Source organism: Equus asinus, chromosome 26, assembly GCF_041296235.1.
Source record: "Equus asinus isolate D_3611 breed Donkey chromosome 26, EquAss-T2T_v2, whole genome shotgun sequence".
In the NCBI taxonomy this organism is placed as follows: Eukaryota; Metazoa; Chordata; class Mammalia; order Perissodactyla; family Equidae; genus Equus; species Equus asinus.
Window position 1 is genome coordinate 33,095,017 of NC_091815.1, and position 101,963 is coordinate 33,196,979.

Consider the following 101,963-nt stretch of genomic DNA (forward strand, 5'->3'; position numbering starts at 1 on the left):
AGGGCCGAGGCAGAGAGCCGAAGGTGAGGTCGGAGAACTGCGGAGGCTTGGGGAGGGAGCCTGAGCTGGATACAGAGAGAGATGGCGGTGAGAGACAGCAGGCTAGAGATGCGAGGGTGGGTGGCCGGGCAGGAGGGCCAGGGAGACGGAGACCCACACACACACATTGAATGAAAGATAGACAGAAAGTGATACACATGCAGAAGAGACAGAGAGGGAAAAAGAGATAGAGAAGGAGAGAGAGACAGATAGAGAAACAGATGGAGAGATGCACAGAGAGACAGACGCAGACACACACACACAGAGATCCAAGCAGAGAGACCCAGAGACAGGGAGAGACTCATGTAGCAGGTTACAGAAGAAACCTGCCAGGCAGGAGGTGGATGGGGAGAGACAGAAACAGAAAAAGAGATTCAAAGAGAGAGAAAGACACAGCAAACGCTAATGAGGGACAGAGAGACATAGGAACACCCTGAGAGCTAGGGCCAGGGAAAGCAGGAGACAGGGAGAGGGGCAGGCACACATGCACCGTTATAAATAGAGACACTCAGGCAGAGCAAGAGAAATCAACAGAACAGATGGACAGAGACAGAGAGACCCAGACAGAGGGAGAGAGACCCAGAAACGGACCGACTGACGTAAAGAGAGAGACTAAAGGGGAGTCAGACAGACAGAGAACTAGAAATGGACATTCAATGACCTAAGAGAGAGAGACACACACACACACACAGAAAACACGAGAAAGAAAGGTGTGTTGGGGCCGGCCCGGTGGCACAGCGGTTAAGTGCAAACGTTCTGCTTCGGCGGCCCTGGGGTTCGCTGGTTCAGATCCTGGGTGCAGACATGGCACCGCTTGGCAAAAGCCATGCTGTGGTAGGTATCCCACATATAAAGTAGAGGAAGATGGGCACGGATGTTAGCTCAGGGCCAGTCTTCCTCAGCAAAAAGAGGAGGATTGGTGGCAGCAGTGAGCTCAGGGCTAATCTTCCTCAAAAAAAAAAAAAAGAAGAAGAAGTGAATCACTACTCAAAGAAACTAGGCTCCTCCTCTTGAAGGGAAGGGTATCAAAGAGTTTGTGAGCTTATTTTAAAGCCAGCACAGGTGGGAAGAGGAGGAGAGAGACAGAGCAATGGAGAGAGACAGACTCTTAAAGGCCCATGAGGCTTAGAGGTCAGTGAGAAATTCAGAAACGCCCAAATGTGGAGAGAGAGAGAGAGAAGGGGAGACACTTGAAGACAGAGGAAGCTATGGAGACGGAGAAAAGAGGCAAGACGAAAAAAACGCAGCAGAAATAAAAATAATAATGGTGAGAGTTATAATAATAACAGCCAGCACATAAAGAACCTACAGCTTACCAGACAAAGGTCTGAGCACTGTCTGTGAACTCACTTGTAATCATCTTGGCCACCCTGTGAAGTAGACGCTGTGATGATCCCTTTTTACAGGCGAGGAAACCAAGTCTCCGAGGTCGCAGGTGACTTGCCCAGAGTTACATAGTTGGGAAATTGCGGGGCAGGAGAGAAAAGCAAAGAAAAGAGGCATGGAGAAAATATGATAGAGATTCACGTCTAGAGAAATGGGGAAAATGGCAAGAAAATTCAGGCAGAAAGACCCAGTTCTGATGGAGAAATAAATCAGTAAGAAATGGCAGCCGCCCTGACCGAGAGTTTCCTAGGTCTGGGGGCTGTGCCGCACACTCTGTGGGTTTCATTTCAACTCTCAATGCTGCCCCATGAGGTGGGGTTTAGTATTGGCCCCACTGTACAGATGGAACACTGAGGCTCAGGGAGGGAAGTGACTCCCTCAAGATGTAGTGGGTTGGGGCCAGTCCGGTGGCGTTGTGGTTAAGTTCACGTGCTCCGCTTGGGTGGCCCGGGGTTCGCAGGTTCGGATCCCGGGCACGTACCTAGCACCGCTCTTCCAGCCATGCTGTGGTGGCGTCGCACATAGAAGAACTAGAAGGACTTACAGCTAGTATATACAACTATGTACTGGGGCTTTGGGGAGAAAAGAAAGAAAAAGGACCAAATCCAAGGACAAGTGTCCTTATAAGAGAAAGGCAGAGGGAGATTCAAGATAGAGGAGATGGTGACGCGAAGACAGAGGCAGAGACTGGAGCGGTGCCACAAGCTAAGGAACGCCAGGAGCCCCCAGAAGTTGAAAGAGGCAGGCAAGGCTCCTCCCCCGGAGCCCTCGCAGGGACTGTGGCCCTGCTGACACCTTGATTTTGGACTTCCGGCCTCCAGAGCTGTGAGAAAATAAATTTCCGTTGTTTTAAGCCACACAGTTCATGGTAAGTGTTTACAGCAGCTGATCCCAGGGGTGGGGGGAAAGAATGAGAGAAGTGTGGAACTTGTCAGAGGCAGAGACAGTGAAGAAACCAGAGACACACAGAGGGAGGGGCAGGCAAACTGATACCGCAGGAAGAGCAGGCTTTACCTACAATTCAGCTCTCCTCCTCCAGGAAGCCCTCCGTGGCTCCCAGACTGGGTCAGTGCCTCCTGTGGACATTCCCAGTGCCCTGGGCTAGCTCCGTTAGAGCACAGATCGCATTAGGAGAGGGACTGTGTCCCTGCGTGTGCTCCCTTGAGGGCCCAGGCCTGACCCATCTCTGGGTCCCCAGCACCACCTGGCACCAGCACACATGTGTCCTCAAGAGAGAATCAGGCACGATTGAATGAGACCATGCTCCTGCTGTCTCTCCCTAGAGATTCTGGCCCCCTCCCGTCTGCCTAGGAGACACTTGGATTTCCTGCAAGGCCCAGGAGACACCTCATCTCCTCCAGGAAGTCTTCCCTGACCCCCCGGGCTGGGCCCCATGCTGCCTCCCTTCCTTAACATCATGTCTGCTGTGGCTGTACTGAGGTCTCTCCCCTCCCCCATCCTCCCAAACTGGGGGCCCCTCCAAGGCAAGTCCCGGGACTGACTCAGATCTTGGTTCCACCGTTTCCCACGGAGACCTCAAGAGAGTATGTTGAATGAATGAATGAATAAGTGAATGGATGAAGTAAAAATATAGGGACTGTGGCATTCAGAAATGAGTAAGGAAAAATTTGTTCGCATAGGAGTTAAAAGGAAGGCTTCCTGGTGTGGGTGATATTTTCCTGACTCTTCCTGTCCCGATAACCCCGGCTCTGGCTTAGAACTCATCTTCTCCTGCCGGGGTCCTCCCCGTACCCCCACTTCGGTCTCCCTCCCCCTCCCATGTACCCACAAAGACTCCAGAGAGTTGACCCTGCCTCTCTGTAGGCACAGCCATCCCATAGCTCCCCGGCGCACTTGGACAAAGTCCTCGCCCACCCCTCAGCCTTTCTTATTATGACCAACTCCTTCCTCTGTCTTCAAGACCAACCTCAGGTGTCACTTCCTCTGAGAGAGGTTTCCTGACCTCCAGGCCGGGTTAAAGGGGCTCTCCCAATGAACTGAGCCACTTCAATAATTGTCCAAATCACTGTTTCTCACACAAGGCTGCCCCTGCCCCTCTCCTGCTCATAGACCTCCCATGGCTCCCCAGTGCCCCTGGGGAAAAAAACCCCACGCCTTCAGCCTGGCCTTAGAGGCCCCACATGCCCTGGTTGCCACCATCTCCAGCCTCATCTCTCTTCTCTTACCACACCAGGCCCTCTGGCCTTCAGATCTTTGCACAAACGGTTGCCTGTAAGTGGGGTTCTCTTTCCCCCTTCTCTGCTGGACAAATTCCTAGTCCAACGCCTATGGGCGTCAAGAGTCTGCTCTTCTGGGAAGCCGTGAGCAATGCGGAGGTGGACAGGGGCCTCCTCTGAGCTCTGGAAGCCACCTGTGCTGCCTCCACGGTCGCATACAGGCATGCTGGGCTCGGTGCCCGGAGGCAGAGGGAATGGCCAGGCGGGAGGTGGGTCCCAGATGTGGATTTCACGCCTGTTAGTCTCGGGGGCTGGGAACAAAGTTAGGGTCATAAGAAACATATGGGGCTTGCCCTGCTCCTCACTTTCATCTCCCACTTCCCCGGCCCCTGGGTGGGACGCAGCAGGGCTGGGACTCCCCAGGCCTGGGTGGTTCCCACAGTCCCTGCTGCCCCCCACCCCCACCCCTCTCTCCCTGCTCTCAGCTCCCACTCGCTCGGGGAGCCCAGCAAACTCGTGATCTGGTTCTTGCCTTCTGGGCTCTCCTCCACTGGGGCAATGTGGCCACCCGGCATTTAAATAAGAGCAGCAACAAACTCAGATGGCTCTTACTCTGCCAGGCGCTCTTCTAAGCCCATTACATACAGATGTTAATTCATTTAATCCTCATCGCATGCCCTGTGGGTTACTTGCTATCATTAACATTATCCCCATTTGGCAAATGAGAAAACTGAGGGACAGAGAGGGATCTGAACCCAAACAGTCTGGCTGCAGAGTCCATGCTCATCATGAAAATGGTCCCTGGAGCAGTCCCGTCCCATAGAACTTTCTGCAATGTTGGAGATGTTCTGTATCTGCTCCGTTCAATATGGTAGCCACCAACCCCTTGAAAGGTGGCTGATGTGACTGAGCAACTGAACTTTAAATTTTATTTCATTGTAGTTTATTTAAATTTAAATGGCCCAGTGTGGCTAGTGCCTACTGTATTGGACAGCTCAGCTCTAGAGAACTAAGCTTGCATGCCAGCTCCTTGCTGTGTGACAGGTGCAAACACGCCTCGCCTCTCTGAGCATAGTTCTTCACTTAAGAAAGGGTAAAGAATTCTGGCCAAACTCAAACACATCCTGAGTCTGAATCCCTCTGCTGTCACCTCAAGTCGGAGTCCCCCTGGGGGCCTCAATTTCTTCACCCATATAATGGGGATAATAATAGGATCCGCCCATTTATTCAACAAACGTTTATTGAGTGCCTATTATGTCCTAGGGGCTGGGGTTACAGCATGAACAAAACAGATAGAAATCCAAGGTCAGGGCAGCAGAAGGTGGGATGGATAGTCACTCCAGACCACGGCCACTTCCAATTTCAGCCTCTTTTCCCGGAAATGCCTGAAGGCTGCTCTTCCTAGCAACTCATGATGTCATGGAATAGTCTGAGTTCTGATTGGCTGAGGACTTGGCATCAAGCCGCGTGGGCTAATTTTCCCAAATATCCTTTCTTTTTTCTTTCCTTAATATCAAAACACCTCGTTTAGCTGGATCCAAGACAGCCCAGCATCAAAGACTGTATTTCCACCCTCTCTTGAAGCTAGGTGTGGTCATATCACTGAATTCCGGCCAATGAGATAAGAACAGAGGGATTGTGTAGCAGCTTTTGGAAAACATCCCTACAAGTCAGCTGCGTGGGCCTTTTGGCCTTTTCTCTTTGCTTCCTCCATCCTGCTGCATGGATATAGATAACGATGACTGGAGCGCTAGCTGCCATTTTGGACCATGAGGACAAGGATCATCCTAAGAATGGTAGAGAGGAAGCTAGAAGGTTCCCATGGCTTGATTGTCTCCAGACCTCTTTTATGCAAGAGAGAAATATGCTTCTATCTTGTTTAAGCCACTGCTATTTGGGGTTTACTGTGACTCCTCACAATACAGATGCTTGAGGGACCACTCCAGGTTCAGTTGAGCTACAAGGTAGACCATTCATTGATCAGTCCTTCAACAAGTATTTATTGAGCATATACTATTTGTCACGTACTTTCCTAGATGCAGGGGACACAGCCAGGAACAACTCAAATCCTCGCTCCCATGGAGCTCACGTTCTCGTGGAAGACGCGGAAACAGTAAACAAAAAGACAAATATTTAATACGTCAGGTGGTGATAAGTGCTAAGAAGAAAAATCAGGACAAAGGAATGAGGATGATTTTTTTTTTGGAATCACAGAATCTGCCCAAAACCAGTGTTTAATTTTAATGCACCACTATATTTACCCAAGCCAAATGTAATGTCTCTGTCGTCTTTCTAAATAACTTAGCTTGAAATGCTCTTTAAGATTCTCAGATTAAAAGCAAGAAGAATTATTATCCTAAAGTTGATGAAGTCTCCCTGATTTTCTTTTTTAAAAAAATTTCCCTTTATTATAGAAACTAAGAAGAAAAAGAAATTATGCACACCATTTCATGGAAATATCTACTTATCACTTTGTGCTTTTCCAATGGCACTGTGTCTGCTTGTTACTTGGAGAAAAAGAATATTATTACACAAGGGTGTGAGATATATATATATTTTTTTTTTTAATTTATATCGTCAATTACAGAAAGATTCGAAGGAGCTGCTACTTAATTAGGATCATCAGGGAAGTTCCCTCTGATGCTGTGAAATTTGAGCAGAGCCACGTGGTGGAAAATTCTAGTGCTCACCCATATCCCATTGTGGTAGGCAGAATAATGGCCCCCAAAGATGTCGACACTCTAATTCTTGGAACCAGTGAATATGTTACCTTACATGGCAAAAGGGACTTTGCAGACGTGATTAAGGTTAAGGACCTTAAGATGGGAAGATTATTCTGCATTATCTGGGTAAGCCCCATCTAATCACACAGGTCTTTATTTTATTTTATTTTTTAGTGAGGAAGATTGGCCCTTGAGCTAACCTCCATTGCCAATCTTCCTCTTTTTTTTTTTTTTTGGCTAAGGAAGATTAGCCCTGAGTTAACATCTGTGCCCATCTTCCTTATTTTGCATGTGGAATGCCACTACTGCATGGCTTGATGAGCAGTGCATATGTCCACACCTGGGATCTGAATCTGCAAACCCCAGGCCACTGAAGTGGAGTGCACGATTTTAACCAGTACACCACCAGGCCAGCCCCCACATGGGTCTTTAAAAGCGGAGAACATTTCCCAGCTGTGAGGAGAAAAATACGTGAGGGCAGGAGAAATCTGAAGTGTGGAAAAGACTCGACCTGCCATTGTTTGCTTTGAAGCTGGAGGAAGGGGCCGTGGCCCAAGGAACGCGGGTGGGCTCCAGAAGCTGGGAATGAAAAGGAGACATTCTCCTCTAGAGTTTCCAGAAGGAATGCAGCCTTGTTGACACCTCGATTTTACCAGTAAAACCCGTGTCGGGCTTTTGACCTATAGAACAGCGAGATAATAAATTTGCATTGTTTCAGCTGCTGAGTTTGTGATAATTTGTTGTGGTAGCAATAGAAAATCAACACACTGGTTCCTCTCTCTTTTCAGACACATAAGGGAATTCTTCTTCCTCACCTTCAGGCAATTGGGTGGACCCATGTAAGCAATGTTGACCAATGAGCTGTGAGTGGAAGGGCCAGAGTTGTTCCTGGACCAAAGCATTTATTTCTTGTGTGGGACCATTCATTGCTCTCTCTCTCCTTGCCACATTGATTAAGGATGCCCTGGGGGCTGGCCCGGTGGCACAGTGGTTAAGTTTGCATGTTCTGCTTCTTGGCAGCCTGGGGTTGGTCGGTTCAGATCCCAGGTGTGGCAAAAGCCATGCTGTGGTAAGCGTCCCAGTATAAAGTGGAGGAAGATGGGCATGGATGTTAGCTCAGGGCCCATCTTTCTCAGCAAAAAGAGGAGGATTGGTAGCAGTTAGCTCAGGGCTAATCTTCAAAAAAAAAAAAAAAAAAAAGTATGCCCTGGGTTGCAGTTGGTGCAGTGATAAAATGGTGGATACCTCTCAGCCCAGACTCTTGAATGACTATGTGGAAAAGCACCCCTTCCTGACTTGCATGGGACATGTACCTGAACAAGAAATCAACTTTCATTGTGTCAAGCCAACAGAGCTAGCCTAACCTGACTACTGAAATGGAAGGTCTCGATGTACAAATACAGGAACTAGTTTGCTGTTATAGGAGGAGGTGTGTCCCAGGAAGAGGGAACTGCAAGTGCAAAGGCCCTGAGACAGAGTGTGCTTGGTTTTTAAAGGAACAAGAAGGTCGGTGTGGCTGCAGAAGTGTGAATGAAGGGGGGTTGTAGGAGGTGAGATGTTATGTGGTGGGGGTAGATCATAAGGGCCTTGTAGAGTAGGACGAGAACTTTGGATTTTACCCTGAGGGAGATGGGAAGCTATTCAAAAGCTTGGAGCACAGTAGTCACATGATCCGATTTAGGTTTTAAAGCTATCATCCTGACTTCTATGTGAAGAAGACTCTAAGGGGTTGCGGGGAGACCAGTGTGGAGACTACTGTAATAATCCAAGGTGGCAGCAGTGGGAATGGTAAAAAATGGTTGAATTATGATCACATTTAGTAGCTGGAGTATACAGGATTTGCTGATGCACAGGATTTGAAGGTGGAGTGGTGGGGTGAATGGCCAATTGAATTGGCTTCAAGAGAGGATGAAAAGTGCAAAAATAAGGAATACAGCGTTTTGATGGAACAGAGAATTTTTCTTAGAAAATCTCTTCAAGACTCCTAATTCTTGCTTCCAAGATGCCCCCACCCTGGGCCCAGCTCCAGGTCAAAGGCAAGTTTCCCCAGTTATAGGATATTATTGGCAGCTCGGGGTCAAACAGTCACCTCCTGGAGGCTATTTCCTGCCTTTTCCAGTCTCATCAGGAGCGTACCCAAAACGTTTGCTGGGGGGCTTCATTCTCTCTGCCTAGTACCCTATGACGTCATGGCCCATCCTGACTTCCCATTGGCTGAGCTGCCCACTTTTCTCTCAGGAAAGAACAGCGTTGCTGTCTAGGCCCAAATGGACCTTAAGTCATCTCTCTGCTCCTGAGACCCCCTCAGAGAACTCCCCCAGTGACTCTCCTACAAAGGTCACTCAAACTTGAAATTGCGTTGTTGACTGTGGGTGCAGGGGGCAGAGGTCAGGGCGGCAAGGAAAGTCCTGCTTCCTGCCTTCTAAGCCCCACCCCTCTGGCTTGGAGGTACCCACCTATTGGGTGGGGATAGAATTCTGCTTAGCACCAAGTGATGTCATACTACTCTGTGGTTCCCAATTGGCTGTTCTCTCAGGAAAGGCTTTAGGGGGCGCTTCAAGACCAGATAAACCTGTCAGAACCCTCTTCAGATATTCCCTCAAAGTCCCTTTATTCCTTTCTCAGAGAACATCCTGGAGCCCATCAGGAACAGAAAGTTCCTCAATGCGGAACTTTCTGGAAATCTGGCACCTCTGTCCTTTCCTTGGACGTATTTCCCGCCTTTTCTAGCCACCCTCCCCTCCCACTGGCTTTTGGCCAATCATCGGGGAACACAAATCTGACTAGCACCCAGTGACGTCAGACCAGCTCTTTCATTGGATTGGCTGTTCTGGCACGGAGCGTAGGCATATTTTGGCTCCCTAGATTTACTCGGGGCCTTCTTTATCTGCCCCTCAGAGACCCTCTCAGCACAGAGCAGAGGGTTTGTAGGCGAAATTGTCCAAGATTTAAGACTTTATTGAGGGGACCAGCTGCATAGGTCACAGGCCAAACGTCCCAAGCACAGACCAAAGGCCGTGCTCGCAGTTTGCCCCTCGGGTTAAGCGACCCTCGTGCCTGCATGGCGCTGGCGCGCGCGCAGTGACATCACGGGCTCCGCGGCGTCTGATTGGCTCGCTAAGGGACGCACCGTCGAGGCCGAAGGCTTCCCTCACCGTCGCTGCCAAGTTCCTTGTTGGGGCTCGAGGCCGCCCACTTGGGGCGCTAGTGCTCGGGCCCGGGGCTCGGGGTCGGAGGTCGGAGGCCGCGGCAGCCCCCGGCGTGCTCCTCTTGCTGCAGCCGCCGCAGCGGCCGGGCCCAGCGCGGCCTCCACGGCAGCGCGAGGCCGTGGCGGTCGAGGACGAGGCGCGCGGGGTCGGGGCCGCCGGCCGCGCTGCCCAGCAGCAGGTAGTCGACGCCGGGCCGCAGGCGCAGGCAGCCGCAAGTCAGGTCGGCGCCGGGCACCCAGGCGTCCTGGTCGCCGCGGCGCACGGGCCGCGCCCGCTGCTTGTACACGGCCAGCACGCGCACCGCCAGCCGCCGCCACGCCGGGCCCGCCCCGTCGGACGCCAGCACCTGCGCGCGGAGAACTGCGGGGAGGGGAAATGTCAGGCCTGGGCGGGGGGTTGCGGGGTGGCCCCCAGGGTCCCTGGAGTCAGTCTTGGTGGGGAGGGGCCTGGGATCCGGGGGAGGGGGCTTCCGGGATCGTGTCGGGAAGGAGACCTTGAACCTTTGAGGGGAGAGGTCTGGGGATCTGGCCTTGTGTCGTGAGGGGTGGAGCCTGCTGGAGAAGACGTGGTCAAGGCAAGGAGGGCGAGGATTATGGAGCGTGAGGCGGGGTTCCAGAATTGTGATTGGGAAGGGTGGGGCTACTCCAGAGGAGAGGAGGCCAGACAGGGCGAAGTACCTAGGAGCCTGGGATATGCCAGGTGGGGGACTTTGGGGGTCACAGTAGGAGCAGCGTATGCAGGAATTAAAGGTGTGGGGAGCTAGGGGGACTCTACAGTGGGTGGGGCTGGAAACAAGCAGAAGAGGCAGGTCCCGGGTCTGTAATGCAACGGGGTCAGAAGGTATCAGGAGCGGAGCCTTTGGAAAGGGAGGTATTGCTGGGGGAGGGGCTCTGGGATAAATTTAGGGCCTAGAAGGAGGTCTGTCCCTGGAACCTGATGGTTGAGGTCATACTAGTGGTGATTCAGAGAAATGTACTTTCCTAGGGGGTGAGATGAGACGTGTTGGGGGCAGGACTCTGGCTAGCAAGCTGGGTCTGTGGGGCAGAAGATCTCGTGGGAGGTGGGGGGAGAAGGCTGCACCTTCCAAGTCTGAGGATGCTCATGGCCAGATGAGGATCCTCAGCGAGGCGAGGTCTGGGCTCCTCTACCATGGAGGGAAGTGAGGGGTTGGTATAGACTCATGGGCTGGGCTGAACTCCCAAGTGTCTAAGGGAGCTGAGTTTCCTGAGGTCCTAGGCCCTGGGGTCATGGGGCTGGTGTAGACTGATGAGTTAGAGAATTGTGGGGTCAGTCTCTGTGGGAGTGGGGCTAAGGCTCAGATATCTGGGACCCCAAAGGGAGGCTGGGAGGGTCTGAGGTAGCAGAACAGGGCAAGGACCCATTCTCTTCAACCAGCTCCCCTCTCATCCCCAGGAGGCCACCTCCTTCCCTCAGGGATGTTGGGCTGAAGGAGATGGTGAAACTCTGCCAGGCCAAGAACACGAGGGAAGAGAAGACATAGGAAGGTAGTGAATACTCCCCTCTCCACTGCCCCTTCCCCCAACTCATTTTCTATCCCATTAGGTCCTGGATCAGGAAGGGCCCTTGAAGAGTCCAGCATCCCTTCCCATTTCAGATCAGAACACTGAGGGTCTGAGAAGGTGGCCTGGAGGCAGTCATCAAACACCTGTGCAGCGGCCGGCCCTCTTTCTCCCCAGCACTCACCGTAGTCCTGCTGGCAGTACCTCCGAAGGTTCATGTGTACCCTGGTGTCCGAGATATTGCAGTAGTTTTGACACTGAGGGTCTGGGGAGGGTCAGGCTGTCTGCAGTGGGCTCCCGAGGCCTGGACCACAGCATTCTGCCCCTGCCCGTCCCCGCATTCCCTCCTGATGGATGGCTGGGGTGCCCAAACCCTTTGGTCGCGGCTCCATGGGCCAGCGCTGTATCCCCACCTGGGGGCCCAATCAGCCCATCCCCGATCCCTCTTGCTGCCGGAGATCTCCACGCCAGCCTGTCTTACCAGAGCTATAAGCACCAGGGGTCGTAGAAAGGGTGGTAGTTGCCTCTGGGATTCCTATGAGAGAGCAAAGGAGAAAGTCAGCCGTAGTCTCCCCAGCCCTAGAGGAACCCAGGCATTCCAGATACCAGCTGTCTATTCCCTTAAGAGGGCAAGCATCCTCCTCCCTCAGAACCTGGGGTCCTGGTCCCCAGCCTCTCCTCCCTCAGACCCAGGAGTCCAGGCCCCAGCCCCTCCTCCCTCAGACCCAGGAGTCCAGGCCCCCAGCCCCTCCTCCCTCAGACCCAGGGGTCCATCCCCCAGCCCCTCCTCCCTCAGACCCAGGGGTCCATCCCCCAGCCCCTCCTCCCTCAGACCCAGGAGTCTGGGTCCCCAGCCCCTCTTCCCTCAGCCCCTCCTCCCTCAGACCCAGGAGTCCAGCCCCCAGCCCCTCCTCCCTCAGACCCTGGAGTCCAGCCCCAGCCCCTCCTCCCTCAGCCCTCCTTCCTCAGACCCTCCTCCCACAGACCCAGGAGTCCAGCCCCCAGCCCCTCCTCCCTCAGACCCTGGAGTCCAGCCCCAGCCCCTCCTCCCTCAGACCCAGGAGTCTGGGTCCCCAGCCCCTCCTCCCTCAGCCCTCCTTCCTCAGACCCTCCTCCCTCAGACCCAGGAGTCCGGGCTCCCAGCCTCTTCCTCCCCAAGACTGAGGAGCCTGGAATTTGAGTCCCCACCTGCCCAAGGACCCAGAGTCCAGCCTCCAGCTTCTAGCTCCCATCTCCCAGGGACCCAGCTCTCCCCACCTTTGCCCACTGGAGATCTGGGCTGTCTCCATCCCGCCCCACTTAGGACTAGTGGCCCTGCCCCTCAGGACTCACGCTGGCAGGGCATCCTGGGGGAGCGGCTCTGCTGGTAGCCAGGACCACAGCGGTTGCACGTCAGGCCGGTGACCCCTAATTTGCAGGAGCACTGCCCGCTGGTCTGGTTGCAGGTGCCACCTGTTGCGCCAATAGGGTGGCACTGGCAGGCTACATGAGGAGAGGAGCTGGGGATCTGGGGTGTCTGAACCCCAGAGGCTCCCTCCCAATTCCCCAGCCCCTCCTCCCCCAGACCCAGGGGTCCAGGCCCCAGCCCCTCCTCCCTCAGACCCAGGAGTCTAGGCCCCCAGCCCCTCCTCCCTCAGATCCAGGGGTCCAGGCCCCAGCCCCTCCTCCCCCAGACCCAGGGGTCCAGGCCCCAGCCCCTCCTCCCTCAGCCCCAGGAGTCCCGTCCTGCCTCCTTTCCTCCTAGGCTGAGCTGTAGCCTCCACTCACCCCTGCAGGCCTTGCGGCTGGTGATGGGCTGGCTGGGATCCCTCCAGAACCCCGGCTGGCAGTAGTGGCAGTGCCGCCCGGCTGTGTGGTGGCGGCACCGCTCGCAAACACCCCCACTCCGGCCCCCCGACAGCCTGAACAGCTCAGAGTTGAACCTGCACCGTCGGGCGTGCTGGTTGCAGGAGCAGGCTAGAAGCAAGATGGAGCAGGGGCATGTCAGTCCCGGGCTTTCTGTTCCCTGTCCCCAGCTTTTTCCCCACCGCCCTATGGAAAGGAAATACAGCGTGGGTACAACATAAAGAGACTGCCTGCAGGTCCCTGGGAAGCCTGGGTCCCAGAACCTCTTCATTGTGTTCTTTAAAATGGGTGCAGTGGACCGGAGCTGGGTAAACCCGAGGGGACCAATGGACCTCCTGAATATGTGTGTGAAACCACGGGCCTTAAAGACAAGTGACGGCTCCAGGCGTGGGCCGTGGAGTCAGACTCCTGTGTGCACGCATCCCACCGCCTCCCTTGGGCATGTGGCTTCTCCTTTCTGCAGCTCAGCTTCCCTTGTTGTCAAATGGCATTTAGAGTGTCTGCTTCATGAGGTTTAAATGAAATCATGTGGATATAAAGCCCCTAACCCAGGGCCTGACGCAGAGCATGTTCCTGCCGTTTAGAGCTCCCCTGTGCCAGGTGCCGAGTGGCGGGTTTCATCCTCCCAGCCGCTCTGTGAGGCCCGTTCTATCATCATCCCCATCTTACAGAAACGAACACTGAGGCACAGAGAGTTGAAGTCAACTGCCCAAGGTAACACAGCGAAGGAGTGGTCAGAGGCAGTGTTGGAACCCTTCTGGCTGCAGAGTCCGTGCTCTCAGCCCCCACGCTCCAGCGCCTCTCACCCGGCTCACATGAGGCCTCCTGAGCATGTACGTGTTCCTGGGGAGCAGTGATCAGGTTTTCTCAGGCAGTGGCTTTCAAAGCTTCCTCCTTATCGCAATTACCGGGGAAATGTTTCAAAAGATCAACGGATTCCAGCGCCAGCCCAGGCCTTCTCTGGGGCCCAGGGCTCTGTGTTTCCGGCAAGCATCCCAGAGTAGGATGCTGATGCAGGGGTTCGTGGACCGCTCTTTGGAGAGATCTGAGGAGTTTTTGACTCCAAGAAGTTTGCAAGGCCTGGACTGGCAGGTCTGGAGGGCCCCGAGGTAGTGGGGACGTCAGGGAGCTGAGACAGTCGTGTGTTCTTGGTGAGTGACTCCCCCTCTCTCAGCCTGGGTTTCCTCCACCCACTGGGGCTCTCAGTCCCTCTCTCCAGGGTTTTTTGGGCCTTAGAGGGGGCATTGCTCTTCAGATTCTCAGTGGGTGGAGTCTGTGACCTGAGTGACCACTTCACCTCACTTCCCTCTGGAAAACTCGGATCAGGGGATGGGTCCAGATGCCCATGCGTGTGAAGCCTGCGGCCCCGCACGGGTGTTAGTCTCAGCCTGTCTGCACAGACCCTTCTCCACCACCGCGTTGTCTGTCTCTTACCCAGGTTCAGAGGGCAGCGCCCAGTGCAGCCCCGGGGGATGTGATCCTCAGAGCGACTGCCTCCCTGACTCCCAGTCCCTGTCCAGGCCCAGCAGGAACCCCGCCCCACCACCAGGCCACGTGAGTCTCCCCTCCCTCACTCCCCTTTGGGGGCATCAGATCTGGCTGGTGGGAATGGATCGAGGGAACAGATGCCCTGAGGTGGCGGGGACAGAGGGCCAGGGAGGACGGGGCCTCCTGGGAAGTTCCCAGTGGGGATGAGGACAGAGTGGGGAGCCGAGGACAGTGGGATGATCTGTGAGTCCACCTGATGTTGCAGGAGGAAAGAGATGGGGAGGGGCGCAGACAAAGGACGTGGGAGGTGGAGAGAGGGAGGCCCAGGGAAGTCGAGTGTGTGTGTGTGTGTGTGTGTGTGTCTCTTGGTGGAGAGCAGTGCCCTCCCAGGGCCTGGTGACACACTCAGACCCTCTGGAAGGGCTACAGGCTGTCTCTGAGGAGGGGCTGCTGGAGGGAGGGGGAAGGGCCTAGACTCTGGAAGCCTGGTGGAGGGGAGAGTCGTTGAGCGGGCTTGGGGAGGGCTGGTCCAGCCAAGTGGGTGGCGCAGCTTGCAGGAAGGAGTCCAGTCCCAGCGCTGCCCCCTGCTGGCAGTGAGGCTTTGGGCAAGTGCCGCATCCCCTTAGGACTCCCCTTCCTCATGTGGGGAGTGGGAACGCTGGCAGAGGCTCCAGAAGCTCTTCCTTCGTGCCAGGTACCTTGTTTATTCTAAGGACTTTCTGTATATTCACTCAATTGTCACTACAGCCTGTAAAGGAAATGCTGTTACTGTTCCCACTTTACTGATGAGGAAATAGAGGCACAGAGAGGTTAAGCCACTTGCCCGAGGTCACACAGCCAGTAAGCAAGTTGCTGGGACTGGAGCCCAGGCAGTTTGTCTGTCATGGCAGGCTGTCGTGGCCATGCTCCTGTCTGTTGCCCTAGACCACCTAGTGTGACAGCACCTCATGAGAACTTGGCAGGGACAAACCAAGACCCCAGAACTTGGCTTCCTGAGTCCCGATTCTGGCCCTGCCACTTATTGGCTGTGTGTCGTTGTGCAAGGGACTTCCCAACCCTAGCCTCAGTCTCTTCATCTGTGAAATGGGCCTGATGACAATACCTGCCTGGCGCATAGTAGGTGACCGATAAATATGTATTTAATGAATAAATACATCCCGCATGTGGTTGATTTGATGAGTCAGGAACGGTCCAGCCGCCCTTTTCCCCTAAAACCTCTCCTTAAATATCACCTGAGCACCCGCAATGAGCCAGGCCCTGGGCTGGGTGCTCACATAGCATCATCATGGTGGAGAGACTGGCCCCCTAGGGGGCAGTGGGCAGCTGGAGGTCTGGAGGTGGAGGGGGGAGGTGACGAGGGGAGCCAGGCTGGAGCACAGTCGGGGGTGGGGGAGCAAGGAGCAAGCCGCTCTGGGGAGGGAGGAGGAGGGAAGGGCAGGGGAGCAGCTGCTGGGGAGTCACGGGGCTGCGTGGTTGGTGGGGGAGGGTGGCAGAGCGGGCCCAGGACTCACGCAGGCAAGGGTGGGGGTGCCAGGGCGTGGCGGGCCGCCAGGGCCAGTCGCGGTGAGATGGGCGGCAGCTCTCGCACCCCGGCCCGGTGGTGTGGTGGCGGCAGCGGCAGCGGGGGGGCCTGGCGCGGGCGGCACAGCGGGCTGCGTGGCCATGGCACTGGCAGCGGCCTCTCACTCCAGCTGCCGCCAGCCCTGCCCGGCCCCCGAACTCCATGCGGAGGTGACTGGCCACTACACTGGACTTAGGGCCCGGTGGGGCACGGAAGGTCACCTTCTCAGGGCCCCCCAAGGCCCCAGGCCAGGCGGGTCTGCGCCACAGCGATCTCCAGGGACCTCCCGTGGCCCAGGAGGCAGAGAGGACCAGAGCTGGGGGTCCTGGGGTGCAGAAGCGCAAGCTGATAGATGTCAGGAGGAAGGGGCCACCCAGGGCCAGGGTCAGGCTGCCATTACAGGTGGCCCGGGGGCCAGGGTCTGCCCCCGGGGAGAGGGCACAGGCCTGGGGACAGGAGGCCGCCATGCCAGCCAGCTGAGTCACTGGCGGGAGGCAGAAGCGGGGCCGGCCCCCCGGATGGTAGCATGGGTCCGCGGTGGCCTGGCTCAGGAAGAGCAAGAGGGCAAAGGTCACAGGCATGGTCCCAGCGGAGGCAGTACCTGCAGAGGAGAGGAGTGGCCGGGCTGAGGGCCTCCAGCCGCCCTCATGGTCAGCCTCCACCCTCCAGGCCAGGCTCCCTGAGGAACCCCAGCATTCCACCTCCAGCCCTGCTCAAGCCCCCTCCCCGGCTGCTTCTAAGCGAGGAAAATAGTTCCATCTGGGGAGAATTACTGTTTACATAACCCACAGGGGAAAGAACGCAAGCAAAATCGAGAATTTTGCCTGAACTAATCCTCAGCTTAACACCCCAGAACTATCTGTCAGTGTCGGGGGGCGGGAGGGGGCAGATGGGGAAACCGAGAGAGAGGGCACCAGGCGGGGGCAGGGCTGGGCAGGGGAGGGGGATGTCGAGACAGAGACTCGGAGACAAAGAAATAGAGAGAGGGATGGAGGCACAGACAGCAAAGACAGAGGGAGAGGAGACACAGGCCTCTGGGAGAGGCCAGGCGCAGAGAAGGAGAGAGGACAGGAAACCCAGACGGAGAGCGCCCGGCACCCAGAGTCCACAGGGAATGGGGGGACTGGGTGCCAGGGAGCCCGGGGGGCCGGGACAGACAGACAGGCAGGCAGGTGGGTGGGCTCAGAGACACCTGGGAGCAGGAGGAGAGCAGACAGCCCAGCAGGCCTGGGCCTGGCCAGGCAGGAGGGCGGGAGGGGAGGGAAGCAGAGGGGAAGCCCCGTGCCGGCGGGGATCAGAAGCGGGAGGCCAGGCCCCAGCCCGCGGGGATCAGAGCGAGGCCCTTTCCCACGTGGGGCCCTAACTGTGTTCTCCACACCCAGGGCACGGAGGGGGATTATCGCCAAACAACCAGCCTCCCTGCCACCCACCCCAGCCTCCCCCGCCCTTAACCCTTTCCCACCCAAGTGCAAAGCCCCGAGAACCGTGCTGAGGAGCAGGACGGATGCCTGGGGGCTGGAACCTGGAGGGCTCTGGTGCTGGGAAGTGGGGGCAGAAGCCCTGTGGGGTGGGGACAGCAGATGCCCAGGTTCCCCTTAGGGCTCCGGGTGGAGGACCGTGTGCTTGGATCTCTGAGGATTCTAATAATCTCAGCTCCCCGCCTGTTGGCCACGGCCTCAGGGTCTGGGATCAGAGCCCCCACATTTGCCACCCGCCCTGAGGTCCCCAGAGCAGATTGGGGAACAGTTGTTGGGGGTGGCTGGTGCTGAAGGAGGAGAGAAGCCGGCAGGGCAGGGCCAGATGCCAGGGCGTCTGTGGGGTCAGAAGTCCAGACGCCTGGGATTGCAGGAGCTAGGAAGGACTTGGTGCTGAAGTGCCCCCCACTTTCTCCTTCCAGGGCTGGCAGCATCTAAGGAGGAACTCGCTCAGATCTGGGGGCCTTGGAGCCTTTCTGAGCCCCACTGCCCACGCCCCACTGCCCAGGCCCCTGGCTCTGAATCTGGACCTGGGCTTGCGGCCTGGCTGGGAGTCTGTAAGGCTCCTGGGGGTGCGGGTGGGCTCACATCCTCCCCTAGCCTGATACCACTGCCCCTGTGTCCCCACCACGATGGCCCTGTGCAGACCGCCTACTCCTGTCCCAGGTGCCGGGCATCACCCTCCGCCCCTCCCGAGGAGCCTGGCGCCATTTTGTGCTCTTGCGGGCGGGCATTTGCCCCGGCCCTGGGCCCCAGCCTTGTTAAGGACCTCGTCCCCATCTGCCACCTCTCCTTTTGCCTAGGTGGTTCAGGAGGTCTCGCTTTCTGGCCCTAAGCACCTTGGGCAACCAGGCTGTGAGTCCCCCAGTGTTCCCGGGGGATCCCAAAGTCAGCCTCAGCCTGCTGGGGAACCCACATGTACGGCCCCCAGCTCCTACCCTTCTGGGAACCGCAGCCCACCCCCAGCCCCCTTTAAGGAGCAGAGTCTAGCTGTACTCACACCAGACCCATAGTCAGGCCCCCGTGCCTGCTTGGTGTGGGGGTCCATCTGGGACCCAGGCTCCTTTTCCCTGGCTTTTTTGCATGCACCCCGCCCTTCGCCCCTGACATTGGCCAAACCTGGGCCCAGAAGAGAGCGTCCTCTGCAGTTAGTTCCTTGCGTGCTCGTCCCTTCCGCAGGAGCTTGGCGCCCGTGTGGGCTCTCGGGAGTGAGCGCCGAGTGGCTGTTCTCAGGCCCCAGGCTAGTGGGGGTTCTGGGCGGGAGCTCAGAGCAGAGCCCGCAGAATCCAACACCACCACCGCTCCCCCCGCCCCCCCCAATCCCCTCGCCAACGGCAGCCACGCTCTCCCCGCAGGGACCCCTGCCAGCCATGCCACCCAGGACTCTGTGGGACCTGAGAGCCACCGCCCCTGGGGAACCCACAGCCCAACAGCCCCGAGCAGGCTGGCCCAGGAGGCTCAAGGCAGGTAGGACGAGACAGCAGCCAGATGGGCTTCCGGGGTGTGGGGTCCCACTCCACTCACCCCCCTGCCCCACCCATTCCCGAAGGGCGGGCGCAGCTCAGCCCCACCACGTGGTGGCTGCGGTTGGGAAGTGGCTGACCTGCCCGGTGGGCGGCAGTCAGGGCCACTCACACTGAGGTGGGTCGTTGGCCTCTGGCTGCATGACCCCAAGCCGGCCCCTCCTCCCCTCCGGAACCCTCTGTCAGCTGTGCTTTAACCGAGCGTTAAGGTCAGTTGCTTTTAAGCCCTAAAGATCGGGGCTTTTGGAAGGATCAGACTAGCCACCGGGAAACCCAAAGACTTGGGCTGTTTTCTAAGATGGGGGGGAAGGAGCTGGAGAAGACGAGAGTGCCTCAGACCTCAGTGGTTCTAGCGGCTGGAGGCTGGAGGGAGAAAGCGGGGAACCCGAGGGGGACAGAGGTCTAAGCCAGCCTTCCCCACAGCCAATTTCCTGCAAGGCCTCAACGCCTCAGTCATGAAATTTTCATGCAAGTGTTGCTGTCAGCTCTGTTACATACCTGAATGGTTTCCACTAGAAAAATAATGTTTCCGGTCACTTCCTGCCGAGAAAAGCAAGGGCCTCGGGAGGATGGGGCAAGACATTTGCTGCTGTGGCCTTGAGTGGGCCCCCCCTACTGTGATTGTGGCACAGCATGGGCCCGATCCTGCCGGGGATCTGGGGACCCACTGCCTGGAGCCTGCCTGGGGGCGGGAGGGCTCAGCCAGGGCAATCGTGATTCTGGTCCCGACGGCCCTTAGGCGCCTCGGTCGGGAGGCCAGCCCCACGGGAGCCAGGACAAAGACGTGGGATTTGAAAGTCAGCTGTGAGAAGTTAACTGCAAGGGAAAGGGATTGGGGGCGGAGACACCCCCAAATCAGAAGGGGGCATATCGGATCTAGGGCCGGCGGAGAGTGACAGGGTGACGTGGTGCTGTGTTTACGGCACGAACTCAGCAAGTACCCGCCGAGCTCCGGCTGTGTGTCAGACACTCCTCTGGATACGCCGCATGAGCGCACACAGAAAGCCCGGCCTGGTCAGGCTCATGCTCAGAGAGTGCCACAAAAAGGGACTGAGTGGTTACGGGCTTTGGAGCCAAAGCAAGAAGGGAAGTGGATGTGGGGGACGGGGTCAAGAGGGGACAGTGGGGCTGTGACTTGAAAGAGGTGAGGGCAGGCCACGCAGGCACTGGGGCATGAGCCACCCAGGCGAAGATGTCAAAGGCTAGTTTGGCCACCCCAGAAAGTTCAGGAAGAGGTTTAGGTCTCACTTTATTTGCCTCCCCACCCGGCAACAAGAAGTTTCTGAAGCTAATGTTACTTTTGTTCTTAGCCTGAGCCCCCAGAGGCCATTAGACCCCTGCAGGTGGATAGAGGGGGGAGGGGCAGAGGGAGGAGCAGCCAGAGCAGAGCGGAACCAGTCCACCAAGTTGGGAAGGAGACTTTGTGTGTGTGTGGGGGTTCCTCAAGTATTGGGCACCTTCACCCTCGCAGCACCCTGGGGAGGGACCTCCCAGGGCACAGCTCTGAGGGCACTCAGCAGGGTGGGACCCATGGCCCTGGGCTTCCAGAGATCTTCTGTCTCTCCCCTGGTGACCCAGAAATAACAGAGGCCCCACGAGATGGGGCAGGTCAAACCGCACCTGTAACTGGATTGAGAGTGTGTTTCTGGGTGCTCTCCCTCAGGAAAAATCCAGGATGGTTCATTGAGGTTCCTCAACCACACTGCCTGGGTTCAAATCCAGGCACCACCTCTTTCCTAGCTGTGTGACCTAAAGCAAGTTTCTTAACCCCTCTGTGCCTTAGTTGCCTGCTCTGTTAAATGGGCGTAAAAATGTACCTTCCTCATGGGAGATCACGAGGGCTAAGCGAGCAAAGACAGGCCTGCAGTCTCGCATCTGAAACTTTTTGGAGCAGTCGTGGTTCAGAACCCGTGCGTTGGCACAGTCGTCGGAGTGTAGACCCGATATTACGTAACTCCCCCAGCAGGGTCTGGGCAGCATCCCGTAATCAAGCGTTGTTTCTGCAGCAAAACACACGGGCATTCCCGCTCAGATGAGTCAAGTCTACAAATAGCCACACATCGGTTCAGGCCAGACTTGTCCCCACATGAGTTCAGTTCAGGTTAGGGTTTGCCACCAATCTCTACCAGGATAGTAAGCGCAGGGACCGGTGCCTAGCATGCGGTGGGAACCAAACCCCAGAAGCGTCAGCCTCCAAGCGTTATTTTCCGTTGCTTTTTAGTTGTTCAGGCTGATGAAAAGCCAGGAGAGGGCGCTCTTGAGACTTAAAGACAGCTGGTGGCTGCAGGACCTGATTCCCAGAGCCCCGGGGAAACTGAAAACATGGGGCCCCTTGTTCAAGTTTATTGAGGATTTCTAGACACCAAGAGCAGAGCGTTAAACCCCGCACAGGGCCCTTCTGAGGGAGGTGGCCCTGGGTGGTGGGTACTTTGTCCTGAGCCGATTTCTCCTCGGTAAGTGAGGCTCCAGTCCCCATAGTCCCCAACAGGTCGCCCGCTCCGGCTTTGGGACCTGCCCAGGGCTCTGGCTGGGCCGGCAAGCTGGCTGGAGGCTGAAGCCTGCATCCTCCTCCGTGTAGGACCCCAGGCGGGACCTGAACTGGGCAAGTGGCAGGATAAGGATTGTGACACAGTTGTCAGCAGCCCACCGAGAACAGGGGCTCAGGGCCAGATCTGATTCGCTTTTGGAAGCTGACACAGCGAGTGAGGCGTTCCTTGTGCACCTGCGGGGAGGGAGTGTGATGTCGTGCTCAGGCCTCGTGTGGTCGGAGCCAGCCGACCTCACTGGGACCCATGCTGAACATGAGACCTGTCAGGAGGGCCCACGAGTGTGCAGATGCCCCAAAGGGGTAGGATTAATGGTAGTAGGAGGAGAGCTGAGGCAAGGCCCGCAGAACCCAAACATTTCAGGGGGCCAGCGAAGGAAGCGATGGGGAGCCTGGAGTGCGTGAGACAGGTCAGATGAGGAAGAGTGGGGGCCACGAAATTCAGTGCCTCTGCAGGGACCTGGGCACTCTTGAGCTGGAGCCACTGGAATGATCACAGGGAAACCCCAGGGGGTTGGTCGGGGGAACAAGGAGGGGAGAGGAGAAAGCGGGTCGGGATGTACTGGAGACCGGGAGGAAAAGACCGTTTGTGGGAGCCCAGGTCAGAGCTGGAGAAGGGACTGACTCAAAACAAAGCTGCCCCTGAAGATGACATTATCCGTCCCATGACAGGACAGGGAAACCGAGGCTCCTGGAGCCCAGTCAGAGCCTAGCAGAGTCAGGGCAGAGCTGGGGTGGTCTGGGTGTGGTTCAAAGTGTGGGCCCCCCGCACGGCACACCCACTGTGGTCAAACAGACGGGCAGCAGCGAGTGCGGGCCACGATGTGGAGAAATCCGAGTCCTCCGACGCTGCCGGTGGGAAGGAGAATGAGGCCGCTGTTTTGGAAAACAGTGGGCAGCTCCCGAAACTGTGAAACAGAGGGATGGCGTGACCCAGCAGTTTCACTCCCACGCAAGTGCCCGAGGGAGGGGGAAACTTAGGGCCACGCAGAAATCGGCACACGCGTGTTCGTAGCAGCGTCCTGCGTAATAGTCAAAAAGAGGACACAACCCATTGCTAAAGCCAGGCATATCCATGTCATGGAACACTGGTTGGCCGTGAAGAGAAGTCAGCGAAGTTCCGATCCTTGCTACCGCGCGGAGGAGCCTTGAGAATAGGATGCTAAGGGAAAGAGGCGACCACAAAGAGCCACGCGCGGTATGATTTCATTTGTATGAAACAGAGCAGGTAAGTCCACGAGGCAGGAAGTAGATCCTTGGAGAGAGGAGCAGGGAGGAGGCGAAGCTGGGCAGGGGGATGGCTGAGGGGGGCAGGCTTGCTTTCTGGGGTGATAAAAACTCTCTAAAACTGTGATGGTCGCCCAGCTCTGAATATACTTAAAGCCATTGAATCGTACACTTTAAGTGGGTGAGTTGTATGGTGTTTGGATATTATCTCGATAAAGCGGTTACCAAAAAAAAACCCCACCAAAAACCTCATCACAGACCTAAATGTAAAAGCTGAAACTATACAGCTTGATGTGGCAGCGCGGAGAGAGTCCCAAAGTCGCGGGCTGGAAGCCGGGTGACGTCACCGCCGCCGCATTTGATTGGCCGAGGCGGTCGCGGGCCCGCCCAGATGGGGCGGGGCGTGTCTGACAGCCAGGGCAGCTGGGGTCCGCCACGCCCACTGGCGGTGACCCGGGGCCCTTCCTGCCCGCTTCAAGTGGCATGTGGGGCGGGCACTGTGGTTAACCTCATCGTTCGGAGGGGGAGACTGAGGCCCAGGGAGTTCAGGACCGTGTTCAGCGTTGCGCAGCCAGCAGCGGGCAGAACCTGCACTAGCCTCAGAGTCTGTGCTCTTAACCTCCACCCTGCGGCGCCTTGATAGACTGTGAACCCCCCGGGGGCGAGGACTCGTGGAGCAAATACTCTGGAAGTGTTTGTTTTACAGCGCTTACAGAGCCCTTCCTGTGTGCGAGGCACTGCCCTAAAAATGGCACCTCGCTTAATCCTTGCGCACACCTGGGGGGTAGTTCTGTTGGATTGGGGCCACATGAAACGGCTGTTTGTGTAGGTAAAATACAGGCGGATGTTGGCACTTTCAAGTGGGTCAGCATGTTCGTCCCTGTTTAACAGGTGAGGAAGCTGGGATTCAGAGAAGTGAAGTGACTTGGCTAAAGTCACACAGCGCTCATAAGGGGTGGAGCTGGAATTCAGACCCAGGCAGAAAGGGCCGAGGGTCTATGCTCTCAGACCTCCGCGTGGAGGCCAGTGGTCCCACTTTGATGAGCTGAGTGAGTAAATGAATGAATGATTTGGGGGCGGGGTAAGTGAATGAGACTCATGTCCCCCCAGCCATCCCTCCTGACTTAGGTCCTCTCTTCTCCCCACAGCCATCATGAGATTCTGGGCCGCTTGCCCTTCCTTCTCCACCGTCTACTTCCTCGTCGTCATCTTCATGGTGTCCACCATCTTCCACTGCCACCAGCGCCTGGCTCTGGTGCCCACCCTCTGGGCCTCCCCGGGCCACGTGGTCCTGGTCCCCGGACACCTGCCGCAGAGGGGCGTGTTCACCATCAACTCCAAAGGCCGCTTGGGGAACCAGATGGGCGAGTACGCCACCCTGTACGCGCTGGCCAAGATGAACGGCCGGCCGGCCTACATCCCGGCCCAGATGCACAACGCCCTGGCCCCCATCTTCAGGATCACCCTCCCCGTCCTGCACGGCGACACGGCCAGCAGGGTCCCGTGGCGGAACTACCACCTGAACGACTGGATGGAGGAGCGGTACCGCCACATTCCCGGGGACTACGTGCGCCTCACTGGCTACCCCTGTTCCTGGACCTTCTACCACCACCTCCGCCAGGAGATCCTCCAGGAGTTCACGCTGCACGACCACGTGCGGGAGGAGGCCCAGAAATTTCTCCAAGCCCTGCAGGCCAAGTGGGCCCAGCAGGTCACCTTCGTGGGGGTGCACGTGCGCCGGGGGGACTACGTGCGCGTCATGCCGCAGGTGTGGAAGGGCGTGCTGGCCGACAGGGGCTACCTGCGGCAGGCCCTGGACTGGTTCCGGGCCCGCCACCGCAGCCCGGTCTTCGTGGTCACCAGCGACGACATGGCCTGGTGCCAGCAGAACATCAACAGCTCCCGCGGGGACGTGGTGTTCGCAGGCAACGGCCGTCAGGGCTCTCCTGCCAAGGACTTTGCGCTGCTCGTGCAGTGCAACCACACCATCATCACCGTGGGCACCTTCGGGGTCTGGGCCGCCTACCTCACGGGCGGGGACACCGTCTACCTGGCCAACTTCACCCTGCCCGGCTCCCCCTTCCGCATGATCTTCAGGCCACAAGCGACCTACCTGCCAGAGTGGGTGGGCATTGCTGCCAACCTGGGGCAGGCCGGAGGGAACAGCCCTTAGCCCTGCGCGGGCTCCTCCCTCGCCCTCAGCCCCACAGGCAGTGTCGGGGGTGCAGCGCACGGACTCAGGATCCGACACCCCAGTTTGAATCCAGGCTGCTCTGCTTCCTGGCTGGGTGACTTCAGACAAGCGACAACCTCTCTGTGCCTTAGTGTGCCACCTGAAAGATGAGCAATAACACGGAACTTACCTCGGCCGCTCCTCGTGGGAACTCAGAGTTCATTTAGTGCCTTGGGAACACGCGGTAAGTGTTGGCCCTGAACTTTGGGACTGCTTTAGGACGGAAAGGCATTTTTGCCCTCTCCTTTGCAGCTCGGGGAGCACGGAGTCCAAATATTTCACTCTTGCCTCCTGGGAGAGTTTGGCGATGAAGCCGTCCCTGCCTTCAGGTAAAGGGGAATGAGGTGTTTTGGGCAGCTAAGAATTCAGGCTTCGGGTTTAAGGGGGCCTTGTCATGAAAGGATGTGAGGGAAACGAGGATTTGAAAGGATGAATCCCAGGGAGGTATGCCTGGTGGGGAGGCCGACCCCTGATTTGGGGGTGGGGGTGGGAGGGCCTCACCCTGATAGCAGGACTCAGCGCCACGCCTTTGCCTGCAGCAGCAAAGACGCCCAGAGGCCACATGTCAGAGAAGCAGCCGGCTGACCCCAAGGGGCCCCAGAGACCAGCTGACGCCCTGTCAGCTGTCACCTGTATGGACAGATGACCTCACACTTCGGCACTGCCTGTGCCCTCAGGCCCTAAAGCCGCTCTGAGAAAGCCCAGTGTGGACAAAGCTTGGATGAACTGATTACAATCCTGGTTTTCTTGTTCAGTGTATTTTAAAGTATGAAGATACCACTATTTTTACTGGTATAATACTCCCCTTTGGGTATTAAAAGGAAATCTGAACATAGAATCATTTATGTTCATTTAAAATTTGCACCGAACTGAGGGGCACTGGGTTAGAAAACATTTCAATCACATGTCTTTCCTGTTTTAAACCCTTTCCAAGTGTCTTATTTATTTGAATCCTCGTTTCTTGGCATACTTCTGAGGTTGAGCACCTTTCCTTTCATGTGTTAATAATATTGTATCTCCCCAGGGCCATTTTGGGCCCCAATTTGCTTGCTAAAGTCCTTGCTGGATGACTCCATGGTGCAGGGTTGAGGGGAGGGGACTGTTAAAGCAGGAGGAGGCTCTGGGAGGACGGGGAGGGAGGTCCTGTATTAGCTGTCTGTCGCTACATAACACAGTACCCTAAAACTTAGTAGCTTAAAATGACAACAAGGGCCCGGCCCGGTGGTGCAGCGGTTAAGTGCGCACGTTCCACTTCGGCGGCCTGGGGTTCACCTGTTTGGATCCCGGGTGTGGACATGGCACCCCTTGGCAAGCCACGTTGTGGTAGCGTCCCACATATAAAGTAGAGGAAGATGGGCACGGATGTTAGCTCAGGGCCAGTCTTCCTCAGCAAAAAGAGGAGGATTGGTGGCAGATGGTAGGACTAATCTTCCTCAAAAAAGGGACAACGATAATTTATTATCTCTTACAGTTTCTGTGAGTCAGGACTTCTGGAGGGGCTTAGCTGGGTGGTTCTGTTTGGGACCTCCAGTGAGGTTGCTGTCAGCTGTCAGCTCGGGCCACAGTCATCCAAGGGCTCGCCTGGGGCTGGGGGATCCACTTCTATGGCTGGCAGGTCGGTGCTGGCTCTTGGCCCCTGGTCAGGTTCCCTGGATGTGGGTGTCTGGGGGGCTACTGGAGTGTCCTCACAACGTGGTGGCTGGATTCCTCCAGAGAGAGAAAGCCAAGAGACCAAGGTGGAAACGGCAACACCCTTTACCGTCTAGCCTCAGCTAGTCCCACACATCACTTCTGTAATGTCCAGCCAACCACACAGAACTGCCCTCATTCAGTGCGGAGGGGTCTGCACAAGGGTATGAAGACCAGGAGGGCAGGATCGTTGCGCGCCATCTTGGAGGCTGGTGCCTGAGTTGGCTAGAGCCGATGGGGTGGCTCAAACCACAGGCACTGCTCCTCTCACGCTTCTGGAGGCCAGAAGGCAGATCCAGGGGTCGGCAGGGTTGGTTCCTTCCGATGGCTGAGGGGAGGCTCCGCTCCAGGCCTCCCTCCCTGGCTCGAAGATGACCGTCTTCTCCCTGCGTCCTTACGTCTTCCCTCCGTGCGCGTCTGTGTCCGAATTTCCTCTTCTTATAAGGACACCAGTCATGATGGGTTACGGCCCGCCGAATGACTGCATTTGGATTTCATTCCATCTATAAAGATCCTGTCTCCGAATGCAGTCACATTCTCAGGTGATGGGGGTTAGGACTGCAACAGATGAACTTTTGTGGGGACACAATTCAGCCCATAAGCTGACGACCACAGGCGCCCAGGCCTCCCTGTCCAGGCCAGTTGGCTTTCCTCCTCTTCCCTCTTGTCCTCCATCCGCTCGGGGCCAGCCCTCCTCCTCAGGATGATTTCCGTCAGCCACGATCTTTCCCCAAATTATCATTTTTGGAGAGCCTCGAGCCAGAAGTAGAGGGAACCTCGGGCCCGTGTCCTGGCCCTGCGTCAAGGGCAGCAGCGTCAGAGTAGTGAGGTGGATGGCCACCATGCCCCCCATTTCAGCAGAACACCCGTATGCCAGGTCCCTTCCGCCGCCTCTCCGGATCTCTTCTCCAGCTTTCTCCACCCTGTTCTGGGCCCCGGGAGGCTGTCTGATGGTGTCTGCTATGGCCCGAGTGTACGGGTCCCCCACCAGGTCTCTCCGTTGATGCCCTCATCCCCAGGGTGATGGTGTTAGGAGGTGCGGCCTGCGGGAGGTAATTAGGTCGGGAGAGTGGAGCCCTCATGAATGGGGTTGGTGCCCTTAGAAGAACGAGACACGAGAGAGATGGTTTCTCTCTCCGCTGTCCGTCCGCAGACCAGGCAGGGGACTCTTCCCAGGAACCAAATCAGCGGGCACCTTGATCCTGGACTTCCCAGCCTGCAGAAGCGGGAGGAATAAACTCCTGTGGTTTGAGCCACCCAGTCTGTGGGATCTTGGTTATACCAGCATGAAGTGACTAAGACAGTATCTGGGGGCTCCCTCGCCCGATGGCATTCTGTTGGCTTGGGTCAGTGGTTTCACAGTCCAGAGATCAGAGGAGGAAGGAGAGTGAAGCTGAGGTACTTATTGTCCCAGATCCACCCCTGCTGACCTGGGGACATGACAGCTCCCCCTTGTTGCTAGTCCCTGGGAGCTGTACCATCTCTCACTGGTTTTCCTGCTCCCCACCCACCCCTTTGTAAATCACCCGATTAAGCACCTCTCACGTTGCCCCCGGTGAGTGATCCACCCCCTGCCGGGACCCTAAGTGATGGCACCGGGATTTGGGTATTATATAAAAGAAATCCCACATCGACACTTCCCTCTGATATTGAGGTCACCCGCTGAATTTCTTGCCCGCTTTGTGGGATGATGACCTGTTCTTAGTCAAAGTCAAGTTGATTCACAAAAAATAATGAAGAGATGTGGTATTGCTCGCAGACTTGGGGGACCCGACAAAACTTGTGCGGCCATCACAGCTCCCGTTCGTTCCCTCGGCTGGGGAGCTGAGCGCTGGCTTCCTGCTCGTCTTGTCCTGCACATCCTGGGGACGATGTAGGTGCTGGGGGAGATTTGGAAGACGCATCCTCACAGCCACCCTCCACGTCAGCTCCCCGCTCTGCACCCCGAGGGGTCCTGCTTGGAGACCCAACCGGGCCCGGGCTGGCTGCCGGGAGCCGAGTGCAGTGGTGTGAGCTCGTGTATTTAGTTCTGTTTAATCGGCATACCAGGAGCACCCACCTCTGTTCCTGGTGCAAGAGGAAGTTAACAGCTTCTATTTTCTAAGCGCCGAAGTGGAAGCTGGCCCGCGGCCACGAGGCAATGGCACAAAGTCATTCAACAAATGTTTACTAACTTCCTTACCGGGGTTGCAAGTCCAAAGCAGAAGGTGGTGAGCCCTTCAAAGACCTCCCCCTGCTCCTCGACAGAGGGGACAAAAAGGAAGCCCAGAAGGACAGGAACGACTTATGTCCCCAAAGACAGAGGTCTCATAGCCCACTGCTCCAGACAGTATTGAGCACATAGTACGTGTTTGCAGTGGGGTCAAATTGTGTCTCCCAGAAGATACGTTGAAATCCCCACTATGCCAGAATGCACCATTATTTGGAAATAGGGTCTTTACAGACATCATTAGTTAAGATGAGGTCATCTTATGCCAACATGACAGTGACACACAGACACCAGGGGAGGACACCATATAGTAACATAGGCAAAGATTGGCTTTGAGCCTCCAGAACTGTAAGAGAATAATTTTCTATTGCTTTAAGACACCCAGTTTGTGGTATGTTGTTACAACAGCCCTAGGAAGCGATATATTTATTTATTTTTATTATTATTATTTTTAATAATTATTTTCTTTCTTTGTTTTTTTGCTGAAGAAGATTGGCCCTGAGCTAACATCTGTTGCCGATCTTCCTCTTTAATTTTCCCTCCAAAGCCCCAGTACATTGTTTTATATCCTAGTTGTAGGTCATTCTAGTTCTTCTATGTGGGATGCTGCCACAGCATGACTGACAAGTGGTGTGCAGGTCAGCACCCAGGATCTGAACCAGCAAACCCGCGGCCACAGAAGCACAGCACATGAACTTAACCACTATGCCACCTGCCCAGCCTGTGTATAGTTATTTATTAAATGGCTCGAATGTGCACTGGGCTGGTGCTGAGCTCCTGGCTTGGCACACCAGCAGATCAGAGACAACAGGCTTGCGGCTGCCGTGGCCCAGGGCTCATGTTCTAGGTCAGAACCCAGAGCATAGAACCCAGAGGCCATTAAAAGGAAAAGACTGGGCCGAGCCAAGCAGAACATGACGTGGTATTTACTCGACATACACTTTTGAGCATGTGTTAGCAGAAACGGTTCCGTGTGCGAAAGGAGCAGCGAGTGTTGCTTTTAAAAACACAGACCGTGCTCATGTTCATAACAGCGTTATTCTCAGAAGGCAAACGGTGGAAGCCACCTAGGTGTCAATCGATGGAAGAATGGACAAACACAATTCGTCTAGCCAAACGATGGGAAATCATTCAGCCTTAAAAAAGAAGGAAGTTCTCACTCAAGCTACCACATGGTTGAACCAGGAAAGACAGTGTGCTCAGTGAAATAAGCCAGGCACAGAAAAAACAAGGACTATGACTCTCCTCCCATGAGGTCGTCAGAGTAGTCAAAATCAAAGGGACAGGAAGTAGAGTGGCAGATGCTAGGGGGAGGCGGAGGGGAGAATGAGGAGTTGTTATTTAGTGGGTACAGAATTTTAGTTCTCCAAGATGAAAAAGTCCTGGAGGTTGGTTGCACAGCAGTGTGAATATACTTAACATTACTGAACTGGGTACTTAAAAATGATTAAGATGGCAATTTTATGTTATATATATTTTACCATAATTAAAAAAAAAAAAAACAGACTTTGGGATCAGGGTTCGAGTCCTAGCTCTACAGGTTACACGCTGTGTGGCTTTGGGTGAGTGGCTGCACCTCTCTAGGCCTCAGTTGATAGTGATCATCTGAGTGGGGAGGATTAAGTGGGTCACGGTTGTTGATAACGTACAGCAATAAATGACATTGATAGAGTTCCTGCCCTAGGGGGTTTACAGTCACCGTAGATACTATTATTCCATTATTACTATTTGATGATGGTTCAAGTTGAGGTACCATATAAAACTGTGTCCTGAGGGCAGACCAGGAACAGAGAGTTAAGGGGGTTCTTGGCGGCTCAGGAAGACAGACGAGCCTTGACCCCAAATTGCAAAGGGGAGCGCAGGGGGTTGGGAAAAACAGAAGCCAGTTTGAGAGGCAAAGTGTTTCTTTGGGATCAAAGAATCGCAATTCGGGAGCACAGATTCAGGCAGAAAACCAAACAGTGTCCCGCTGGGGAGGAAAAGTCAGGGGCTTTTAAAGGCCAAGAAGGGAGCTCGTATGACAACGAATTTTATCTGGAGTTGAGGCAGAGAGCTGGCTTTGGCTCAACGCCTGCTTGACCATTGATCCCATCGTCCCCGAGCCCGCAGTCCTCAGTCTCTGCCATCAGGACATCCGGCCTCCAAACTCATTGAGACCCAATTGCTTGTAAAACAATTGCCAGTTTGGTCCAGTCCAAGGTTCAAGGAACGAGATGACGGGCAAGGCAGTCCCTCTGGCGTGGCTGCTCCGACCGTGATTTAAAATGGCTCCGCTTATGTCACTTTTTCACAGGACTGAGTGGCTTGGATTAGAAGCTGCCTCTGTGTCACCTTCCCTGAGGGACCTTCTCCTTGGCCTTCTGAGCCTTGGTGTCTTGAGAGAGCAAAGTGGAAGGCACAGCAAGACCCAGAAGCTGCTGGGGCTCCCGGTGCTGTGGGAGAAACTTATGGAGGCTTCCAGGAGAGGCCGGCTGCACAGAGGAGGCCCTGAGGGCCGGCGAGTTCTCTCCCGGGGGCAACAGGAGCGATGGGGTGGGGGGGAGCAGTCATATCGCAGGCTGATATGGCAATAGTCAATTGGCTGTTTTAAAGTGTATAATTCAGTGGTATTAGGACACTCACCATGTTGTGCAACCATCACCACTATCGAATTCCAGAACATTTCGATTCCCTCAAAAACAAACCCATACCCATTAACCATCACATCCCTATTGCCCCCACACACAACCCCTGGCAACCGCTAATCTACTTTCTGTCTCCATAAATTTGCTTCTTCCGGACATTTCGTATCAATAATCCTACAGTATGCAGCCTTTGTGTCTGGCTTCATCCACTATGTTGGAGTACGTATCAGGGCTTCGTTCCTCTTTATGGCCGAACGTCAACTGGACGTCTGCAGAGTTGTGAGCGACCATGTTAATTACACTCATTTATTTAACAAGTCCTGGGCAAGTACTACGGAAGTGCCCTGAAGTCGGAGATTCTCGTTGCTCTTTCCCCAGATGGAATCCAGAACATAGAAGATGCTTAATTAAATATTTATGGAACAGGTGGAGCAGAAAGAATCCTGGAGGGTATGGGCTGGGGACTGTCCTGAAGAGAGAATGACAGCAATACCAGGACCCTTCCCCGTAGCTCTGCTGGACCTGCGCCTGTCCCCAGCGGCCTAGAGGGGACACCAGCAGAGCAGACCAACCGGATGCACCAAAGATGAGGGCAGATCCCAAGCAGCTGTGTGTTGGGGTCAGCACATACCTCTCAAGAGAGCCGATGGTGAAATTTCTAGGAGTATTGCAAGCTGGCGGTTAAGCACAGCCATGACCTAGAATTAAATGGGATCACTTACAGCTGAATACATTCTATCAAAAACCAAAGGTAGTGGGGGCCAGCCTGGTGATGCAGTTGTTAAGTTCACATGTTCCGCTTCAGCAGCCTGGGGTTCGCAGGTTCGGATCCCGGGTACAGACCCAGCCCTGCCCATCAAGCCACGCTGTGGCGGCGTCCCACATGAAATAGAGGGAGATTAGCACAGATGTTAGCTCAGGGCCAATCTTCCTCACCAAAAAAAAAGGTAATGAATGCTCAAAAGTCATCATGCTCTAATTATTTTCCTATTATCTGTCTCTCAGGGTTATTTACATTTATCATAGCTGTATGGCAGGGGTTTTATAGAACAGAGTCCCATTGAGCATCTCTTGGATTCTGTGTTCAATGATGTCATGTTGGCAGCTCGAAACTGGCCATGGTGAAAATATTTACACCGTGGAAATTGGCAGATGCCGCCCACCAGGGTTCTTTTCTCCAGAAAGCTGGCTTTTAGGGTTGACCAGCATTGCCCTGGTCCTGGAACAGGCGAGCAGAAGAGTTAAGGAGGCAGTCCTCCCTTCAGGAGTGCCATCCCTGGGGGACATTTTGGGAATGTGTGAGGGCATTTTGAGTTGTCACAATGGTTATGACACTAGCACAGCATTTAGTGACTGAGGGCCACAGCCGCTAAGGGTTATGTAACAAACAATTGTCCCACATCCTCATGTCTTTCGAACATCCTACCAGACATTCATATAAGTGGAAAATGTGTTTCTATGTTTCTGAGCCCAGAATCTGTTTGCATGTATTTTAAGTCTCCCTTTCTGCTTTTTTTTTTTTTCCTTTGGTGAGGAAGACTGGCCCTGAGCTAACACCTGTGCTCATCTTCCTCTATTTTGTATGTGGGATGCCGCCACAGCATGGCTTGATGAGCAGTGCTAGGTCCGCCCCTGGGATCCAAACCCACGAACCCCAGGCTGCCGAAGCAGAGCGCTCAAACTTAACCACTGTGCCAGCGGGCCAGCCCCACCCCTTGCTTCTTTTTTCCATGTCATTGAGTCATTGGGGAAATCGGGTCACTTGTCCTCTAGACTGTCCCACATTCTGGACTTGGCTGATTGTGTCCTCATGGTGTCAATTCACAGGCAACTTTATCCACCTGTTTTCTGCAAAGTGGTGATCACGGTGAGAGTCTTGATCTGATTCAGGTTCTTTTTGTGTGTGTGGGCGGGGTAAGGTTTGTAGATGGCGCCACGAATTTGCTGTCACCTCACTCAGGGGCCCAGAGAAGGGCCCTTGTCCCTCTTTCTCCGTTAGGATTGTTGGGGGCTCTGGCGGTGCCGCCTCATCCCTGCCCAGTAAAATTTCTCATCAGTCTTGCACCTGATTTCGGCAGCCATAGACAAGCATTTCCTGGACCTATGATGTCCCATGAGGGGATGCAAGATAGTAATTTTCTAAGACAATCTTTTTTGAAGTAAGGGAAACAGAAGAGTTGCTATTTGCCAGGTATTTTCCAAGATTCTAGCCTGCCTGGTTTCAAATTCCAGCTTCTATGACTTTCTTCCTGTGTGGCCTCAGGCAAGTTACTTCACCTCTCTGTGCCTTGGTTTCCCCTTCTGTACCATAGGGCCACTAAGAGTGTCCACCTCACAGAATGGTGAAGATGGAAGGAAGTTGGTAGGCCAGGTAAGTGCTAAGAGTCATTTGCCAAAATAAATAAATGTAGGACCCTCAGAGTCAGGAACAGCCTGGCCCAGCTGTTCTCTGCCAGCCTCCTCCAGGCTGCCTTCCCGGCCTGTGTCCAGCAGGCATGTGGGGAGGGAGGAGGAGCTTCAGGCTCAGGTGGCTCCAGCAGCCCAGCCACCCCACCTCTCACTGACTCTGGGAGGCCAGGGAGATCCTGGGCGGGGTTTTCCCTCCACCACGGTGCGGTGCCGGGTGCCGGAAGTTTCAGGAGATTTCTGAGTGAAGATTCAAGCCCCAGAGAGCTGCTTGCAGAGCCACCTTGTCGTGCAGTCCCCGGTTCCTACAGCAGGTGAGAGATGGCGAGAGGGGGCTCTCCCTGCACCCTGCAGCGTGCTCGCGTGCGTGCACACACACACACACACCCGGGGCAGAGAGCTGGGCACAGCCTTGTTCCCGGGGAATGGGGGAGTGGAGCCTCAGCCGTCTACTCCTGGGTCTCTGGTCCCCTCTGGGATGCACCCACCTCGGGACCTCTGGAAGCAGAGGGTCCATCCCTCACAGCCCCAGACACCCATGTCCTCTGCCCCCAGCACACCAGGCATCTGACTTGCCCATCACTCCTCAAGCCAGCTGCCCTCCTCAGCCCCCATCACCTTCCTTCCTCGAAGATCTGTTCCTTGAGCCCCCACCCCCTCTGTCACCACCACGCTCCCCTCCCCCACCCGAGGCCACCAGCTCCCTCCCTCCCTCCTGTCACCCGTTTCCTGACCGACCTGAGAGTGAATGTGCCTCTGGAAAGGCCAGGGCAGCGCCAGTAGGAACGAGAGTTCCATTCCCATCTTGTAGGCTGCTCCCTGACCTCTGACCTCCGGGATGGAGGGCAGGACCCACCCACAGGACCCAGGGGTCCCCCACCCCGGGAGGCGTCTTGGTCCCTTGCTCCCTAATCCCGTCCTGAGTCACCCCTTCCACTCTAGGCCCAGAATCAAGTCAGGGACTTCAAACTGGTGGCCCCACATTTTTGTCTTAAACTCTTTCCCCAGCGTGGTGATTATAGTGCGACTTTGGGAGGCCAGGAGGGAGCTGGGGTGGTGATGAACTGGGTGACCTGAGCTTACGGCGGGGAGGAGCCGAGAAAGGGAGGGAGAGGCTTTCGGAGAACAGGGAACAGGACTTGCAAATCCCAGGGTGTGACTGGACTGGACCTGGGGAAGGGGAAGATGGGGTTACTGCACGGAATAGGCTGGTGACCAAGCCTGGGGGGTGGGCAGCCCTGGGAGGGCTGTGAGCTGACGGGCAGGCTCAGCTCTGGGTGTGGGGACACACGGGGCTCTAGAAGGCAGAGGATGACGCCAGGTCTGGGATAGAGAGACGTGGAAGAGACGGAGAGAATTAAAAAGAAATTATTGGCAGATATTGGTGGCTCCACTTTTCTGAGGGACCTGGAGGCTGGATTCCTCCTTCAAAGTTGGGGCTCCTTTCTGTCCTGCGTCCTACTGTGATTCCCCCAAGGGACCACCCCCAGGGGACTATGACCCCCCCTCTTTCCACTCCCTCCATGGCTGGCCTGAAGTGCCTGGCGCAGCTGTAGAGACTGAGGGCAGATAAGGAGATTGACTCCCTGACCTCAGGGGACCCCAGGAAAGGCAGGCTCCTCCCATTTACCAGAAGTGGCACCACCTCAGACTCCAGCCGTGGATACTCCCCAAGCTTTCCCGGCAGATGTCAAGCGAGCTGCTAGCTGAGTCTCCTCCCATCCCAGCTGCCACCCCAGCCCTGGCCAGACGAAGACTGACATCCCTTGGCTGAGCCTGGCATCAGCGTGCGGCTGGGGTATTAACCCTGCTCCAGTAACAGGTCCAGCCTGTTGTCAGCATTCACCGCAGGTTTTTGTTTTTTAATTTTTTTTATGGTTTCATCATATGTAGAACTTTTTTTTTTTTTTGAGGAAGATTAGCCCTGAGCTAACATCTGCTGCCAATCCTCCTCTTTTTGCTGAGGAAGACTGCCCCTGAGCTAACATTCATGCCCATCTTACTCTACTTTATATGTGGGACGCCTACCACAGCATGGCGTGCCAAGCGGTGCCATGCCTGCACCCTGGATCCGAACCGGCGAACCCCAGGCCACCGAAGCGGAAAGTGTGCACCTAACTGCTGCGCCACCGGGCCGGCCCCCATCACCGCAGGCTACCCATGTGCTCACACAGGCCTGGAGAGAGGCGCTCTTACTTATCCTCCCAATGTTTCAGATGACGACACTGAGAGGTCAAGGCCCTCGGTCAAGGTCACACAGCTGATAAGAGCAAAACCTCAGTGGAGGCTCCACTCCCAGACTCTGGGTTTGGCCCCGTGAGGTTGTCGCCACCTCTTCCTCCTCTCCCTGCAACCCCGTCAAGGCCAGGGCGCCAGGTCTGGAGGCGCTTGCCATGCTAGCTAGACTCCTCAGCAGGGACCCATCCCCCTTCCTGGGTCAGGAGGGAGGGAACAGCCAAGGAGGCTGAGAGATTGTTCTAGAACATTCTGTGTTTCTTTTGACCCAAACAAAACTAGCCCTATTGTCTTTCTGTCTTCTGTAAACAAATGTCAAAGGGACATTCAGGGCCCCCTCCCCCTCCTGCCAGCCCAGTGATTAAGAGGTTTGATTGCAAAAGTCAGATCTTCCAATATGCATCTTTTTACCTACGAGATACTGGGAAATGAAGACCAAAAAAACCAAACCAGAAGACAGGGACGTGAGGAAATGAGAGATTCGAGGGAGGGAGAGGTTGGTGGAGACTGAATGAGAGAAGGAGCAAAAAACAGATGGAGCCAGAGGGGACCAGAGAGGTGGAGACCCCATTCCTTCTGCCTCTGTTTCCTGGGCACCTACTGTGTGCCGAGCGGTTTCCGAGGGCTCTGGGGGACGCACAAGGAACACGACAGACACTGTCCCATCCTTCATGGAGCTGTGTGTGTCATCAAGAGACGGAGACCCAGGGTCCTGATGGGGACTGACGTGGAGAGAATGGGGACAGAGCAGGAGCTACCGATGGGACCCCGTGGAGACACATCTCTCTTGCCTGCCTTCTTCTCTCTCCCTCCCTCTGTCTGTCTCTCCTCTTCTCATTCTATTCCTGTGTTTTTCTCCCTGTCTTCATCTTTCTCAGTCCATCTCAGTCTCTCTTGGTCTGTCTGTCTCTCTTCCTGCTCTCTTTCTCTGGTTCTGCGCCTGTGTTTGTTGTTTTTTTCCTCCTGATATTATTACGGCTCCTTCAACTTTCTTTAGGTTTTCTTTTCTTTCTTTCTTTTTTTTTTTTTTTCCTGCAGGGAAAGATTGGCCCTGAGATAACATCTATTGCCAATCTTCCTCCTTTTTTTTTTTCCTCCCAGTGATGGTTGTATATCCTAGCTGTAAGTCCTTCCACTTCTTCTATGTGAGCCACTGCCACAGCATGGCTACTGACAGATGGGTACTGTGGTTCCAAGACTGGGAAACAAACCCGGGCTGCTGAAGCAGCGAGAGTACTGAACTTTAGCCACTAGGCGTCAGGGCTGTCTCTCTCCCTGTCTTTTTCTCCATTTCTGTCTCTCTATTTCCCTCTCTTCCCTCTTCTTGGTCTCTTTTTCCGTCTCTCCCTCCCTCCCTCCCTTCCATACCCTACTCTCTCCCTTCCTTTCCTCCATCGTTCTGTCTTCCCTCAAACATTGCCATTGCCACAGCCCCCCTCCCCTGCCCCATGTCCTGTGCTTGGCAAATTCAGAGCCAGAAAGAGGAGCCAAGTTTACTCCTTGCCCTTCAAGTGCCCACAATCTAGTTGGAGAAAGAATTCAAGAAACACTCCGGAGCTCTCCGTCCTCCTACGTTGGTGCTCCCCCCCCACTTTCTCCAGCTTCCTCCTGCCTCCCAATCCCCAGAGACTTCCTGTCTCTCCAGAGTCAAGTGGTCTTGAGGAATCCTGTGAGGATCTGGACAGGAATGAAAGTGCAGTGCGGCCTTGAGAGAACAGGAGCCAGGAGGCCACTGGGGACCCAGTGGTACTTTCTTTCTCTCCCTCCTTTAGTGTGATCTCACTCACTTTTTACTCTCAGGGCTGAATTCACCCTGCTCGTGGATTTCTCGGTTCAGTTAGGGATGGCTTAGCATGGCCGCACCAGCAGCCAGACCGCATGCACTTAACCACAGTGCTGTGTCCTGTCAGAGTCACCATGTGAAGGACATTCCACACAGGGCTTAGGGAATGGAGACCTTCTTCTCACTGGCAATGAGGAGGGGGCCTTATCTGGATCTTGTGGACCGTAAGACAGAGAATCTCCTAAGCATCTGCTGAGCCAACCCAGCCCCCGGCTCCTTCTGTTCAAGTGGAACAGGAAGTTGTGCCACCCAGGAGTCCATTTCTGCTTGGGCTCAACACCTGCAGAGGACCCAGGTGAGGCCCAGACCCCCAGCTGAGTTGGTCCCATTCAAATCCAGGCATCTAGTTGACAAGCCTGATTTTCTTCCGGAAAGGTAACTCGCACGCAATCTTACTGGGCTCTGAAGGTTTCGGTGACTTATGAACCAGAAGCAAGGACGTTGCTACATTAGGTCCTGTGCCAACTTGGGTTATTCATGATTATCTGTAATAGACCGCACCTGCTTAGCTTCTGTCAGCTTCCTGGTTCAAGCAGATCACACCCTGCTGTAGCTAGCCCCGATGTTCTCTTCTAAAAGGCCACTTGGTTCAGTCCTTCGAGCGGCCATGTAAACCCCACACCAAATCACCTGGAAACCTTTCCTCTCTGATCTCCCTTGGTGCAGAGCCTCCAGGATAGGCTGCCGGAAAGCCTGTTTGTGAGGAAGAGTTTTAAAGGCTGGGCGGGAGCCTCGTATCTGCAGGGAAGGAAGTGAGAAGTCTTTGAAAGAGCTGAGAGGTCAGAAGGCTTTCGTTCTTTTGACTCCGCCCAGCTACTCCCCTGTCTGGTGCTCAGAGTCCAGTCTTATCCATCAGTGGTCAAACCCAGCCTTTGATGGTGGCAACGCAGTCCAGGTGTTCGTCCCACCTAGACAACAGAATGACAAATCCCGGGGCTGGCCTGGTGGTGCAGCGGTTAAGTGCACACGCTCTGCTTTGGCGGCCCGAGGTTCGCCGGTTCTGATCCCGGGTGTGGACATGGCACCGCTTGGCAAGCCATGCTGTGGTAGACGTCCCCCATATAAAGTAGAGGAAGATGGGCATAGATGTTAGCTCAGGGCCAGTCTTCCTCAGCAAAAAGAGGAGGATTGGCAGCAGATGTAAGCTCAGGGCTAATCTTCCTCAAAAAAAAAAAAAAGGAAGAATAACAAAGCCCATCACTCATTTTGGGATGTATCTCAGCAATGATAAAGTGTTAGTGGTGGTGATGCTAAGTAATGATTGTTCTGCTTTTCCTTACTGTCTGTCCTGTGCAACCAACCCATTCCTGCAACTAATTTCTGTTGTAGCCAGAGCTGAAAAGAACAGGTTGTATATTTCTTCACATATACAGGGGTCTTCTGGGATTCCTTGGCCAGTAACCGAGGTTCTCTTGAGCTCTCTGCACATCGCTGCAGGTATCTCGTGGCTGCTGGTCGCTCTGCTTCAGCCTGCCTCTGACATGGCCCCACCGCTCCGCTCCCTGCTCTCTCTTTCAGCATCACCTGCTGTGGTCTCCTAGAACGCTATTTGATCTTTGTCCCCAGTTCCTGGTACACAGCTCCTAAGATCTTTGGCCCTTCCTGAGTGATCGCGGTCATAAGAGTGTCTTTGGTTCTGACGAGGTGACTCTTAGCAGGCCTCTAGATAGCTTCAAAATGGGGGCTGGTCACCAGAAAGACCGAGCTTGGATGACAAGGTTGGAACTTCGAGCCCCACCCCCAACCTCTGGGGCGGGGAGAGACTGGAGGGTGAATCCGTCGCCCATGGCCACTGATTTAATCAGTCATGCCTGGGGAACGAAACCGCCACAAAAGCCCTGAACAGCGGGGTTCAGACAGCCTCTGAGTTGGCAAATACATCCGCGAGCCAGGAGGTTGGCCCACCGCAACTCCACAGGGACAGGAGCCGCTGTGCTCTGGACCCTCCTGGACCTCGCCCCGTGTCCCTCTTCCTCTGGCTATTGCTGTCCTTTATAATGTGCCAGTGAATGTGAGTAAGGTGCCCTCCCGAGTTCTGTGAGCCATTCTAGCAAACTGTCAAACCTGAGGGGGGCGGTCATGAGTACCCCTGCTTTGTGGCTGGTGCATCAGAAGTGTGAATGGCCCAGGATTCGTGATTGGTGTCTGAAGCGGGGGCCGGTCTTGTGGAATTGCACTCTTTAACTTGTGGGATCGGATGCTAACTCCAGGTGGATCGTGTGAGAATTGAGTGGAATTGAATTATTGGACACCCAGTTGGTAGCAGGAGGAAAAAAATCCCCCCTCACCTGCCAGCTGCCTTCTGAGCCTTTTAGTAAAAATACTCGAGAGAGAGAATTGGCCAATTCATCTTGTAGGGCCAGCGTACACTTGTCAGAGGCCACAGCCAATCAATGGAGAAGCCACCGTGGACTCAGGTGTCTATCTCAAGTTCAGGTGTCTGTGGCCAGGAGGTAGGCAGGGCAAGTGGCTGAGTTCTTGATGGGCGGGGCAGTTTCCCTTCCCAAAGGATAGAGATGGGCAGGGCATGCGAAGACGGACGTGTCTAGAAACTGGGTCCTCGGTAGGCTCAGACACTTGTGCTCACCATATAGAGACACCCACATATGTCCACTCATAGTCTATAAACACCCACATGAAAACATACAATGTATGTGCATATAAGGTATGCACACTCATATATACACACATGCCATGTGTTCACAAATACCTACACACTATATGTATATAGAACACACCCATATGTGTACACAATAAATACACCTTCGTACATTACAGCGTGCACATGTCCGTTTACATGCACAGTTTCACACCCACATATGTGCACAATGTATAGATACTCATATGCACACACACGCTATATGTATATCCATATATACTCGTACAAAGCACGTGCCATGTGTACACACACAATGCACACATATCTACATGTGTGAACACACACCTATGAACCCAATGTAAACACACCCACACGACACACACTCTAGAGACATACCTGCATACACGGACCTGAGTATTCACATTCGTTTACAGCACACAAAGTAAACCCACACCCACACACACCCACACGGGTCTGTACCCACAACTGCGCCGCCACGTTCCTGCGCCACGGCAGGGCCTCCATCCCCGGAGCTAACGTCCCCTGCTCTCCCTCCCCTGACAGCCATGCTCAGCACTCAGGCGCCTTTCTTCTTCCCCATGGGCCACTTCATCCTCTTCGTCTTCGTGGCTTCCACCATATTTCACATTCAGCAGCGGCTAGCAAAGATTCAACGCACAGGGGAGTTGGTGCCGGCGATAAGGCCAGCGCTGGAGACCATGGAGAGAACCACCACCAACCAGCCACCCATCCCAAGGGGTATGTGGACGATCAATGCAATAGGTCGCCTGGGGAACCAGATGGGCGAGTACGCCACCCTGTACGCGCTGGCCAAGATGAACGGCCGGCCGGCCTACATCCCGGCCCAGATGCACAACGCCCTGGCCCCCATCTTCAGGATCACCCTCCCCGTCCTGCACGGCGACACGGCCAGCAGGGTCCCGTGGCGGAACTACCACCTGAACGACTGGATGGAGGAGCGGTACCGCCACATTCCCGGGGACTACGTGCGCCTCACTGGCTACCCCTGTTCCTGGACCTTCTACCACCACCTCCGCCAGGAGATCCTCCAGGAGTTCACGCTGCACGACCACGTGCGGGAGGAGGCCCAGAAATATCTGCGGGGTCTGCAGGTGAATGGCAGCCGGCCGAGCACCTTCGTGGGGGTGCACGTGCGCCGGGGGGACTACGTGCGCGTCATGCCGCAGGTGTGGAAGGGCGTGGTGGCCGATCGGCGATACCTGGAGCAGGCCCTGGACTGGTTCCGGGCTCGCTACAGCTCTGTCGTCTTCGTCGTCACCAGCAACGGCATGGCCTGGTGTCAGGAAAACATCGATGCCTCCCATGGCGATGTGGTGTTTGCTGGCGATGGCAAAGAGGGCTCGCCCGCCAAGGACTTCGCGCTGCTCACACAGTGTAACCACACCGTCATGACCATTGGGACCTTCGGGATCTGGGCCGCCTACCTGGCGGGTGGAGAGACCATCTACCTGGCCAATTACACACTCCCGGACTCTCCCTTCCTCAAAGTCTTTAAACCAGAGGCGGCCTTCCTGCCCGAGTGGATTGGGATCCCAGCAGACCTGTCGCCGCTACTCAAGCACTGATGTTAGCCCATCTTTGGCGCCTCCTTCTCCTTTCCCGGCTCCCCCAAGATCAGTTCCAAGGCCTGAGGAGCACATGGTTATATGTACCACGACCCTTCCTTCTTGCATCAGAATGCTTTGGGCTGCAAGTAACTGAAGTCCCAACTCACTGGTTTAAATAATATATTCATGTGTCTTGCACAAGACCAGAGATGGCACAACTCCAGGGAAATTAATTCAGCAGCTCAACAATGTCATCAGTGACTCCAGTTCCATCCATCTTGTTGAACTGCCATCATCTCCTCTTGGACTGACTACCTCATGGGCCCAAGAGGGCTGCCACATACCCAGGTGTCACATGCAGCCAACCCTTTTGAGGCAGCAAAAAGAGGTTTGTTCTTATCTTCAGTCCCTTTTGGAAGAGTGAGGGAAACCTTCTAAAGCCCTCCAGCCACTGGCCTCCGTATCTCATTGACTGGATGTGTGTCATACGCCCACGTGACCCATTACAAGGCGAGGTGAATGTTAGCTCAGGGTTAATGTTCCTCTAAATTAATAAATAAATAAACGAGAAAACATGGGCCAAAAAAAATGAACAGATGCTTCACAGCTGATGATAGTTGGATGTCAACGAGCACATGAAAATATGTGTCTATTTTCAGGTTGCTTATTGTCCTTCCTCCTTGGTCACTGTACCCCTGACTGCTCTGTGGGCTCTAGTCTCAGTGCTTCTTTTTACAGCTCAGCCTCTATACCCACAGCCTAGGGAAGGGTTTTGTTTCTCAGGTCATTTTAGGTTCTAGAAGCTGACTGTGTTGGTGGGATATTAGAATAAGAGGTATTTGTCCTGCGATGTCTCCTCACTACTGCATCTCCTGGCATCACGTGGGGTGTTATTCTCCCCCCAGAGCTCTGTGGAAGGCTCAGGTCATTAGTAACCTTTACGTCCTCTACTGTCGCAGTCTTACAAGGCCGTACTCCTCCCCTCCCCCCCCTTCCTCTCCCTTTTGCTCTTCATCTTCTCCTCCTCTCCTCCTCCTCCTCCTCCACCTCCACCTCCTCCCCGCCTCCCCTCCTCCCTCTCCTCCCCCTCCTCTCCCCTTCTCCTCCTTATCCTCCTCCTCTTCCTTCTTCTTCTTCTTCTTCTTCTTCTTCTTCTTCTTCTTCTTCTTCTTCTTCTTCTTCTTCTTCTTCTTCTTCCTCCTCCTCCTCCTAGAGATCCTGTTGTTAAACATTTACCAGCACACCTCTTGGCATTTCAAAAATATCTTTACAAAAACGTTTGGGTCTGACAGAGTGGAGGACTCCTTCCCAACTCTGTTTTCCTCACAGCAGCCCAAGATCCTATTAAAACCTAAGTCATATCACATCACCCCAGACCCAAAAAAGGACACACTGTGTGATCCTATCCATATAAAGCTCCAAACTAGGAAACCTACACTACAGTGCTTCGGTGTCCATACGTTGGTGGTAAAGCAACAAAGAAGGGCAAGGACATAAATAGGACAGAAGTCAGGATACTGGTGACATCTGGGAGGAGGGAAGGGGTTGTGACCGGGAAAAAATGCAAGGGACATCAAGAGCTACATTTCCGTGGATGTTCACTTTACAATTATTTGTTAAATATGCATGTGCATCTTATCATTTTTTTCTAAATATGTTCTATTTCACAATTTTTTAAAGGAAAGTAAAAGATCCCTCTGGAGCTGTAGTGTGGGAGGCCAGGAATTAGGCCTCATGTGGGCCTAGGGTAGCACCATCCATAGAACTTTCTGTGATGGTGGAAATGTTCTCTGTCTGCACTGTCTAAAATGGCAGCCATGGGCCAGATATGGCTCCTGAGAATGTGAAATGTGGCAAGAGTGACTGAGGAACAGAACTTTAAAATTTTGTGTAATTGAATTTAAATTTCAATAGACCCATGTGGCTAGTGGCTGCCATCTTGGACAGCGCAAGGGCAGATGTTTTAAAGAAAAAACTCAGCGACACGACCCTGCATGCATGGCCTCTGAGATGAAGTAGCAGTTGAGTTGCATGTGAATCACTGTAGTGGGAGACAGATTAATGGACAGGGTGACCACCACCAGCATTGCACCAAGGTTCTGTTAATGGATGTAACTCTGCAAAACCAACAGAACCCCCCCCAGCAAAATCCCTCATCAGAACCCCCCTACTCAAACTCCCTCTCCTACCAGGATCCCCACCACCAGAACCTCCTCTCCCACCAGAATCCTTCCACTGGAATCCCTTCTCCCAACAGAATCCCCACCACCACTAGAACCCCCTCTCCCACGAGATCAACCCCCTCTCCCACGAGATCTCCCCCCAAGAAATCCATCCCCCAACTCAAAACCCCTCTCCCACCAGAACCTCCACCCTGGAACCCTCCTCTTCCACTAGAAGCCCCCCAGATTCCCCTCTCCCATACGCATTGAGGGAGCCATCTATAAAAGGCTTGTGGGAAGCGGGTAACTGGAGGGGAGTTGCTCCCAGCTGACCTCAGCCAAGCTAAGCCAAAGGCTTTGCTGAAATGCGGGTTTGTTCTCTCACATCAGTTGACCTCGGGAAAATGAGGGTGATCCATCACATCTTCCTACCGAGCCCACGCTGAGTCCTGGCTCTTTCCTGCAGGCTCACAAGACACCTGATGGACAGGCTAGCATAGAATTGTATTTGGGGTTGGGCAGTCTCAACCGCCTTCTGTTCTGAATCTTGCCCCCTCTATGACATCCATACCATTCCCATTCTCCAGACTTTTAAAAATCAATTGCAGACAGAGTAAATAAAGTTAATCTTGTCCATGTGCTCCAGATATTCATCATCTTAGACACGTGCTGTTATATACTATAAGCCAGCAGGGGCCTGAGCTAAGAGAGGACAGTATATTCCATGTAGAATTTGACTCTGGTTCGTCTGCTTAGAGTGGTGCCTGTTATGGACTGGATTGTGTTCCCCTAAAAATGATAGGTTGTAGTCCTAACCCCCAGTACCTGTGAATGTGGCCTTATTTGGAAATAGGGTCTTTTAAGATATAGTCAAGTTCAAATACGGTCATTAGGGGGCCGGCCCTGGGGCATACTGGCTTCAGCAGCCCAGGGTTCGCAAGTTCGGATTCTGGGCACAGACCTACACCACTCATCAGCCATGCTGTGGCAGCAACGCACATCCCAAATAGAGGAAGATTGACACAGATGTTAGCTCAGGGCAAATCTTCCTCAGGAAAAAAAAATATACAGTCATTAGGGTACGCCCTAATCCCAATGACTTTGTCCTTATACAAAAAGGAAATTTGGGCACAGAGACACACACACGCAAGGAGCACATTGTGTGAAGATGAAGGCAGAGATCAGAGTGATGCATCTACAAGCCAAGGAATGCCAGTGATGGCCAGCAAACCACCAGAAGCTGGGAGAGACGCACGGGACAGATTCTCCCTCGCAGACTTAGGAGGAGGCAACCCTGCAGACATCTTGACCTCAGACTCCTGCTCTCCAGAACGGGATTATGGGACAATTGATTGATTGTGGGACAATCAATATCTGTGCTTTAAGCCAACCAGTTTGAGGTACTTTTGCTACAATCAGTCCTAGGAAACTAACAGAGCACCTAAGAAAGTGGGGAGGGTGGAGGGTTATTTCTGGTGGTTTTGTGGAGTTTCTTCAGTTAACTGAGATTAAGTAGAATGTGGGTACTGCCCTGTCCATTCATTTTCATTTAATTAAATGATGTTCGTGATCATGGGGTGTTCCTTCCAAGTATTGGCGTTCCCTAGGGTTCTGTCCATAGCTCATTGTTCTCCCTGGGTGATTTTATGGTTTCACTTACTGTATACAGATGACTCTCACATTTTTATTTTGAAACCAAAAGGAAAAAATGGTAAACAAGAGAAATAACTTTAAAAATTCTAAAAGTAGAGAGTGCTGAGAAGGGCAGGCTCCACCAGATGTTTAAAAGAGATGTTAAGGCTCAATAAATAAAACAGTGCGATCCCAGTGCATGGAAAATAGATTCAAGGAACTGCCTGGAACTGTCAGAAATGGACGCTTGGAATTCCACTTGAGAATTTAATGCATGTTGAGGCTGGCATTACAAATTAGCGATGAAAAGATGGATTCTTAACAAATAATGTTGAGCCATCTAGAAAAAGAAAAAAGCAAGCTCTTAAAAAGAAATTTAGGGGCCAGCCCAGTGGTGTAGTGGTTGTGTTCATGCGCTCCGCTTGGCGGCCTGGGGTTCACAGGTTTGGATCCCGGGCACGGACCTACACACCGCTCATCAAGCCACGCTGTGGCAGCATCCCACATGCAAAATAGAGGAAGATTGGCACAGATGTTAGCTCAGAGACAATCTTCCTCAAGTAAAAAGAGGAAGATTGGCAACAGATGTTAGCTCAGGGCCAATCTTCCTCACCAAAAAAAAGTAAATAAAAAGAAATTTAGGGCCAGCCCTGATGGCCTAGTGGCTAAAGTTCAGCGTGCTCCACTTCAGCGACCCAGGTTCAGTTCCCAGATGCTGAACCACACCACTCATCTGTTGGTAGCCATGCTGTGGCGGTGTCCCACATAGAAGAACCAGAAGAGCTTACAACTAGAACATACAATTATATACTGGGGCTTTGGGGAGGGGGAGAAAAAGAAATTTAAAACTTAAAATTAAATTAATAAGTGTTAAAGGATTATATATCATTTTTTGGTTCTGTTTGGCTTTTTTCTTTTTGGCAAAAATGGAATCATACAAACTTTGGCAACTTGCTTTTCTTTCTTAATCTGCTATGTAGTAAACATCTTTCCGATTCCTTTGGTAGTTGCAAAAGATTCCATTGTAGTCATCAACTATGACACATCTATACTCCAGCTGAAGGTTTTTAGGTTGCTTGCTGGCTTTTGCTACTATAAATAATGCTGAGGAGAATGTCCTTGTCGTTTACCACTTTTGGCTGTAGCATGAGAAATCTTTATGCATGCATGCTAATATATATATATATTTTTAGGATATATTATTAGAAGTGAAATTGCTGGGTCACGGAGTATACATTTAAAAATCCATCCTGCTGTGTGACTTGGGAAAAATTTATATTCTGTCCAACCCTGTGTAAATGCCCATTCTCCCACAGTCTTGCAAATGTGGGAGATTACCAGCCTTTTGAATTTTCTCCAACTTCTTGGGAGAAAAACGGCACCTTGTTTCAACTGCATTTCTCTTGGCGTGAGATCTCTTCTAGTCTTTTCATCATTTCTCCTGAGCTTTGACGTCAGTCTGCTAAGCGAGAGTTTACCCTCCTGTTCCTCAAACTCAGTAGATCAAAGTGAATTTAGTACTTCTTCCCTTTGCTTCCGCCGAAACTATTTCTCTTCTGTGTGTTGTCTTAGCAGCCATGGCAAGTTTTCTGGGTCACCACAACCCAGAAACTTATTTTTAATCCTTCCCCTTTCTTTCTCACCTTCAGTTAGTTATAAAGTCCTGGGTTAGTTTTTTAAATTCTAACATCATGCATAGGAAGCAGTCACAAAATGCATACAGTTTAAGAAATAGTTAGGGCAGAAACCCCCATCCAGGTTAAGACTTGGTGTGTCAGGGGACCCCCAAGACAACTCTCAGGTTCAAAGATTTGCTGGAAGTTTCAATGAATTCTTACAGAACTCAGCAAAGCCATGATAGTCACAGCTGTGGTTTATGACAGTGAAAAGATACGGTTTAAAATCAGCAAAAGCAAAAGGGGCATGGGGTAGAGTCTAGGAGAGACCAGCAGGAAGCTTCTAGTCATCTTGTCCCAGCGGAATCATATGAATAGCACTTAATTCTCCCGGCAATGATGTCTGACAACACTCTTGAAGTATCACCAGCTGGAGAAGCTCGCATGAGCCTTGGTATCCAGGGTTTTTACTGGAGGTCAGTCATGTAGGGATGTCCACATGACAGTCCTTAGCTGCTCATTCTTCAGCCCCTCCAGAGGTCAAGCTGATACCTTATGGCCCAAGGCCCCACCATCAACCACATTGTTAACACAGAGTATCTCCCAGGTAAACCAAGACCCTCTTAATCAGGCAGGATGTGTCAAGGGCTTAGAGGTCATGTGCCAGGAATTATTCAAGTGCCAGTCCTTTCTTACCTGCAGGGTTTGAGCATCCCGAGACTGTCGAGTTAAGCTTTGACTCACACCTGGGATGCTGTCAGGATCCAGAAACACCCAGAAAGCGTCTCTCCCCACTGAAGGTGGTGTTGTCTCCTTTTGTTGGCATATTTCTACCTTTCTTTAGCCTTTCACCATCTCTGGAAGGGTCTCCAAACAAAACAGTGTAGTTCTACCCGGTCTTTATTTCCCAGCTTTATTGAAATGCAATTTACATGAAATAATACTCACCCATTTTATAGGAGCATTATTCATAATAGCCAAAAAGGGGAAACAACCCAAATGTCCATCAAGTGATAAAAGGATAAACCAAATGTGGTCTACCCACACAATGGCATATTATTTAGCCATAAAAGGGAGTGAAGTATTGATGTGTGTTCAAACATGGGTGGACCTTGGAAACTTTATGCTCAGTGGGAGAAGCCAGACACAATGGACCACATGAAATTCCATTTACATGAAACGTCCAGAATAGGCCAATCCATAGAGAAAGAAAGCAGATTAGTGGTTGCCTAGGGGGAGAGGTTTGGGAGGAAACGGGCAGTGACTGCTAATGGGTATGGGGCTTCTTTTCTGTGGTGATAAAAACCTAATATTGATTGTGGTGCTGGATGCACAACTCTGTAAATACACTCAAAGCACTGAATTGCACACTTTAAATGGGTGCAATGTATGGTATGTGAATTACATCTCAATAAAGCTCTTAAAAAAGACTCGCCCACATAAGTCTCCAATGTGATTTCTGGCAATTTTATGGTTGCGTGACCAACACCACCCTCAAAATATAGAAGAGTTTTTTCTGTGCTCCGTTGTAATCTCCCAACTCCCAGCCCTAGGCAACCACTGATCTGCTTTTTATCACTTTAGCTTTGCCTTTTCTAGAACTTTCCATAAAGAATCATTCCATGTTTAGTCTTTTGTATTTGACTTCTTTCACTTAGCATCATGTTTCTGAGATTCATCCATGTTCTTGCATGTATCAGTCATTCGCTGCCTTTTCATTGCTGAGTAGTATTCCGCTGTGCAGGTGTTCCCTGCCATGGCATTATCCATTCACATTTGATGGGCATTTGGGTTATTTCCAGTTTGGCGCTATAATGAATAATGCTGTTATCAGCATGTGTGTACAAGCCTTTGTGTAGACATACGTTTTCGTTTCTCTTGGGGAAATATGTAGGATCAAAGTCTACTATTAGGTAGACAGGAGAAGGGACTTGTCTGAGGTCCCCAACTAGGAAGAGGCTGGGCTCAAAGTCTGAACTCAGGTTTGGCACCAAAGTTGGTTTCTCTGGCCAAAGGGGAGGAGAGTGGCCTGTCCTCTAGGGAATGAAGGCTCACGACCCCCATTTCTCTCTTTTCCTTCCTTTTCAGCCACCTGCCTGCTCCCTGCCCTGGCTCTGGAGTCCTCACCGCCAGGCTGCCTGGGTCGAGGAGTCCCCATCATCCACCAGGAGGAATAAACAAGACTTGAGGGAAAGAAGAGGTAACAGCCTGACAGACTGAAAATGAGGAAGCTGGAGAACACCAAGGACAAAGCAACTGCATGCACAGAGGGTGGTCAAGTGGGTGGGCACAGCCATTCGGCAGAGGAATGGACGTCAAGTCAATCGTGTGGGTCAGTAACAACTGCTGACACTTTATGAGCGCTCACTATATGCCAGGCATTGTTCCAAACACTTTATACAGGTTAACTCGTTTATTCCTCACACCAATCCCAAGAAGAAAGTACTATTATATAGATGAAGAAACTGAGGCTCAGAGAGGTTAAATGACTTGCCCTAGGCCACACAGATTGTGATGGAGAGATAAGTCCACCCAGCTCGATCTGGCCCCATTGGCGAGATTCTCAACCATCGTAGTAACTGCCTCTGCGTCCAACCACTCCTGAGTGTTTCCAGCGGAATTCTTCCACAGGCCAGCAGGGGGCTCTGTTCAACGACGACGATGATGATCGAGGGGTAGTTGGTGGAGTTGGGAGCTGGGGAGTGGTCACCCCTGGAGGAGCCAGGGGAAAAATAAGGTGGAGGTAAAATGCAGAATAGAAGTCAGAGATTGGAAGCAGCAGACTAGATTTGTGGTAACATAGAGAAAGGAGGGGGAGAGAGAGACAGGGAGGGAGGGAGAGAGAAAGAAATGGCGGAGGAGAGAGAGAAGAGGAAGAGGATGGGGAGGGGGAGGAGAAAAGCAAACAAAATATACTCTTCTCCAGTCTACCCAATGAATACGAATGCATCCTTCTAGGGAATATGTCTATAAGATAAATTGGTAATTTTGGTAACTTGGCAAATGTATTCTTGGTCTTTTTCCTGCTTCATTTGAGATCATGGGGTGTCAGATGGTGCCATGGGGGATCCCGTCTGACCTCATCCTTCCTGGGCGTCCCCATAGGTCCAGCCCTCGGGTTTCCCTGCCCCCTTGGAGGTGGCCCAGCCCTCTCCTCAGGGGCAGGAGGGAGCAACTGAAATGTCTGGAGAAAGGCTAAGTGATAGGCCACAGAGAGTGTGGACCCAAGCCCTTCCTTCAGGCTCTGCGTTCCAACCTGCACACTCCACCCAAGTGTGTGCCTGTCTTTCAAATATCCACCTTCTGGAGAATTCCTTAGCTGCATCCACCCCTTACTCTCTTTGGGGCTGCCCACAGGCCCTGCAGGCTCTCAGCCCAAGGCCACCCTCCTCTGGACAGAGGAGAGATAAGGACAGAGAATGACGAGGACACAGTCAGGCAGAGATGAAGATACAGGCATAGAAGGGTCTCAAGGGAAATGGAGACAGAGGGAACCCTGTCACACCCCTTCCTGATCTTTCCAGGGCTGACTGCACCCATTTCCCACATGTTTTCAGCCAAACATGAAAGGTCCTGCAAGACCCAGCTGCCTTTGCCTCATGGAAATGAGCATGCATTCCATTCCCTTTTTATCATAGATCTCTAGCAACTACTAGAGTTTTCACACGTTGAGGCACTAGAACTGACGATCAGCAGCTAAAAACGATGATAAGTGTTTATTAGCACATGTCACATGCCAGGTCCAGTTCATGGACAGTCTCAGTGAACACCCTCATCCACCCTGGGCTGTAGGTACAGATGAGGAAACTGACAGCAAGATGAGGGAAAGTCACTGGCTCTAGGTCCTGTTGCCCGTAACTGGTCTGGTGTCCTTTTCCAACTGTGGCAGACACTGTTGGTGGCCCGCCCAGGTCCCTTCAGGTTTCTCTTTCCAGCTCTGTGCACCCAGCTCCCAGCTACCCTGTGCCTGGTGCATTAATCATGCCTTTTTATTTTCCATATTTCTGGTGCCTTGACAGCTGGGGCCTTGTTGACATTGGAGGGACTGTCCCTCCCCAGGCTAGCCAATTCCTAGAGATAATGAAGGGCTTACCTGTGAGTGGATCTCTCCTAGGCAAGGCAGCCGACCCAGAGCCCAGACCCCCAACCACTTCCTTTCTGGAGCTCTTATACTCCAGGCCACCATGGTTCTGCCGAAGCACTCCAGGGCCAGGTTCCAGACAACGATGGACAGCCCCTACACCCCAGAGCCTGCTGACATTAGTCAAACTAAACAATCCTAAGCCTGCTTACCTTGCCTCGTCTGTTCCTTCCAGAGGAAACTACCATAGAGACTCTTGCCCATGGTCCCCTCTCTCCTTCTGCATCCTGGCTACTGTGGTGTTTCCCCATGTGGCCCTGCACGGCTTGGCGCATCCCCTTCTTTTGGGATCTGTGAGAATAACAAACTATCTTTTCAATGGCAATCATCTCCTGATCTGTTGGTCTCACCATATCTGAATAATAATACCTACATTTTCAAACGCTTTGCTGCTAATGGCTTACCCTGTGCCCTTCTCCCCAGAACTACCCTTGGGCTTCAGGTGCCTGGGAGTTTATGTCCTGCCCCCTTCTCGGGACCCACAGCCCACGACTGCTGAGAGGGGTGTAGTAGCAAGTCTCTAAATACAGCCCCCAGTAACCACGCCCCTGATATTCACACATTTGTGTGGTCCCTCCCCTATTCAGCCTGGGATGGCCTGACTTGCATTAACCAATCGAATGTGGTGGAAGTGACACTGCGAATTCCAAGCTTAGTCTTTAAGAGACTGGCGGCTTCTGCTTCCTCCCCTAGGAATGCTTGTTTTGGGGAGCCCTGAGCTACCATGTAAGGAGTTCAGCTACCCCGTTGGAGAGACTACATGGACAGGGAGAACACTGAGGCTACACAGAGAATGAGAGAAGTCCAGATGTCCCACAGCCCAGTTGGGTCCAGCCTAATAGCCATCTTGCCAAGGCACCAGACATGGCTGAGGGCGCCATCTTGGATGTTGCAGCCTGGTTGGGCCCTAAGATGACCACAGCCCTGGCTGACATCATATGTTGCCCAACAACTGCCTCCCTGAGCCCAGCCAACCCATGGAATTGTGAGTGATCACAGACAGTTATTATTTTAAGACTCTAAGCTTTGGGGTGGTTGGAATTCAGTGATAATAAACCCAAACAGGGATCTCCCTTTGCCTCAAAGGCCCAGTTCCCTTTGTCTCGAGGTGGGAAAGACTCTGCAACTTAATTTGTCCTCCAGAGCTCCCCGGGGGATCAGGCTGAGTTTGGGACTTCATCTGAAGTCACCCTCTTGCTGGTCTTCGTCCCCTTCACTGTCTTTTTTCATCCACTCCTTTTCGGTTCCTCCTGGAAGCATTTCTTTCATAAATCACAGGCATGTGAATCTCGTCTCAGGCTCTGCTTCCAAGAGATTCTGACCTCAGACACAACGCTTCTGACTTTCTCATCGCCAACCAGAAGCCAGGGTCTGGCTCCCTCTTCTCCTCTCTGCTCTTCCCTGCCCCTCTCCTGCATCTAGAAAGCACAGACCACCTTCCAGACTCCCCGCCAACAGGCAGCCATCTAGTCAGGGGGATAGGGGGGAAGAAGGTGGGAACAAAGACATCCATGAGGTCTCTGCAGGAAGTAGCAAGCAACTTGTTTACCCTGACCAGCAGCAAATGAAACCTCCCCGGCCCCAACCACACAACCATGGAGGGGATCACATGGAGATTAGGCAGGCGGAGCAAGGTGGTTGGCACATCAGCAGCAGTGCCAGGGCCAGGTGGGGAAGAAAGTTGTGTTTGTCTGTGGTGGGAGGGGCTCTGCTGGTTGTTCCAACCCCTCCCTCAGAGAGTCTGTCTCTGTGACCTCCCCATCCCCACCAGGTCTCAATCCCTGGAAACCCCAGAATCCATCAGCATGGATCCTCCAGCAGGTCCCACAGCCGGGTGCCACTGGGGTAAGATAAGTCAGCAGAGAAGATGCTGGGAGCTGGGGGGCCATTGCCCAGCGGGGGACCCCCACTCAGAGCCTCCAGCCAGTCCAAGGAGTCTGTGGGGCCCCTCGGAGAGGGGGATGGGGAGCTCGTGGGAGACGGGAGCGAGGAAGAGAAGACAGATGAGAGGCCTTCAGAGTCCGGGGAGGGGGACAGCACGTCAAAGGAGCCGGGGAAGTCCAGAGGAATGGGGGGCAGCGGGTCTGCCGGGGAAGAAATGGAGTGTCAGGAATCCGGACCCCAGCCCCCTATTCCTCATATCCAGGAGTCTAGGTCCCCAGCCCACTCCTCCCTAGGACCCAGGAGTCCAGAACCTCAGCCCCCTTCTCCCCCAAATCTAGAAATTCGGCTCTTACCATTAGGCTCCACCTGGCCCTCCAGGATGTCATCGATGCCCCGGTTCGGAAGCAACTGTGGACAGGCAGAAGCAGCGTGACCCTGAGACTCCGGGCTCAGATCCTGACCAGAGACCCCTAGCCCTCTCCCTCTCACCTGCGCCCTGCGGATCGCTTCCTGAAGCTCCTCCTCCAGAGTCAGAGCCACCAATGCTGGTGCTGAGGAAGGGGTCAGCGCTGGAGCCGGAGCCGGAGCTGTCACAAGGGTTTCCGCGGCACGTGGAAGAGGCGGCTGGTGAGAAGCTGAGCTTGGCTTCAACTAGAACCAAGAAAGGCACTAGTTCCTATAAGCCACGCCCACTGGGCGCAACCCCACCCACTCGTAATTTGTGGCTCCACCCCCTGGCCGCGGCCCCGCCCTTTGCTCCTCCACACCGCCCTTCGGCCCCCGCCCCCATTCTTTCATTGGTTCCTCTTCCCTTAAGATCCTCCCTCTTTGCTCTTAACCACGCCCCCGCACTTCATTGGCTATTATCTTTTCGACTTCCCGCCCCGTCCCGCTTTGTCTTCTCCTCATTGGCTCAGGCGCGCATAGCCCCGCCCTCACCGAACCCGGCCGCCGGGCGGCTCCCTGCGTCTTAGGCCTGAGACGCGGCCAGCGAGCCCCCGCGGGACTGTCCTCGCGCCGCGGCTTCGGCCGCTCACGGGGCGTGGCGTCGCCGCGCATGCGCTCCAGGAGCATCGACTTGGTCCCGGACACCGGGAGGCCCCGCAGGCGCAGCTGCTGCCGGAGCTCCGAGACCTGGGGTGGAGGGCGGGGAGAGGCCGTGATGGGCGGGCTCCGGGGCGTAGGCGGGAGCCGGGACTGGACCTTTGGAAACCGAGAGAGGAAGGACTGGGGACCCCGGGCTCCCGGTCCCCATAGAGGGAGAGGGCCAGCTCGGGAAGTTCGTCCCCACACTCACCGTCAGCTCCTCCAGTTTAAGGGTCTGAAGTTCCATCTTGTGTGGAGGGGGCGAGGGGCTGGGGATTCCTGGTGGGGAGGCAGTGACGGGAGTGGGCTTCATCCTGGTGATAGTCACGAGGGGGAAACAGAGGTTAGAAGGGGCAGAGAGAGAAAAGGCATTCCGGGTTCCTCAAAGACGGGGGCTCCTGAAGATGCAGGAAAGTGAGGACCCAGGATTGCAGATCTCCGAGGGCGCAACGACAAGAGGCTAGTTCTTGTGCATGGGAGAAGAGCAACTCGGGGCTCCGACTCTTGGGTTTGAGGCCAGGACTCTTGGGAACTGAAGGAAGAGGGGCTGGGGGCCCGGACTCTTGAGTCCTGAGGGAGGAGGGAGTTCCGGACTGGACTCCCCTGATCTTGGACTCTGAGTTTGATGGAGGAGGATGCTGGGGGCTTGGACTACTGGAAGAACAAAAATGGAGGTCATACCTAGGAGGTGGCTGCAGTGAGTTTGTGCCTTCCCACAGAGGTGACCCAGGAGGACCTAGGGCTGACCTTTCGGTCTGAGGGTCTGTCCTGGACCCTTGTCTTGGCTCTGGGGGCATGTACTGGTGGTGTGTCAAGTTCCCCTCCGGCTTGGGCTCCCTCCATTGTTGGGAGATCTTGGGAGACTCCTGAAAAAGCAGGTATGATGTCATATGCTCCAGCTCCGTTCCTACTTTCTTCCTGCCCCAGAGCTCCATGCAAAGTATAGGTTCAGCTTAGCACCACCAGAGAGTAGCAAAAAAAGGCAGCAGCAAGGAAGACCAAAGCTAGATTCTCGGGGGGACTTCCCCTCACACTGGTCCAGACTCACCTTCTTCAGGGACCTCCAAGGGCAGTATTCTGGCTCAGGGAGCAGGACCCCAGGGCTGAAGAGGGAAGGAGCAGGACCCAAGGGCAAGGCTGGGGCCGGAGCCAGAGCTGGGCCTGAGGCTGAGATCCACGGATCTGGATCTGAGACTGGAGAAGCAGTGAAGGAGCCTGAGAGGCCTGCTGGCAGCAGGCCAGGCAGGGAGGAACAAGGCTGTGTGGGAAGGAGGGTCCTGGAGGCCTCAGCCCCTGGGCGCGGGAGGGCAGGCCCAGGAAGTAAAACCCAAGTGGTGGGAGCTGGGTGCCCAGACTCCTGGATCTAAGGGCAGAGGTGCTAGGGACCCAGCATGTGCATTCTCAACAAAGGCAAGAATCGTCCTCAGTCACCAAGCCGTGTGGCAGCTGAGGATCAGAGATATCTGGGGTTTGGCTGGAGAGGAGTGGGGCCAGCACTCCTGGTTCTTGGTGAGAGAGAATCTGAAACTACAGCCTGAGATTCCTATGTGTGCCAAGGCATCTGGGACGCCTGTCTTCTCTAAAGAAGCAGGATCTGGATTCATGGATTTCATTGGAGTGGGAAAAGCCGAACAGCAGGACGCAGGGCTCCTCGGGGTGGGGTGGCCGGGGACCTGTACTCCTGGGTCCTCGGCAAAGGACAGGATGGGATTTCAGTGGATCCTGGGGCATAGGGACAGAGGCTCAGGAACCAGTGCAGGATATCTGGTGGCTGCCCACCAGCGTGCCCCAGGGAAGTGGGGCCACCATCCCATCCCTTTCAGGGCCCATACTTACTTGGGTCCTGATACCGTCTGTGGATCCGAAGCTGGAGGACTGTGGAGGGAGGAGGGAGATGGGAGGAGAAAGGTGGGAAGGGAGCGTCCAGGAGCCTGGCCTGGCAGACGAAGGGCGAGCTGCAGTTGGCAGGACACGCGCGCCCACCCCCTTACACACCCAGTGCAGGCGGGCGGGCAGGCAGCCTGCTCCCTTTCCCGGGCCTCCTGCCTGCTCCCTGCCAGCACAGTGCCAAGGACCAGAGTTCTGGGGCTAGGAGCCAGCCAGCCTGCAGGCACGAGGCAGCCCTGCCCCCAGCTCCACCTGCCCCCTTCACCAGCATGTGCCCACCCCACCCTCGGCACAATCGCCATCTTGGCAGCCCTGTCCGTTTGTGCTTTGCCTCCCTTTACCAATTCACCCCACTTTGCACACACATGCTCCCTTCTGTGACACCTCTGGGGCCCCCCACAGTCAGCCCCTCTGCACATCTACCTTTAAACATGCATTTCCCTGGGCTTTCGGTTGGCACATACGCCACCTTTGTGCACTTGAAGTCTCTGACACTTCATCCTCGGCTGACTCTGTCTTGGCTCCCACCCAGCCACATTAACACACTTATTTGCATTCAGGATTCCGTCCCCAGTTTTGGAGCAAGGATCTCTCTTTGCACATTTCTGCTCTTTGCACGCTCTTTTGCACACTCCTTGCTCTTTGGTTACTGGTGTCTTTGCACCCCCAACCATGTAAACACACTCCTATACACACTCAAGTACCCTTTGCCGTCTAAGGAATTGACCTCCAGTTCCACCCATTTGCACGCTTTCCGCCTGAACTGGGACCTAAAATACAATCTTTGACACTTTCAAGGCTTGAGAGCTCACTGTCTCTTCACGCACACTTCCACGCTTCCACACTGGTCACGCTGAAGTCCCCACTCTGTGCACCCCTCTGCTTTGCACACGTGTCAATTTAAGCCCCTCTTCTTTTGTAGTAGCTGACCCTCTGCACACCCACCCCTAGCCGCCCACTCCCCACTGTTCACATGAGCAGTGTTCTAGCCATTTGCACGCTCATTAGTCCACCACAACTCGACCCCTTTGCTAGGGCCTCCTTTACGTGCAAGTGACCTTCTGCACAGAAAACGCATGCCTTGTGGGTCCCACCGCCCCCTCCCACCTCACCCCGCCGTGCACAGTCGCAGAGTTAGAGAATTCCCAGGACCCCGGGCACCCCTCCCCTGCACGCACAGAGAGAAGCCTCTCACCAGATCGGAACTTGGAGCGAATGATTTGGGAGCGCTGGGAGGAGGCCGCCAGGGTCATTGCCAAGGCTGGGATGGGGACCTGGACTGGGGGGAGGGCAGGGCCCCCACAGGAGGCAGCGTCAGACTGGAGGTCAGGAGGCTGCCCCTGCATATGAGTGCAGCAAGGGAAGGGCCTAAGGGACCTAGGGATAGGAGAGGCCTTGGGCCGTAACTTCTGGATCTTGGGGGAGGAGAGGGCTGGGGGCCCAGACTCCTGGGTCTGAGGGAGGAGGAGCTGAGGGCCCAGACTCCTGGAGCTGGGGAGGAAGGGCCTGGGGTCTGGGACTCCTGGGTCCTAAGAAAAAGGGCATTGGGGGCCCGAACCTTGGGTCTATGAAAGGAAAGGAAGGAGAAGGGGGTGAAAGGGTGGAACTCAGTCCTCTGAGGGGACTAGAATCCGACATCCTTGATCAAGAGGGGAAAAGACCTGACAGGTCCCTGGGGAATGGAAGGGTCTCTGCCACCTGCGTTTAAGAAGGGGCAGTGCGTAGGTGTCAGCCACCACGGTCTGTGGGGAAGGGACTGGGACCAGAGAGGTGACAGAAGAGTTAAGGCCGGTGCACCCTCCTCCCGGCCCCCCACCCCCCCACCCTCCGCTCCCCATCCCAGGGGCTTCTCACCAGGTGGGCTCGGCGCAGCTGTACTCTGCAGCGGGTTGTGTCCCACGGTTTAGGCTGGAGGCCACAGGCCCCGCCCACCAGCCTGGGACCGCCTCAGACCCCCCTTTCGGGGGCGTGCCGGGACCCCCCCCGGGACCCTGAGAAGGGGCGGAAGCGCGGGCTGGGAGGCCCCGGGGCGGGGCGCACGTCGGGGTTCCCTGGCTCGCTCCTCCTCCGCGTCCTGGGACTACGGGGTCGGGCGGGGCAGCGGCGGGCAGACTGACAGAAGCAGGTGCCGGGAGAGGGGCGCCGGGTGAGCAGCAGGGGCAGGTGGTCGCGTCCCGGCCCTGCAGGCAGGTGCCACCTGTCGCTTTTTCCCTGACGCAGCAGCAGGAGTCGGATTCAGGGGAGTGAAAAGTTCAAACTGGAGTCCCGGACTCCTGGTTCTGAGGGAGGAGGGGGCTGGAGTATGGGCTTTTGGGGTCGAAGGGAGAAATGGCTGGTTCCCACTGGCAGGACTGAGGGCCTGATATTTGGCAGAACAAGCTTGGACCTCTGTCCTCAGATGCGTGGGAGGCCCCAGTGCTTCGGGGTCGAATTACATGCAAGAGGGCAAGCTGCGACCGTAGCTATAAATACCCCCTCGGACTCGGCAGGAGCCCAACGCTCCCATCAAGGGCCCCAGTGCTATATTCCGCAGAAAATCATCATCACTAGCGCTCTCGAATCTTAACAAGCGAGGCGTTGCCAATACCACAGATACCTTTATTGCTCCTGGCGCTCAAATCCCAAACCCATCTTCCCACCGTCCCATCCTCCACTACCCGAAAACTCAAACTCCCAGCATTCCATGCGGGGAAAACTACAACTCCCAGAAAGCTCTGCGCGCAGGCGGGCTCCAGGGAATAGAAGCCGAGGAATTTTCAAGGTTCGCGCGCTCGTTTGCTATTGGTCTTCAAGGAGGCGTGGCCACGGGAGGCCCGTGGCGGTGATTGGCCGGCAGTTCCTGCTGCTCAAGATCCCAGAGGAGGCGGCGGAGCCTGCGCAGTTCACGGTGCAGAGCATCGTCCGTCACTGGACCCGTGAGGCGCAGGCGCGAGCTGCCCAAAGGCAGGATGAGGGGAGGGTGAGAGGAGAAGCTTTCGAAGATGTCCCCTGTGAGACCGAAGAAGACGGCGTTAAATTCTGAAAACGGGCGTGAAGCGGCAGAGAGTCGGGGAGAGCCGAGGCTGCGTCACGCCCAAAGGAAGGAAAAACTTCAATCCCCAGCAACTCCTGGAGCAGGGTCCACTCAAACGTGACTCCTGGAGTCCCCAAGCATCCTGAGAGTTGTAGTTGAGACTAGGAGAGGCCACTGTTGCCTGGGAAACGGGCGACGTAGTTGAGTTCTTGGGTCCGCGAGGAAGGAGGGTCTAGGAACTTAGTTTTATGGATTCCCTAGAGTGGAGGAGCCTGGGATCCGGACTCCTAGGTCAGGGTGGGTAGTTTGTAGAGGGATGAGGCTGGGGAGCTGAACCCCTGGGAAAAAAAAGAGAGCTGGGGACTTGAGCTCCTATATCCTGGGGGAAAAAGGGGTTAGGGTCCAGCACTTAGGTCCTGGGGGAGGAGAGTGCTAGGGGTCCAGACTGCTGGGTCAGAAGGAGGAAGGGGCTGGGGATATGGATTCCTAGGTCCTGAGGGCAGAAGAAAGCTGAGAGCCCCAATGCTTGTGTCCTCATTTCTCCTCACCCGTGTCCACAGCATCTCGCTCTGCAGGGGGAGGGTCCCAGGCAGGTGGTGGCCCGCGGCCAGGACCCAGCTGGTAGTGGCTGAGCAGATGGTGGAGTTGAGCCGGGGTCAGCGTGGGGTGCTCCGTTCGTAGGCTGCTCCATGAAGCCTGATGGGAAGACGAGGTGAGAAGTCTACAGTCACTTTGGGGCAGCTGAAAAATCCCGAATGGGAGGGCCTCCATAAAAGGGGGGGAATGAACTGGGTAGACAGTGGTGTGCCTGGACGGTGTCTCCTGGGCCTGGTTGTCAGTGAAGTGCGTGTTGGGAAGGGCGTGCTCTCAGCTTTAAAAAAATGTGATTTGCTTCAGAATAAATGAGGATATGGGAGTAGGCAGGGGCAGAGAAGAAACAAAACTGGCCATTAGTTTATCACTCGTTTATATTCTGGAAGCTGCTGATGTGCACATGGGATTCATCATTCTACTGTGGCTGCTGTTTGCATCTGCGTGAAAATTTCTACAGCTAACTTAGCTGGCGTCAGCATCATCAGCGTGGTTAAACCCAGAGACTGGACCCAGATTGCCTGGGTTCAAAAATCCCAGCTTGGTGATTTATTACCTTCTGCAAGTCATTGGGCCTCAGTTTCCCCATCTGTAAATTGGGGGAGAATAGGAGCTACCTACTAGAGTTGTTATGAGGATTCGATATGGCAAGCTTCAAAAGTACTTAGAACAGTGCCTGGTGCTTATTCAACGCTCTGTACAAGTTTGATAAATAAAAATAAATAAACGAAGGCAAGTGACCTACCTGATTCTCAGTTTCCTTCTCCAAAAACAAAAAAAACAAAAACAAAACAAAAAAACCCTGTTATTGATAACCTACTTCATGGGGCTTAGTCAGCATTCAGCTAGAAATGCCAAGCAGAGTTTCTGAAATGCAGTTTATGTTCAATGAGTGTTTTAATCATTGCGTTCCTTGGTCTCATACCAAACTTCCTGAATCAGCATGTCCAAGGGAGGGGGCCCTGGAAACTATTAATAAGGCCCACTGGGATTCAGATGCAGCCCACTTTGGACACTGTTGTTGCTGGCTTCCTTCTAGCTGCCAATGCATGAGCAGTGGTGTGTGGGCTGGGACGGGATAACATGGAGTCCGAGGGGAGATCCCCAGGTGAGCTGAATCCAGAAGATGGTTGAGTGGGGCTGGGGAGTCTGAGGTCAGGGGTCAGGAGTCACCTTGAGCAGGGAGGTGCGGGGCACGCAGAGCAGGTTCACAGCCATGGAGAGTTTCCGGAAGAACTCAGTGGCAATGTCGCCCAGCCCAGCCCCCTGTAGCCAGTCCAAGACAAGGTCCAGGTTGGTCCGGATTTGGACAGCTCGGGACCACTGATAGAAAGGTCGGCCTTGACCTGGGGGGGAGGATATGAAGGGCGATGGGTGTGTGGACCCTGTCCTCCTGCCTCCCAGATCCTTCCTATCCTTCAGCTTGGGATCGGGAGCTTGCGAGCTCTCCAGAGTCCCCAGAGGTGAGACCTGACTTGACGTGGGTCTCAGTGGCTCCTGTCTCTGCCTCCCTGCCCCTTCTCAGTCTGACCCTTACCTCGTTCCATCAGCGAGTTGAGAAGGGACGCATTGGAGAAGAAGAACAAGTAGCCAAAAGTCTGAGACACGAGGTCTGGGTGCAGCTCGCACTGGCTGGTGAGTTCCAGGGCTGCCTGGAACACGCCCAGGGTAGGTCTCAACCCCAGAGGCATGGCCTCCAGCTCCGCGCCGGGCCCTGGCAGCTCGGCCCCACCTGTGAAAGGGTTACTATCCAGGAGAGCAGGCAGCGTTGAATACAGAGTCTGAGGAGACACAGAGATGCAAACAAGTGATCAGACTACAACTCCCTGGAAGCTTCAGGGTGTGGTAGAGCATGAAGATACTAGGGCGCTCCACCAAAGGCTTCTGGGAATTGTAGTCCATTCCACCTTCGACACCCTAAGGGTCTCCATGAGCAAATCTCTACTTTCCAGATGGGTTTCTAGTATTCATCAGGCCTGGGACACCTCAAGTCTTAAGAAAGGGTTTCTAGAAGTTTCTTGGGTATTTTAAGACCACCTTGGTGTCTTATGGGACTTGTAGTTCTCAGCAGACACCTCAAGGAGGACAAAGGATACTGAACAAAGAGGCCCTCTTCAGTCAAAGAATTATTTATCCAGAATTCCCGGAGGAAAGGAAAAGAATGGAGAATCAGGAAGTGGGAGTGGGGTGGCAGTTAGCCAGTGGAAAGTAAGATCAGGCCAAGGACAGGAAATGAGGTCAGAGCCAAAGAAGAAACAAAACCACACTTGGCGGGGATGTACAGGAAGTGAAGCCTTGGAGGAAAGGGCTTCATAAATCAAGGCTGCTTGAGACTTAGATGCTATCTGTCCCACGAGATCCCCTTGCATTTTACAGCTGGGGAATCAGGCCCGCCATAAGCCAGGAACCCTGAGAACTCCAAGCAGCAATATTCAAGTCAAGAGTGGTGGTGGGGAACCGGGCAGAAAGTGCAAGATGAGCACTCCAGGGAGAAAAGGTCTCTGGTTCAGAAAAGGGAGTGAATTCAGAACTATAAGAAGTGAGGTCAGGGCTTGCCTGGTGGCATACTAGTTAAGTTTGTGCACTCTGCTTTGGTGGGCCTGGGGTTCACAGGTTCGGATCCCAGGCGTGGATCTACACACTGCTCATCAAGCCATGCTGTGGCAGCATCCCACATACAAAATAGAGGAAGACTGGCAACAGATGTTAGCTCAGGGCAAATCTTCCTTACCAAAAAAAAGGAGTGAGGTCAGGAGTGAGACACAGGAAGTGAGGACCGATTAAAGAGGACCTTTAGTTTAAATGACAGTGCCAACACTATTTCATCTATCTATATCTATATAGCTCTATCAGACTTTCAGTGACTGAAGAGTAGATTTAGAAAAAGGCAGCTTGAGAAAGTGAAAATGGTGATATAACCAGGTAGTGAGACCAGCCTGTGAGAGGAGACAGTTGCCGAGACAGGAAGAGAAGCCAGAAAGGCCGGAAGGGATGTAAGCTCAAACAGGAAGTGGTGTCAGAATAGCAGAGTGCCAGGGTGAAATGGGAAGTGATGTCACAGGACCAGGAAATCTTGCGAGGTCAAATAGAAAGTGACATCAGAGCGATGTGATATAGTCCAAACAGGAAGTGATGTTCTCTCAAACAGGAAGCAAGGGTCAAGGCCAACCTTGGTGAGGTAGTAGACAGACTGCTGGAAGGTACACATGATGACCTCATCCAGGAGGGCCATGGCCTCGTCACATAATTCCAAGTCATTGCAGAGCTGTGGGTCTGAGGACAGGCCTGGGGGTGAGAGGGAGAACCAGAGGCTGGCAGGCAGGAGCCCAGGTCCCCAGGTGCAGAGGATGGCAGGGGGCTTGGACAGGCCTGGGCCTGGGTCAGAGCTCACCCTCCTGGTCGGCCTCCTTCTCCATCTCCATCACCTTCTCCTGCACAAAGCTCAGCAGCTCCGTAGTGTTGGCCATCCACAGCATGAGTGGCCGCAGCTCCACGGACACGGCCTCGGGGGTCAAGGGCACCTCTGGGACTCCCTCAGGGTGGCTGGAGAAGGAGGAAGGATGTTTTGTGATCCTTGCCCAACACCCACGATAGTGTGCAAACCCTGAGATCTGGGTCTAATTGGTGACTGAGTCCAATCCCCATTTCACAGCTGGAAAAGCCGAGTCCCAAGGAAGAACAGAAATTTGCACTAAGAAATGCGTGGAGTAAACACAGGACTGGCTGCAAATCCCGACCTCTACATCCCTCTAGACCCTTCTCCCCAGAATTTCTCTTACTTCTCTGGCTGACGGTCTCCAATTTCCTTAATCTTTTCCTGTGGAACAGTAAGATCAAAATCAAGGTGAGGGAGATTGGGGAGAGAGGCCTATCAGTTAATACCCTGGTTTTTCTAGAAAGACCTTTTTGACAGAGACTCTCCCCACTTTTCAGATGGACTCTAACCCTCAAGCTTCGGAATGACCTCTCCTCTTCTTACCTTTTAAGACATGCACCCCCATGATTAAGAGTGGTCTATCTTCCTCAGGTCGGCTTCTGCTCAAATGGAGTTTCCTTCTTACCCCAAGAAAACCTTTTCTCTAAGTAGGCCCAAGCTCAAGAGGATGGAAACTCTCCCCTCCCCGAATGGTTTCTCCCCAGCCCTTCCATCTGTAGGTCTAATGGGTTCGTTCTCCCTTGCCTCCAAGAAGGGTCTCCCCTACTACTCCTCCAAGCTTCAGACCCAGTGGGCTGCCCGCTTCACCTCTCACAATGGACTCTCCCAACTTCTCTTCCAAGGGGATCTCTTCCCCCCCCCCATCTCTCAGAATGGTTTGTTCCACTGTCGCAAGGAACGGTAGGTACTGTACTGCCTTCTCTTTCAGACACTGCGGAGGAATCCACAACTCCCAGCATCCCGTGGGGCTCCTTGCTTAATAGCCCAAGCCCCCTCCTGAGGAATCATGGGAGAGGTAGTTTCCTCCTGCCAAACTACAAACCGGTGGGACGGTGGTGAAGGGAGGCTGGGGCAAGGACCTGGGGCGCAGCTGGGGCTGGACGGCGCTTGGGGGCGCTCACCCAGACAGCCTCTTTGATGAGACGGGCCAGGCGGCCCAGCAGGCGCGGCAGGTGGCCCAGCTCCAGCTCCCGGGCTGAATGCTGCACGCACAGCGCCAGCAGCGTGGCGGGCCCGAGCGGCGGCAGGTCCCCGGCGCCCGCGGCCGCAGCGCGCACGATCTCGCCCAGCAGCGCCTCTTCCTCGCGCGGCCGGAAGCGCAGCACGGGCTCGCGGCCGTCCAGGTAGGCGGCCAGCGCCTCGCCGCGCTCCTGCAGGCCTCGGCCGCACAGGCGGCAGGAGAAGGCCCAGCCGGGGCCCGGCGGCGCAGCCCCGGGGCGCGCGGGCAGCCAGGGCGGCCGCGCCGGCCCGGAGCTCCCGGTGCGGGGGTCCTTGTACATGAACAGGAAGTGCTCGCCCAGCCCCAGCAGGTCACCCGGGTGCAGCTCGGCTTCCCGCAGCAGGAGGCACCCGTTGTGCGTGACCGGGGCTCCCCGGGATGGGCGCACCATGGCCGGGGGCTCAGGACCCGCCCGCACTGTGCAGTGACGGGGCAGGATGTCCGGGGCGTTGAGAAAGGTGTCCACGTACGGGGCCGGTGATCCACCGCGGGCCGAGGAGTTCCCGCCCCGGCCAAACACGTGCTGCTCCCGCGTCATCACGTACACCACGAAGTCCTGGAGGGAAAGTGGCGAAGCACTAAGAAGGACACCAATCCACGTGGAATGGATGGTTCCAAAGAGATCCCTTTCCCACAATCGCCTTTCCCATGAACCCCCTCCCTTGAATGAACATTCCCAAGGAGATCTCCTGGGATCCCAAAGGACTCATCAATTATCCCCACCTGCATGAGTGGACTCTTCCAAGGCACTTGAAGGACTGTCCTGTAACACCCATCCTGAAGATAGGATACTTACAAGGAAACCCCTTTCTTACAAGGAAACATGGGTTCTACCATTTCCCTCCCTCAAAGAATGGATGCTTCTTGGGAGATCTTTCCCCAATGCGCTCTCCCATCTTCTCACCTCCTCTGAATGGACTCTTTCAAAGCAATTCCTTCCTACAGTGGATTCTCCGGTAACATCCAGCCCAAAGAATGGGTGCTTCCAAGGACATCACGCCCCCATTACTAAAATGGACTGTCCCGTTACCCTCACCCTCAAGGACCTTCCCAAGGAAGCCTTTTTTCTCCCAGGAACTCTCCCGTTTCCTTCCCCCCTGCCCCTACTTGTCCATCGTTCCACCCCCATGATGGAGGCTTCCAAAAACATTTCCCTCTCCCATAATTTCTCTCAATATTCCCAAAGCAGGGAATGGATACCTTTAAAGAGACTCCCCCTTTGAACAAAAGTTTCTTCCATTATCTCCGCCCCATGAATGTACACTTCCAAGGAGACCCCCTTTCTACAATGGGCTCTCTCATTTTTCCCCACTCCAAGATGAACCCCATTCTATTTTTCTTTCAAAGCTTGGCACCTGAGCTATCATCTGTTGCCAATCTTTTTTTCTTCTTGTTCTCCCCAAAGCGCCCCAGTACATAGTTGTATATTCTAGTTGTAGGTCCTTCTGGCTCTGCTGTGTGGGATGCTGCCTCAGCATGGCTTGATGAGCAGTGCTAGGTCGGTGCCCCAGATTCGAACTGGTGAAACCCTGGGCCGCTGAGCATGCAGACTTAACCACTCGGCCATGGGGCCGCCCCCAATGAACTCAATTCTAAATAGACATAATCCTACAATGGACTCACCTATTACCCCCACTCCCATGATGGAAGATTCCACAGATGCTCTCGCTTCCATCAATATTCCCATCCCAAAAAAGGAAATCTCCAAGGAGATCTCCATGTAGTGGCTCTTCTGGTAATGCCACCTTATAAATAGAAGTTTTCAAGGAGACACTCTTCTTATAATGGAGTGTCTCATTTCATCCACCAGATGAAGAAGTGCATTCCAGAAGACCCCTGCCTAAAAATGACTCTCCCGTCTCTATCCTATAAAAATAGAAGAGCTCAGTGTGACTCCCTTCCTAAGACAGACCCCTCTGTTCTCCATGCATGTCTGAGAGAACAGTCATCCTGGTATCCATAAATCCCCGTCCTACACTGAACTCTGCCATCATCTCTACCCTGTGGATGGACGGTTCCAGAGAGACCCCTTCCTACAAGGGATTTGCTCATCTGCTTCTCTAAAAAAAATGGACCTTTCCAGCCTGAGCACCTTCTGAAGGTAGAATCTCTCATTTTCCATCCCTGTCTGAAGGAATGGAGTGGTCCAAAATACATGAACCCTTTCCTGAAATGGGCTCTCCTGTTCCTTAACCCAAGAAGGCACGCTTCCACAGCACGTACGATGAACTCTCGGCTACAGCCACCCATGAACAGACAAGTGCAAATAAATCCCTTTCTGTAATAAATTCACCTCTTACTCCTGTTCCCAAGGAAAGGATCCTTCCAACGAAGCCTCTTTCTTACAAAGAAATTTCTCATGAACCTCACCCAAAAGAACGGATGTTTCCAGTGTTTCCTCCTCTTCCTATAACAGACTCTCCTTTTCTTCCAGAATAGATCCTCTCAATTTGACCACCTTCCCAAATTAGACCCTACTATTCTCCAACCTTGTCTGGAGGAAAGGGCTGTTATAATATATGCAAACCCTTTCTGACCATGAACTTGCCTTGACCCCTTGCCCCAACAAGGAGGAATGAATTATTCCATGCAAGCTCTTCTCTGAATAGTCTTAACCTCTCACTCATATACACAGCCAAGGCACCTGACCCAATTGGGTCCTGCTCTGACAGCAAAAATGGAACTGTTCAGTAAGCTGCCCCACCTTCTAGAGTGGGCTTTCTCATTGATCCCAGCAGTATCCATCAAGCTTGGCTGTGCCACTGTTACCCAAAGGTGGACAAAGCCGTAAGGATGATTGCCCCAAGCACACAAGTCTTTCCAATAATATACTACATTTCTATCGGTGAAATAATTCCCCACTGACGCCCAACTGCTAATGCTTTCTCCCTCTCTGCTCCCTAACACTCAAACATGTTCTCCAGTTATCACCCAAAAAGTAAAATAGAAGTATCAGTACCACCTGCCCCCATCAACAAGGGTCAAATGGTTCCAATGTAAACCATCACTTTTAAAAAAGGGATTAGTCGACTCCTTTCCAGAAAATATAGGCTTACCCAGAATGAGATCCCAGGCACCAATCAAATTGTCTCCCTCCCCTAGAAGACAGACTCTCCCATTACCTCCACCTCAAGAAACAGATGCTTCCAAGGAGATCGCCTTTCTACAATAGGCTCGCCCACTATCTCTTGACGCGAAGACAGTGCTTTCCCTCAGCTTTGAATGAAAGGAACCAGTCCCTACTTGTCCCTCCAATAGAATCTTTCTCAGGCATCTGTCCTCCACTAACACCTCTCTCGTCTCTGACAATGCTATCTCCCACTCTGCAACCTGCTGGGACCACGCCTTCCAGCATACCTGAGACCACCGCGACTCAAGGAATTCTGGGAGTTGTAGTTTTGTCGCCCTTCAACCAAAGGATGGGGCATTGGGCTCTCCCGCTAGGACAGGCTGCGCTCACCTGGGCGTCCTGGTAGCCCTGGAGCAGCAGAAAGTAGGGGTGATTGCTGGGGGCCTGGATGAGGCACTGAGTCAACTGATCGAAGTCACCGGGGTCTGCAGGTCCGATTTGGGCGTCGGCTGCCCCTGGGGCCATGCTAAGGGCCTGTTGCCTGCGCTCCTGCTGCCGCCGCCGCCGACCCTGCAGGCTGAGCTCGGACACGCTACGCCGCAGGGACAGGTTTTCCGAGCGCTCCTTGCCCCCGGAGCCAGCCGCGGGCCCTGACCCGGACCCGGGGCCAGGACTGGCCAGCGCCGCCCCCCCGGACGCCGCCCGGGAGCGGTTCTTCTGTGGCCGCCACGAGGGGGCGCCCGTGCCTGCGGAGAGAGATGGAGAGCGGTGAGGTCGAGACCGGGAAGAGTCAGAGACAGAGAGACAGACTGAGAGAGCTGGAGATTACAGAGACCGAGAATTGACTACAGAGAGGTGAGGCTGCTTCCCACATGCACGTTTTTGCATATGCTGTTCTCTGTTCTGGAACACACTTTCCGCGTGACTCCTACCCGTCTTGCCATTTTCAGCTCAGAAATTAATTCATTCTTTCAAATACTATTTCTTGAGGACCTACTATGTGCCCGGCACAGTTCTAGGCACTAGGGACTTTGCAGTGAACAGAGAAGACCCTGCCCCCAGGAAAATATAAACCACCTCCACCTGAACACCCTTCCCTGACTTTCCAAGTTGAAGCAGAGCATGGCCCCACTGGGCACTCTGGACTTTGTCTGGGCCCAGAAAAGCCCCGGCACATAGTAGGTGCCTAGTGGAAATGAGCTGAACCAATGAACTGATGTGTTTCTCACTAGGCTGGAAATTTAGGAGGGTGGGAACTTCACCTGTCAATGTCCCCACATATTCCTCCAGGTCCCTAAATAATGTGTGGCCCACAGTAGGCACTCAATGAATGCCTTTTGAAAAAAAAAAGATAATGATGGCTATAATTGCCATTCTTAATTAAGCAATGTGCCAAGCCCTGTGCTAAAATCTTTTATATGGATTATCTCATTGAATTTTCATCTAGGAATCTGCTGAGTTTAACTGGCTAAGAACGAATCAGAATCCAAGTCTGAGTTCAAAGCCCGTGAGTTTAACTGCTACACCATTCTATCTCCAAAAAGGAGACTCTGAAACAGAAAAGTGGTTCGAGGGCTCCCTGAGCAGGCCCCTAGCCCTGTGAGCCAGGCACCACCCCTGCCAGGCTCTGCCCAGCACTTGCTATTTCACCAGTGGCGCCACCTCCTGATCCAGGCCGGGCCTTCTCAAAGACCAAGCCAAAGATGAGCACAACTTTCCTTGGCCTCTGCAAACTCCTCTTCATTTCCCATGTGCCACCCTCAAGCCCCGCTCACACGTTGGAGCCAACCCAGCCCGTGGCACCTGCTCCAAAGCCCGCCCCTCTGAGGCTCTGCCATTCTTAGGTCCTGATCTAGCAGCCCAACTCTGCTCTCCCCCTCCTAGGTTCCATCCACATAGGCCCTGCCCCTCACTAACCGCTTCAACCCACTGCTCTGGGAGGTCTCTTGCCCCAGGGATCCGCGCCCGCACGCATCTGCCCCACCCAACACCTCTTGCTCTGGGCTACTCTATTCCACAGGCGCCGCCCCAGCATCATCGGCCCGGGCCAGCGGCTCTGCGCGTACCCCAAGGGCATCATCCTCTGGCCCAGTCCATCTGGCTGACCCAACCCTGCCCTAGCTCCGCCCACCACTTGACCCAAGGCCTATAGGTCCCGCCCAGTCTTCGCGGGCCCCGCCTCCAGCCCGCCTTCTGGTCCCACCTGCCCCGCAGGCCCCGCCCTGCCCACCCAGCCCCAGCCCCAGCCCAGCCCCCATGCCGGCCCCGCCCCACCGTGGCTCCGCCCCCAAGCCCCGGCCCAGCCCTCCCGCAGACCCCGCGCCGCCGGCCCCGCCCCCAGGTGCCCCAGGACTGCTCACCGTCGCTGTCCGCTGCCCCGAAGGCCTCCTGCTCCAGGCGACGCGCCTCCTCGCGGCCGCGCAGCTCGAAACGCCGCGCCCAGCCGGGCCGCGCCCGCCACAGCTCCTGCACCAGCAGCGGGCGCTCCGCGTCGCCCAGCACGCGCAGGTGCTCCGCCCGCCACTCGCCGTTGCCTGCGCCGCCCGCCGCGGGCCGGCCCAGCGCGTCGCACAGCGCGAAGGCGTCCACGCAGCCGCTCTCGCCCGGGCCGCCGCCGGGGCTGCCGGCCAGCCCGTAGCGCTCCAGCGCCTCGGCCACCAGCTCGCGCGCCGTGGAGCGCGCCGTGGCCAGCACGCTCTTGTAGTTAGCGCCCGACGCCAGCCCCGCGCCGAAGATCTTGAGGACCCCGGGGGGCGCTGTGGCGCGGGCGGCCAGAGGGGGCTCGGGGGCCACGCCCGCCGCCAGCTCCGGCAGCTTCTTCTCGCTGGCCCAGCGCTGCGCGCCCCCCGGAGTCCCGGGGCCTCCCGCGCCGCCGGACCCCGTGGCCCCGGTTCCGGAGCCTCGAAAGAGCTGGGAGATGCGCTTGGCGCGGCTCCCCGAGGCGCCCCCGGCCGCCTTGACCGCGCCCACTCGCCGCAGCTCCACGTGCGGCGGCGGCGGCGGGGGCAGCGGCTCGCTGCTGCGGCTCCCCGTGTCGGAAGACGAAGACCTGGGAGGCCGCCAGGGAGCAGAGGCCCGGGAGAGGGACCCAGAAAGGCACGCAGAGACGGGGGTGGGGGTTACAGTAGGAGGGAGGTGGGCACAGACCCAGATGGAGGAGACAGAGACCCAGAGAAGGAGAAACAGAGACCCAGAGAGAGAAGGCAACAGAGATTTAGAGAGAGAGGGCGACAGAGACGCACAGAAGAGCAAGAGACACGGGGTGTAAAGAGTTGGGGGGTAGGCAGAGGCAAAAAGAGAGAAAATAAATAAATAAATAAAGGTAAGTCCCACAGAAGGAAGTTTCAAGAGTTGAGCAGGCAGGGAACGAAGGTAAATCAAAGCACTGCTCCTATGTCCCCATCCCTGTGTCCATCCGGCCTAACCAGTCCCAGCACTTCCCCCACCAGGCCTTATATCGCTGTGGCCCAATGTGTGCCCCCTCCCCGCCCCCCGCAATGTGCGCCAGCTTGCTTGCCCATTCAGATCAGGAACAGGAGCCAACCCTTTCAGGGTCCCTGGCATTACCCAGTGCAAAGACGGGGTCATAAACAAGGACAGATGAGAGGTAGGTTGGGGTCTCGAGGAGTTGGGCACTCACTTGACAGAGGCAGCGCTGGGCCAGCGCCGCCCCAGCTTGGCCAGCTGCTTCCTGGGAGAATTGATCCACAGGCCCACCGGGAGATGGAGTTTCCCGAAGCGGGGGCTTCCGCCCTCCTTCCGTTCACCAGATAGCATGGCCCTAAAGGAGGGTGAGCGAGGCCCCAACTCCTGAGGCCCCGAGTGGTGGGGATGGGTGGAGGGGGACCTGGACCCCTGAGTCAGGGAGGAAGGGCTGGGGCTCAGACTGCTGAGTTGGGGTGAAGGCGAGGGATGGGAGCCTGGACTCCTGGGTGCTGGGATGGGAGGTAGCTGGGGACTGACTCAAGGGTCTGAGGGAGGAGGGGTCTGAACTCCTGGGCCCCAGGGTCTTACCCTGCTTCGGGTCCCCGCAGCACCCGGGGGCCCTGGCTCCGCTGGCCTGGGTTGGTTCCTGACCCCACCGCTCCTGTTCAGCCTCTGCCCCGGCTCCTGGCACTGGGTGGGGGACAGGAAAAGGCGAGAGGAAACCCGGCAGGAAGAGCGGGGAGGGGGCGTCCTGTGAGCGGACCGGGCCTGGGGGAGGAGATCTGGGTAGGGCTGGCCCTGCCCCACTCCTTGATTCTGGAATTTATATCCCAGCCTGTGAGTCTCTTCCAGGACCTGGGGGGCCCCCGGTTCCCAGCCTCTCCTTCCTCAGGCAGGAGGCCATGCCCAGACCTCTCTCCTCTGGAGGAAGGGAAAATTAGGATGAGACCCGAGGAGTGAGTCAGATACTTAAACAACCAGATAAATCTTTATTTGCTCCTTGATTTCATGACTTTCCCTCTGGAACTTCGGGGTGTTGAGCAGCTTCAGTGCCCGTGTCAAACCAGGACTTTATAGAATCAAGCATCTTCCCAGAACGAGAGCAAAATATCCTGGGAGGAGGGTGGGAGTGCAAATAGCGGAACCAGGTTAGGTCCCAACCCAGTGAGCAATAGCCCTCCCAGCTTCCCGATATTGGACTTCATCCTAGTCGTCGTTACCCAAGTTTAGCCCTCCTAGGTAAGCCCCGCCCCATCCCTTAGATAAGCCCCGCCCCATCCCTAGGTAAGCCCCGTCCCATCCCTAGGTAAGCCCCGCACCGTGCCCTAGGTAAGCCCCGCCCCTTCCCTTAGGTAAGCCCCGCCCCATGCCCTAGGTAAGCCCCGCCCTGTTTCGAAGCCCCATCCCCAGCGGAAGTTCAGCTCACAGACTTCCGAAGCTCCCAGAACCCGCGCGGCTTTAGGTCGATGGAAACCCCGCCCCTCACCCCAAGCCCTGGCTTCTTCAGCGGGCGGCTCACACGGTGGCAGCGCCGGCGATCAGCACCACACAGCCCCAGATCAGCAGCCCGAGCAGGCGGCCTCTCAGCATTTTCACAGGATTCGGAGACTGGGACAGCGGATACTGGAGGCTTGTGTTCGACTGGGGGTGACCCAAAGTCACCTCACCCTGGTTTGGGATGTCTGGTGACGGTATCTCCTCCTCCACTCTTTGGGGCAACACTGATGGAAAAGGAGGAAGGCCCAGTCCTGGGAGGGCGCGGAGGTCCCGCCAGGGCCAAGGCCAGTTCTCCCCACCTCATCCCGCCTCAAGCACCAGGCCCTCCAGGAGAAAATCCCGCCTGCAATTGCGTGAAGCCGGAACACAGCCAGAGGGAAGCCTGCCAACACCGCTAGAGGCCACACCCAGGGCAGGAAGCCACACCCCGACAGGAAGTTATGCCCCCATAGGCCACGCCTCTAAAGTTGACAGCCCCCAACCCCAAGACCCTGAATCCCACGACTGACTCTCAACTGCCCAGCCCGGACCTGTGACGTGGAAATAGATGATCGTGGCTGGGTCGGATTGCACGGTGCCCAGCTCACAGCGGTAGGTGCCTTGATCCTCTGGACCCACCATGGTCTTGGTCAGAGTGGGCTCTTTCCCCTTGGACACCAAGGTCTCATCATTCTTCCCCCAAACCTAGACCCAAGCTCAAGGGGTCACAGAGGCCTGGGGAATTCAGGGGTCAGGGGAGTTCAGGGGTGAGAAGATCACAGGGTCTCGGTGGGAGAGATGCGAGTCCAGGGTGTACTAGTCAGGGCATGGGGTCCCCAGGGGGTCGATAGAAGCCAAACCTGGTGAGTCATGGGTCATGGGGGTGGTGGGGGCAGGCCTGTGGATACAGGGGCCAGGGGGCTCACACAGGCCTGCTGGACTTGGAGTTTAAGGGTTACAGGAGTTGGAGGGCCCCACCCTGTAAAAGCTGTAATCGGTCAGGCCTTCAGAGGCACGATGCCAGTTGAGTTCACAGTCCAGAATCATGTCCTCCTTTCGATGGACCTTGACTTGACGCTCTGGGGATGAAGGGTTACTGTGGCATGTTCCTTCACGCTTCCTGGCCCTTCCCCAACCCTCTTCCACTCGGTCTCTGCCCGCCTTCTCTTGTCTGCTGGCTCCGGTGTCTGCCCACTCTAGACTCAGTCTCCCCTCTGGCTCCGCCCCTCTCGCGCCAAGCCCCGCCTGCTGGGCCCAGTTCTCACCCCCGCAGTCCGTGGACTTTCGACAAGCGTGAACCTGCTTCTCACAGTTACTGCACCAGATCAGAGTCTGTAGCATCATACCTGAAGGCACAGCGTCAAGGCTGGAGTCGCCCACTAAGAGGCGGGGCTAAAAGGAGAGGGCAGGGCCAAGGGCTGGGGCGGGGCCCTGTGCCCGAGCCCCGGGAGGTCAGTCCGAGGGGCTGGGCTAGAACGCAGCCCCGGAGGAAGCCGGATCTAACCAGCCTCAGTTCCGAGTGCCGACAGAATGTCACCCGCTCCCCGAGAAGTCCGAGGTGCGGAAGGAATCCTGGAGACCCAGGAACCTCTTAGACGCGGAGAATGTAGAAACACCGAGAGTCCAAAGGGGCAGGCGAAAGGCTGGGTATTCACGGGGCAGGGATGAGGGACAGAGGACCAACGCCCAGAATCCGGACTCACCACATTTGTTGGGACAAAAATCTGCCTCGGAAGAAAGAGAAAAAAATGAGAATCAGATTTCTAACTCAAAGCGGATGACAGAGGGGGCGAAGGAAGAGGCTGGGGGCTCTTGGGTTTGAGGGAGGAAGGACCCGGGTGCCTGGACCCCTGGGTCTGAGGGAGGAGAGGGTTGGGAAAGCTGAGAGATCGGACTCGGAAAAGCAAGCGGCTGGGGACAGGGCCAGCTGGGCTGTGGAAGGAGGCTGGGTTGCCGGCTTCCGGTTTTCCCTCACCCTCTTTTTGAAAGTGAGCAGCGTAACTGGCAAAGGTGTCCTTTTGCAGGCTCAACATCCAGAACAGCTCCTTCACGAAGAGCTCACCTAGGAAGAAGCAGGATGACGCAGAGGGGTCCACCCCCCCGCACCCCCCCACCCCTCTCCCCGCCTGTCCCAGGCGTGAGGTACAGGAAGTTTGCCTCTGTCTGCAAAGCCTGGCATTCTGCTTTTGGGCCTTCTCAGAGAAGAATAGTGAAAATGGATGACCATTTAACATAATGCTGGCCACCGGACTAAGCAAGAACTGGGATGAAGGCACTGTTATGGTCTCCATTTTAGAGATGAAGAAGCTGCGAAATCTCTCGCTCAAGGCCACACAGCTAGAAAGTGACAGAGCCAGAATTTGAACGCAGGCAGTCTGGCTCCAGAGCCCAGTACCTGACCACCAGGTGGCACCAGCGATTACTTCGCCGAGAGATTCTGCAGCCCTCCCCTGGCGACTCTGTGCATTTACCTTTTACATCACTTTCCGTGATGCGTTTCAGATCCTTCAGCAAATTCCAGGATGCCTTTTTCAGTGTGGGCTCATCTGTGGGGGGAGATAGAACCCCAGACTCCAGCGTTACTGTCTCATTCGCTCGCCTAGTCTTAGAAACTACAATACCCAAGGGGCCACTGGGCAAGAATAGGCCTGGTTAAGGGATTACCCGCCCGTTGCCTTCTGGGAGTTGTAGTTTTATTGCACAAAATTGCTGCTAAGAGGTAAGGGAACACGGTATTTGCTGGCCCTGGAGAACGCCGGCATCTGCATCCCAGGCTTCTCCATTCCCGAACCCAGGAGTCCACACCTCCAGCGCTTTCCCCCGTGCACCCAGCAATCCTAGCCCAAGACCCCTCCTTTCCCAGGTCCCAAAAGTCCGCGCTCCGCCCTGCCCTCACCGACGACCCCCATATAGGAATCCTCGTCAAACGGCAGTTCCTTGAAATTCTGCACGGCCTCCTTTACCCTTTTCATCACGTTTTCGTGATGCTCGGGCGCCAGGTGGCCAGGCAGGTAATCCTTCTCCAAGGAGTTTAGCGCCTCCATGACCTCTGAATCACACGTGACACAGCCCCGCGCAGAAAGCAGACAGCCGGCCAGCGCCGCCACCAGTAAAGGAAGCCGCGGCCCCATCGCCCCCAGAGCGCGCAGTCCGCGCACACCCCGGGGGAGGGTCTTCTCACCCCAAACCCAGAGGAGGTGAGCGCCAAACCGAGAGAAGCCCCTCCCTGAGACACGGACCCGCGATTTGCAGGCTGCACCCTTCTCCTTAGGGAACCGAGGAGTCCCGATGCACCCTAAACAGCCGCTGCCCGACCTCGACTCCTGACTGTTGTACCCTCAAACACTAGAGTTTGCTGGAGAGCCCTAGACCACCGCTCCACGTCCTTCCATTCTATTTTCCCACCACTCAAAGTAAGGATCCAGGGGGCGACGGCGAGGTTGGTTGCGTGGTATAGGGGACTTTTGACTGAGATCGGAGTCACGGTTAGCTCCTGTCTACAAGGCACTCCCACAGCCTCCGCCTTCTAGCTTCCCACAAGGGACCGAATTCCCCAGAGATATTCCCTAGGGTTCCCTTGGACCCGCCCAGAAGCCCAACTCCGAGTCTGATTGGACCCCAACAAAAGGAGGCCCCGCCTATCACTCTATGATGTCACAGAAGCGACCGCTGTTTCAGACTAGAACTTTCCCAGCATCAACAGAGAAGGAAGTACCCTGTCTGCTCTAACTTTCCAAGGCCAAGGAATGGGCTTCTGGCCTTCAGCTTGCTCCTGTTCCTGGGCTCTAGGACCCAGGCTTCGGGTTACATGCCCACCGCCCTTAGGAAACAGCGGCTTTGAGACACAAAGACGAGGGAAATGGCCCTTTCTAGCCTGAGGACTACGACTCCCAGAAGGCCCCGGGGTCTCTCCCTTACTGATTACCGCAGCCAACCCCATAGTTCCATGGGAAATGTAGTTCAAAAATGATACGCTGCCCCCAGCCCCCCACCTCCACCCCCGCCTCCACTTTCTCTCCCCAGTTTCTGGGACTGGATGCCAAGGTCTCACAGGAAGAGAGGGTCTGCGAGTCCCAACGAAAGGAACTGGGGCTCAGAGACCACAAGTCACACAAGTCCGGCAACAAGAGGCTGCCAGATGTGGGCAGGGACAGTACCCCAAGACATGACTCCTGAGAGTCCCCGGAAGTTCCCCACCTTTCCCCCTGCTCACTCGCTGACGCACACGCTGGTGCACACAAGACTCCAAAAAACGCAGACACAGGAGTTGGTGAGGTGGACTTTTAATACATACCTCCATCTCTCCCACCTACGGCCGCTGAGTAGGGAATGGCCCCCCAAAACTCCCTGAGAAGACTAGAAAAGGGGCTTAGATTCCTACACAAAACTGTAATAAAAATATGTACCTTTAACCCCTTCAAAAAGCACCGAGGGGCTCCTGAAATCTGAGTCAAGAATTCCAATCTCCTTGGCCAGACCCTGTGCTCCTGCCTGGGTCTGCGGCCAATAGTCGGGTCTGCATCCCTTTGGATCCTTTCATCCTTGACTTGCCCAAAGCCAGATTTAGTGGTTCTGTGAAGTCTGGGGCAGACAATGATTGCCAAGGGGCACAATTCCAGGGATTTCTGCAAGCCCGGAAGCCTTTAGACCTGCTGACTTCCAGAAAAATCTATCCCATCCCCCACAGCAGCCCAGCTTAAATGGGGAGGGGCAACCCCAACTCACAGCCAACATGTGCATGCCTGTCTTTGGCAGTTTTTGAGCTTAAAAAAAAAGGTTTTCTGGGGCCGGCCCAGTGGTGTAGTGGTTGGGCTCGTGGGCTCTGCTTTGGCTGCCTGGAGTTCACGGTGTCCGCCTCGTCTGGGCTGGGCACGGACCTACGCAGCTCTCAAGCCATGCTGTGGCGGCATCCCACATACAAAGTGGAGGGAGATTGCCAGAGATGTTAGCTCACCAATGATCTTCCTCAATCAACAAGAGGGAAGGTGGCAACAGATGTTAGCTCAGGGCTAATCTTCCTCACCAAGAAAAAAAAAAAGTGTCCCTGAATTTCTGGAAAGCCTTGCACCAGAAGCTGCAGCGCTTCCGCAGCCATCCCTGTCCCTCACTTGCCACATTTTTAGCCTTTCTGCTCCCCAAAAAAGTCTTTGTGGTTTGTTCAGGGGCAGAGGTGGGATAGAGTTGCATTCTGCTCACCAACTGCCCCAGCTACAGACAGTCTGTCTTCCATCAATCTTTCTGGCAGTGGTGATATGCTGAGCTTCTGGCTGTACCTTCATTAGATTCTTTGCTGAAGTTGTCTGGATTCCAGAAGCCCATGCCCTCTGGAAGGGCCCTGCAGGGTTCCAGTTGGTCCTCTCTAAGTCTCCCCTCTAACAGCACCCCAGAAATACAGAGAGGGAGCTGGTGAGCACTTGCTCTGGAACACCACTGAATTCCTTCAATACTCCAGGGGAGGAGAAACAGCTCTTCTAGAAACATCCAAGGTGGTCAACTAGAGGGGGGAGTCCCCTGTTCCTGGGGGACAGCCATGTAGAAGTACCCTGGGGAGGGGCTGGGAAGAGCAGGTGGGCACTGTGCCTTCTAGAACTGCCATGAGTTTCTCCAGACACAGCCAGCCATCAGGAATAGATCTTCGGATGGTTCTCGAATGTTCAGGCAGTTGCAGAAAGCCCTCCTTTCTTTCAAAGTCTAGCCAGCTCTGGAAGCTGCTAGGCCTCCAGAGACCCATAGCGCTGGCCCTTGATTGATCAGGCTATTCCAAGAAGTCTCCCGGCCGGTGTCCGGAGGGGAGACAAGTCTGCATTAATGCCCACCCACTCCGGCAGGAAGGCAGCCTCCGGTTTAAAGATCTTCAGGAAGTTCGAGTCAGGCAGGGTGAAATTGGCCAGGTAGACGGTGTCCCCACCAGCCAGGTAGGCGGCCCAGAAGCCGAAGGTGCCAATCGTCATGATGGTGTGGTTGCACTGCGTGAGCAGCGCAAAGTCCTTCCCGGGCGAGGCCTCCAGCCCGTTGCCAGCAAAGATCACGTCCCCCCGGGAGGTGTCAATGTTTTGCCGGCACCAATCCATGCCGTTGCTGGTGACCACAAAGATGGGAGCTTCATGCCGCGCCCGAAACCAGTCCATAGCCTGCTGGAGGTAGGCGCGATCGCCCACCACGCCTTTCCAGAGCTGGGGCATAACCTGCAGATAGTCCCCTCGGCGCACGTGGACACCCACAAAGGTGCTCGGCCGGCCCCCCGTGCGGCCCAGGCGGAGCTGACTCAGGAAACCCTGGGCGTCTTGCCGCAGGTGGTCGTGCAAGGTGAACTGGCTGCGGACCTGTTCCCGGATGTGGTGGAAGAAGGTCCAGGAGGAGGGGAAGCCGGTGAGTTTCAGCACGGGATGCTCCACGTGGGCGTACTCCTCCGACATCCAGTCATGCAGCTGCAACTTCAGCCAGGACGTCTGGCTGTCCACCTGGGGCGACAGCACAGGCAGGGTGATGCGGAACACGGGGGCCAGGGTGGCATGCATGGCGGGCAGGATGAAGGCCTGGCGGCCGTTGAGCTGGGCCAGGGCCAGCAGTGTGGCATACTGCCCCATCTGGTTACCAAATCGGCCGTCTGGGTGGATGGTCCAGGTTCCTGTGAGGGAGGCAGGCTGCTGGGGACAGGGATGGGAGGCGTTGGAAGTCATCGTTGTGCCCGACAGGCAGAAGATGGCCACATGAGGTGTCCCAAGGTGGTGGGATGGACACAGGGCAAACAGGTCTACACCGCCGTGAAAGAGGCCTTGGTGGACGTAGAGGAAGGCGATTGAGGAAAGAACACAGACTAGCAGGAAGATGAGACAGAGATGACGTCGGCTGGGGGCCCACATGGCTGCAGGGGAGGAGATTTGAATTAGCAGATGCTGGGAGCCTGAGAAGTAATGTCAGGGAGCAGACGCCTGAAGGAATGAGGAAACTAAGGGGTCAGGCCCCTGGGTCTGAGGGGAAAGGGGATTAGAGTCTAGGACTCCTGGATCTGAGGGAGGAGAAGCTGGGGGCTTGGAATTTGGGGGGACGGGGATGGGAGACGAGGGAAAATTGGTGGTTTCCAAGACAGCAGTGGTCCGGGATCCGGCACCTCATCTTGGCGTCTCCTTCTCTGGGCCTGAGAGGCTCACTGAAGCTGGACAGTGTTCCATCAAGTCCTGTCTCAGGTGTACCTGTGTATGAAGGGCAGAGTCCACCACTGACGTGCCGGGAAGCAACAGGCCAAGAAGAACTTGCCAGGCTTGTAGGCCCAGGACTCCAGGAGGGATCTCGTTTCCTGGAGGGGCAGGAGTTGTGGGTTGGCGGTGAAGGAGACTGGTCGGGTCATAGGGGGTTAGAAGTTGGGGGCGCACCTCCTGGGACTGAAAGCCCCGATTGCTGGGTCGGAGGCATCCGCAGCTCCCACTCACCTGAGCTCCTGCCGGGTGGCAGATCCACAGACGGCCTGGTGTGGCTGGAGCGAGCGGTCTGCCAGGGCGGCCCACATACGGCCTCTCGCGGAACCTGGGACTCCAGGTTCCCGGGCCCAGCAGCCCTCCCCTCCACGCCGCCTCCCGGGACTGGCTGCGAGGGCTCGGGGAGGGGAGGATGGAGAGCGGGGCGAGGTCCGGTATTAACAGCCTCCGCCCTCCAGGGCAGGCAGATAGCTCCGAGCCGGAGCCCCGCCCCCTCCCTGCCGCCGAGTCCTGGGGCCCCTGGCCAGGGTGCTAGCCCCCGCCCTCGGCCCTCCCCAGACCCGGGGACCGCGACACACCCCCTCCTCGCCGGCATTGGCCTGCGAGGAGGCTCCGCCCGGGGCAGCCCACCTGGCCGCATCCTTCCGTGGACGCGGAGATCCAGCGCCCAGCTGCAGTGCTGGACCCAGGTGTTCCGGTCTGCCCTGTGCATCTGGGTGCGCAGAGCCCGGCCACGCCCCAGCCGCTGGGAAGGGCCGGGACACCTGGTCCCGGCGGAGAGGGAGGTCCCCCGCCCCCTGCCGCGTCCTCCCGGGGGAGATGGAGAACCTGTTTGCCAGGCTGCTCCAGGAGCGGAGGGAAAACTCCCTCCAGCTCTCAGGGTCCCAGCGTGACGGCCTCCAGCCCGAAGCTGTCCCGACGCCCCCCAAGGGCAGCCGACCCCCAGATCTGCCCCACCCACCCGCAAATTCGAGGGTCCCGGCCCCCCGACTCTCCTTTGGGGGGATTCCAGGATCTCGCGCCTGACTACTACTTTCTAGACGGGCACGTGGCCAAGGCAGCCTTTGCCGAGGACAGGACTGAAGAAAGCCGGAGTGGAAGAGAGCCGGCCTTCCCCGCCTCCCGCGGAGGTTTCAGCTGCCGGCGCAGGACAGAGGCCTCCCTCCCTGCAGACCTGAGGCTGTTCCCGTGGTGCAGGACCCTCCCCCCTCCACCCACCCAGCCGAGCACTCTGACCATTGTCATTCAATCAACCAAAGTCAAAGACTCTGGAATCCGACTTCACGCATCAGAGACTTGACCACAATTTCTCCAAACGCAGGAAACCCAGCCCCCAGCCCCCTCCCCTCTCAGACCCAGGTGACCAGTCTCTGAGCCTGTAGGTTCCCGGAAATAGCCCACCCACATTCCCTTTGGGCTCTTGGGTCTAACTTGCTCCTCAGCCTCCTCAAGAGCCTGGCTCAGCCGCCAGCTCTGAATCAGAGACTCATCCTCGCTCCCTCCCGCAACTCCCAAGCTATTTTTGGAGCATCTGTCTGGACTTGTGGTAGCCTCTCTGGTGAAAGAAACACCAGGATTGCATCAGGAAGGAGGAGGCGGCCTGGACCTTGGGTGTCTGGCCAGGGGTTAGTGAGGCTGAGGTTGGCTCGAGGTCAGCGAGAGGCTTCCAGGCAGGACAGCTGTGTCCCTGTGGAGGACACTTGGTCATGTAGCAGTTGCTGCTTTCCTGATGATCAGGGAACCTCGGTGACCCCCAGACACCTGCAAATTCAGGTGGAATGCAGAAATTCCAGGGATGGGACAAGATCTGCGTCAGGCGGTTTTCTAACATTCCAGCCCCCTCCTGCAGACCCAGGGGTCCAGGCCCCCAGCCCCTCCTCCCTCAGACCCAGGAGTCTGGGCCCCCAGCCCCTCCTCCCTCAGACCCAGGAGTCTGGGCCCCCAGCCCCTCCTCCCTCAGACCCAGGAGTCTGGGCCCCCAGCCCCTCCTCCCTCAGACCCAGGGGTCCGGACCCCCAGCCCCTCCTCCCTCAGACCCAGGAGTCTGGGCCCCAGCCTCTCCTCCCTCAGACCCAGGAGTCTGGGCCCCAGCCCCTCCTCCCTCAGACCCAGGAGTCCGGCCCCCAGCTGGAAGGACCCCCTGATTGCATCATCCGTTCTGGCTGCCCTGGCCACGGTGGAATCTTAGCTCCTGCCAAGTGGGTCAAATATCATGGGTCAGGCACAGGGAAGGTGATTGGGCGGGTCTGTCCGGATATAAATTCCTGAGCTTCTGCATCCATCCCGAGAGACTTGGCTGTCCTCTCAACTGGGAGTCCAGGTGCAAGAGGACCCAGGCACTTGGCTGTCTGAGCGGCAATCCGTGGATCTGCTTTCCCAGACACCCAGGACCTGAAACAGATTCTACACCGTCCAGCTCTTCAAACCCTAGACCCCAGACCTCGCCCGAGGACGTGAGCCACTGATGGACTGGGACAAGACGGGGTTCAAGTACCAGGGACTGTGGGTCCCTGTGCTGGCTGTCCTTCTGCTGGGAGCCTGCCAGTCACACCCCATCCCTGACTCCAGTCCCCTCCTCCAATTCGGGGGCCAAGTCAGGCAGCGCCACCTCTACACAGATGATGCCCAGGAGACAGAGGCGCACCTGGAGATCAGGGCTGACGGCACTGTGGCAGGGGCTGTCCACCGGAGCCCAGAAAGTGAGTGTGGGGGAAGGGCCGAATCCTGAAGGAGGAGGGGTTGGGGCCCCAGGGTCTTGGGTCTGAAGGAGGACAGAGCTGAGGACCTGGACCCCCAGGTCTGAGGGGGGAGGGGCTGGGGGCCTGGACTCCTGGGTCTGAGGGAGGAGGGGCTGGGGCTGGACTCCTGGGTCTGAGGGAGGAGGGGCTGGGGGCCTGGACCCCTGGGTCTGAGGGAGGAGGGGCTGGGGCTGGACTCCTGGGTCTGAGGGAGGAGGGGCTGGGGGTCTGGACTCCCAGTTCTGAGGGAGGAGGGGCTGAAAGCGGGGTCTGGAAGAGGAGAGAGCTGGGAGCCTGAAGTCCTGGGTCTGAGGGCAGAGGGACTGGAATAAGGCCCTCTGAACCCCTGACCACTTTCTCCCCTCAGGTCTCTTGGAGCTGAAAGCCCTGAAGCCAGGGGTAATTCAAATCTTGGGAGTCAAGACATCCAGGTTTCTGTGCCAGGGGCCAGACGGGACGCTGTACGGATCGGTGAGTTTCTGGGACCCCCTTCTTGCACTCCACCCTTCCTCCAACCATCTTCGCAATCTGGGGTACCACATCTCGCACCTGTGGCCCCAGGCCACACTTGGCTCTATGCTATCTGTGCGCCGCAACCTCACCGAAACCCCTGGAGGCAGGAGCTGTTGTTAGCAATGTTTGCAAGAAGAGTAAACTGAGGCTCAGGCAGGGACATGACCAGCCCCAAGTCACGAGGCCGTGAATGGCAGAGTGGCCTGAGAGGCCAAGTCTTGTGACTAGCCACCGCTGCTGACCACACGTGCTCCTGGGAGTCTGGCTCATGCTGGGCATGGGGTCACTCAGGGAACCGATGGCCTGTAAAGTCACCAAGACCCTGGGTGGTAGCCAGACACCTCTGCTTGGCCTTAGCTTTGACCTGTCCCTGGGCTGGAATGTTCCTCTTTGTGAAGCGGGGACAGGAAGGTGGGCCTTGCAAGACTGCGCTGGCGTAAAGGAGGAGCCTGACCCTGTTGTGTCCTGGAGGAGGGGGTGGGGGGCCTGGACTCCTGGGTCCTGCGGCAGCAAGATGCAGAGGAATCTCATGTCTCTGATCTCTACTCATGTCCCCTCAGCTCCACTTCGACCCCGTGGCCTGCAGCTTCCGGGAGCTGCTTCTCGAAGACGGCTACAACGTTTACCAGTCTGAGACCCTTGGCCTCCCACTCCGCCTGCCCCACCACAGCTCCCCATACCGGGATCCGGCCCCTCGGGGACCCGCCCGCTTCCTGCCGCTGCCAGGCTTTCCCCCAGCACCTCCGGAGCCTCCAGGGATCCCGGCCCCCGAGCCCCCGGACGTGGGCTCCTCGGACCCCCTGAGCATGGTGGGGCCTTCACGCGGCCGGAGCCCCAGCTACACTTCCTGAAGCCACAGGCTGTTTATTACTGGGTCTCCTCTTTATTTATTGGGTTATTTATCTTATTTATTTTTTTATTTTTCTTACTTGGGATAATAAAGAGTCTGAGAGGAGGATCAGAGTGAGCACGTGTGTTTGAGGGAAGAAATGGGATCTTTCTCCTTGTTCCTCATTGATCCCCAAAGTCCCTCTGCCCCCTGTTGCTGTAAGGCTGCTGGAAGGTCCCAGCCTCCCCCTGAGCCTCAGTTTTCTGTTCCGCTAAAGTGTCCCCGGGGACTCTGGACTATCCCTGACCTTTGACAGGACAGAACTTGTTATCTCCACCACCCCATCCCCGCCCCTAACCTCCAGTTAGAGTTGTGGAACCATTTCTCAGGGGTACCTCAATAGTGGGATTCTTTTTAGTGACACTGCAGACCCACAGCCTCATGGGAGATGTAGTTTTCTGGGTTCATTTAGCACTAGGAATAGGAAGACATCTCGGTCCTCAGCGCTAGGGGAAGGACTCCTGCACCCTGGGGGTGTAATTGGTGCTAGGATGGCACTCTTGGGCTCTGAGGGATCAGAGGGCTGGACATCTGGACATCTGGGTCTTAGGAGAACAGGGGAGTGGGAACCAGGACAGCCTTGTCTGTGGGAGGAAGGACTGGGGGCCCAGACTCCTGCTCTGAGAGTGGAGGGACTGGAGATTGGAGTCCTGGGTCTCAGGAAGAGGATATGAGGGTCTGAATGCTTCCAACCATGTGCTTATGGGCTTCGGAGTCTAACGACAGTCAGTGACATCCTTTCACAAGATTGGAACTTTGTCCAACCACTAAAAAGAAAGGATAGGGGGCCAGCCCCATGGCCGAGTGGTTAAGTTTGCGTGCTCCACTTCAGTGGCCCAGGGTTTCACCAGTTTGGATCCTGGGCATGGAACACGGCACCACTCATCAGGCCATGTTGAGGTGGCATCCCACATGCCACAACTAGAAGGACCCACAACTAAGAAAATATATACAACTATATACTGGGGGGATTTGGGGTGAAAAAGCAGAAAAGAAAAAAAAGAAAGAAAGGATAATTGGGGCTGGCCCGGTGGCGTAGTGGTTAAGTTCATGAGCTCTGCTTCAGCAGCCTGGGGTTTGCAGATTCGGCTCCCAGGCGTGGACCTACACACTGCTCGTTAAGCCATGCTGTGGCAGCATCCCACACACAAAATAGAGGGAGATGGGCATAGATGTTAGTTCAGTGACAATCTTCCTCAAGCAAAAAGAGGAAGATTGGCAACAGATGTTAGCTTATGGCTGATTCTCCTCACCATCCGCCAAAGAAGGATAATTAAGTAACACGACAGAGGTGGTAATCATTGCTACAATGACAATCGTTACCATATACAAATGTATCAAATTAACACGTTACATGCCTTAAATTTACACAATGTTATATGTCAAATGTATTTCAATAATAACTTTTTTTTAAAGTATGGAGGGTTGTCTTCCAAAAGAGAGATTCTATTGAGTAATTGTGAGGTCTCTGAGGACCCAGGGCACCACAGCATCTTCCAACCATCCCATAGCCCCTACACCCACCTACTGACTGGGGCCTCTCTCTCTCTCTTTCTCTCAGACACACACACACACACACACACACACACACACACACACACACGCAAAGACGATTTGACATCTGTGTTTCTCAGATTCTCTCATCAAGTCCTCAGCTGTGAGGCAGCCTCCCGCCTAGGGGTGAGGCCAGGGAGGAAATCTTTAATCTTCACAACACTGCTGCTTCTTTCTTTTTCTCTCTGTGCTGGTACTGGTTTGGCCCCATCCACTTATATTTCAGCCCATGGGGCTCCAGCGTCAGTTGGTTTTGTGGAAGTTTGTGTTTGCCAGCTTTGTCTGTCCTGCTTGCTGTACGTGGGGATTTTTGTGGACTCGGGGGGAGGTAGTGGAATTTGGAAAGATTAAGAAACTGTGCTACCTAACCTGAATCTAATCACGAGGCCACATCAGGCAAATCCCAAATGAAGGACTTCCGCAAAACAACCGGCCTTGACTCTTCAAAAATATCAAGGTCAAGAAAGACAAAAAGAGAGGAACGTTTCCGATGAAGAGACCAGAGAGACAGCATGACGAAATACAGTTCATTGAGCAATCCAGGTGACATCCTGGACATTAATAAGGTGCTTGATGAAATTTGAATGAGTTCTGTACATTAAATAGTAATTTATCCATGTTGAATTTTCTCATTTTGAATTGCGTTGTGATTATTACAAAGAATGTCCTTGTTCTTAGCAAATACACACTGAAGTATTTAGGACAAAAGGGCATGATATCTCCAGTGTTTTCTCCAATGTTTCTGGAAATGTAAATATATAATAATATAGAGAGATAGAGAGTGAGTGATAAAGCGTCCGGGGGGACAGGAATAGTGATAATTGGGGAGCTCCGGTAGAGGATACACCAAGTTCTTTGTACACGTCTTAAAACTTTTCTCTAAGTTTGAAATTAGATCAAAGTAACTCCTGCTCCCCAAAGTTCCATTCTGTAGCCCCTGCTGCTATCTTGCTTCCTTTCACACATTCTTCTAAATGCATGAGTGAGCTTTTAAGAAGAAAGAGAAATCTCCTCCACCCCCCCCCCCAAAAAAAAAGAAAGAAAAGCAAAAGGAAGGGAGGTGGAAAGAAAGTTCGGAGAAAGAGAGGGGATGGGAAGGAAGAAAACCCGAGAATGAAGGAAAACTCTGAGTGGAAATTGTGAAATGGCCGTGCAGCTTCCTGGGATCTGGTGCCACTGAGATGGGGACATATGGTTCAAGGTGAAGCTCAGGGGTCACAACTTTATTGAAAGCCTGGTGTTTAAAATCCTAATCCACTCACAAAAGAATATTATTCAACCTTAAAATGGAAGGAAATTCTGACACACGCTACACCATGGATGGACCATGAAAACACTCTGCTAAGTAAAAGAAGCAGGACACACCAGGACAAATATTGGGTGATCTCACTTAGATGAGGGATCTAGAAGAGGCAAATTCATAGGAACAGGAAGTAGAATGGTGGTGGCCGTGGGCTGGGGGGAATGGGGAGTTAGTGTTTAATGGGGACAGAGTCTCAGTTTGGGAGGATGAAAAAGTGCTGGAGATGGATGGTGGAGATGCTTGCACAACGATGTGAATGAACTTAGTGCCACTGAACTGTACACTTAAAAATGACTAAAATAGTAAACTTTACGCTGTGTGTATTTCACCACAATAAAAAAAAAATCCACCAAACTGCACTAAAAAAAACTTCAAAGAGATTTTCCTGTTTCTGTTTGGGCTCTGGATGGAAGAAAAATGATTCTCTATTGAAAACTGTGTAAACACCACACCAGGCTCATGTGGAATGTTCATGAAATCACCCTGGGTGGTCGAAGTACTCCCAAGCTGAGCAATCAGCAGCACCGTGGTTGGGCTTGTGACATCCCTGGGGCTTCCGGCCAAAGCAAAGACGAAGCTTCTCTGGAGAGACGTCGCTCAACTCAGATCTCACAGAGCAAGTCTTGAATGAGCGCACAATCCAAAATCACAAAATACGCAAGAGAACTAGGCATGCGGCGTATGCCAGCAAATACACGGACCAACAGCACTAGGCAGCCCGCCCCACTCTGAAATAACTTTAAAGTGTAAAACTGTCAAAGAGATATGATTGCTCAAGATCTTTTTGAAAAATTATGATCAAATACACACAACATAAAATTTACCATCTTAACCATTTTAAGCATCCCATTCAGTAGGATTGGATATATTCTCATCAATGTGCACCGATCTCCATTTCTCCCTTTTCCAAGCCTCTGGCCACCAGGCTTCTACTTCCTGTTTCTATGAATTTTACTACTTTAGATACTTCATATAAGTGGGATCATACGGTATTTGTCTTTTTGTAAATACCTTATTTCTTTTCTCAGCACTGTTTTTTTGTTTTGTTTTTGTTTTTGTTTTGAGGAAGATTGGCCCTGAGCTAACATCTGCTGCCAATCCTCCTCTTTTTGCTGAGGAAGACTGGCCCTGAGCTAACATTCGTGCCCATCTTCCTCTACTTTCTATGTGGGATGCCTGCCACAGCCATGTCTATACCCAGGATCTGAACCAGGGAACTCTGGGCCACCAAAGCAGAACATGCAAACTTAACCACTGCACCACCAGGCCGATCTTGTTTTGTGTTTTTGAAGTATACTTTTTTTGGTAAAGAAGACTGGCCCTGAGCTAACATTTATTGCCAATCTTCCTCTCTTTTTTTTTCCCTCCCCAAAGCCCCAGTGCATAGTTGTGTATCCTAGTTGTAGGTCATTCTAGTTCTGTGTGGGATGCCACCACAGCATGGCTTGATGAATGGTATGTAGGTCTGCACCCAGGATCCCAACTGGTGAACCCCAGTACACCGAAGTGGACCACGTGAACTTAACCACTCGACCTCAGGGCCAGCCCCCTGTGAATATCTTTTTTCATCTAATGTAATGTTTTCAGGGTTCATCCACGCTATAGCATGTGTCAGAATTTTCTTTCTCTTTGAAGCTGAATAATATTCCATCATATGGATATACCACATTTGTGTATTCATTCAACCATCGATGGGCATTTGAGTTGCTTCCACCTTTTGGCTATTGTGAAAAATGTTACTATGATCATGGATTTACAAGTATCTCATCAAGACCCTGATTTCAATTCTTTGATTGTATACCCAGAAGTGGAGTTGCTGGATCATATCATAATTTTATTTTTAATTTTTTGAGGAACTGCCTGTGATGGTTAATTTTATGCGTCAACTTGACTGGACTAAGGGATGCCCGGATAGCTGGTAAAGCATTGTTTCTGGGTGTGTCTGTGAGGGTGTTTCTGGAAGAGATTAGCATTTGATTTTAGTAGACTGAGTAAAGAGATCCACTGTCATCAACATGGGCAGACATCATCCAGTCCATTGAGCGTCTGAATGGAACAAAAAGCCCGAGGAAGGGCAATGTCTCTCTGTCTCTCTTCTTGAGCTGAGACATCCATCTTTTCCTGCCCTTGGACATCAGAGCACCTGGGTCTCTGGCTATCAAACTCCAGGGCTTATACCACCGGCTGTCCTGCGTCCCCAGCTTGCAGACAGCAGATTGTCGGACTTCTCCGCCTCCATAACTGTGTGAGCCTGTTCCTATAATAAATCCCCTTTTATATCTATCTACGTGTCCTATTGGTTCTGTTTCTCTGGAGAACCCTGACTAATACAACACCATCCTGTTTTCCACAGCAGCCACACCATTTTACATTCCCACCAACAATGGTCAAGTGTTCCAATTCCTCCACGTCCTCAACAACACGTTATTTTCTGGTTGGGTTTTGTTTTGGTTTGGTTTTTGCTAGCAGTCATCCTGATGGGTGTGAGGTGACATCTCATTGTGGATTCGATTTGCACTTCCCCCATGATTAGTGATGTTGAGCATCTTTTCACGTGCTTGTTGGCCATTTGTATATCTTCTTTGGAGAAATGTCTGTTCAAGCCCTTTGCCCATTTTTTAATCTGGTCATTTGTTTATCGTTGTTATTGAGTTGTAAAAGTTCTTTGTACATTCTGGATATTAACACCTTATCAGATTTGAGTTGTAAAAGTTCTTTGTATATTCTGGATATTAACCCCTTATCAGATATATGATTTGCAAATATTTTTTCCCATTCCATAGGTTGACTTTTCACTGTCGATTGTGTCCTTTGATGCACAAAGTTTTTAATTTTGGTGTAGTCCAATTTACCTATATTTTGTTGTTGCTTATACTTTTGCAGCCTCTTCCAAGAAATCATTGCCAAATCCAACGTCATGGGGCTTTTCTCCTAAGAAAAGCTTTCTTCTAAGAGCTTTACGGTTTTAGGTCTTACAGTTAGGTCCCTGATTTAATGGAGTTAATTGTTGCATAAGAATAAGGTAAGGGTCCAAGTTCATTTTCTTGCATGTGGAGATCCAGTTTTCCCAGTACTATTGGTTGAAAAGATTGTGGTGATATTTTTAATGCCGGAAGAGCTTTTGTGTGTGGACAAAAATATTTACAACTGTGTGGGTTTTTTTGGTAATGATTAATTAATTTTTAAATAATCAACTTTTTCTAAACATTCACTAACTACTTCCACAGCTAAAAATAACAAGTCATGAATTTCACAATTTTAGATTTTCCCAAACATTTGAACATTGACAGCAAATTGAATCAATGAACTTTTCACAAGTCTGGTATCTCAGATTTCCTTAAATGAGTTAAGTGCCTTGAAGAGAAGAAAAACAGTAGTACAATCTTGAGCGTATTTTTCACAATATACGAGATTCTCACAAATGCTTTAAATATCTTCAAGGACAGACAGATAGGAGTACAGTAATTATTAAATTGATCTGTTTCCTTACATTGAACTCATTACAAATGTGCCAGCATCGTGGATATAAATGTATTTCTTCAATACATCTATTCTGGTCAAAATTTTGATTCAACAATCCCGAAACTGCCTCTTACCTGTGGTTTTTCTTATCTGTAGGAGATATAGGCTACACTCACCCCCAGCTGAGGTTGAGTTAACAGTTTGATGGTTGAAGATTCAGGCCTGGGACGTGAGCACCGGGGTCCCTTCCAGGTGGATTCTCACCAAGCCCGAATTCCAGGAGGACTAGCCTTTGTCACGACCACATGAATTAGGAAATTGACTTTGGAGATCCCGACTTATTTCCTACAGCGATTTGCTCGGAGTATCGTATCTTTATAGCACAACCTGAAAAACATGTTCTAAGAGTCATATCGTTTTAATAGCCTGGGAGGTCAGATTATTAGGAGCTGTTTGTTCCGGGGCCTGCTCTGTTAATCACGTGGAACATTTCCTCTTTTATTATACGTGCAGGGTGAGCCTGTTCTCCCTCTGCCTGTTCTGGTGAGGCTGTTCTGTTGTCTCTTTAGTATGAAGCTCGCCCTCCATCTCTGCGACCCCCTTTGACAACTGGAAGTACCCCGGAGGCTCCGGCAGGAGACTGGATGGAGGAGGGGTAAAGGGACTTCTTTTCTGCCTCCAGCTCCAGCCTGCATCTTGCCACCAGCCTGCGGCAGCAATGGCTCCAGCTTCCAGTTACTTTTGGCACTTCCAACACCAGCCAGCCACAGCACCTTGGTAGGGAGATTTGCAGCCCCCTGGATAAGAGTACTGTCCCCCATAGTCCGTGTCCACTTGCTCATAGTCCCCTCCCCAGATGTCTGGATTCTACCCTGCAGAGACCACTCCTTCGAGCTCCTACACCCTGGGTGTTTGAGCTGCTTCTTACAGCTGTTACCTCGACCACCTCAGAGATCAAGTTTTGCTCTTCCAGCCTCCTAGCATTTGCGTAGCCAATTCCCTCTAATAAATTCCATGTATCTGAAATATCTGGCATGCTTTCTGTTTTTCTCAGTGGATCTAGAAAACTGGTCTGTTTCAGTTCAATTGAAAGCCTTTGGTCAAATTTGAAATCACAGCTTATCTTTCTAACAAAGCTGAAGACCCACAATATTGACAACTAGGGGCCAGCCCAGTGGCACAGCTGTTAAGTTTGTACATTTCACTTCGGTGACCTGGGGTTCACCAGTTTGGATCCTGGGTACGCACATGGCACCACTTGGCACGCCATGCTGTGGCAGGCGGCCCACATATAAAGTAGAGGAAGATGGGCACAGATGTTAGCTCAGGGCCAATCTTCCTCAGCAAAAAGAGGAGGATTGGTGGCAGATGTTAGCTCAGGGCTAATCTTCCTCAAAAAGAAAAATATTGACAACTAAAATGAACAGGTTCAAATGTCTAAAGACATTTTTTTTTAAAGATTAGGATTAAGAAAAACCAAGACACTATTAAAAGAACAGGCAAGTTTGGAAAAGAACAGAACAGAACTTCTAGCAAGAATGAAACATACAAGGAAACAAGCTAGTCATTGAAATGAGAAAGTTGTCAGAAGAGTCAAACAGCAGATTAGAAACAGCAAAAGGGAGAATTCATGAACTGGAAGATAGATCTCAGGATATCACCCAGAAGGTACTACAGAGAGACAAGTTGATGGAAAATTGAGGAAGAAATTAAGAGACGTGGAAGGTAGAATGAAAAGGTTCAGTAAACTTCTGGAAGAAAATGTAGAGGTGAAGGAGAGGTAAGCTTCAAGAAGGGACTGGCTGAGCACTTCTAGAACTGATGAAAGAAGTGAACTCCTAGGTGTAGGAAGCACAACGTGTCCTGGGCAGGATAAAAGAAATGCACACCTCGACATAGCCTAGTAAATCTGCAGAACAACAAAGACAAAGAGAAGACACTTTAAAAAGCCAGGAGTTAGAAAACTTGCTTACAAAGGAGAGACAATTAGATTGACAATCAACTTGTCAATAGCAATGATGGAAGCCAGAAGTCGGTGGTTTAATATCGCCAAGGTGCTGAGAGAAAATAACTGTAAACCCAGACACCACCTTTAAAGAAGGAGGACAAAGAAAGGCATTTTCAGGCAAATAAAAACAGGAAAATGTTCCCTCTGGAGGTCCCTTCCTGAAAGCACTGCTGAAGAATGTAATTTACCAGGAGGAAGTGAACAAGCGATGGCCTCAGACTTTTATACTTCAAAAAGACAATGGAGCAATGCCTATCATGGCCACAAGGAAATAAAGCGTGATCTTAAAATTTCATACCCAGCCAAACAATATAATGACAATAAACAATATTTCTGAGCATGTCAGAACATGGGGAATGGAGCTCCCGTGAGCCCCTGCAAGGAGATTACTAGAGATGAATGGTGATATTGCATCAAAAGAATAGAGGAATTAAGGGGCCAGCCCGGTGGCACAGCGGTCAGGTGTGCACATTCTGCTTCAGTGGCCTGGGGTTCACAGGTTCAGATTCTGGGTGCCGACATGGCACTGCTAGGCAAGCCATGCTGTGGTAGGCGTCCCACATAGAAAGTAGAGCAAGATGGGCATGGATGTTGGCTCAGGGCCAGTCTTCCTCAGCAAAAAGAGGAGGATTGGCAGCAGATGTTAGCTCAGGGCTAATCTTCCTCAAAAAAAAAAAAGAAAGAAAGAAAGAAAGAAAGAAAGAAAGAAAGAAAGAAAGAATAGAGGAATTAAGAGAAATTTCTACCAAAATAGGGGAGACTTCTGATTTGAAAATGGTGGTGGAGGGGAAATACAACCATTTTTTCTCCCTTCCTCTCATAAAACATCCCAAATATCAAAAAGAACACCTTTTTGTCCCTGATATTTTTTCACCTAATGCTATGTCTTGGCACTCTTTCCATATGAATACCTAGAAAACGTTTTATTCTTTTATACAGCAACATAATATTCCATTGGTTGGATGTACCATAATTTAATAAATCTGTTTCTTTTCAACAGATACTTGAGCTGTTTCCAATCTGTTGCCACGTCAAAGAATGCTACAAAGAATATGCTTGTATATTCTTCGTTTGGTATGTATATAGATAACTTGTAAGCTAAATCTCCCAAAATAGGATGCCTGGGCCAAAGAATACATTTGGAATGTTATAGATACTGCCAAATTGCCCTCTATAAAGGTAGCATCAGTTTGTGTTCTTACCTATAATCTATGCGTTCCTTTCCCCACCCAGAGTGTGTTATCAGACTTCAGGATTTTTGTCATCTGAGACAGGGAAATGGTATCAAGGTGTGGCCTTAATTTGCATTTCTTTTTTTGTCATTGAGGTCCAGCATCTTTTCATAGATTTACAAGCCATTTGAATTTTCTTCTCAGGGAACTATATGGATTTATCCTTCGCCTATATTTGTATTGGGTTGTTGGTCTTTGTCACAATGGTTTCTATAGTTCTTTATATGTTAAAAAAATTATGGGCTGGCCCCATGGCCCAGGGGTTAAGTTCGCGCCCTCCCCTTCGCTGGCCTGGGTTTTCACTGGTTCGGATCCTGGGCGCAGACATGGCGCTACTCATCAGGCCACACTGAGGTGGCATCCTACATGCCATAACTAGAAGGACCTACAACTAAAATATACAACTATGTACTGGGTTGATTTGGGGAGAAAAAGCAGAAAAAAAAAAGAAATTAGCCCTCTGAATATGAGTTGCAAATATTTCCCCCCCATTTGTCATATATCTTTTGAGTTTGCTTAAGGTGTTTTGTGTGCCATGCAAAGTTTGTTCTTTAAAAAATAGTAACTTTTCCTAACTTTGAAACAATCACAAACTTACAAAAAATATTTGAAAGTACAGTACGAACAGCTCTTATTTTCCAGGACCATTTGAGAGTAAGAGGTCCACCTGAAGTCCCATTACCACTAAGATGCTAAATGCTAAGAACATGCCTGAGCATTTATTTCTTACAAAGTTGTTCTCCTACAGAACCACAGCACGACCGTCAATCCATTATTATCCTGGCATCTTCAGAATGCGTTCAAGCTTTGCCAGTTGTCCCAATCATACCGTTTAGAGCGAAAGAATGCAGTTCAGAATCATGCATGGCTTCACGTGTTACGTCTCCCAGGAGGGACCAGTTCCTCCAACTTTCCTGACTTGCGTGACCTTGACATTTTTGAAGATGACAAGCCAGTTATTTTGTCATCTGTCCCCTCAAATGTGTTTGTCTGGTGTTCCCTCATGATCAGTTTCTTTGGCAGCAAAACTTCTAATGTGATGTTGTGCTCTTCTCGTTGCACGTCCGGGGCTCCTGACCTCTGTTTCTCCGGTTACTCATGATATTTACTTTGGCCACACGATTAAGGTGACATCCGCCAGTCTTAGCCATCACAAACTCACTCTTTCTCCCTCTGTAATTAATGAGAACTTTGTAGGGAGGTACTTTGAAACTGTACAATATCCCACTCTTCATCAACCTTTCAAGTTATTCACTAAATTCTCCCTGTGCAGACTCTTGGTTTCCTATTTTATTCCATGAGTTAGGAAGAAAATTACCAACATAGGAATAAACTTGTAATCATTCTTTATTCTCAGTGGTTAAAATTCTTTCTTTTGATGTTTTATTTATTTGTTTGTTTTGGGGGTGCTCTATTTAGTTCACTATTTTCCCAACAAGAGCCCCTTTCAAGCTGATTTCTGTGTCCTTTCCACACGCCCTCTCATTCATTGAGCATCCCCTTGCTGTCTGATATAGCAAAACATCCCAGGCTTCTCTGGTTCTTTCCATAACTCGACTCTAGGATCAGCCATTACTCCGTGGAGCTCTGGGTCCTTTCAGTAGAGAATGGGAAGCTGAGATCTGAACCCTAAGGGGCCTCATTGCTTCTTTTGGGGTTTTGTCGGTCACAGGTCATCCCAGTGAACAGAGTACTACAGATGATATAGAGATTTCTCACATTGTATATGCATATACAATGTGTATATTATATATTGTGTCTATATTGTGTCTATATGTGTGTATGTACACAAATCTACATATTAGGTATATATAAGCATACACATATGTATATATTAGGCGTATGTACCTTTACATATTTCCACATCTGTTTATGTATATTGAAAACCATGAATTCACAACAATACTGGTCCAACTAGTCAAGTCCAACTCCTCTAGTTTTTATACCCCCCTTTTTATAAAGTTTTATAAATATACCATATTTATACCCCCCTGCTCCAGCAGTGAAAAATCTGACTTCCATTTTCCTTAACTTACTTCTTTGATCAATTCCCCGGTATGTTATCCATCCCCCCTCCACCCCCCTGCCCAAATTCTCATCACCATTTCACTCCCCAAGCCAGTTGGCCCCCCTCCCATCACAAACCCCTTACACCTCCCGCTTGAGAGCTCCTGCTATGCTGAGCTGCCCTACGAGTCGATGCCCTCCTCACTCCCTAAGGTCCGGACACCCCATTCTGGGCCACCAGCCCCGCCCCCCCACCCTAGGCTGGCCTTCCGTGCTTCACCCAAGAGCCTTAGGACTACATTGTTCAGGAAGAAAAGGAAAGGGAGGAGGAAGAACGTTTGAATCTACTCCATGCGTTTAAGTGTATCTGTATTTTCTTTTCTGGCTTCTCGATTTTGAGGCATAATTCAAAGCCTTTCTCTAACCCAGGTTATAAAGGAAATCTTGCAGTATTTATTTCTCAGGTTAACAATGAAGTCTTTGATTCATTTAGGGTTTATTCAGCATATTATTTTTTCCATTCCTTCCTTCTCTTGGGTTGATGGGGTTTTCTTTATTCCTCTTTTTTCGTATTTATTTTTCTTATCAAAGTTATACATGGACACAGTTAAGTCATAAAGCATTATGTGTTCAGTTTAAACTTTCACATCCTGCCCCATTGGCAAGGGATCCCTGAATCCTGGTTAAAGCAACGTTAACAACAGAGGCAGATAAACTCTGAAATACCAGTGGCTCAAACAACGGATTTTTATTTCTCGTTCATGTGGAGTCCAGTCAGCAGAGAGGCAGAGATAGGAAGCCGGGCTGATGGCTGCTGTGCGGTCATAACATGTGGGCCTCGAGGTCTCCCTGAGTGTGGTAGCCAGGCTCCAAGAGGAACCCCAATAATCTCCACCTCCTAACAGCCACACACTGCGTAGTCCTCTCCCATGATGCACTAGGGTTGGTCTGTGTGACCAACAGCACATGGCAGAAGTGATAGGATGTCACTTCTGAGAGTAGGTTATAAAGACTGTGGCTGGGGCCGGCCAGTGGCACAGTGGTTAAGTGCACACGTTCCACTTCGGCGGCCCGGTGTTCACAGGTTCCGATCCCGGTTGCGGACATGGCACCGCTTGGCAAAAGCCATGCTGTGGCAGGCGGCCCACATACAAAGCAGAGGAAGCTGGGCACAGATGTTAGCTCAGGGCCAGTCTTCCTCGGCAAAAAGAGGAGGATTGGCAGCAGATGTTAGTTCAGAGCTAATCTTCCTTAAAAAAAAAAAAAAGACTGTGGCTTCCATCTTGGGCTTTCTCTCTTTCTTTCTCTCACATCACTTGTTCTGGGGGACACCATCTGCTGAGCCATGAGAACACCCAAACAGCCTATGGTGATGCCAACAGCCAGTGAAGAACTGAGGCCTCCAGCCAACAGCCATGTGAGTGAGCTTAGAAGTCGGATGACTGCAGCTCTGGCTAACAGCTTGATCGAAAGTTCATGAGAGAGGCCGGCCCAGTGGCGCAGCGGTTAAGTGCACACATTCCGCTTCCACGGCCCGGGGTTCGTCAGTTCGGATCCCAGGTGCAGACATGGCACTGCTTGGCAAGCCATGCTGTGGTAGGCGAGCCACATACAGAGGACAATGGGCACTTATGTGAGCTCAGGGCCAGTCTTCCTCAGCAAAAAGAGGCAGATTGGCAGCAGATGTTACTCATGGCTAATCTTCCTCAAAAAAAAAAAAGAAAAGAAAGATTATGAGAAAGCCAGAGCTAGAACCACCTGGCTAAGCTGCTCTGGATCCTGACCCTCAGAAACTACGTGACATAATAAATGCTTGTTATTTTAAGCTCTGAGGAATTGGGGAGGTAATTTGTTACACAGCAATAGATAACTAATACACTGGCATCCACATCCAGTCAGCAGATGGAGAAGAGAGAAATGGACACCTGTGGAGATTTTTATGGATCAGACTTGGAAGTGGAGCCCAGCTCTTTTGCCTGTACTCCATTGGACAAAACCAGTCACATGACCCCACATCCATGCAAGGGAGGCTGGGAAATGTAGTCTCTCCATGGGCACAATGGAAGGGGAACACAAATTCTTGGAAGTAGCTGACTTTCTCTGTCACCACCACTTCCGCTGCCTGGGAAATTCCTCCCCCATCATGACCCAGTTCAAATGGCACATCTTTCAGGAGACCTTTCTCAATCCATTAGCCCACTCCATCCCCCAGTGACCACTCTCTCTTTACTAGATTCTCACTAAAATGTGTGAGCTGGGTTTAGAGTTGGATTTGCTGCCAAAAATGTCTCATTCACCCTCCACCTACATCCTCCTCACAAACCTGCTTCCTGGAGGATTAAGAGTGTGTTTCAGTATTGTTTCTGGGATTTCCTTCCAAGTTTCAGATCTCTATGAGGCAAACTGTGAAGCTGTTACTTTTGAAGTCCATACACATGCAGATAATTAAAACTTATAAGATCCCTTATAAGTTATAGAACTTATAAGATAAGTTATAAAACTTATAAGTGGATCCTAAGGTGCACCTGACTTCAGAGATGTTAAAATGTGCCCCTTAGATCAATGAAGCAGGATATAGCAGATATTCTGCCTACTGGATTCATTGAAATTTGCCCTTTCAAGCTAGCAGGTGGCTAAGTACACAAGATAGGGCTGCAAATGAGCATCATTATTTTTAAATACTTAGCATGAAAAAGTTCACCTGGGTTTTGAAATCCTTTTACCTTATCACAGGAACTTTCAATGGTTGTCAATGAAAGAGAAAGGAAAGATGTGAGGTTAATTTTTAAACTTTTTATTCTGACATATAACATAAGTACATAATGCATTGTCAACACAAATAGCCAATAACCATGCTATAGATAAGAAAGATAAGATAAGTTTTATTTGATCCAAGCTGAGGACTAGCCCAGGAGTGCAGTCTCCAGCAAGGAAGAAAGCTCTCTGGAGAAACATGGTTCTCAGTATAGTTCTGTATCTTTTTAGAACGAAGAACGTAAATCAGACATGTTAAAATACATATTCCTCAAAGTTTCAAAGAGATGTTTAGTTACATATTAGCAATGTACACAGTAGGTCCACATGACATGGATGTCTGGGAAAGGAAGCAGTGCTGGTACTGGTGTCCTAGGAAAGGAGGTATACATCTGTATCTTCAATGAGTGCATTCTTTACTTCCGGATAATGTTTAATGCATCCTTTACTTGAATGGTTAAGGCAGATGTACAATGTATGTTTGACAGGCCATAAGCCAAGCTTCTTTAATTCACATACAGTTCAGGCTGAATCAAGTTTAAACCATAATAGCTTCCCCATACACTTCAATATGTGAAAATTTCTTATATCAACATAAATAAAACATAAATGTATGGTATATTAGTTTCCTAAGTTTTCTGTACCAAATTACTATTCATTTGGTGCCTTCAAATAACAGAAATTTATTCTCTCACAGTTCCGGAGTCCAAAAGTCCAAAATCAGAATCACAAGGTTCAAATCAAGGTGGCAACAGGGCCACGCTCCCTCCAGAGACTCTTGAGGGGAATCTGTTCCTTACCTCTTCCAGTTTCTAATGGCTACCGGCATTCCTTGGCTTGTGGCCTCATCCCTCCAATTTTCAAAGACAGCATCTTCAAATCTCTCTCTGCTCCATCTTCACACCACCTTCTCTTCTGTATGTGTCAAATATTTCTATGCCTCCCTCTTATAAGGACACATGTGATTGCATTTGGAACTCACCCAGATAATGCAAGATAACCTCCCATCTTGAGATCCCAAATTTAATCAGACTTGCAATGACCATTTTGGTCATATAAGGTAATGTAGGGGAGGAAGACAAATTCTCTATTCTCTGGTTCTTTCTGGCTGGGCTATCAATTAAATTGACATGAGACAGAATAACAGGAGAAAATCAAACAAAGCTTTATCACATGTATACACGGGAGAGACCCAGGAAAACTAAGCAACTTGCCAAAATGGCAGAGGCCGTCATCTTAAATACCATCTTCAGCTAAAGACAAAGGAGGATGTTGGGGGTAGGGAGAGTCAATGATGGGGGATTACCAGAAAAGCACAGTAAGCAAGAGTAAGGTTATTATGCAGATTTAAGTCCTTAACTTCCACATTGATAAGTGTTTCTAGAGATAAGGCCATCCCCACTTCTTCCTGGTATAGAGAGGCAAGTTACAGATGGAGATTTCCCTTACAGATGTAAATGTCTCTTACAAAGGTCAAATTTTACTCTGCAGAGCTTCTCCCATGTCTGCAGTTTTTAAAAGCAACCAGCTCAAAATAATCATCAAGCCAAAGAGAAACATCTTGGAGTGGCCAATTCTGTTCCCCCCACAGTCCCACCTTTGAAACTTTAAGAAGTTTCATAGGCCAGAAGCTGAGTGGTAGATTGTTCCATCTCATTGAACACATTTCTTAGTCCTGATAATAGATCAGTCCACTTAAATTCATTTTAGAAGGCAGTGATGGAGGTGGGCTCCAAAGCTATGCTTATATTGTGGAAGCAAGCAATCAGGTATTTAATAAGAAATATTTATATGGAAATAAAAAGAAACACAAGGTTAATGGTTGGAGCAAACTACAAACCAGTTTCTGAGCTCAGAGGACAGCCAGCTAAGAAGATTTTTAGATGTCATGGTCAAAGCATCTCTTACAGCTAAAAACGTCTCTGATGATGTCATCAAGTGTTCAAGCATCATTTGAGTGGCTTACACAGCAACAGGCATGCTATCATGGTGATATCTAAGTTTATATCAAGTTGTTCAGCTTCAGTTTGCAGGACTTTAGGAACAAGGGTGGTTTCAGTCCTTAATAATTTCAAATTAAAATGATGGGGGAAAATTGAAAACATTTTGGAGATTTGTAGTCCGATATTTCAAGAGACTAGAAGAATTCAGAATCCAGTCCAGTTTAAAGGTAGAAAACAAAAGCCTCAAAGACCATGAACAGAACTGGGATCTAATATCCACAAATGTGTATTTGAGTTTTTACTGAAACATAATTTTTATCTCTAAAATCACCCTCATTTTTACCAAAGATAGCCAAGTTAAGTCTGATTGGTTTGTAACGTAAGTCTAGTTCAGTAAATTTGGCCCAATTATTTACCTAAGCACAGCAAGAATAGCAATTGACCATAAGGGGTCTTTTAAACCTGCTTTGCTGGAACTTTCTATGAGGAATCTCAGATTGAACTTTAAAGGCCTCTTGAGGCCAGGAAAGCCAAAGACTTATCAGACAAAGGCTGTAATACTTACAGATTTGGGTGAATTTTTCTCTTCTCGAGGTCCCCAAAATATTTTAAGGTTCTAGGCACCGGCCAGATAAATGACCTTCCCTTCCACCAAGAAGACATAACACTTATAAATATATACGCACCCAACACAGGAGCACCAAAATTTGTAAAGAAACTCTTAATAGAACTAAAAGAAGACATCAACAACAATACAATAATAGTAGGGGACCTCAACACACCATTAACACCAATGGACAGAACATCCAGACAGAAAATCAACAAGGAAATAATAGAATTAAATGAAAAATTAGACCAGATGGACTTAATAGATATATATAGAACACTTCATCCAAAAACAGCAGGTTACACATTCTTCTCAAGTGCACATGGAACATTCTCAAGGATTGACCATATTTTGGGAACCAAAGCAAACATCAATAAATACAAGAGAGTTGAAATAATATCAAGCATCTTTTCTGATCATAACGCTATTAAACTAGAAATCAACTACAAGAAAAAAGCAGAGAAAGGTGCAAAAATGTGGAGACTAAACAACACGCTTCTCAACAAACAATGGATCATTGAAGAAATTAAAGAAGAAATCAAATATTATCTGGAGACAAATGAAAATGAGAACACGACATACCAAATCATTTGGGATGCAGCAAAAGCAGTCCTAAGAGGGAAATTCATCGCAATACAGGCTCACCTCACTAAACAAGAAAAAGCTCACGTAAGCAACCTCAAACGACACCTAACGGAACTAGAAAAAGAAGAACAAACAAAGCCCAGAGTCAGTAGAAGGAGGGAAATAATAAAAATAAGAGCAGAAATAAACGATATTGAAACAAAAAAGACAATAGAAAGGATCAATGAAACAAAGAGTTGGTTCTTCGAAAGAATTAACAAAATTGACAAACCCCTAGCCAGACTCACCAAGAAAAGAAGAGAGAAAGCGCAAATTAATAAAATCAGGAATGACAGAGGAGAAATCACAACAGATACCAATGAAATACAAGAGATCATAAGAGAATACT

The 101,963-nt window shown here is 53.0% G+C and overlaps 8 protein-coding genes across 27 annotated transcripts; 3 read left to right on the plus strand and 5 right to left on the minus strand.

The window, feature by feature from the left end:
- Nucleotides 1-9,272: 9,272 nt before the first annotated feature.
- On the minus strand, nt 9,273-18,795 carry NTN5 (netrin 5). Of its 2 annotated transcripts, XM_044760047.2 has the most exons (7): nt 18,543-18,795; nt 15,899-16,549; nt 12,822-13,010; nt 12,387-12,536; nt 11,536-11,589; nt 11,239-11,319; nt 9,273-9,894 (listed from the first exon to the last, which is right to left on the minus strand). In XM_044760047.2, exons 1-7 carry the CDS (start codon nt 18,793-18,795, stop codon nt 9,530-9,532), a joined length of 1,743 nt encoding a protein of 580 aa, XP_044615982.2. In that variant the 3' UTR covers nt 9,273-9,529. The 2 variants fall into 2 exon arrangements, with proteins under 2 accessions (XP_044615982.2, XP_070354359.1); XM_070498258.1 differs by lacking the exon at nt 11,239-11,319.
- On the plus strand, nt 18,794-52,694 carry FUT2 (fucosyltransferase 2 (H blood group)). Of its 9 annotated transcripts, none has more exons than XM_070498267.1 (4): nt 20,512-22,719; nt 23,867-25,135; nt 25,204-25,280; nt 25,491-27,545. In XM_070498267.1, the coding sequence occupies exon 2, from the start codon at nt 23,872-23,874 to the stop codon at nt 24,889-24,891; it is 1,020 nt and encodes a 339-aa protein (XP_070354368.1). In that variant the 5' UTR covers nt 20,512-22,719; nt 23,867-23,871; the 3' UTR covers nt 24,892-25,135; nt 25,204-25,280; nt 25,491-27,545. The 9 variants fall into 9 exon arrangements, with proteins under 9 accessions (XP_070354371.1, XP_070354368.1, XP_070354369.1 ...); XM_070498268.1 differs by having other exon boundaries at nt 25,494-27,545; XM_070498270.1 differs by lacking the exons at nt 20,512-22,719; nt 25,204-25,280; nt 25,491-27,545 and adding exons at nt 18,794-18,890; nt 49,644-50,267.
- On the plus strand, nt 33,166-42,738 carry LOC106838254 (fucosyltransferase 2 (H blood group)). Its single transcript, XM_044759542.2, has 2 exons — nt 33,166-34,193; nt 41,121-42,738. Exon 2 carries the CDS (start codon nt 41,123-41,125, stop codon nt 42,161-42,163), a length of 1,041 nt encoding a protein of 346 aa, XP_044615477.1. The 5' UTR covers nt 33,166-34,193; nt 41,121-41,122; the 3' UTR covers nt 42,164-42,738.
- Nucleotides 52,695-53,221: 527 nt separating the features above from the next.
- MAMSTR (MEF2 activating motif and SAP domain containing transcriptional regulator) lies at nt 53,222-58,889 on the minus strand. Of its 4 annotated transcripts, none has more exons than XM_044759539.2 (10): nt 58,408-58,889; nt 57,749-57,832; nt 56,503-56,541; nt 55,715-55,860; nt 55,414-55,532; nt 54,878-54,980; nt 54,520-54,714; nt 54,070-54,231; nt 53,934-53,988; nt 53,222-53,780 (listed from the first exon to the last, which is right to left on the minus strand). In XM_044759539.2, exons 2-10 carry the CDS (start codon nt 57,804-57,806, stop codon nt 53,497-53,499), a joined length of 1,161 nt encoding a protein of 386 aa, XP_044615474.2. In that variant the 5' UTR covers nt 57,807-57,832; nt 58,408-58,889; the 3' UTR covers nt 53,222-53,496. The 4 variants fall into 4 exon arrangements, with proteins under 4 accessions (XP_044615474.2, XP_014707718.3, XP_070354362.1 ...); XM_014852232.3 differs by having other exon boundaries at nt 55,348-55,532; nt 58,408-58,680; XM_070498261.1 differs by having other exon boundaries at nt 55,348-55,532; nt 56,503-56,602; nt 58,408-58,677.
- Nucleotides 58,890-59,130: 241 nt separating this feature from the next.
- RASIP1 (Ras interacting protein 1) lies at nt 59,131-72,035 on the minus strand. 2 transcript variants are annotated; one of them, XM_044759536.2, is made up of 12 exons: nt 71,897-72,035; nt 71,523-71,663; nt 70,243-70,931; nt 68,273-68,628; nt 64,715-65,368; nt 63,937-63,974; nt 63,549-63,700; nt 63,327-63,430; nt 61,695-61,938; nt 61,331-61,503; nt 60,115-60,262; nt 59,131-59,541 (listed from the first exon to the last, which is right to left on the minus strand). In XM_044759536.2, the coding sequence occupies exons 2-12, from the start codon at nt 71,657-71,659 to the stop codon at nt 59,342-59,344; spliced, it is 2,895 nt and encodes a 964-aa protein (XP_044615471.2). In that variant the 5' UTR covers nt 71,660-71,663; nt 71,897-72,035; the 3' UTR covers nt 59,131-59,341. The 2 variants fall into 2 exon arrangements, with proteins under 2 accessions (XP_044615471.2, XP_070354358.1); XM_070498257.1 differs by having other exon boundaries at nt 63,327-63,442.
- A 247-nt stretch (nt 72,036-72,282) lies between these two features.
- On the minus strand, nt 72,283-75,915 carry IZUMO1 (izumo sperm-oocyte fusion 1). Of its 2 annotated transcripts, none has more exons than XM_014852236.3 (9): nt 75,681-75,915; nt 75,256-75,330; nt 74,760-74,846; nt 74,488-74,508; nt 74,050-74,130; nt 73,763-73,863; nt 73,336-73,489; nt 72,795-73,029; nt 72,283-72,420 (listed from the first exon to the last, which is right to left on the minus strand). In XM_014852236.3, the coding sequence occupies exons 1-8, from the start codon at nt 75,913-75,915 to the stop codon at nt 72,824-72,826; spliced, it is 960 nt and encodes a 319-aa protein (XP_014707722.1). In that variant the 3' UTR covers nt 72,283-72,420; nt 72,795-72,823. The 2 variants fall into 2 exon arrangements, with proteins under 2 accessions (XP_014707722.1, XP_014707720.1); XM_014852234.3 differs by having other exon boundaries at nt 72,286-72,420; nt 72,828-73,029.
- An 800-nt stretch (nt 75,916-76,715) lies between these two features.
- On the minus strand, nt 76,716-80,736 carry FUT1 (fucosyltransferase 1 (H blood group)). Of its 6 annotated transcripts, none has more exons than XM_044759903.2 (3): nt 80,611-80,736; nt 79,896-79,977; nt 76,716-79,649 (listed from the first exon to the last, which is right to left on the minus strand). In XM_044759903.2, exon 3 carries the CDS (start codon nt 79,645-79,647, stop codon nt 78,535-78,537), a length of 1,113 nt encoding a protein of 370 aa, XP_044615838.1. In that variant the 5' UTR covers nt 79,648-79,649; nt 79,896-79,977; nt 80,611-80,736; the 3' UTR covers nt 76,716-78,534. The 6 variants fall into 6 exon arrangements, with proteins under 6 accessions (XP_044615838.1, XP_044615835.1, XP_014707727.2 ...); XM_044759900.2 differs by lacking the exon at nt 79,896-79,977 and adding an exon at nt 79,978-80,081 and having other exon boundaries at nt 80,611-80,705; XM_014852241.3 differs by lacking the exons at nt 79,896-79,977; nt 80,611-80,736 and adding exons at nt 79,978-80,081; nt 80,215-80,432.
- A 154-nt stretch (nt 80,737-80,890) lies between these two features.
- On the plus strand, nt 80,891-84,276 carry FGF21 (fibroblast growth factor 21). Its single transcript, XM_014852243.3, has 3 exons — nt 80,891-82,679; nt 83,086-83,189; nt 83,792-84,276. Exons 1-3 carry the CDS (start codon nt 82,445-82,447, stop codon nt 84,080-84,082), a joined length of 630 nt encoding a protein of 209 aa, XP_014707729.1. The 5' UTR covers nt 80,891-82,444; the 3' UTR covers nt 84,083-84,276.
- The last annotated feature ends 17,687 nt before the right edge of the window (nt 84,277-101,963 follow it).

Bases quoted from the DNA above. Each gene is read 5' to 3' on its own strand.
- MAMSTR (XM_014852232.3), bottom strand. From the start codon at position 57,806: ATGACCCTGGCGGCCTCCTCCCAGCGCTCCCAAATCATTCGCTCCAAG. The intron at 55,861-56,502 runs GTAAGTATGGGC...CTGCTTCTCCAG, and splicing joins CAGACGGTATCAGGACCCAA to TCTCAGATCCAGATCCGTGG. The intron at 54,232-54,519 runs GTGAGGGCGGGG...TCTTGGTTCTAG, and splicing joins CCGCCCGGCGGCCGGGTTCG to TTGAAGCCAAGCTCAGCTTC.
- FGF21 (XM_014852243.3), top strand. From the start codon at position 82,445: ATGGACTGGGACAAGACGGGGTTCAAGTACCAGGGACTGTGGGTCCCT. The intron at 82,680-83,085 runs GTGAGTGTGGGG...TTCTCCCCTCAG, and splicing joins TGTCCACCGGAGCCCAGAAA to GTCTCTTGGAGCTGAAAGCC. The intron at 83,190-83,791 runs GTGAGTTTCTGG...ATGTCCCCTCAG, and splicing joins ACGGGACGCTGTACGGATCG to CTCCACTTCGACCCCGTGGC.
- LOC106838254 (XM_044759542.2), top strand. From the start codon at position 41,123: ATGCTCAGCACTCAGGCGCCTTTCTTCTTCCCCATGGGCCACTTCATC.
- IZUMO1 (XM_014852234.3), bottom strand. From the start codon at position 75,915: ATGGGGCCGCGGCTTCCTTTACTGGTGGCGGCGCTGGCCGGCTGTCTG. The intron at 73,864-74,049 runs GTGAGAACTGGG...CTTCATCCCCAG, and splicing joins AAAGTCCACGGACTGCGGGG to AGCGTCAAGTCAAGGTCCAT. The intron at 72,421-72,827 runs GTGAGCCGCCCG...CCCTCCTCCCAG, and splicing joins ATCGCCGGCGCTGCCACCGT to GATATTTTGCTCTCGTTCTG.
- NTN5 (XM_044760047.2), bottom strand. From the start codon at position 18,795: ATGGCTGGCAGGGGTCCCTGCGGGGAGAGCGTGGCTGCCGTTGGCGAG. The intron at 11,590-12,386 runs GTGAGTCCTGAG...GCTCTCTCATAG, and splicing joins CCCCAGGATGCCCTGCCAGC to GAATCCCAGAGGCAACTACC. The intron at 11,320-11,535 runs GTAAGACAGGCT...GACCCTCCCCAG, and splicing joins CCCTGGTGCTTATAGCTCTG to ACCCTCAGTGTCAAAACTAC.
- RASIP1 (XM_070498257.1), bottom strand. From the start codon at position 71,659: ATGCTATCTGGTGAACGGAAGGAGGGCGGAAGCCCCCGCTTCGGGAAA. The intron at 63,443-63,548 runs GTGAGCTCTGAC...TCTCACCCCCAG, and splicing joins GAAGGAGGCCGACCAGGAGG to GCCTGTCCTCAGACCCACAG. The intron at 61,504-61,694 runs GTAAGGGTCAGA...CCTCCCCCCCAG, and splicing joins CAACTCGCTGATGGAACGAG to GTCAAGGCCGACCTTTCTAT.
- FUT1 (XM_014852241.3), bottom strand. From the start codon at position 80,291: ATGTGGGCCGCCCTGGCAGACCGCTCGCTCCAGCCACACCAGGCCGTC. The intron at 80,082-80,214 runs GTGAGTGGGAGC...CTGCCCCTCCAG, and splicing joins GCCACCCGGCAGGAGCTCAG to GAAACGAGATCCCTCCTGGA. The intron at 79,650-79,977 runs GTACACCTGAGA...CCTCCCCTGCAG, and splicing joins ACTCTGCCCTTCATACACAG to CCATGTGGGCCCCCAGCCGA.
- FUT2 (XM_070498270.1), top strand. From the start codon at position 18,794: ATGCCACCCAGGACTCTGTGGGACCTGAGAGCCACCGCCCCTGGGGAA. The intron at 18,891-23,866 runs GTAGGACGAGAC...TTCTCCCCACAG, and splicing joins GCCCAGGAGGCTCAAGGCAG to CCATCATGAGATTCTGGGCC.